This window comes from Drosophila hydei, unplaced genomic scaffold (genome assembly GCF_003285905.1).
Source record: "Drosophila hydei strain 15085-1641.00,03,60 unplaced genomic scaffold, DhydRS2 tig00000063-arrow-pilon, whole genome shotgun sequence".
Classification (NCBI taxonomy): domain Eukaryota; kingdom Metazoa; phylum Arthropoda; class Insecta; order Diptera; family Drosophilidae; genus Drosophila; species Drosophila hydei.
The window spans coordinates 2,309,505-2,453,683 of record NW_022045657.1 but is presented as its reverse complement, the minus strand read 5'-3'; the positions used below and the strand labels follow the sequence as shown (position 1 = coordinate 2,453,683).

The following is a 144,179-nucleotide window of genomic DNA, read 5'->3' as shown; positions in this document are numbered from 1 at the left end:
AATACTAAAACTCTTAATACTAAAATACCTACTTCTCCAAAAAGTGAAACTTCTGTTCTACTTAATATTTTTTTGTATTTACATTTAAAGATCAAGCTGAGCTCATATTGGAGAATCCTTAAAATTTGTAGAAACTAAACGTAGTTTGGGTTTAAGCTCTTATAATAATGATAGAAGAAATTGAATGTTAATTTATTTGCAAAACTTAAAAAAGTTTATTTTAATTTTGAATTCATGTTTGACGGAATGAATTTCTGTTGCAGTATTGCAGCTAGTTTTCGCCAAGTGTACTGACTTACTTAACTGTGTGTCAACTGCTTTGAGCTTCGACAGTGTTGAGGATTATCGTCTACAAAGCTCTCAGTGGCGGACTATGTTGGCACTAACAATGGGCGCCCTTTGTAAGACTTTTGCTGCACAGCCAAAGAAGGAGAAAAAAACAGTTTTTCTAAACGTCTATTGTCTGGCCAGAACTTGATTGTTGTTTTTGTTGTTGTTGTTGTTGTACTCGCAGCTTGTTATTATTTTGCGTATTATTAAAGCGCATCCATTCTTTATCAACTTCTATATCTGATTGTTGTTGTTGTTGTAGCTGGCGGCAACGGATGCGGATGCGATGTGGTTGTTGGGAATGGAACAGAGAGCTTTAAGCGGCTTTCTGCCCCGTCTAAAAGTCTGATTGTCTGCTTGGAGTGTATATGGGTTTGACTGAGCGAATGAGTGTGCGTGCTTGTGAGTGTGTGTGAGTGTGCGTGCGAGTGAATGAATTGTACTGCCGCCTTTTGCAATTTTCAACTTCTTTTTTGTTTTAGCTCGGTGTTTTTTTCTTTATTTATTTTTTGCGCAGGCCTACAGCAAACACGATCCAAGCCCCGATCCGGACCGGGTCGGGGCCAGACAAGCGCTCATAGAATTTGTATGAAATTTAAATACCCATTCAGCATTCAAAATGCGAAGCGACAGCCGCACAGAGACCTAAATACTTAAGTAGTTTTCGAGGGGCTGCCAGACTCAGGCACAGACACAAATACAGCTACAGCCACAGCTACAGCTACAGATACAAGCATGACAAAATATACCACATGGCGGTGCTTTCATATATATGCGACCACACGTTTTGTTAGTTACAGATACAAATAGAGGAGGCCGGCGGATTACAGATTCCGATACAGATACAAATACAAAGCCAGCTGGATTATGCCTACACGCCGTCTCTCACTCAGTGTCTTGTTGCATGTGTGTGTGTAAGATTTAATCTTTATTGATTTATTTTGTTAGATTTTAATTTATGACACCGAAGTAGGCAATCATTTTTAGTCGCGAGTTGCATGTTTCTCATGTTGGGGATGAGGCAGCATGTTGCCAGCGCTTACCCCGCCCCCACTGCTCACCTAAGTAACTGGCTTTGTGCCCCTTCTATCCAGCTGTGCGATCGAAGAGATTGTAAAAAACCAGCTGACGGGCAATTTGCATTGTGGGCGGCTTAATTGATCTGCAGTTAACGCTGACAGTTTTGGTGAGTCATCAGCTGACTTTTAATTAATCAGAAATTAAATGTTAAGACCTTAACTCAAAAAGCTCTTGCACATGAAGACAATCTATTGGCTATAGGGTATATCAGTGAGATGTACAACTAAACTGGATGCAACTTGAGAATCGCATATGGAATGGGATTGTGTTTCTTAAGGTATACTTCTCGCGGGTCTTATATCTTATGCCAGCCAAGGTTTGGACTTCGTAGTGCTGATCTCTCGCTTTTTATTATGCCTTGAGCAGAGGGCGCATTAATCAAGCTTAGCAATTAAAAGCTTAAATATTAAAAGTGAACTTTTAGGCTTTTCCCACTCAAGGAAATCCGAGCTACCCTTGGCAACCGAAAGACGTGCGGCACGTAATGCACGAGTAATGCGTGTGGCAAGTTACCTCGAACTCGAAAAACTTTTGGTCCGTTAATCAAAATTAATTACAGCGCGCCCAACTGTGTTGGACTAGACAGCGTCAACCCCTCAGCCCCCAAACACCCTCACAACGTAACCAAAAAATAAGCAATGGCAAGACATGCCCGGATGCCACGCCCCAATGCGACATGCAAACAACGGCAGCAACATAAATTGTAATTTACTTTAATGAGCCGCATTTAGTCAGCCCACATGTCCAGCAAGCTATGATTGGACTAGACGAGAGACAGAGCGAGACAGAGAGAGAAGGAGAGGGAGATTGAAGAGAGGAAATGCGCTGGGCTGGAGTAAGAGTTAGTAGCGATGTCGTCTCCATGGTGGGACTCAAGTGATCCGTTCCATAATTAAAGTTCGCATGACTAACTTAGCTGCATTTGGAATTCGAAGCGGCTCGCCGATTGGCTGCTCAAATGAACGCAATCTGAAGCACAAGTCGCTGCCAACGTCATTATCATCATCTTCGTCGTCGTCATCATCATTATCATCTTTATTAGCAGCAGCACTTGCTGTCGACGTATTGTTCCCTGACCATCTATGAGTAGTTGGCATTTAATGTTTGTCGATTCTCGACTGCCATTGATGAGTTGTTGTTGCTGTTGCTGTTGCTGTAGTTGTCCGGTTTCATATGCATGGCATGTATTTAAGTAGGCTGTTAAGTGGACATTAGGGGCATGCTATGGAGGCACACATGTGTGACCTTATATAGAGCAGCCCCGTCTTGACAGCCCACTTGCCAATCGCCATCTTCGAGTGTGTGGACAAAACTAGGCGAAAGAAATGCAAAGAATGATCTTGAATTTTTGCTCCGTAAATAGCTAACAGACGTGTGCTGAATAAGTAGTTTACTGACGTTTTTTTACTTTTATTTATGTATGTTTTTCTCTTTAATTTATTTTTCTCTTTTGGTATGTAGGTTGAAAGCAATGGCCAGCTCACATGTGACCACCCACTGATAACGGACGAGGTTGAAAGATAGGCCTTTCTAATTATTACCTAAAAATGCAAGCCAACATTTCTAGAATATTACCAATTCAAGAATGTCTCACTATTGATATTAAAAATGTATACAAACTAAAATTATATAACTTGGGAGTTATACTAAATAATAATTATATGAAATATTAGAAGTTTTCTCTGTTGCTAAATTGTATTGGACATTTTAGGATTACGAAAGTTGTTTAAGCAAAATTAAACTTTGTAAGTTGAGACCTTTATAAGTAAGGGAAGAGAACGAATAGTTGAATGTTTATCTTAAGCCAAGCTTTAAGTGCTTAGGTTATGGATTAGACTAAGGTAAGCAATGCCCTTACCTAATACACACGACAAACATTTACAATAATGATTTTGATACAGCAATTTTCTTCAGAAGTTTTAAAAGTTTAGATTAAAATATTATTGGATATTTTTTATACAACTGAAATAATCAGCATATGTTTATATTACTTTTCTCATTCTTTCTCTTTGACAATCTTTCCTGATCTTTCACAAACACACTCCACCTCTCTCTATCTCTCACTCTCTCTCTCTCTCTCTCTCTCTCACACTCGCTCGTAATTATTGATTTCGTGGCATTTGCATGGCTCCAACGACATTTTTGAAATACATTTTGCGGTTTATGTCATTTCATATGGCTTACACCAGCCACCAGCCACCCGCTCGCCCGCTCACCCTGCCCGCCCTGTGGCGAACACTAACCCTTTCCATGTGTCATGGCTGGCGCATTCATGTGGAAATGAGTGCAGGCTGCACACAAAGTTGCATACAACATAAGAAGAAAAAACTTTTTAAAACGTAAAAAAGAAAACAAAACCAAACCAAGTCGCGCAGTGGGAAAACAATGGATATGGCAATGGCTGCTGGCCTGGCATTTGCTCCGGCTGCGGCTGTGGCTGTGGCTTCTGATGGTTATGACTTATACACGCACACACACACACACACACGCATACACTCACAAACAGACTTACATCTATAAGTGGTAATAATAATTCCGCTCAAGAGGCGTCGCCCGGCGTTTCATTTCAATGACACACACAAACCACTGACGCCAACTGCAGCGATGAGGTTGCTTGATGATGATAATGATGACAATATTGTTGTTGATGATCATGATGATGTTGATAATGATGTTGCTGATGACAGCAAGCGAACGGTAGGTGCAGAGCGCCCCAACCCTGGCACCAGCAGCGTTTGCTGTCATCGACAAAACGACTGTGACCCGCATCGTCTAAGCAACACAGCACACATAAGCTGATATGCCCCAAGCATATGGATATACAGCCTGCTAAACGAATGCCAAATACACTTATTAAAGCTGCAGCTTAGCTGCTGCGCACATCAGTTGAAACTGTTAAAACTGCGTCATATTATATGTGCCATGCTAGCAGCTGTTTAGCGACTTCGTCGATGCGCGTACTAAAGTTGCAGTCTGTTTCTTTATATAACACCTAATAGGACTTAATAATCATTATACTTATGACAAATATACTATTTATCTGTCTATCTATCATTAGTTTAAATCATATCTTAGTCATATTCTATAAGCTACAGCTATACTCTAATACTACTCTCACTGTAGCTTTGCTTAGAATCATTTGCTAGCCATATTCTGTGCGTCAGGTTACAAAGGCTCTCTAGTTATCACTATGCCGTTTCTGTTGGACTTGGCACTGCGCCTACCAATGGCTTAATATTGCGTATGCAGCACTCGTCATTCATTCATGGCTCGCCCGCTTGCTCTCTCGTTCTCGCAGTTCTTTTGTGGCTCCTTTGATTGCATTGTCTCGTCATGGTCTCGAGTGGTTCCTGCAACACCCGCCTCTCCCTCTCACACGCTGTCTCACTCTCTCGCTTACTCGTGCTATCTCTATCTTGTCATTTTACTTTTTATGGCACTCCCCATACCCAAGTTTTTCTCACTGCGCTCACTTGACATACAATTATGTTGATGACATTGTTGTTTATGCCGCTGCTGCTGCCACTGCTGCTGCCAGTGCTGCTGCCACCGCTGCTTCCTTCTGTTGCAGCAGTACAATGCCGACAAGTTTTATGTGCATTCTGCGTCTGCTGCATGCCCCATGCCCATATCCAGAGACACACTCAAACTGAAACTCATCTTCGTACTGGGGTACTCGCATTGTAGGCCCATATATCTCCCGCTCGTATCTCTTGCGCGTATCTCGCATATCTCTATGGCCATAGCTGCATTTTTTTATTGTTATCGTTTCATTGCCATTTGCCATAGCAGCAGCAGCAGCAGCAGCAGAAGCAGAAACTGCTGCCAGTTAGTTTTTTTTTATATATTTTATTTCAGCTTGTTGGCACGGCCTTAATTAAAAATTCTTTTGGCGTCAAATGCGACACAGATGAGGCTTCTAGGGTTTCCCTTATACAACTCTATGGCTGCTCATTATCAAACCTATTATATATACATTGGTTTTCCATGAACAGTTATATAACTTTCTGTCTTTATATCCAACGCTGATTTGGGTTTTCTCAATGGAAACAAACAAAACTTATCAATATAACAAAGTTTTTGGCCACACGCAAAGAACTTTTCAGCAAATCACTTGAGGCACTTGTTTTCCCTCCTCCTCTTTCAAACACCTCCACTCCGCGCCTTCCCTTCGAACAAAAGAAAAAGCCAGCCAGATATTGTTCCTTGGCCCGGCACAAACTTCGTATAAATTTTCCAACACGTAACACAAAATATGCGTGTAAATTTCATCTATTGATTTATAGATGCCAATAACAGCAGCCGAACACACACATGCGTGTGTGTGGAGTGTGTGTGGAAAACATTTGTATAAATACGCCAAATAATGGCGTCTCCAAAGTCTCGCTGCGAATAGCGCAAACATCCTGGCCATAAATCATGATGAGCCCCAGCCAAAAACGAAATGCAGCGCGAATCATGTTTTTCCCAGCTTTCCACATTGTTTTTCTTCTGTTTTTTTTTCTGTTTGCTACACATTTTCATGGCTCAAAAAGTAGTATTTGATTTCGTATTAGGACAAAATGCTGCGCGCACATAAATTCTGCGTTTAACGCAAAAATTAGTGGGTAGCTAGAGATAGAGGCAGAGGCAGAGAGACAGAGAGGCGAACGAGCAGAGATTAAAGCTGGCTACGTGCTGAAGTACGTGACTGGGAAATCAGTAGAAAAAAACAAGAAGAGGAAAAAAAGTGAAGGAAAACTTAGAAAAGCAAAAGAAGTCAAAAACTGCAGTGTCAGCTTCTTGGAGCTGCTCTGCCTCCAGGTCGCACTGCCGCTGCTCCACCTACAGCTTCTGCTCAAGTGGTCACGTGGCCATGGACGAGGAAGTTTTGTGGACCAAAAAATTACTTGAGCAAATATTGCTTTGTTCAATAGCCCGGCCCAGGAGCACAGCTGCAAAATTATGAAACGCAAACGCAAATGCAAACGCACAGCACAAAAGAAGCAAATCGAAATGGGAACTATGGAAACTTGGTGCCAGCAATTAGAAAAGTTCCGGCTAAACTGTCAGAGAATGTTCAAACTTTGGCTGCAAATTAAAAATCAATAGCCATGACAAGCCAGAAACTTTATTGCCACAAATCAAAATTGAATTTCTCCAGAACAATGACAAAAGTCGCAACCCTTTTAAGCCGCATCCAGTGTCGGCATCGGCATCGTAGTCGTATTTCTCTATTGACTTTACAGCTTTAATGAGCCTTGGGACCGGGACCAGGTCCGGGACCGGTCCCGGCTGTCAAGGTTGTCGAGCGCATGCCTAACGCCTTTACCAAATCTTTTAATTACACGCGATCGTAAAAGGGCGAGAAACGAGCCCGGACTTGGGTCAGCCATAGGCACAGGGCCAGGGACATGGACGACAGGGATTGCGCTGCTCTGCACAGGTAGAGTGCTCTATCTCTTCCCTCTTATTTATATTTTCCCTTTGTTGCTGCGCCCTTCTGACCGATCCGGCAACATATGGCGCAGTAAGAGTGCCTCGTAAAAATTATCTGCTGCATTGTCTCGCGGCACGGTTGGGGTGCCATAAAATCTCGCAATGTGGCCTAGAAGGTAGCCAGAGCAACAGAGAGAGACAGAGACGGAAACATTGAAAACAGGCAACTCGATGTCGGCATAAATCACTAGGAACTTGTTAATTGTGCGCTATTTTTATTGTAGGCATTTGGTTTTTTTCTTTTTTGGAATTAGAATGAAAAATGATGTTGAGGTGGTAAGTGAATTGATAGACGAAGCGACAAACAGGTGCCTTTGCCGGGCGTGCACTTTAAAAGATAAGCTAGACTAGAGCAGGCTGCAAAGCAAAAACACATTTGACTATGCTTGAACTTTAAAATTAGGTTAAGAGAACGCAACTAGTTCGATCGATTCTTAGTTAAACATTTTCAAGATATATCTGCCGCTTAACAAATTTATTAGCAGAGGACTGCACATCAAATATATATCATTTTATTTTGATTAATCATAATTCCGTGAACTTAGTAACTAGTTGACAGTGATCTCGACTCGAATGAATTTATTTCCAACATTTTATGGCCCGTATAAAAATTCTTTGGAAACGTGTCAAGACTATTTCTTGTTCGTGCTGCTATTGTCGTGGCCCCTCTCTGCCCGCTGAAAATCAACATCGACATCAGCATCAACACCAATATCGGTTCCAACGATCGTCAAGCCAAACCATTTGTATCAACATAACGGCTAACAAATATTTATGAACATGTTTCCATGCGATCTATGCGTCTGTCTATTTATTGTGAAACAACTTTTCCATACAATGCAATGTATTTTATTTTCATGTTTTATTTTTTTTTATTTATTTCCATTAAACATTTAATGTTTTTATTTGGTTTCATTAGCGTGTTGTTGTTGTCGCCGACAATATTGACTTGTTTTTGTGACTTTGGCGTTATTGGAGACGGCAGGCAACTGGAGGTAACCATTGCTGGCATCGCAGGCGCTGTATACACTGAGAGAAAATAATAAGAATTTGTCATCTGAGACGCGATTTCAGCTAACTTCAATTACTAGCTAATAACGAAACATAAATAACTTCTAGTCTCTTAATTCAATCAATAATATTTTTATTTGTATATTGAATTAATAATTTATATTTAATATTAATAATTAACCGCAATACATTAAGCTATATATTTTTAGTTTGTGTTTGCAATTTGCGCTTATTAAATATTTAAATATTCAATAAATAAATAATATTTATTATATTAGCAATTATTAATACTAAGCATAAAATATTTTATACTTTGATAACTAATCAAATATTAAAATATAATATATTAACTACAATTAAAATATTCGAAAGTTTTTAGCATTATCTTAATAACTAGTTGAATTTTTATATGAAATTTTATTCTTATATTAATTACACTATTTTCATTTCAAGTAGTTTTTATTCATATAAAAATGAAGACAAATATAAATAAAAATATTTATATAGTATTAGTCTTATCACAATGTAATTTAAATAAAATAAGACATTTGTAGTTTAAGAATATTTTATTGAACCATAAGATTCCAAGTTTCCAAATTTCAAATTCCAAATTTCTTACAGTAAGAAATGTTCAAGTTAAACTCGAATGCAGAAAAAGTTTCAAAAAGAAATATTTTCATTTATTTATAAGAAGAAAACTGTCAATCTAAGTATATTTTATGAAAATTAGGCAACGTTTTCTTACGCACAGCAATATTTTATATGTGTTAGATTGCAATTGATTTATTTATTTAAAAAATTTGACGTTCCGTTCAAAGTCTTCTCGAATTTCTGAGTGTATGTACACATTATCTATGAAGCTGGACCTGGGACTGAGACTGGAAGAACTGAGAACTTGGGACTGCGACTCGGACTGGGCTTGAGTTTATATTTATTTAGTTGGTTGGCGACGACGACGCCGACAACGTCGACGACGACGACGTTGATGATGATTGCCAACTGTCGACAAGGGTCTCTTTTGTTGTCTATTTATAAGAATTATATTTGCACCCATTGGGGCCCTACTCATCTCATTTGTATGTCCGACACACACGCACTCAGGCAGACGGACGAATAGTTAGATAGACATTGAGTGCACACATGTTGAGTTAGCTTCAATTGCTTTCATAAATTATCGATAATTGGGGAATGGTTATCAAGGCAAGCGCGTTTCTTGGATACGGACACAAGCAGGTGCCACCGCTGGGAGATTCATTAGAAATTCATAAGCTCATTAAATTTTCAGCAGACGACAGCAGTTCCCAGTTCCCAGTTGCCATTTCCCCATTTCCCAGTTCAGTTTGAGTTTCTGTTTCGAGTCGTAACTTGGGCAAATACAATTAAAATGCCATAAAGCAAATTAGCCAAGACAAACTTTTCATATTCTGCAGCCAGCTGGAAATTAGTAGCGATAGACAGTCGGATGAGGGGCTGCGCTTTGCCGAGCAGAAGGGCTGCCAAAGTTGGGGATGACGGCAGGACGGTGGGTGTGGCTTATTGAGCCAGTTGCCTTTAGGGGGTTGGGCACTACTAAAACACATCCTGTGACTGTGCCTGCGCCTGTGCCTGTGCTTTTGCGAGGGCTTGGGTAATTGCCAGGCGTGTGCTGCAACTTCAGCAAATTGTCGGCAATTATGTAGCACAAAGTAACGTAAAAATACGTACACACATACAAGCGCAGACAGTATGGAGGGAAAACATTAGCTTGCATTGAAATCGTGTCGAATCTGTTTCGGAAAAATCTCCACATAGCCAGTTAGGGTGGCTAAACCATGTCCCCTATCTCCTTCCCGCTGTCGCAACCTGCAGCAGCAAAGTGTATTAAATTATAATTATTTGTGCATGACAAAGGGTCATGAAACATGCCTAATGACACATTTGCCACAGCCTCGAACAAAACGCGCTGCCACACCACTTAGTCAGAGCCAGCGCGACAGCCAGAGCCAGAGCCAGAGCCAGAGCCACGGCCAGGGCTGAAGGGGCTGCAGGCAAAAACGAGCGACTGGCTCTGGCTCCGACTCGTTTGGGCGCTGTGAATATCGCATCGTATATGGTTACAATTAACAACGCTCGTTACGTTCGAGGCGTGCGGCAGTCCAAAAGAAATTAAACAAAATTGCAGCACAAAACTGCAAAATTTCTACTTGAAATGCAACACCGAAAAGACCAAAAGCTAAAAAACCAAAAACTAAACTTACCCAGGCCGAGTCATCGTTGCCGCAGCAAAGTTCCTCGCTCAGCTGCAACCTCTTTCCGCTAACACACAACAGCAGGTTTTTGCGGACTTACTAATGTCTATTAAGCGTTGCCCTCGCTGCAACTTTTGCATTTTGCAGTGCCTCGAACTCGACACAAACATAGAAGCGACCACGGGGCGTGTATCAAGATAAAAGATAAAGCTAAAGATGCCGGGCACGGCGCAGGGCTAACGCTTTAACTACTTTAAAAGGTATAAATAAAGTTTAAAAGATATCTCTTTGAAATAAATTTCATTAAAGCATAAAAACATACTCTATGGAAAGAAAATGTTTTATTTTCTAAAGTGTTTGCTTGAAGTGGATGAGTTTCATTCATACCCAAGGTAAATCATTTCAGACTTTAAATTTTTTATCTTAGTTTTTTATTAAGAAGCAGAGAAAATAAATAATAGAAATAAATAATATTTTGTGGGAACAATTTAAATACTTTTCAATAAAAAGGTGATCTAAACATTTCTTTCAGTTAAGTTCAAGTTTCTTATAAAGCATTTGAGACTTTGCACACACTTTAAATATACATTAAGTACTTTTAAGATACTTAAACATAACTTAGTTAAGTACAATATAATATCAGGATTCTTTCTGTGCTCCGCTGAATTTCCTGCAATTTGTACATGCTTGGAGTGCCGTTAACGACATCCTTTCTCTAAGTACACAGATTATAATTATGAAATATGCATTTTAAGCGGCAACCACTTCCCTCTTGCCATATGCCAAGTAGAGTTGCATTTCATGCCTGTCGCATTACCTTCTCCTTGAAGACACGATTACATTTTGCAATCGTATACCCAGGCCGAGTATCAACTATCTGAGGGCTTACGAATGATGTTTCCTATGCCAAGACGCAACGGCCAAACCCTCAATTCCTTAAGAAATCCGAATTGCGGACCCTAGTGTCGCATTCAGGTCAATGCAGCTCAGCGTGCATCAGCAAACCAACGAGAGAGGCAGAGACAGAGAGAGAGGGTGTATATTGAGTTGAGATAAGCGCAGCAAAGGCCAGCGATTGTCTTTGAGAACTCTAGGCAAATATGTACATATGCGACTGACTTGCCTGCTTCGTTATTTATTTTGATTCCTATGCGAATTGATGTAATTAAAACAGAAATGCTGCGAAATTAGTCAAACGGGACGAATCCCTGGTGGTTATTGTGGCGCACATGGCTGGGCGCTGTCAGCCCATCAATTTGTGTCAGGTTCCCAGCAGCAACAACAATTGCTGCCAGCTGTGCTCATAATTTGATATGCACTAAATTTGATTCGAGTTTTGCCTGCTTTAATTAGCTACAGTTGCTGACTTTTTAATGGACAAACAGGGACTGAAATAGAGGGACACATGACGCTGTGAGCCTTGGACAGAGAGCAGAGATACCAAATAACATGGGCATTGCATCGGGTTTCAGGTTCGGGCCTGCCTCTGCCTGGCTTTTGGGCATGCTTATCAATTGCGTTTAAATCGCGCTCACATCAATTACCGTAGCCAGGGACACGGACAGGCACAGAGACAGAGACAAAGACAGAGAGTGGCACTGGAACTGGTTATCAATAAAACTGTGCTGCGTTTCAGGTTACTTTGAAGCGATTTAATTGAAATACAAGCCCAAGGCAGGCATATCAATCCAGCTATAGACATGACAACACTCATGGAAATGGAAATGTGGAATTGTGAAATGAAAATGGAAATGGAAATGGAAACTAATACAAAGTCACGTTCGACGTGCGTTCGAGCAATCGATACGCTTTAAAATCGTCGCCTAGCGACTTGATTTCCTCAGAGATTTGAAATTGTGTCGACAAATACCAGTCCATTAACCAGTGGAAATACTTAAAACGAGAATTCCCAACTACACTTAGCTATAATCGAGGTAACAGATGCCACTTTTAGGTGATTGCTCATATAGAGTTGATTGTTCTATAGAGTTCCATAGTTCTATGTTCCCATAAAGTGGGAAAAATGAGGAATTGAAGAAAGTATCTCCGAAGTTTCTATAGCTATATCATTTTTTATATATTTTATATTTTAATATCATTTTTTTATATCATTTTATCTACATATATACTGAAATATTGCATATCGCAGCAGTATATCTTTTAGCTAACCTTTAACTATTTGATTAATACTATTTTTTTTAATAATTTATATCAGTACAAACCAATTTGGCATGCACCCTGCATATAATTATAATATCAGCAACAGCTAACTCAAATAGATCAAATAGATATAATCAAATAGATTGAATTAATTGAAATAATTGAACAATCAAATAAATTTTCGCTAATAAAATAAATATATTTTCAAGATTTTTTCAATTAAACACAAATTGAGGTTTTTATTATACAAAATCCTTAGCACATATAAGAAAATTATTTCTACTACTCGCAATATTATTTTGGGGCTTCAAATTTAGCATAGTTTCTCAAACTGTTTTTCTATTATTTTCTTTTTATTTTTTATCTTTTGATTTTGTACTGTGTAATATACAAATTTACAAAATCAAAATTAACACAATGAAATATGAAAATGTCGATTATAAAATAAAATATGTACATCATTAACTCTTTATCTAAAAGGGTATACAAAGTTCAATAGATGTTTATCTGTCGTAGCCCCGCTTTTTCTTGCTTTCATATAGTTAGGCACATATATATATATATATATATATATATATAAATGTGTTGTTATGTCTATGCCATTATCTCTATACAATCTTTTATGTATTACCTCTTGGGCTGCCCTTGTCAAGATCTCATTATTCGTTTCTTTCAGCAGCAGCCAAGGCGAAGAAGACGACGTGCAAGATTTACGCTTCAATTGGTTTCGTTTAAGCGCGAAATGCAGAGACAGCAAAACCTTCGACTTTGTCTTCGCCATCGCCTTCGACTTTGCCTTTGTTGTTGTTGTTAAAATCCTACATAAATGATTATGGAAATGCATATTGGAAGCGGGAGGGAAAGTAATAGCTAGGGCCAGTTGCATTGATTTGCATGACAAATGCGGGGGGCCATGAGAAAATGCAAGACACGGATATATGAAAGAATGCAGGCCTTGTCGACCCCTAGACGCGCAGCGAGCAACCCCATCCAGAGTCAAGCCAACTGGGTGCTCGAGTGTCTGCTGTATAATTTATAAAGACTCAGCTCCTCCCTCATAGAAATCCAAGCTGATAGCTTGATGTTTATCAAAGCAAAGGCAAATCATAAGTGAGTACATACGGAAGTCAAAGTAGAGCCCACCTCCAAAATTCTACCTCGGAGACGGCGCAAATTGTGCCCAAGTAAAGTTATGCAAAACTTCCAGGAAAGCAACCCTCAGCATTTGCCACTACCCAAGTGATGTGAGGGGCGGTAGTCAAGTAAATAATTTTCAGACAGTTGCAAAACTTAACGAAAGAAACGAGAGAAAAATCGGTTGCCAGAAGACATAGCCAAAAAAGAAATGACGAAAAATAAAATGAAAAGTCAGTAGTAATAATTTGCATTTTGCTGCCAAATGAATTTAGCCACTCGGGTGTGGCAGCGGGTGCGAGAGTGGAACAGGCAGGGTAGCCCAGATAACTTAACTTTTAACTTCAATTTGAGCCAACGAGAAGTTTTCTACTTATGCTGCCTCCGCTGCTGCTGTCAGCCACCTGCTGTTAACTCAAGTTCACAATTTAGCTCAATACTGTGGCATATTCTGTTTGAGTTCGACTAGTTTTGGGGTTGATTTCGTGAAGGGTAGTCTTAGAAGCAGACAGGCACACACATACACTGTCAAGCTTGAAGTGCACTTGGTGCTGAACCCAAAAATTAAACTTGACTTGACAAATTAATAAAACAGTTGCCAAGCCAGAAATTTTTGCAATTTTATTGGAATCCAATTTTAATTTAATTCAAGTCGTAAACATATTTATACCCTCTAAGGTTTTTATTTGTGGTTCTAGTTGGCAATTAAATTTATATTGTATTATAGAAGAAAAGTAAATATTTTTTTGATTGGAAGCATATATCAAGAGCTGAATCAGTAGAGAAAGCTTTAACCTTTATAAGCCAAACAAATACAGTTTATGCAGAGTTGCAGCCATCTTCTAAGGATTAGCACAAGACACAATTTGAAACATATTTTCTTGGCTCTGCTCGCCATCACTTAAGCAGTCTACTCTCATATATATTCACTAAATAAACAGGGTATTTAGCTGTCGTTAAGCACATTTGTGCAAGTGCTTGAAAAATAGCTTAAAATCATAATTTGCTTTAAATATTTAACATATTTTTTATATCTGTCCACTCCAAATTTCAGATTTTTTTTGGATTTTTTTCCTTTTGGGAAGCTTGTTCCAGCTGCTTCTTCTTGAGAATTTTCGCTCACATTTTGAGGAATACTTCGAAAGGAATTTTAATCGTTGGCCCCCTTTGATCTCCGCCAGCGAGACTCTACCGACTGAAGAGCCTTTCATCGTGGCCGTTAACTATGCCCAGCTTCTAGGTTGAAAACGATTCTCAATTGCAGAGTAAAGCAAAGACAGAAAGAGAGAGAGAGAGAGAGATAGAGAGAGAAAGCAAGAGAGTTGCCTTTCATCTGTTGCCAATAGAATTACGGCCAGGCCCATGGCTAATTGCCCTGTCTTTCGGGGCAACGGGGGGGCAGAGTCAAACCAGAAGATCTATACAAGCAGCAGAAGCAGTAGAAAAAAACAGCAGCAGCAGCGGCAGCAGTAATATTAACGGCAGCAGCCGCAGCAGCAGTCGCATCCACAGCCAAATTGCGAAATATTTGTGCAAATGAAATGGCCGCAAGGCAGGCGGGCCCAGACAAGGTGTTTACACACATACTCATGCACATGCTACAAGTAGAGTCCTGTATTGTCGGAGAATGCACTTAGAGAAATAATTTCAAAAAAATATCCTACTTAAAGTTTCAATGATCGAAACCAATTCTGACTTTCTACGAAAATTAAAGAAAATTTGATTAAATAAAGTTCTTTTTAAAAGTAACGGTTAACTTCTATAATTTGATAGCCATTTTAAAATGCGTCGCTCAGTGTATTGTGATCAGGGTGCGAGTAGCTAGAGGAGCGCATGAACTACAACTGAAAACTACATGAGAGCGGCAATTACTACGTGAAACGTCAGAGCCAAAACGAAAGTTGGCTAAGGCACAGGCAAAGGCAGCGCGAATGGCAATGGGTATGAGTTGGGGTATGGGAAGAAGCAGACGTAATACCTGCTTCCAACTCCTGCCGTTGTACATGCATAAGCGTTCCAGGCATTTGAACAGACGGCAGACAATTGAACATGGCAGGGCAGAAGCCCAAGCAAAGGCCAAAGCCAGACACAGAAAATAGTCGGACGGACGTACGGACGGACAGAGGTTGAGTTACACATAAAAATTTATAGAATATTTACGTGGCTCTGCAATTTTGGTAGCTGCTCTTTAGCCGAACATAAGGACAAATGGACAAACGGACAGAGCAACGAACATGTCGAACGGCAATGCCAAAGTTGCCAAAATTTATAAAATTTCACAGCGGCGGCGGCTTATTTAAATGAACTTTGGCAGCTCCGAGCGGGGTCAGTTCATGGTTATTTTTGGTTCTAGCGAGGCAGGAGTGGAATTTATATAGAATTCAGATCTAAATGGAAATGCAAATGCAAGAGGCGATGGAAATTCGAGTGGCTTAACTTTTAAATCGCATTGAACTAAAATGTATTTACAATTTTTGTTAGAGACTTCTATGAATTTGAGAAAAGAGTTTTCTGCAGTGAATTTGAATTTGAGTAATATTTAGTATGCAGTTAGCTTACTTGCAGAGAATTAGAGTAAAAATTCTTAACATTTGAACTTTAATAACAGAAAAGTGTTTTCATAAAACATTGTGTTAGGCTAAGCTTAAGGTAGAAATGGTTCCTTAAATAAGTAATAATAATTGAGTAGTTGTCAAGGTAGTCCCATCAGCAGATGGTAGTTCGAATATCAGTTATGTGTAATAGCTGAAAATCGTCTTGGACTAGTAGTAGATAGTAGCAGCTTAAGGATATATATAGAATAGTGGCAATCAAAGCAGCCCAAGCCCAAGATATCGAGGTTCAAATCCCACCTTTTCTTTTCGCCTCTTTTATGGGCCATAAAATGTAGCACAATTTTAAAAAGTTTGGCAAGCAGCTCGTAACTATATTTATCCAATATAATAAGCTGAAATCCCTTGGTCTTGCTGCTTGATTTGGCAGTTAACTTGGCTAAGAATGCTTTTCGACAAGTTTGCGAATGTCTGGGCCAATAAAATTGTTAATTACATTTTATTAGTAAAAGCCGAAGCCCAACAAAAGTCGTTAAAGAATCAGGCCGCTCGACAAACTTGCTTTTCTCCCTGGAGTTGGCTCTGGTTCTATGGTTCTCTGGCACTGGTTCCGGCTGTAAACTTTTTGGATTCCGGCTGGCTCAGGCTGGCCGCATATTTAATAAGATGTCGGGCGGCGTCAAAGTTGCTCGCCCGCTCGGCTATATAATAATACACACTCCAAATTAATATTAATTTCAAGGCAGAGCTGAAACTTTAACTAGGTTGCTGCCAAATGGGAAAACTCAAAGTGAGAAGGAAATAGAGAGAGGGGAGGGAGAGTGAGAGAGTGAGAGAGTGAGCGAGGGGTGTTTGGTAACTGGCCGCAAACTAAGACAGCAATTTATTGTAAGATAACGCGGCACATGAAACGTTTGCACGGGGTTGTCTTGGAGGGGGTGAGGGTAAGGGCGCGTGAGTAAGCAGCAGCAGGCTCGCTGGGAGGAAGCCTGTAACAGGCCGCACACTTTTAGCCATGCTCCATTTAAAGCCAAAATTTATGGCACGTGGCGCTGGTTTGAATTACAAAAGGGCGCTGCTTGGGCGCCCTTAATGAAAAGCCAAGCCAAGACTGACAGAGTGAAAGAGTGAGCGCAACCTGAAGGGAAAGAGGTAAGAAGGAGCGAGCGGTTCGAGGGCTGAGCGGCTTTGAGCTTTGCGCTTTGGGTGGAGCTGTAACGGCTTTTGTCTTTTCAACTGTCGCAGTCAGTGCAATCATTTCCGTAAAATATCTCATTCCATGTGCACTTATCTTCCGTCAGACTAAAACGGCACATCTCACTCTTGCCTCCTTCGGCCCACATCTGTGCCGCCCTTTGTTCTGGGCTTGTGGCATGTTTTGCAATATTCTTAGATTTCCGCCGTTGGAGGCGAACTGCAGCATAATTATATTCCATGACAAAGGACTGAAACCAGACTCGGAAATGGGTCACAGAAAGATAAATAGATGCTGTTGTAGAGGAAATTAGTTCTCTATGGAAGCTGCGCCGCTGCGTATCGATCTAGTTCAATTGAATCAATCTACAAACTCAATATTGTTAAGTTAATTTCAAATGCCTTTGAACTAATAGGAACTTTCAAATGAACTATAAACGAACAACTGAATTATGAATAAATAGGAATAAAAAGCTTTTGTAAATGAGCTTAAGTAAACTACACGGAAATGGAATGAGATTTTATATATAATAAATGAACTACTTTGAAACTTGAATGAAAAGTTCTCTTAGTAAACAAATAAAGCTATTAAATTTCCGTTCATTTCGTGGAATTCTCGAATAAATTAAGTGTATGCAATACTTAAATTTAATTAAATATCCAATATTAATTCTATGACTTGTGGAACTAATTCAATTTAGCGAATTCAACTACAATAATTTTGAACTAGATTAAATAACTAAAATTGCTAATAGTTCCATAGTTACTGGAACTAGGTCAATTTATACAATTAAACTGAAAATGATATTTGATCCAGCTTAATTATTATTATTAAATTAAATTTAAAGTAATATAAATGCAGTTAATGACCTATGGAACTAGTTCAATTTAATAAATATAATAGATAGAATAAATAGAATAGAATTAACTATATATTCAGTCAAAAAGGAACTTAATCTAATGAGCTAGTCAACTAGTTCCAATTAATCAAATTTAAAGGAACTAGTTTCAATTAAAATTTAGCTAATTGCATGACAACTCTGATCTCAATTTCTTTGCTGAATGCTTGGCAACTCTAATCACTAGCTGAGTTGCGCCTTGACAATCCACCAAAAAACTCCACATGTTATTCATTTAATTTACATAGTTGTCTACATGTGTGTGTGTGTGTGTGTCTCGCCTCGCCTTAGCCTGGGGCAGCTTTTTGCTGTTTTATTTTTGGCACTTTCCGTTAGCCAAGTTGCGTGTTATCAAACGATTTACAGGCCGCAAGTGCGACTGCATAATTTATCAATAATAACAACAGGCGAAAAAACAAGAACAACAAAGCAAAAATAAATAAAAAATAAAAAGGAACTGTGCATAAAGCAACAGCCGGAGCAAAAAAATGCTAATGAGCTCGAGTCTCCGCCTCGACTCTCCGCTCGGCTCTCTCGACTCGGTCTTTGCTGTGGTCTACAGCCAACTGTCAGCATTTCTCTAGGGCTTCGGGTGCGAGGAGGGCCAAGCAATTTCGTTTCGCTTGATTTTGAACGACTTCCTGGGCAGCCAAACCTTACCGAAACCCCGTCCCGTCCCGTCCCCGAGAGCTCAACCCCTGACCCAGCAATTAGCGACAGTTGCAGCATGGACATAACTTTACCTTCCTCCTCTTTCCTTCTTTTTTTTTGTCTCATTTAATTTTTTTTTTTTTGTTTTGTGGTATTTGGTTTTTTGTCCTCGCTTCAATGCGTTGCTGTATTTAATTCTCCCTCTCCCTCTCTCGGCTTTTGTCTCTGTCTCTATCTCGCTTTTTAATGACAATTTGTGTTGTTAGAGTCGCTCTTGGGTTGTTTGTTGCATTGCACCGGTTAATTTGGAAACTGTCGATTTTCATTTATTCGCTTCCGGTTTTTGCATTTCGCTGAGAACCAGTGAAGCGTGCCAGCTGCTTGGAACTAGCTCCAGCGAACGACATGGCCATAATCAAGCGTTAAACCAGCTCGAATAGCAATTGCTTAAGAATGAAACCCGTTTGCCCTTCAGCTCTATCCAGCTAGTAAAAAACTCACCCCGTTTCACAGAATCCGTATCAGGGTCCCGGGCCCGTTTTACCGTATTTCGCGTTTCTCTTGTTTTTTTTCATGCTGAAAAGCGTAATTAATGCGTTTTTCCTTTCACAGGCATTTGGGAATCACGATATTTTTTATTTTTTGCGCTGAGCGTGCAAAAATACGCAAAAAACACAAAACCCAACGGCCCTCGGCGTGTTGCTGCGCATGAGGCGTGGCACCGAACAATGCCACACTCACACACACACAGAAATTTGCTGAAGTTCCACTTTATCATTAAGCATCCAAAAGTAACTTTTATGCTTTATTTCCGTTTCTGACAAAAACGAGACCGAAATGAAATAAAAACGAACTAAAGCTCGAGGCTCGTTGAGCCGCAATATCGCACTCAAGGGTTTAATTTATAGTACGTAACGGCATAAGTATAGATATGTGTGTGTGTGTGTGTGCATAGGGTTGGCCAGCAAGATAAATAGATGCAGGATATTACAGCCAGCTGCGTGTCCTTTCGATCGAACGGCAACGTCTCAAGTGCCGCCTGGAATTCGACTCGATTCGATTTTCAAAATCGCAATTGGGGTTCGTGCCACAAAGAGTGCGTCCAAGTGCGAATGAAATGCCAATTTAGTGCGCACAGGGGGGAGACCAGTCGGGATACGGGCTGACTGTACAGTGAAGACTGCAAGATAAGCACAAATGTCAAATGAAAATGAGTTTAAGCAAAAAACTGTTTCGAATTCTAGCTGCGATGGGCATAACAAATTGAGCCAATTTATTTAAATATTAATAACAAATTCTGACATAAATATAAGCTAATTATAATAACTAAGTCAAGCTTAGCTTCGTTTAATTAAACTCTATTAGCGGACTGGGGCTGAAGTTTTTGAGAATAAATTTTGAAATTTAATTAAAGAAGTTTGTCAAGAAGTTTCAATTTGAGTTGAAGTAAAAGTTTTAAGAGTCTTATAAGAATATCAAGAATCTAAATTTATTATAGTTAAAATGTTTTGAATTTGCCATATCTATCTATATCTATATGGAGGATTCTTAATCTAAAAGAAATTGGCTTAATAAAGTATTAATGAATTTAACTGAAGAAAAAATCTCGAGTAAAATATAAAGTATAAACTTTATTTAATTTATTATTATATTATTGACGGATTATAGACAGAATTCTATAGTTTCCTAGACTTTAATTTAGAGAAGATTACAAAACTCATATATATATATATATATTTATTGATCTATCTGTGGAGGACTTACTCCTTCTGCAAGTTGACAATTTTTGGCTCAAAATATAGCTCTGGAATATAGTTGTCCCAATTTACAACGCATCCTAAATAATACCACTTCTGATTTCCTAGATCTAGTACTTGGCACAACCCTAGTCGGTGTGTCGGAAAAACCTTGACACATCTTAAGACAAGCCTAACCTAGATCAAGTCTCCAGCTTCATTATCGTTGGCAGCCACACGAAGCAAAGCGTAGCTTGTAGAAAACCAATATACTCTTTTAATTCGTGAACGATTAATCATGGAAATCAAAATTTACTTTTAAACCCTTATCAATTGTATCAAGTTGTTCATTAGACTCATTGTGCTTAGTTGAAAACTCAATAGCGAAACCTCTTTCGGTGACTACTTCACTTAGACAACGCATCAGTCGATGAAAGCAGAACTGGAATGTCGTTAAAGAGTTCCCAAAATAACATTTGTGCGTGATTGCGGGCTTTTTCGCTGAGTGTATTTAGCTGCTTTTTCAGAACTTTCATATTGGATTCAACAGAAGTCTGCCAACTGCTGAGCACATTAGTTTCCCCACTTATATGCGGCTCACACGTATTACTCGAGTGGCATCTATTAAAAAAAACAACTGCTAGAGTAGCAAGCGTGGGCGAGAGGGGGGCAGTGTAAAGAGCGGGGACAAATCCTATTGGACGCATGATTAATGACTGCAAATTCATTTCCGCCGGCGCGTTGAGCACGAGAGTCCGGACGGACAACGAAGCCAGGGCAGAGGCAGAGGCAGAGGCAGGGGCGCTGGCTGGGATGGGGCGGGGCTTGGGCAGTGCTCATAAAGATTTGTGTTTGCCCATTCGCTGGCAGAGACCATGGACTGGACCTCGACTGGACTGGACGTGGCTGCTCGCAGTCAGCGTCGCAGTCGGCGTCGCAGCTATGTTCGTATCTTTTGTGTATCTTGTGCACACTTCCTGGAAATGCCTGGCAAACAAAAAAGAGCTCGTATCTCTGCAGGTAGGGAGACCATGTGTGTGTGTGTGTATGGTTGTGCCTGTCTATAAGCTGGAAATTACTGTAAATCAGCAAATCAGGTCATTAGATACATTAATCTCGACAGCCTGCACAATTTATGCTAAATTATAGCGTATGCAAACGCTGTTAGCCTTAATCCCAAACCCTTGGATACGTGCTTAAAGCGAGTGTGTTTGTGTGTGTGCCAAGCTGTAAGCCCCGCGTGTATGTGTGTGCGAGTGAGTGTGTGCCTGCTCTTCTCCCTCGGGGCAGGTGCGACCCTTATAACGAGCGGCCCGCCAAACAATTTGTATAAAATATTGCACCCGCTCCAACAGCAGGGCCACTAAATAACGCACTAAAAAAACCAAAAAGAATAACAGTTAGCGCTAAAAGCCCCCATTTACCAAAGACTGCGAGCGAGACTGAGAGAGAGAGAGAGAGAGGAATACCTCCATTCATTACGTTTCTCCATTGCAAGTGACACTTTTCGAGTTCTCAAGTTTTCGAGTTTTTGAGTCTGCTTTTCGTTCTGCTTCTTCATTCTTATATTTCTTTTGTTCCCGTTCCACAATTGCAGTCGAATTGTTACAACTAACAGAACATTAAGTAGCTTATGATCTGAACTACAGTAAATACTCAGTTGAACGAGCATACAGACTGCCAATCGATAGAGAAATGCTTGAGACGTATATAGAGAAATCTTTGGTCATTAAAAACGCATTAAATAATTGAATATATTTTTAAATATTTTATTTTATATTATATATTATAATAATTGTTACTTGTCAAATAAACTTAAATACATTCACTAACGTCTTGGCTTTGACAGCTCCATCCTTGCAGTTCTTCATATGCAATGTAGAGGGTCGTAAAAGTATCTGTAGAATAAAGTATCTCAAAAGTAAAGTAGCTTGTGTTGTTTGTATCTGGAATGCAAAACTGAGTTGCTTTTTTAAGTATCTGAAATGTTATGTTTGTAGACTATAGAAAGTATCCTGCATGTTGCATAGTATCTAAGCAATCAAGTATCTAAAATACCTGATAAAAAGGTTGTGCACTGTGAGGAATGTGGAAAGCGTAATGCCTATCGAAATGCTACTTTTTAAGATTTACTGGGAAGTATCTTCAGTGTGAAGTAGCTAAAATGGTATAGGATTATTCAATTCGAAGTATCTTAAGCATGAAGTATCTAAAATAGAAAGTATCTTTAATCTTAAATATGAGACGTTTGTGAGCTATAAAAAGTATCTTATATATATATATTATATATATATATTTTAAGTTGTAAGCACATAGAATTGAAGTTACTTCCAGCGCAATGTACCTCAAGTGCAATGTATCTAAAATGTAAAATGAAAGTTCTGTTAAATATAAAGTGTCTCAAATGCAAAATATCTGCTGATTAAAGAATTTTAGTGTAAATATTTATTGAAACTCTAAAATACCTTCTTTGGATACTTTCTGGAACAAATTATTTTCAGTGTCTAGTATCTTAAAGATAACTTATCTGGAATATTGAGCTTCTTTCTTCTATCTGGAATGTGAAGTGTGAAATATCTGAAGTTCAAAGTATCTGCGTCTCTATGAGGTACCACCTGATATGTAAATTTGCTAAGCTGTAAGTCAACAATCGACGGGAAACAAAGTGCATGGAGAATGCTTGCTAATTGGACTCCTTAAGCCAGCATCACATTACGAGATGCTCGCTGTTGTAAAGTGCAGACAAGATTATGGCAATTGCTGTCGGAGTGATCGACTGTCCAGGGCCAGAGCCACTGTTATTATTTTGAAATTATTTTTAATATACGCGGCTGGGCTTTTATTTTATCTTTATGACAGCCAGAAGGTATACGAGCTCAGCTTGGCTCACCTCAGCTGTGCGTGCAGTTGATCTGCTAGGGAGGCAGAGAGTGCCCTGGCCCCGTCTCTGATCCAGGCCCGGCCCCGGAGAGCAGTTCAAAGAAAGGGTGATTAAATGATGAGCCATCAGCTCGTCTACCAAAGATATTATTACGAGTTCCATCAACAGAACTGCTCTCTGCAGTCGAGTCTAATATATCATTCAGTAGTACGGGCGAACTATCTTCATTTTTTTCCTATATAATTATTCGAATACAAAGAACAACAGAAAAAATTCCTCAAATAAGCAAAGCTATGTCTATAATTTTTGAGTCAGGGTCGCTTGTTTTTAGAGCAAAGGGTAACCCAGCGACATTCCAGGCAACGGTTTGCTTCCGAAAGTATTTCAAGGGAATTCGTTTAATAGCATTTGCAATAAAAATATGAAGAAGAAATGAGATGTTAGTTAAAAAAAGGCAAAAAATAACATGCAGACAAATATTAAGAGAGGAAGAGTCGCGGCATTTCGATTGCTGCGTCGAAGGTCAGTTTAATTATGCATTTGACAGCTGCCGATGGAAGGGCCTGGGCCTAGCGCAGAAAGGAACTTGTTTTTGGCAGCTAAATAGCTCGAATGCCTGACAATTAGTTGCATAAGATAAGGCAAATAAAAAATATATTAAAAAATACAGGACAGAAATAACTGAAATTGTTTACAACTCGAGAGCAGCCGAATGCGGAATACAATGAGAATGAATAATTCCCGATGGGCCTGTGGGGGCTATTAAAAAGATGCCAATGTGTGCCCAGCAATCAGCAGTCCACAAAAATGGCCATGATGAATCAGTAAGGAGCTGTCGGACTCTCGACTAAAGTGTATACAATACATTATATATGTATATATATATAGGCAGGCAACTCTGCTATGGGACGAACGACTTCGGCGAAGCCCCCACCACAAAGATACAAAGATACATTTTTAAAATGTTAAATTGATGCAGGCAGGCAGGCAGCAGGCAACTGGAAACTGGAGGAAGGGGGCCGCAGCACTAACCATAAAAAGGTATTTAGCAATTTAGATGCATTCGACGTCGTGTCCGAGACGAACGCGATCTCCAACTGGAGTGTTCAAGTAGTGCTTCGCTTTCCAGCTCCTCGAGATTGTTATTGTTGTTGTCGCTGTTTCCTGAGTATCGCACGCTTCGATCTCGGCTGCTGATTGCGCAGCTGGAGGGGATCAGAGCGCATGTGTGTGTGTTAGTGTGTGTGTGCCTTGAAAAATGAATTGCTTAGCGCTCGCCCAAATAGTCCATGGCATAAATTCCGAATGGGAAACGCATCAATCAACGGTTTAAGCTCAGCGAAGAGAATGGAAGAACAGAGAGGGCAAATTGCCCTGCAGTTGTTGTTGTTACTGTTGTTGCTGTTGGAAAGGCAGCGCTGAATACCAAAAAGCTTTGCAACAGCAAAAGAGAACGGCTCTGAAATTAAAGAGCGCGTGATGATATTGCTGGAAAGATTAGAAGGCGCAATGGCTGCCAAAAACAGACAACAAAAATTAAATAAGAAAAGATAACAAGAAACTAGGCATGAGCCCAAGCCCAGAATACGTGGAAAGGCAAATAAAACCAACAACAACAGCAGCAGCACTGCGGCAGCAATAACAGCGCAGAGTTGAGAACAAATAGGCGAGTCATCGGCATATGACCATGGCAAGCGGATTAGCTTACCTGGCCCAGGGCGGACGAACGGGCACAGCGGCGTCTGAGCCGCTCCCCTGAGTGCCCGATGCCCGGTGACCGGTGCCAGCTAAAAATTTACGATTTTAGCACAGATTGTAAAGTAAATTTTCCTGTTTTTATTTCGAATTAACAAACGTGGACTCGGCAAGCAGACAGCGAAAGACACACACACACATACATTTACAGAGAAAGAGAGAGAGAGAGAGAGAGACGGAGATAGCAACACAGAGGAAGACAAACACAATAGCAACAAGAACAACAGCCTCAAACGTCGAGGCTTGTGAAAATAAAAAACGAAAGTTTCATGCATTTTTTTCCACTCTCTTTGCTTTTTTGTGTTGTGTTCTTTGTGTGATTCTTCTTTAGAATGCGCATTACAGGAAGCCCATGGATCGAACCGGTTCGTTCTTTCAACTCGGCTAAGCTGAGCCGAGCTGAGCGGTTACTTAATAATGCAAACAGGTTTCGGACGGGCTCATCTAAGGATGTGAACGTAGTAGAAAGGCCCGCCAGCCAGCAAACCAGCTAAGTTATGGATATTGATAATGATGATGACGGTGGCGATAATGATGAACTAGCTTTTTATCAAGGCGATGACAAAGCGCGATTAGAACGTCTACACAGGAAATCTGAAGAGGTGGGCTGGATTTAATAAGTGAACGGCAGTTAAATAGAGAGAGAAAGAGAGAGAGAGAGAGAGCATAAGTCCCACATTCAGCTGTATAGAGTTTCCTTTGTTATTCATTTAAAAAATATACAATGGTATTATTTTAAGACTAGTTATAAATTCACGGGAACACACAATGGTTCCATGATACAAAAAAATACCTCTGTGCTTGCTCTTTATTAAGAGTATTCTTAGATGAGAAATGCATAATTCACTTATGCACACGCAGGAACGCTCGAAGTGACAATCATATGCATGTGTATGTGTGTCCATTCTGCTGCAGCGCCTAAGCTAATTACCGTTGATTCAATTTACCCATTGCTCATTTTCTTGGCCAATTTCCTGTTTCTCTCTACCTTGCGGTCTTCGCGTACCTATTTTCTTTAATTTGAGCAGTTTGGTAATTTAAAAATTGGGGCTCCCCCATGTGCCCTTACCATCATCTCATAATCAACTGTAATGCGGCCGACTCGGCGTTGAGCACGCAAGCAGGCAGTCAGCAAAAAGAAACAACAACAAAAACGCAAACAAAACATATGCTTCAACATCAACAACAACAACAAAGGCAACTACAATGGGCACGCCAAATTCACAAAGCTTCACACACAGGCATATATCCAGACAGTTAAGTACTCACACATACAAACAATATTGATACACGGACACAGACACACCTCCCCATTTCTGAATAGTACTCGGGCGCTCGTAAATTATTGTCGACTTGTGTGTGTTTGCGTGCGTATTTCACGAAACAGCTGATTTGTTATCAACGACGCTGAATAAGCACACATACATCGAGAGAGCAAGAGAGACGCACACAGACCTAATGAGAGAGCCCAAAGCCTCAAGTGCTGAATTCTCACGCTCAGCAATAGCAGCGCACTAACAACAACAAAAGGTAAAAGAAATAAAAAAACAACAACGACGCCAACGGCGGCTGCTGCTATGGCAACGACCTTCCTTATTTATTACAATGTGTGTAATCGTCTACTGTGTGTGTGTCCAAGTTAGTATATGTGCTTGCAGACGACGACGACGACGACGACGTCGACGTTGCTGTTGTTATTGTTGGCGTTGTCGATGATACTGATGATGACGGTGTCGCTTATGCGAAAGAGGGAGAACGGAAGGCGCTGACTTAAATTGCTTAGTTTTTAGTGCAGAAATGTCTGCAACATTTAAGTTTAATGCTGGCTCGTTACTGTTGTTGCTGTTCTGCTGCTGCTGCGGCTGCTGCTGCTGTTGGCTGCTGGTGTGTTGTCGCTTCTTATGCTTTGTTCGTTTTTCTGTGTCTGTCAGAAGGAGAAGGGGCATAATCTCTTTTGCTGGCTGGCAGCTTTTGCACTAAAAATCTTTGTGCTCATTGCGCAGTTTCCGTGTGGCTTAGTTTGAATTTTATTTTATGTAGTTGGTTTTGTTGTCACAGGGCAGCTGCCGTTGCCGTTGCCGTTGCCGCTGCCGCTGCCACTGCTCGGTTGTGTGACTATTGTTGTTGTTTTGCTTTTGCCTTAGTTTCATTTTTTGGGATTTTATTTTTGTGCCGCACCTTTGTACATAATGTAGAGTGAAAGAGCGAATAGAAATATGTAAGAGATGACAGCAAATTGCAGTAAAATAGCACAGCAAAAGCTCTGGAATTAATGTGGAGACGTATGAAGCACAGAAGCATATAATGTGAAACGGAATATATCATATGCAAACATACTCATGTACATAAGCATGTGTGTATATTTGCATATGGTTTTATACAAATACATATATTAAAATTATATTGCATATTCATCCATCTATACAAGATTGCAGGATTGCAGGATTGCATATGTATGTGTGCATGTATGAATGTATGCGCTTGGCTTTTCAAGAGCTTGTCGCCAGGGCTATTAAATGGCAGCAAACAACAGTTTGATAGCATTTGAATGATCAAAGCAGCGCATAAAACTGAAACTGCGCATAGGCTGAGGCCATAAAAAAATCATAAAAATTAAAGCAGGGCAACACTTAAAACACACGCTCGAAAGAGCGAGAACGGCAGCAGAAATATGATTACAAAATAAAAAGGCAGCGACGTCGCTCTCTCGCACAACACGAAAGCAGTTGTAAAGATGGCCGCCGTGGCTATTATATAGCTGAATTTGTAAACGACACCAACACTTAAACCGACACACACACATACATAGACAGCCACACAGAGTACACAAGAGAGACAGAGTGAGAGCCAACATGTGATGCGGCATGTGTTTCAGTTACAGCCACTGAATGCAATTGGCTTAAGCGTTTGCAGCAACGATAACAATGTAGCGTGTGTGTGAGTGAGTGCTGAATACGTGTCGACGTCACAGCCCAGTCGGCAATCAGCTGTGCGGCAGCCATGGCACATCAGCAGGTAAAATGCTGGCCAGCAAAAAGGGCCACACTCCGAGAGACAGTCGCTTGAGAGAGCTTGACGCGTGCAGACTACTGCGTAAACCGAACTCGGAAGAGTCTCTAAAAATTAATGATATAAATTTGTCATTGCCATTGAAATAAATTGAAAATTGCAGCAAACAATTATAGAAAACTATTTTATAAAGTGACAAAAAAAATATTTCTATGTGACAGTGCAAGCAATTTGATAAAATTCCAAATATAAAAACAACAACAAACATCTTAACATTGACGTTGGCGTCGCGAAACAGCTGTTATTGATCTCTCTCTATCGCTCTCAATTCAGCACGTCTATGCCGATTCAGCATAACGCTCTTGCTCCCAGCGTGCTGAATGCTCAAAATAAAAAATAATTAACAACATTTAAGCGTTCGTTTCATTTCGCTTGCGCTGCTCAACGTGAACGGACGTGTTCGAGCAAATCTCTCCGCCTGTCGATAGCGTATGAAAAATAAAACTGTAAACCACACGCGTGTTTTTGCATATAAATAAAGACTGAACCAACAACAAAAAACAACAAGCAAAACACAAACTCAATTTGCAGCTAAAATAGTTTACGAAAATAAACAAGACTGATTAACCAATACAATAAAAGCAAAACAATTGAATTACGGGTGCGACACAGCAACAAGAAAACAAACATCAACAAAACCGAAAGCAAATTCCAAATAAAAAAACGCAGCAGCAGCAACATATGGATTAAGGTTCCTCTTATACACACACAAACACACATTTAAACACACACACTCGGATAAACAGCAGCTTTAATTACAGTTAAACGCTGTCTATTTCTCTCACTTCTTGGATTACCAGTGCCAACAAAAAAAAAAAAGTTTGTCAAAGTCTAAGTGCAGTGAAAAAGCTCTGAAAAAAGAAAAAATGAAATGCTGAAAAATTAAGCAAAGAGTGAACAACAAAATTAAAGCTTTAAGTCTTGTGTGTGCTGAAAAAACAAGTAGAAAATGACGATGGCTGCGTGTTATGCTAATTACGACATGTCCTCCATGTCGTCTCTTTCGCTCTCGCACAGCATGTCGGCAGCGCTGCAACAACAGCAGCAGCAACAGCTGCAGCAACAACAGCAACAGCAGCAACAGCAACAACAGCAGCAGCATCATCATCATCAACAGCAGCAACAGCAACAACAACAACATATGTATCATGCTGCAGTTGCTGCGCATCAACAACAGTTGTTGCAACAGCAACGCCAACAGCAGCAGCCACCCGCCAACAACCACAATAACAACACACGCCATGCAGTTGGGACGCAGGTCGCTGCTGCTAGCAGCCAGCGCGGTAGCAACGCCACAGCAACAGCTGTTGGCAACGGCGCCAGCAGCAGCGGCAACAGTAACAACAACAGCAGCAGTGGCAACAGCAGTGCAGTCAGCAGCAACAAGGACTACAGCATTCCGCTGCACGTTGACTGCAGCGTCGAGTACGAGCTGCCCAATCAGCCAAAGCCGCCCGCCGGGCAGCGTGTCGAGCCGCTGCTGATGATCCATCCCTGCTATTTTCGCAAAATGGAGTCGCAGCGGCGCAGCCCGTTCGTAAATAACATGCAGGCGACTGCGACGGCGAGCGCACGCAGTGCTGCCAGCAGCGCAGTAAGCAGCGCAGCGGCATTGGGCAGTGGTGCGGCAACAGTGGCGTCAGCGCCAAGCAGCAGCAGCGCAGCGCGACGCAAGACCCAAATGCAGCAGCAGCAGCAGCAACAACAGCAACAGCAGCAGCAACAACAACAGCGACAGGCAGCCTATCAGCAGCAGCTGCGGCAACAACAACAGCAGCAACAGCAGCAACAGCAGCAAATGTCACAAATGTCGCAGCAGGCGCTGTATCCAGTGCAGCAGCAGCAGCAACAGCAACAACAGCTGCGACAGCAGCAACAACAACAGCAACATCGCAACCAAAGTCGTCAAAGCCAAAGCCAAAGCCACGCAGCAGCCAACTCAGTCGCAACAGCAGCAGCAGCAGCGGCGTCGGCGTCGAGTCAATGGGAACAGTTGGCCGCTGCCCTAACGCCACATCAGCAGCAACAACAGCACCCACACACACACCCACACGCACACACACACTCCCACCCACATACGCACTCGCACCCACACACACACACACATCAACAGCTGCAACATGCGGCATCGCTGTATTCAGCAAAAAGCAACAGCGTAGCCGCAGCCACCAATTCAGCCGCCGCCTCTGCCAACGCCGCCGGCAAGCGGGATGCTTTGCTATCAGGCAGCAGCAGCAATAGTAGTAACTACGCCAGCAGCGCTGCCAAGCATCAGCAGCAGCACTGCCTACCACCTCCTGTTGCTCCTTGGGACGCGGCGGCAGCGGCGGCGACCGCGCTGCTAATTGACCGTTCGCCGATGGCAACTGTTCCTAGTAATTATCAGGCCGGTCCTGAGGCCACGCCCATGCACCGGCTGCCGCCCACAGCGTCGACTGACAAACTGAGCGGCAAATACCGCCAATATCTGCGCACGCAGCATCGCATGCATCCCTACGCAGCAGCAGCGGCGGCGGCCGCCTCCCTCGCAGCAGCAGCTGCCGGCGCTAACTTGGGCCCAGCTTCGTTTGTGCCCTTCGGTACGGCTGCGACGTCGGCGACGGCAGCGGCAGCGCCAACATTCCAACAACTGCAGCAAATCTCCTGCTACAACGTGTGATCCTCCTCCAACAACAATAACAGCAACGGCAGCAGCAACAACAACTGAGACAGACGCTTACAAAGTAAACGTCAATGAAGTAGAAAACAGAAAATGAAAGAAAAAACCACTGCAAACGCTTTTTAAATATCCTGTTATACTATTCTCTTTTTCTTTCACTGTACCCTGTTTTACTGTAGGGCTTACAATGTGCCTGGTGTTAAACATGTAAACGAAACGAACGGTATGGCAATAAAGAAAACCTACATAGGGCGAGAGAGCGCAAAAGAACGGTGCCCTAAGCAATTGCATGTGCATATGTGTTGGTATTTCAGCACGCTTAGACGACCGTAAAAAAGATCCGCTGAGTGAATGTGCGTGAGCACCCCTGAAGAGGAAGCGGCGGCTTTTTGATTTGCATAGCTTTCTATTTGAGAGAATATAATAGTAAAACAGAATTACAATTGTGATAAACTGAAAAGAAGAAAGATAAGAAATTTTGTAATATCCACTCAGTTTTTGAGTTCATCTCATGTAATTTTTTTATTGTCATATAAATAGTTAATGTTAAATTGAAAAGTGTTTCGTATTAACGCCCAGGCGATTGGAAAGCCAGTAAATATTTAATTATTGATTTATAACTAAATTAGCTGCGAACGATTGTTGCCAAAAAGCCCAAAAGAGAAAAGAAAATAATTAAAATTTACTTGTTTTTTTTTTTAAAGTAATTTGTAGTAACTCGATAAACATCAAACAAGTAAGAAGAGAAAAGAAATGAAAAAAAAAAAACAAACAAAAAAATGCAAACTATTGTAGTGATATTTGTTATAAAATAATTTTAGTAATTAATTTAATTTAAATTAAACAACAAGGAAAAACCAACAAAACAAACACAATGCGTGTAAACCAACAACAACAACAACAATAATAACAAGTAAATGAAATGCTAAAAACTAAAACATATGCTTATTTAATTATTATTATAAACAACAAAAACAGCCCATGCTATTATCCAAGTCAAAGTAAAATGTTGAAAACTTGCTAAATATAACTAAAAGAATAAAAGAAGAATCAGCTGCAACTTGAAAACACACACATACACATACACAACGCAGACACATTGAAATGCAAATAAAATGATTCCCAAATTATTCGACATGAAGCGAAATATGCGGTAAAAAAAAAAACAAAGTAAAAACTAAAGTTTAGCAAATGGTATTTTCAATTGACAGGCAGAAAGACAGTAACAAAGAGAGAGAGAGAGAGCAGGCGGCAGCAACATTTGATTTGACTGCCGTAAGAGAGCGCAGTAACGGCATTTGCCGTCGGTACTTTGTTGGATTATTTTACAGATTGTCGCCTCTCTTCTAGTTTATCTTCTTATTTTCTACACTGAATTTTATTTTGCCTTGTTGTTGTCACTGTGTGAGCCGCTTTAATTTGATTTCTTGCTCGCCTCGTGCTATGCCTCGGTTTTGGTGTCAGCTACCTCTCCCGCATCCCACATCCCTCGCGCAGTCTATCGCCGTGATTGATTGTTGTCATTGATGGAAGACTTTCCAGTGCTGCTTCGCACGCACAGTGGTTGAAAATAACAGGGAGGTCGCAGTCGAAGTCGTTAATTATAAGCACAACCCACATAATAATGGGCGTTTTATGTTTACAGAGATTAGTTTTATGTGGCCATGCAGAGCACTTTCAGCTGCCCGTGTGATATCATTTAATTAAATTCAAATAGACTCCTATGACTGATAACTTGACATATTTTTAAACCTATTTCGCAACATTTTAAATTTCTAATTTCCTGCTTATGAATTCGAATTTAATAGGAAATCCGGCTAAAAGAAAACAAGGGTAGTCATATCTTCTTCTCTCTATTTATTTATAAAACAGCTGTCGATTCAATTAAACAAAACGTTTCACTCAAATACGAAAAGCATAGAGAGAGACAGAGTGAGGCGTAAAGCAGAAAACGACATCCGTTTCCCATTGACCAAAAGTGGACTCGTTTAGCCATTTGATTTGTGACTCGGTTAAAGCGAATCCATTCACATGATTCACTTTAGTCTCTGCCCTAAATTCAAACGAGTCCACACTCCTCATGTCAAGACAAGACAAGACACGACAACAAAAACCGAGACAGGAACTGGCCGCGACTGCTTATGTGGACCACAATTCCAATTATAGTAGTTTGTATGTATGTATGTGTATGTGTACTATATGGCATACTATATAGAAAGCAGCGTCATCAAATCTTGTTTACTCTAAAAAGAAATGAAATGAAACAGACAAGTTGAAAAACGTTCGTTCTGTATGCTGATTTTGGCCAGAGAATTGATGTCAATTTATTAGTTGTTTTTTTTTTTAAATTCATATATAGATTAGAATTCCATAGGAATATATCAATTGACAGTAATTAAAATTCACTACAAACCTAAAAGAATTCGATTCAATGCAATCAATTGAAACAACGCAAAATGTCAGCTATTGCCCACTGTTGTCTGTGTATTTCTATCTCTTCCCCTACCCTTCTTTTCCAGTCATTTCCATTCAAATCGAGGTCGTTGTCATATTCTATGGGTGCATGCATGTTACTTAGTGCATGTATATAGATGGGTGTGTGTGTGAAGGTGCTTGAGCTTTAGCTGAATTGGAATGAATCAAAAGCTGCACTTTACAGTGGATTGTTGATTGTATTTTTAAGGCAAATCTTCAAAGATAATGTGCCTGTTCCTCAAGTATAGCACTCGAAAATTCAAGTGTTCGTTTTTTTATTCATTCTCATTTATTTATTTATTTTTCTTTAATAGAAATGAGCTCAACGCTAATGTGTGACTGCATAGCCCTAGAGGTTTTTGTTTTGTAATTAATCAGTAGGTGAATCGATTGTTCGTATAGACACAAGTTTATTTTTCTTTTAGCTTTCTTCTGTATTTACATAATAATTAATTTGTGGGTTTATTTGGTTTTGCGTTTGGCATTTATTACGGTATCTCCCCCCAACCCACAGTCAAGGCAAGGCAGGTGCCATTTAAAAGTCATCAACAGAGATAAATAAACTCAATAATGGTCCAGCCAAAACACATAAAAGGCGAAAAAATACAAAAAAAAGCAAACACAAAAACAAAATCATGCAAATAAAACGGCACCCAAAGCGCGCATACAAAATCACATTAAGCACACACACAGAAGTGAGCCACACACATGCACAGAAATGATTAGTTATTTTTAAATATAAGCTGAAAAATGCAAACAGTAAAAACGCACGAAAATTGTTCAAAATGAAATGACGCAAAGCGCATTAAACAAAGTCCAGCAACTAAAAAAGAAAAACAAATACAAAGTCACACACACTCACAGAGCCCGCAGAGCAAGCGCCGCCAGCAACAACAAATGCGATAAAAACTAAAGTAGAGCGCAAAATGAAAAGCAAAGACAGACAACGACGTCGACAGCGGAAGCTGTCTAACAAACGGTGTCTGTGCATGTGTGCGTGTGTGTCTGTGGGTGCAGCAGGTGACGAGGGCGGGTCGGGTTAGCATGAGCATTACAGGGATGCCGCGTCGCATTGAGGCTGGTCATAAAGCCCAAGTTTATGAGCAGAGCAACAGAGACAGACATAGACATGGCGAGTGAGTGAATGAGAGTGTAAATGCGAAGCCATCGCCAACGCCTGGGCAACCAGTTTGTGTTTGTTTTTGCTTTTGTCGTTTTTTTGCCATTCATTCATTCATTTTCCGTCTTTTTTCGCACTCTTGCAAGTGGATGAATTTGGGGTCAGGTTAAGCCAAGCGCTTGGATTGGATTTGCGAGTTAATTAAAACATTTGCCCACTTCGAAAATATATTTAAATTAAAATTTTAAATACACTAATTTTCTATGCATGCTTCACTGAAGTTTGTAATCGTTTCTATATACATACATAATTTATCTTTATTTATTTTTTCTCCCGTTTTTTTTTTCGTTTTTTCGTTAATGACAGCCAACTTTTTTGAATCGGTTTTCAGTATTAATTAAAGTCGTAAATTAAGTACCGCATTTACAATTAAATATGTATTTATGCCAAATGAATTTGTTGCCTTTTTTTAATATGTTTTGTTTAGTTAGTGACAGTTTTAATAAGCTTTAATTAAATTGTATAAAAAGCGAAGAGAGAGAGAGAGAGAGAAAGAAATGTATCGTTAGTCGCAGTAACTAATTAACATAATTTGTATGCGTGACTGTGCAGGTAGAAATACGGCAGAGCCATTTAAGCGGATTTAAATAAATTAACAAAAAATTCATTATTAATTAAAAATAAAGTCTAAATTAAGGCATTAGGATGAGCCAACAACAGCGCCAGTCATAAATTCATAGCCAAGCCCAAAAATGTGGTATAAAAAAATAGAAATTTGATTTTGATTTCGTAAATTATATTCAGATGACTCAGAGCTGAAGTTAAGTGTTTCGTATTTATTTATGTTTATTTTATCTTATATTATTTTTAGAAATGGAGCCACCCAATGCAAAATTTAATTGAATTTTGAAATACCCAACTAACCTCAAATTGCGACATTTAGCTTGAACTGAGAAACCCTGAAAAATATTTAAAAAAAATAAAGTAAAATTAATTATGTAGAGCTGCACTTTTGGCTGGCCCAAAAGTCGTGAAAAAAAACTGAAAAAAAAAAATATATATTATTCATACTTAGCGAGCAGCTCAGCCAAAGTCAAAACACTTAAACTGCCCAAGACAGGGAGAAAGAGAGCGGGTGAGCGAGAGGGAAGGTCGCAAAGGCCTACGATTAAAACTTGAACTACAAACTTTACACTGAACAACAAGCGAATAGTTACAAATGAAAATAAAACGTGTAAAACTAGTTAAAGAAAAAGGCAAAAACTAAAATAAAAGAACAATTAAAAAGCATTAACGCTTAGTGCTGCCTAAGTGCAGTTACAAATATATATATATATATATATATATATATATATATATATATATATATATTTTCTATATATATAGAAGATATGTAGCACATGAGCAAAGGAAGCAAATCATACTAAACTAAATCATATTGTGGATGTTGCAAACACAGGCAGTATATGTATACATACATATATATATATATATATATATATAGTTATAGTACATGATCTATACTTAACGAAAGCCGCACTCAGAAATTAAATAAATTATATGTTGTGGTTTTTGTTTTTAGGTTTTCCATTTGCGTACCAACATTTAAGAGCTAACATAAACGTTTAACTAAAGTCCACATACATACATATATGATAATCTATAAATTAGCCAACCATATTGTGACTTACAACAACAACACCAGTAACAACAACAACCATATTACATATATGTATCTATATAGATGACGATATAATGCAACTAACTATATAGTAATTAGACTACAAACCAACTACGCCTATGCAGACAGACATATGAGAAATACCCTACAAAAACACTAGAGAAAGCATGGAGCAAACCATATACTTAAACTAACTAGGCCATCAACAAATTATAGTACATGAATATATATATAAATATATATATATACAGACATATATATATAGACACGGCGGTCAGGGGTGAGAGCCCCGATTACTTATGAATAATAAAAAAAAAATAAAAATTTAAGCGCTGAATAAACGAAAATCAATTCAGCGTAAAAAATGCAAAATATGTTATAAAAAAGCAAAAAGCGAAGAAAAAATAAAAAAAAATTAATATATATACATATGCATATTAAACAAATATTATTATGTATTTCTGCTGTGAACAAAAATTAATGTTTAAATATGCATTAATTTCGAACCTTTTTTTTATTGTCGTTTATAAATATGAGAAATAAAACTAGAAAATATGCTAAATGAAAAGAGGAATTTCATATAGAGCGGGTGGGTGAGCAAGAGGAAGATCTGACGAATTGCCAAAGCATAAATAGACAAAAAGCGAAAAAAATATATAAATAAAATATTTAATTAAAACACAATTTGCGACAATTTTCAACATTTGCTTTGCGTGTATTCATCATTAATAATATATTTAATTTCTATACGAACTTGTTTTTATTTTTCAATTATCAATTTGGTCACGCTTTCCATATATATGAGTATATATGTGCATATATATATATACATATATACATACATATATACATATATATATATATATAGATACATCTATTTAAATGTGATAGTAGTTTTATTCATTGATTGATTGTGCACTCCAAACTTCAGATATATAAAGAGCATTTGGTTTTCTCTTCGAGTCTTAGCTGCTTAACTATTGTACATGAATTTATATACATAAAAGATATATATATATATATATATATATAAAGCATTTGAATAACTCTGTCAGCTGTCTGGTCAACCAATTTATGTAAATTATCCAACTGAATGAAACCCAACAAATGCAAGTTATTATATATTATAATATATATATCTATACAGATATGATTATTGTATAAACCATCTGATTTGTAGCGTATTATCAAATGAACAAAATATATATTATTCGATATGATTCACAAATATATTGGGCTGCATGCAAAAGAAACTCTTGAAGAAAACAATAATATGAAAATGAAACACGATACGATAAGCGAATTAATAAATAATTAATTTGAGCAAACAAATTAACTGTAAATCTTTCTATTCGATGGGTTGAAAGCTGGGCAAATGGAAAATTACTTACAGATCAAATATGATTCTTGGAGAATTGAATTATTATTATTATGTTTTTTTTTTGTTTAAAATTTAATTTTTATTTTCAAGAATATTTTCTCTGTCTTAATATATATCTTATATAAAAATTATTTTTTATTTCTATAATATATTTATATATTTTATTTCTATAACAAAAATATTCAATTTTAAATTTAAGCATGATTCATTTGCAATTAGTAAATATTTTAGTTCAAAATTCACTTGAAAAATGGATTAGGAAAAGTTTTTGCTTTTGAGTAATTTTAGATGGAAATTAAACTTGTGTCGGTTGGCAATAACAATCTCAATACAATTTATGGATGATGAATAATGAACAATGATATGGAATATCAAAGCGCATGTATTTGTCATTGTTCATGGCTCGATGGCTTTTGCTCTGGCAGCCCCGTCACTTAGTTACCCTTCCTCCCTCTCTCGCTCTTCCTCTACCTCTGGCCCGCACCTATATATAGTTATATATATATATATATATATGTATGTATGTGTGTACATATGTATGTATATATGTATTTGAGTATTATCAGCACTCACGAGGCTCATGTTTCAAATGGTTGACGCTGTCGTCTTGCAGTTCGTAGTAAATGTGGGCTTCCATCTATCCCCGTCCCTCCCTCTCTCTCTCTCTCACACACTGTGCAGTGAAGTGTTTTCACAATCATCGTTGAACGCCACATGACTCGGACGGACACACACACTCGAAATTCGTGTTGTGCCCGTTTCATATTTTCGAAATGATGTTGCAAGTTGTGAAGGTCTCGCTGCCAACAGGCTATCAGCTAGAGTCTTTGCTAAAAGTAACCCCGGCCTCTGTTCTAGACCCTGTTCCGTTCGTAGTGCCCTCAAATAAAAGCAAAACTCAGACGTCAGCTGGTCTGGCGGCGATTAACAGACTAAGGCGGCAATTAAAAATGCTTTAAAACGACCTCCGTCGCAACAGCGTCGCTGCTGACGTCGCTGCATCGCCCACGCAGCTGAGAAACATTATAAACATTTGAATATGCGAATAATTAAAATATTTAAAATAGTTGGCCGGCGCGTCTTTTAATGAGCCAGCATCAAAAATCAACACGTAAATAGTATATCATTCGCTTTTAATTTTCATTTCACATTTTAGCTCTGTTTTTTCGTAATAGACCAAACTTTCAGTTAAGCAAACAGGCAACTTGGTAGGGAGTCCCACGAGGCCACGAAAATAAACAAATGAAACGAATTCAATTTGTTCAAACAGAATTGAGAATGAAAATGAAATGGAAATCGAAAATGATCGGAGAGAACGTGGCAAAGGTTTAATAAATTATAATTTATGTTTATTGAGCGATATGTTATTCGAAGCTCGTTTTGTTTATTGATTTTATGCGAGCGAACAGCGAACAGCGAGCAGCGAGCAGCGAGCGGTGAGCAACACAAATGTATCTGTGACTCGATGTATCTATGTATCTCTCAGATGCTGCAAATGAGTGAGCATTTGGGCGACATTTACGACTTGTCATATTCTGGTCACACACGGTGTCTATGTGTGTGTGTGTGTGTGTGTGTGGGAAGCCATAAATTGTGCCACACAGACTCACATGTGCCTCAAATGTATCTTGTATGAAATGTATCTTGTAGTTTGTTTCTTGTATCTTGTATCTGCCCCCTGCTAGCCGAGCTATCGAGTAGGCCGCATCTCACTCGCAGTTACTTAGTTTTTATGCACGTTGTTCGCTCATTGTTTGTTTGTTCCATTGACAATGCGGCATGCAGCGTGCAGCGTGCAGCGTGCAACATGGTGCATGCAACATGCAGCGGCAGCACCAGCAGCCTCAAATCCCAGATGAGTAATGATTGTAGGGCTAGGCACAGTCGCGTATTGCACTCTTAATAGCCGTGCCAGCGACTGTTGCCTGCGGCCAGCTTTAAAACAGGCAAACGGACGGAGCGACGAGGCAGGGCATATAAAATGGAATGAAATGAGACGAGTTCCGATCCGAGCCAATCCCCAGCTAAGCTGCACAGCAGACTAAAGGCATAAAATACAAAGTACATACAGAGTGAGAGAGAGATAGTCGGACGGACAGCACGTATCTATGAGATACAATCTGGCCCGTGCGTTGGCCGCAGCGCCGGCACCAAATTATATATATGTATATATATGTGTGTCTATACATATTAAAAGATTTATTGCATACATTGTGACAGTGCGCGCCGTCAAATGAGTTTTTCAGCGTAATTACCGAGCGTCACAAAATATGTTCGAAAAACATACACAAAAATGAGAAAAAAATCAAATTAAGCGCGCACTCATATGAAATAAGGGAGCTTTAATGTGTGTGAGCAACTAACTGATACCCTGTAAATATTAAGTACTTAGCTTAATGCGCCTTAAGAGCAGGCAAAGGTTTATAAGCAATATGCTTGAGGCATGTAAAGAGCAGGGAATCGATATTTATCGATGTTCAGTCAAAAGAAGAGGCATAACATGTAGACCTACTGCTTTATATATGTATATACATTTATCTAAAAAATAATTATTTTATATAAACATATAAGCAAATATGTTAGAAGAAGTAAGAATTATCGATATCGATATCGATATCGATATCGAAATATGTCAATATTTTGTTGGGAAGCAGAGCATTTGTGTGTGTGTTTGTATAGTGATACCCTGTAAACAGTTTGCATTTACTTGGGAACATGCTTCTAACGTCGAGTGAATATTAATCGATGGAAAAGCTGCCCTAGTCAACGACTACTGAACTTCGTTTAGTCTTTAAACAGCTCACATCAATAGACATCTCTTCACTCTGCAAACAGAGTATGAGAAGCCGAAACAGAAAACAAAACCAAAAACTAAACTCATGTGGGCACAACTATCATTTTTATGTTTGTGTTTATTTTTTTGTCTTTTTTATAGCCTAGCATTAAGTTTTTTCCTTGTATTTTGATAATCGTGCAGATAAAGCGGCAAATGGGAAATGGGGAAAAGTCTATGTCAACTGGCAACTGGCAACTGCCCTCGTTTGGCATTGCCTGTGTGAAGGTTACCGACGACTGGTTAGTTGGCCGGCGAGGCACGTTAATCATTTATGAATGACTTCTGCTGTGGCAACTGGCAACTGGCAACTGGCAACTGACGATTTGGCCCTTGCAGGCAGACACAAAATGAAAATTAAGGCGCTTTAATGACTACAAAAGGTGATGGCCGCTCTCAGACGGGGCCCAGCAGCTAGACAGATATGGCCACAGCAGCAACAGCGACAGCAAAAGATTCAGATACAGATAGAGATGAATTTAGCCATGGCAAACGTAAAGAGATAAGCGTAAATTGTTTATGCGTTAATTAAGATTTCCTTTAAGCCAGGCCAGCTGCTGCTTCAGCTTAACAATTAATGCTCAAAGCAAAGTTCATCAAAGGTTTTTTTACTCAACTGTGAATTTGGTCTTGAACGGGGTTTTGTGTAATATGCCTCAGAAAAGTAAGAGACAGTAATCAGTCTTTGGACTGATTCCAAATAATGTTAATGTTGTTAATGAACAATCAAAGAAAATCTATTATTTCCTGAAAGAAATCTTTTCCTTTAAACCAAAATCTAAAACTTAGTGATACGAAATTCGAAGCGCAAAAATTTAAATTTAACGACATATCTAGGAAAGGATTTTAAAGATCTAAGCTAGTGTGAAACGTTTGGAATGAAACACGAACTAGTAAATCATTAGATGTTTTATATATAGAGGAAAAAATCCAGGAGATAAGTTTTTTTCCCAACTTTACATGCTTAGAGTAACCTGAAACGTTTGAAGTGGAACAAGCGGTAGTTTTCTTCGTTTAAGTACAATCTCTTTTTCTCTCTCTCTCTCTCTCCCTGAATTTCAGTACATTTTCTAGTGACACGAGTTCGGTATGCAGCATCTGCACGCTTAAAGCACGTGTGAAACGTTTGGAATGGAACACGAACTAGTAAGTCTTTAAAGGTTTCACAAAAAAAATTCTTGAGATAAAGTTTTATTTTCAAACTCTGTATGCATGGTACTAACCTGAAACGTTTGAAATGGAACAAGCGGTAGTTTTCTTCGTTTAAGTACAAACTCTCTTTCTCTTTCTCTGAATTTCAGTACATTTTATAGTGACACGAGTTCGGTATTTTTGGAATGGAACAATCAAAAACGATTCTTAGTTCAAGTAGTTCTTATTATATTTGGAAGCTTGAAAAGAGTATGAAATATTTTGCTGAGATTAATTTGTTGGATTTAAGCAAAGGTTCTTCATTCTTAATTAAATGAAAATTAACTTCAAGTTCATATTGTTTCAAGTGTAATTAATTTGCTTTTTATATAGAATTTTCTCATAATCTCTGATGTCATGACATAATCAGAGTTTCTTAAAGTTGTGTAGAAATCTAATTGACTGACGTCAAGAGACACGAATCTGAGTTGGCATTAGACACTGCGATGACGACGGTGTGTGACTGCGACTGAGATTGTGACTGCGATGTGACTGTGACTGTGACTGTGACTGTGATTGACGGAAAAGTCACAGTTGGCGAGCAAAGTCGAAACGGAATGGAGCCAGATGCGAAAGCCAAATCGTACGTTCAGCTGTTCATGGCGTTTTGTTTTAATGGAACGTGTTTTTCTTGTAATCGTTAATCTGGCATTTGCACTTAATTAAAAACATTTTAGCTATTATTAACAGCAGTTGTTGTTGTGGTTGGTGGTGTTGTTCGAGTTGTTGCTGTGTCTTTGCGCCAGCCACAGCTCGGACGATTTTATTATTTGCTCTGAAATTTGTTGCATTTAAATTGTGGAATATGTTTATGGATTTGCGTGATTGCTTCCACATGCCGCTAAGAAATCGTGAGTTACATGTGCTACACACATACATGCATACGTGCATATATATGTATATATATTTATATATATATATATATATCTGAATACTTAAAGTGCTTGGCGTATCGAATTGAAATTGAAATTCGAATCGGTTTCGGAATCGGAATCGCAAGCGTTGCATGGCTTTGGCTCTGCCTTTGGCTTTCTGGTTTTTGCGAGAACTCGTTAATATCAATTTGCCTGAAATTGTTAATTGATTTTGCAATGAACAAATATTACGCGATGATTGCTTGGTATCTTTATGTTGTTGTTGCGGTTTGCTTTTGCTGTTGTTGCTTAAGGAATTTTTATAGTTAATTTTGAATGCGTCGCGTCTCGCCCGTCGTTTCAATCCATTTCATTTCATTCCATTTCATTTAATTTTGTGAGCCTTTTAAGCCCCGCATATAATTTTGTGAATTTTATTATTTTGTTATTTACAACGTTGCGTTGCCCCGAACCGAAGTCGCCGTCGCTGTCATGTGTATACAAATATTTTAATGCCAGTTTGTGACTTTCACGAAATCAACAAATTTCGCACGTATGTGCCTTGTCGCTGTTGTCGCCGCTGTTGATGTTGTTGTTGCTCTTGTCGCTTGTCTCTTGTTGTCTGCTGTTGACATTCACGATTTGCTGTTCTTATTTGACTTTGCTATTTGGAGCGATAACAATACGTTGATTGTGACGTAGGTGGTCGAAGCAGCACACTCCGAGCAGAATACAAAATTTACTACTAAAATGATGTGTAAATGCACTTCAAATGTGTTATGGCAATATCACAAATGAGAACGCTCTCTACACATTAGTGTATATTGCTCTTTTCAGTAATCACATTTTCGTGTAAAGAATGTTCTACCTACTTTATCAATAGTGCTTAAAATTGACTTAAACTGACTTTATCTTACTTTAAATATATTAGGCACCTAGGCTTAGAGGATCTTAACAACCATAAATTATGACATGTTGGGCTTGAATCATCAAATTGCTCACTTAATCTGAATATTTTAGTCTTTATGAAATCACTTAAGTATGGAAATTTTTATTAAATATATATAAACATATATATATATATATATATATAAATATTAATTCAAGAGGCAGGCAAAATTTAATCAAGTTTAGATTAAGCTTCATATTTTCTATGTTTCGCCCTATTTTCAAGTTGAGCTGTACTTGAATTAAGCTCCTGATTCGAGGTCTCTCTTTGTATGTATCATCATATTTGTGGCTGATTCGTATTGCATTTAAAGGTGTATTTATATACATATTTATACTATAATAAGAAAGGCTTAATGATTTGGAACAACTTCGGTATCTGCTTCGAAATTAGCACACACACTCACACACATATATATCATGATAAATGCCAACTGAATGAATTTATAAATATTTACAGAAATTTTGAAATCTCGAAAGCGTGAAGTGTTTTGCGGCTAGCGTTGATTGCCAAAGCACGTGGAATCAAGCTCTGGGGCAGCTGACGTGACGGCGATACGATACAAAGAATGCCCATGGAAATGATATGAGGACAGCTTGTGTGATATGACCGCCCATTACTGTAAACACACAGCGACACACACATATAAATAAATATATAACATATAATATATAAATATATATATACAACTATATCACGAGTGCAAAATGTGACAAGAGCTCACGAATTCAATTCCAGATATGGCTCGAGTGTTGAAAACAAATTTTAGCTAGATCTCATGTGCATGATATGTAAATATTCATTTACATTTATCTCTCAGCTTGTGACCTTTTCTATGTGGACTATATAGACTCTTACTTTTATGAGTAACTCGAGCGCGACTTTGTTTTATGGAGTTGCCTTTCATAGCTTAGCGCTTTGTGCCATTCAATAGAAAATAAAAATAAAAATGAAATAAAATAAAATAAAATCAAGCTGCGTCTAGGCCTCTAAATGGCATTTTAAATTAACTACTGCGAGAAGGCATTCAACTTATTATTACACAAAATTAACGCTCAGATCTTTTCTATAGAATTTTATGCGAACGTGTCTGTGTGTGTGTGTGTGTGTGTGTAGGGGCTATATAATTAAATTATGAATGCTTTAGATGGCAACTTTATTGTTTGCTTTATCGCAACGCACAAAAAAAAAAAACAACAAATAATAAAAAACTCAACTTTTGTTTTGTGTTCTTTGAAAGGCCTCCAACAGACCCTACTTAGAGCAACTCGTTTCGCAGCAATACATAAAGAAAACAACAACAAAACACAATTCCAAAATAATTTCAAAAGTATATACATATATATATATATATATATATATATATATAGTATATATATATATAGTATATATATATATATATATATATAAATCGATTTGAGGCACAACAATAATGCTCTAATGAATCGTGGAAATCAGAAATATATACAAATGTACGTATTAAATATTGTAGTAGTGTATTTAAAAATAATAGCAATAATGAATGCGCAGAAAGGAATTAAACGAGTACATAAATAATTTATCAAATTGTGAAGAAAAGAAAAAAAAAACGTTTTTTGAATTGTTCGCTGCGAGATTTGGCCTGGGTCTGGGCCTGTGACTGGGGCTGATTTCGACCATAATGCCTTAAATTATGGCCTCATTGTTCGTGCTATTTGCTGCTACAGTTACGTGGAGATTGCCAATGGGGCTTGGGCTTGAAACGTGGAAGTTGAAACGGAGCTGGCAGTGGAGTTTCAAGACGGGGCGATAATCGCGTCAAACTTGCGCCTTACTTCTGTTGGGTAATCTAATTTATGGCATTTTTCTAACAAACTAATTGCAATTTCCGCCCCTTGGACATGAGGCATAGGGGCCCTGGAATAAGGGGGCTGACAATCAAATTACGCATGCGAGGCGTAAATAAATCTACATACAAAAAACATCAAAACAGCCATGCAAAGCGCGAAAACTGTTCGAGTCTAATCATCGTGCGCGACCTTTTTTCTTCCTGCCCAGATCTAAAGCCCAAATGAATCAACTCCATTTGTCTGTCTGTCTGCCTGTTCGCTCGTCTGTCTGACTGACTCAACTGCGGCTTTGTTATGTTAATTAGACAGACCAAACGTTTGTTTTAATTAACTTTTTTCTTCATCTCTGTCGACTCGTCTGTCTGTCTATCTCTCTGAAAGCCTACCCACTCAGCATTCAGTTCAACTTCCACTTGGAATTCATTTCTGAATTTGAATACCAAAAATGTTTTATAATTCTCATGTAGTTTATATTGCAGCTGATTTGGATTCATTTAACCCCGCCCTATACTGCGTAATACTATGCTCGAAAAACCTCTTGCCTGGTATTTTAATCTATTCATATTCATAATCACGATCATAACCATTAATAAAACAATTTAATGTGCTCTGCTATAAAGAAATAAAGAAGTGCCAGCCATAAATGTCGTATAGATGTGTATATATATATTTATATATATATATATATATATATATATATATATATATATATATGTATATATGCATATATTTAGGTATGTAGTGTATGCCTTGAGAGATTGTTAAGAGTTTGTTGTCCAATTTGAATTTGAATGTAAATTCTTTATAGAGTTTTAATAGAAATTCATTTCAAGCTACATCAAATTTATATATTAGTATTTAGCGTATATTATAAGAGAGTATTAGGTAGAAGTACTTCAGTTTAAAAAAAAACCCAACTTTAGAATGATTTGTATATAGTTTCATAAGAATCTACAACAAGTCCGTAAGCTGGATTATACGATAATATATATATGTAGACTTTATATTATATGTATTATATATGTCGTGAGAGTATTTAAAGATTATGTAGAGATTTTAATATAATTCTATTCAAATCTATATCATAATTATATAATTAATAATAATTAATAATTAATATCATAATTTATATAATTAATAAAGTATATAAGCTTCATATTGATTAGTTAAGAATTTCATTGAAATCTACATGAAAGTCCCAAGTTAGCAAATAGTATACCGTATATAGCATATCGTATATATAGTATATCGTATATCGAGAGAGTATTCAGAATATGTTGCTAAATAAGAGATTTTTATGGAATTCCCTTGAAATCTTTATCGAATTCCAACTAAAATATGCATTTATATTTTAAATAACATTTATAAGCTTTATAGAAATTGTTAAGGAATTTGATGGAAGTCTACATAAATTTGTGTGGTATGCAAATTTTACACGATTTTGCTTTGACTCCATTTAAAATACATAAAATTTGTCTCATTCTTATTTGCTTTCAATGCTCATTAAAAATCCTTTTAAATGGGTACAGCTGGCACACAGTTCTAGATGAGCCTCTTATAGCAACTCTTTAACATTTAAGTCTCTCTTCGGTTTCACTTAAAAGTGTATAAACAATTGGTTGTCTCTCTCTCTCTCTCTCAGTTGTGGGTTTCGTGTGCCCGCAGGTATTTAGCATTAAAAATTAATGAAAATTAATGCGTTAGGTGTTAAGTTCTTTTGCTATTGTGGGGCGCGATTCGACACGACACGATACGAATAACTGCATAGGCTTGGCGTTGCCAGATTGACGCACACACGAAGGCCTTGCCAGCTTGCTTAAGCGCTCAAAGCTAAGCCCAAAGCATGCTGAGAATGCTTTATTCTCTTTACATACAAAGTACAAAATACAAAATACAAAATACTTGCAGCCATATATTTTTTTAATTGATTTGCCACCCAATGAGCTGGCCGCAATTAACCCAAGGCAAAGCCAGCGCCGACTGTGACGGCCACATCAAAGGCGCCCGGGTGATTAGGCACAAAGGCAGCTGATTTGGGTATCGAGTTGCCGACTCGCTGGAACCTGGGACCTGGCACCTCGGTCTAGGCATGGGTCTGCCTCTGGGCTTATATCTAGCGACTGCATATCGTTCAAATATGTTATATCTGATACGAGTATCAATGAAAGCTATCGTCGACTTTGTTGCATGCATGCAGCCATGCAGATTAGGATCTCGTTTTATAAGCGCCTATATTAGAAATTTCCAACTAATTAAAAACAATGAAGAATTATTGTGCTCATAAATCGAGCGAACTTTGCTTATTTACAAATCGTGCGATACACTGAAAAAGAAAACCAATGAAATTGTAGCCGTTGTTGACATAAAGTATTTCACATAATACCTAAGAAAGGCAATAGCTAATTGTAAGGAATATATTAAATATTTATAGGGTATTTTTTTGGGTATACATTTATAATATATATGTAGACTTTAGCACATTCGTGCAGTGTATATTAAGACATTAATCGCTGTTTGATGCCACGTGCTGCCTGATAAGGTAAGCCAAACAACCGCTAATCCAAACGCTATATATATAATATATTTATATATATATATATATATATATATATATATATAAAAACAGATGTAATCTGATGTGGCTTGTTTTCATCTTTTTATTTTGCACAGCACAGATTATTTAGTCAGAGTGTTCAAGTGCGCATATATATATGTATATATATATATATATACATGTGTGTGTGTGTGCCTGCCCCTTGGTCTACAGCCGTTGCAAGTTTGTTGATGGGCGTCAGTCGATCTGTCGTGACTAATGTGTAGGCCCCGCATAGCTATAAATAATTTCACTATCATTATCTTTTATGTATGTCTGCGTCCGTGGGGGATTGCCCCCAAAAGTCGAACTCGAAAACGAAGTCAGCCGCAGATGAAGAGGCAGAGGCAGAGGCAGAGGCAGACTCTGTTGCTAAAGTTTAAGTCGCTGCATTCGACGCTTGACAAGCAAATACAATTAAGTCGGCTCGTAAATTGTGGCACAATTTAAATATACAATCGCATTAGTATATGTATAATTCGTAAAACCCGTTGGCCGCCTGTCTAACTTATCTAATGCAAAGTATCTTAATTAATTACTGATTAAAGCAAAATAATCAAACAGCGTCTATCAGGTGAGTGGCGACTCGCAATATCGGTCAATTGCGCTCAAGTGTGATTAAGCCATAGGCTCCCTCAGCACAACCATCCCTCCCGGTCTTCTCTCTCCTGCCCCTCTTTGCCTTTGTCTTATCGTTCACTTTCATAAACCTCGCTATTCATTTATTTTACCTTTGCCTCTTCTCTCGCTCGTTGTCTCTGCGCGCCTTCCGATCTCAAGTGGATTTGCTTGGAGGATTTATGACGCTGATAGCTGGTCAAGTGGAAATGCCTACGCCTCATCGAGAACTCTCAGATTGGCTGAAAGCTCACGTCACGAATCGATTCAACTCGATTCGATTCAATTCGATTGATAGAAAAGTCGTGGGCCGGGCCTAGACAACAAGTGGAATTGAGCACAAGTTTTTTTCGACTGCCACGAATTGTTGATCGACCTGTTTTTGTATAGAAATAGCCTATGATATAAACATATATATTTTTGGTATAAATTATCTAGTCATTTATGACACCTTTGTTCCATTTAATTGGAAAACGTGTTGCTGGCGATAGCTTATCAAGAATTCTGGAAAGGGATTTGCCAGTCAAAGATCTAATACAGCTCGAGTTTTGTTTATTTGGAAATAATCTCAAGTTGGTTTTAGCTAGAAACAGAAACAGCAACAGCAACTGCATTTATTGAGTGGCTTATGAAACGGTATTCCAGCTAATCTGTTTACGAATCCTCAAGAGGCACAACATATATGGCTCTATAGCCATAATGTTTAGTGCCTGTCCAGTTGCTAGAAGCCGTAAATATTTCTAGACCCATGGCGATATGGTGAGTCGAAGTCTTGGTTCGTTGGGCAGCTGATTACGCATTGCCAGGGAAACTATACATATATATATATAGATATATATATGTATATGAATATATATGGACTATGCTTGATGAATGATTGTGCCAGACACTTGAGTCTCTATATAATTGTTTATGTTGCTGTTGTTGTTGTTGCTGTTGTGTGACTCGCTTCTTTGGCACTCGAAAAGTTTTGTCAATATCATTTAGTGGGCATTGTAAAGATTGCCAAAGCCCACTCGAGCTCTCTGCAACTATGAAGAGTCATTGTGCCGCGTTTTTTTTCTGTTCAAGACATCACCTTTTTTAGTATTTTTTTTTATAACTTTTCTCTTTGTTTATTTTAGTTTTTTTTGGTCATGGCATGAAGGTGCTGCCAGTCAAGCAGTCAATTTGTTTTGTTTTGAGTGTTTTATTAATTAAAGTGCCTAGTCTCCAGGCTGTTGGATGGGCGATGTTATGCAGTAGTTTTTGGGGGCCTTTCATAAATCATTTGGGCCGACGGCTGCTGAGACTGTTAATTAAAAATAAAACAAGCAAATAAGTTGGCGCGACGTTTAAGCGCTTTTAATGAAAATTAATGCGCCTCCATGCTGCCAGGCTGCCACGCTGCCAGACGAGTCGCATTATCAGAACATAAATAAAAGTTTCCTGGCGAGCAGACCGGACGGACGGCCCCCTGGACTCTCGACTTGGTCACGAAAATTGCCTATGCCGAGGGAAAGGCTATCGCTATGGTTATAGCCCTGCTCACGGCCTGGTCTATTGAGGTTTCATTAGAACAAAAGGCTTGGCCGCATGATTTATGCAGCAGAGTTTGGCTGCCCTGCATCAGCTCTCCGCCTTGCTGACCAGTTGAGCTGTTTGCATTAAAATTTCATTTGGGCTGCTTATCGCCGAGCGTAGCTAAAAGCAAACATTAAAATGTTGCCTAGCCTTAGTCACTTGAGGCGAAGGGGTGTTTCTGTTTGGATACTCACTTTAGCATTTAACATTTAACACTTAACATATCGGATGCTGTTAGCTAACAGGGCTGCTGTTAAGCCACATCCAGGGTATTTGCTATTCGAACAACTGTGTCAGCTAAGGGCCTCAACTCTTTTTATGACACATTATTTTAGTACTCTCGGGGGTAGGCGGCGTCCGCTGATAAGGTACTTTGTTTATAGTTCAGCTTGAGCAGCGGGAATACTATTTGCCAATGTTTATTTTCAGCCATAAAGCTGAAGCCCAAATGCAAAGCCTTAAAATACTTTAATTACGCTTAATTTATGAGGAAATGAGGTTATTCTAGGCGCAGTGAGGGAACGTCGAGGCGCTACGCTTCTTCTAGACGTTCGATTCGAATCTAATTAGTGCCTGGTCACACCTTCAGCCAGACGGCGCCGCGGGCCCCTACAATTTGAGCCCCCTTTCTGAATTGGTAATTGTAATATTATTTTTATTATTATTACTACTATTTTTATTGCTGCGCTCTTTGGTCGTGCCTGGAAAGACGAGATCATTAAGGCGCCTTTGTTGAGAATGGCTCGGCTTTGCTTGGCCACTTGCCACATGCCGCATGTACCGCTGACGGCATTTTGATTGTTTTTAATCAATAGTTTTTTTTGCTTTTCTTTTTGTTGTCTTCAAGGAATCGTAAGATATCGAAAGAGCCGTCCATGAATATTTATTAGTTGCCTGCTTTTTTGGGGCGTTGTTCATTTTTATAAATCAGCCGAGTGGGAATTTATGCGAGATGCGTCCCGGCAGCTGCTGCTGCTGCTGCTGCTGCTGTTGCCAGGAAATGCCAGCAAGAGTCAGGAAATGCTTGTTAGGCAGGTAAATTGACTGTCAATGTGAATTACAGAGCTTGCAACCGAGTCATGCCCCAAGCTGAAGAGTCGAGTGTCGGTTGTCGAGTGTGTGGGCTTCTCATTAGAGCAGTTGTTTGCCTAGTCAAGCAAAGTAAGCACCCACACTCTGCTGCTGCTGCAACTGAATGAAGGTGGGCTACGGGCGTGGCTACAGGCATACACTTGACTGAGTTGTTGTAAAATGCGTGACAAATGCGGGCTAACGAAATTGCGCAAAATACGTATTACTTTAAAGGGTTAAGAAATGCGGAGTGCGGCAGTAGGCGCGGGAGAGAGTGAAAGGGGAGGCAGCGCTGATAAAGCGGGTGTGTGGGAAAGGAGGTGTTGGGGACTTGCTCGGCACAGATGAGACTGCGACGTGAGCTGGCAAACAATGTGACCGCATTTTAGTCACAGTCACACTCGACAGTCGTTCGATAAGTGGAGGTGTAAGTGTGACACTAGCAACATGTGTGTGTGTGCGTGTGTGTGTGTGAGTTGGTTGTGTGCACTGCACCGGGCATAATTGAGTTTGTTTCAAATGCTTTTTACGTAGCACGACCAACAGCAACTGCTGCAGCAGAGGCAGACGAGGCAGCAACAACAATGGCAAACAACATTGTCGCCTTCGACAATGTCTGTGGGTCTTTCTCTCTGTGGGTTGTTTGCTCGTTGCTGTTGTTGTTGGTTAGTTGTTGGCTGTGGGCCTCTTGGCTCTTGGTAGTTTTCAACATCAGCGACGCTGACTCGCATCGGCAACGGAATCTTAATGAATTTTACGAATTTAACATGCTGTGCACTTCAAAAGGAACACACAGAGACGACAGCGACAACAACGACAACAATAACAACAACAACAACAACAACAACGACACGACGCACGCACATCACCGATAAGTAGAAGTATGTTTGTCGTGCCATATATAAAATTATTACTTTCGACATGCATGCGACCGGGCCAACTGTTGTTGTTGTTGCTGTTGCTGTTGCTGTTGCAAGTTGTTGCTGCACACCCCATAAGTGACTGCTGCTATGTATGGCTCTGTTGCTGGGCAGGAAGAGGTTGCTTAGTAATGGTTGGCCTGGCCAACGGTTTTTCCCTCGACTAACTTGACATATCTTCGAATTAAGCCAAACAGAATGAGACAGAGAGAGGCGCAGGGAGAGTCAGAGAGAGAGAGAGAGAGAAAGTAATTGAAAGATTTCTCGAGTGGCAAATGGCAAATCGTTGGAAATATTTTGATGCAACCAATAATTGGATTAGTAGATTAGGATTGGTTCCATTTTAGTTGATAATGAAGCTTGAGTGAATATATAAATATATAGAAACAGAAGTCGTCAAAGATCTTTCATTATAAAATTAATTTTGAATTAGAAATTGTGACTAGAAAATAACATCGATTCAACTGGAGCATATATTCAAATGTAATTTGAACTGTGTAGCAAATTTTGCTGAGTGTAGTGACAGTTTTTAGCTGTAGGAATTGGAATTGACAAATGAAATATTGAAATGAAGTTTGCGTGCTTCGATTTCGGCACTCAACTTGACTTTGGGTAATGGAGTTCAGTGACAATTTGGACCCATTCTGTGAGTGATTAATGCAGCTTAGTTGAAATTCATTGGCGATCTCTATGGAAATGGCACACAGATACAAATGCCGTGTGCGTGTGTGTGTGTGCTGCCTAAAAATGAGCTGACAATTGATGGCTATCAAGAGCAGCTGCTTATCAATCATGCGATTGGCATGTCTCACGGGCGGCTTCAGGTGACTCGAGGCATAACAATCGCATTAGTTGGCCAGCGAAGAGGGGCGCAAGGGGAGGCGGACTGTGAGGCCTTTTGGTCGCAGGAAATACAACGCCACATTACTAATAAAATAAACAGCAAATAAAGTTAATAGCATTAAAGAAAAAACGCGCTAATGAGCAAAGCCAATTAACGTCTGAATACAAATTTCAAAATCAAACACAAATTGTTAACTGAAATCTTTTGCGGCCAGGCGTACGGCTCCAACCATATCGAGAGCTCCCATTTGAAGTTTTCTCTATTGCTCAAGAGACGAGACCTGGTGCCCAGGGTCTGGGCCAGGGCCTGCTTAATATCACTATGATTATTGTGCCAACAGTTTTTGCTACCAAAAATTATTTAGCCATGACGAGGCATTCTTTAATTGATTATAAAAATAATATGCCCGCGTTGCCGTTTGCAAGCAGCGGCCAGTGGAAAACTAATCAAGAAAAGGGTATGAAATCTTGGGGTATATGCGAGAGACTAAGACTGCCTTGACTCTTTTGATGTTTGCATATATCTTTATGTTATATATTCTCAATTTTTTGATTTATCATATATCATCGAATCGAATAGTAAATATAGATTGTGTTTAATTGCATTGGCGACCAACTGTTCTAGCTAACTTTTGAAAGTAGCCATTGAAGAGTATTTGTTGGTCATGGTCCAATTGCTTATTGTGAGTGTGGCATCCGCTCAGCTGGCAGCTGATTTAATTTTCAATATTGTGCGACATTTTTGTGTGGCACGATTTATATGTTTTCTCATTCAGTGTTCCATTTAATCTGTTGTGCACACACTTTAAATAATATAATTATTTGCGCATTGCACTCAAACGAATTGAATTTGCAGCTTTACGGCCAAGTTAATTAACAACTCGACTGCAGTTTGTCGATGTTTTTTATTAGCAGCGCAACGCAAAGAGCTTCCTAATTACAAGTCAAAGCGTTTTATAATTAAGCCAACAAAACTAGCAAGAAAATACGAAACAGAAATAAAAACGAAGCCCCGGCACGAAAAATTGTTGAATCATTTAATTAAATTTTTGTTCAGCATAAATTTTCAACAAGTTTTTGTTTATTTCTGATTTCAGATTTCAGATTTCTTGTTGCTTGAATTGCCATTTTTTTATGCATTTTATTTGTTATTTTGTTGCTGATAATTATAAAATATTTAATTATAAATCATTTGCCTCCGCCGTCTCTCATGAAAGGTCTCACGCGCCGCGAAGGTGAAACTCTAAAACTCAAATCGATTGCCATTTACAAAGACATACATATACATAGGTACGTGTATGTGTGTGTGCCGCTTACATTTCATTAAAAGTTGGCTTAAGCGCATTTAAATATGATATTATATATTATACAATTCTTTCTGTTTCGCCTTTTGCCTTTTGCTTTTGCCACATGCATATGCAAATATTTGGAATGTATTTTGTAAATAAATATGACAGCAATTTTAATACTCGCTGGGGGTTTTTTTCACTGTAGTTTTTGTTTTTGGACACGTATCGATCAATGTGGGGCGCTGGATAATGATATGGGGACTCAATTTGTAGTGCGCATTAAAAGTTGTGCAATATTTGAAGTGGATTTTACAAACAGCTAAAAATTGCTTTCAGCTTTGAACTGGAATTCTTGGGATTGAACCTGGAGAATGCAGACTGACTAAGCTACAACTAAGCGGTATATAATCTTCTCTATCAATTTATATAATAAATAATATAATATTTTAGCTGAGTTAAGGCATCTGAATGATTATTTATTGGAAATATTCGCAAAGCACAATTATTCTATTTGTTTATTGTAAATAAAATGAGAAAGAAGAATGGAAAAATTTTGGTATTTATTTAAATTTTCTTTTGAAATACATTGTCTTTCTCATTATACAAACGCAGCTTTTCAGTGCGGCATTCGCTGACGGCTTGGACAAATAGACGCAGTCAAGAAATTGTTCTTAAAAATGTATTTTTTTTCTCGTTGTGGCATGTTTACTCATCTCATATATAATATATGTATATATGTATATATGTATATATGTATATATGTATATATGTATATATATATATATATATGCATACATATATATAGTGTGAATATATATAGTACTTATGCCAAGTATACGAATGTTTTTTATCTGATTTGGACAGCGTGTTGCGTGCGCTCTAATGCTGCTGCCTCCTTGCTTCAGGCCGCGTCTTGCGGAATTTTTGTTGTTGTTGTCTTTTGGCACTTGGAAATGATTTGTGGCGGCGGCGGCAAATGTTGTTGGCTGTCTGAATGGCTGGCGAGGCAAGCGATCAACCGCTGCGGGCCACAGCCGTAGCCGTAGCCGTTGCCGTTGCCGTTGCCGTAGCCGGACAATGAAAGCCACGTGTGGGCGTCCGTTTGGCCCGTGAGTATCTTCTGTGTGCCTGGCCCCCACCTACTCTCCCACCTCTGCCCCCTGTTGAATTTCGCGGCAGACGTTGTCATTTCGTCTGCTGCCCACACAGCGAACAGCTAACAGTCAGCAGCCAGCAGCCAAGAGGAGCGCAAATCTTGTTTGTAGTTTAGCACAATTTCATTTCATCTTCCAGCTAGCTGATAAGCTGAAGCTGCAGCTGTATATCTGTATTTGTGTCTGTATCTGTATCTGTATCTGTGCGACAGGCAGAGCAGCGTGGGCTGCCTTTTGGCATTTCAAAGTAAATGCGTGCGAAAATACATTTTCCATTTGTGCAGAGCCGTTGCTGCTTTAGCTTCTGCTACACAATTCATTAAAGTGTCTGCCACACCCGGCACCAGCAATAGATACAGATACAGATACAGCTATGGATACAGTAGCTGCCATCTTTTAATTGCGCTGCGCTTAATTTGTGATTAGCCTTTGACTTTGTTCTTGGAGCCCATTTTTGCAGCTATGGAATGGAGGGTGTTGGAGGCTGCCCTGTGAAAGCCATTTATCTTTTGTTCATTTATGTTTCCGCTCGACGAATCTGTTAGATACATTGAGCGGCAGCAGAGCAGCAAAGCAGCTACTTGGCAAACAATGCCAAGCAGTTATTGACGCTTCCAGCAGCATCTGTGGCTAAGTATCTCGCTCTGCAGCTGTGTGGCAAAGGCGCTCTGTGGCTGCAGCATTGTTCGATTTATGTGCGTCCGGCTTCGTGAGCGGCTCAATTAGTTACGGCAAGAAAATTACTTTGCTCGTTACTCGCTGCAAAGTTCTTCTTTCGATTTTTTGGCTTCCTGCGGCGCCCAGCTCGCCCTGTTCACCCGTTGCGTCTGCAAAAATTTCCTATAATATTTTAGCAAATCCCTCCCTACCACGCCCAGCCGAACAGAGAGAGAGATTGGGTAACGTGTTCTGCAGTTGTGCAAAGCATTTTATGTCTGCTTATCTGTTCGCTCGCTGGCTTTTTTGTGGCCTCTTGCAATAGATGTTCTGTGGAGCGCTTGGTATCGGCTGTCCGAGTTGCTTAATTCTTTATATAAGAATGCTTACATGACTGCTGCTCGCTCGTATCTTGCAGATACTTTACTCGAGGCTCTCTGTGCCCGTAATGCGGATGTATTTATCACACGTCTGCAGTCTCTCGCTCACTTACTTGCTCGCTTGTTCGCATAAGCATCTGCCAGATAAGCTCAAGGTTTTTTCATTGCTTTTCTTTTGGTTTTTGTTGCTTTTACACGGCGAAACAATTTCAAACATTTCCAGTTGACGGTTCGGTTTTGGCCAAGTTTTTCATGAGTAATTTCTGAAAGCCATCAAAATGCCGCTGGCAAAGTCAATGCGAGGCAGAAAAAACAAAACCGAGGAGAAAAAATAATAAATATACAAGAAAAGAAATTCAAAAGACAAAGATAGCAATTTTTTTGTTGCTGAGCAGATTTAATAAGAAACGTGGCATGCAACATGCCGGGCATTAGGTGCGGGCTCTGTCTGCCGCCACTCGTTGTGTCGTGTCTTACCTGTGCGGCACACAGGTGATTGATAATGCGCACTGCTGGCAGCATAATGCGCGCTGAGACAATGCCAACGCCGCCCCTTTGTTGCAAGTATCTGAGCATCTTTCAGATGCTCTCGCGACACATTTGCCAGGCAATATATATACACACATATATATATATATATATATAAGCATATAGTATATATAGTATATTTCGTGTGAAAACTACCTGATTTTCCAGCTCACTTGAAGCAAGCTGTGTCTGCCTTCGCCCATATTCCTTCCTCTGGCTCTTCCGCTGCCTCTGCCGCTGTCGCTGTCATTGTCCATTAGCATATTTTGAATAACTGCCAATCAGCTGTGAACTTCCTCGGCGCAGCTTGAAAATTCTCGACAATTGCGTCCATTGTGCCAAAGTCGACGTCGCAGTAATTCAAAGCAACTTTTTTATGCTACCATCGCATATTTAAATTACTTTATTTCCACTCGGTCCCAGTCTTCTTCTCCCTCTCACTCTCTCTCTCTCTCTCGCTTGCTCGCAGCTGCTATCTGGTTCCCATTTGTTACGCGCTCAAACATACAATAAAGATATTAAGCAGGCAGCCCGATATATAACATATATATATATATATATATATATACATACACATATACATATGTATCTAGATACTTTTTTGCATCTGAGCACGATTTAGTTACACGCATAATTTTGTTAAATTCGCATTTATTATAATGACTGCAGATCCGCCGATTCTGGCGCGGCTCATGTAATTTGCTGGGGGTGCAATTGTTGCTGACTAAATATGCCCAGCAGGCATAATGCTGATCACACAAATAGATACAGATACATTTTACATAAGCTCTGCCTTTGTCCAGTCCGCTGACTGACCCACTTTGGCAAATGAATGCGCACACTGTGATACCCTGTACGCGGGGCAACTTCTGTGTTTCCGGCATTGCCAGCTGAGCTAATCATTAATCAGGCTTCGGTGCTATTCAAGAACTATTCATTGTTCTATTGTGTTCTGCTTCTTTAATGAATGGCCACGAATTGTTTCGCTTTTATTGATGACTAACGATAGTTTAAACAATACTCTGCCTAATTAGTATATTCTACTATGCAAAATGTATTTTTAAATATAAAATTTGCTTATATTAAGCTCTGAAAATAGAAAATGGAAAGTAAATATGTACATTTTTAGCTGGTTCTTCTTCAACTTAGGAGCGCTGTTTATACATATTTGTACATATCTAAACATTTATATATATATATATATATATATATGTATATAGATACATTTATATGACATTTAACATTTTTGCATGATCCATTAAATGTTTGTGTCTGTTCTGTTATTTTTTTTTGCTTTTTAAATTTATTTTTTCTGTTTGCCTCATTTTCATTTTGTTGCGCGCTGCTGATGAATGACAGGCCATTGAGTAAGCCCCATGAAAAGCCTGCCCCATGTCGTCTGACCCTCGGCCCGCTCCTCCTCCTGCTCATACCCCTGCCCATGTTCACTGAACGCCAACTCGTTGGCGGGCATGGTATTATGGCATTTTTAATGTGCAAAATTAAGTGTTGTTATATCTATGGGAATTATTTCATCAAAATTAAGTAGCGCATAAATTACTTGTGCATGGCTCTGCTTAAGTGTGGCTGTGTGTGTGTGTGTGCCTGTGGACAGTTGAGTGTTGCAACTGGGCTGGCAGTAAGGATTTCCAATCTGCCAATTCGATATAATAACTGTCTAGAGGAACCGAAAAATGATTTCAAAGCTAATCAATCGCTCAAGCAAGCTTATCGGCGACATGCTGAAAAATGCCAAAAAGTGGGAGAGAGCGAGGCAGAGCAAATGGAAGACTTAACTGAAAAAGCAAATAAAAGTGGAGAGACGACGCTTAGTAGTAGAGCTCATGGATTGCATGTCCCGAGCCCATAATCCTCCTCACCTGGAAATATATGACGTGCGCGATAAGAGCGCAGGCAAACGGAAAATAATTTCTGTATTTCAATGCTTCTCCAGAGAGAATATCAGCTATAAATAAACCATAGATAGTTAGTTAGATAGATGGAGGCGCCTTATCAGGCAGCCAAACAGGAATTATCAATTAAATGTGAAATGCTTAAGCCCTGGTCTGAGTGCAGTGTCAATACGATTAATTGACCCACAACTGGTAAAAGATAAAAGTCTCGACTGTGCAGTGCAGTGCAGTGTAGTGTCTGAGGCGATGTACCCAAGTGCCCCCAACCGAAACCCGAGGTCTTCAGCTAATTGCTGCACCACACTTTTAATTGACCTTCGCCTCTGGCGACGCCCTGCGGTATGCTATAAAAAAGGGCCGTCGACGACAGGCCACATAATTAATTAATTAATGCAGAGGCAGACAAAGATGCAGACACCGAGGAGAGAGCGAGAGGGAGAGGAGCTGGCTTAATGGATTTAACTTGGCCATTGCGTGCTTTAATACTTTTGGCTTTTCATAATTTCATTTTAATGTTGATTATTTTGCCATTTGCGGCATTTGCTTTGCAGATGACAAGAGAAATGACAGTAAATGTCATAATACAGCAACAAAAAAGAAAAGATAATAAAAACCAACGGAGACGAGCAGAGTGTGGGACAAGATATAAACATTAACAACGTTAACCCACAAGTGGAGCAATGTCGTGCCACAGACAAGTAAGCAAACCGCAAGGCAAATGCCGAGCTGGGTAGTGAGGCTGAGTGAAGGAGCGAAGTTGGAGTGGAGCTCAATTGCTGGTCGTGGCAATTCAGAGACCCGCAGCACTTGCCCCACAGCACTTCCATGGCACATAACGTGACCAACATGTGCGTGCCAAGCGAACGCTGGATTGGAAGCAACCAAAAACTGGGAACTATCAGATGGACAAGTTGCGGGAATGGGTGTGGGAGACAAGGCTGTGCTTGCAAATATAGTGACTGCGACTGTGACTGCGACTGCGACTGCGACTGCGACTGTGACTGCGCCAGCAGCTCAAACTCAGCAACAGATTTGGCTACAGCTTCTGCTTTTGTGTGTCTATCGCAAAGTGCTCGTATGTGTCATGGCACTCGCAGCCGTGGCCGTTGCCATGCCCACCTCTATCCTGCTCCCGCCCCCTCCTATGCGCCTGCACGCTCTTTTGTAACCTTTTAATCCGTTTTGTAAGCAGAACGTAACGCACGTTCCCATAGAATGCCACAACATTGTACAGGCGGGCGACGGCAACACTGTGCGCATCGTTGCCGATATACCCTATAAAAGTAGAGTACATTTGTGTGCAGATATTTGCTAGGCATATATGCAAGTTGCAAACGCATATAAATGCTTTTTTATAACTCTTCTTCAACACAGTTAGCTTAGGGTATCTCTTGGCTTACAATCGAAATAAATAGTATTGTGTGAGTTAGATGAATGTTACGTCAGCGGCGAGGTGAGGCGAGGCAGTCGCCCGCTGTGCGTTGCATGCAACATGGCCCTGTGACAATGTCCGCTGCAGGGTATAGAAACGACGGAAACGAGCTGAACACAATGCAGCAGCCGCAGAGTAAGAGACTATCGAATCCGAACAGAGCTCAGTTTGGGTTGGGTTTGGCTTGGGTTTGGATCGGGGTTCGGTTCGTTGCTGTTGTTGCCGCTGCCTTTTCGCGAATTGTTTGCGGATAAATGGCGAAATTGGTATAAATGATGGAATTACATTGTTTGAGGTCGCAGCAGACAGATGCAGCCGCCGTTGCCTTGCCAGAGCTGAGAGGCGTGGCAGTGGGCGGCACGTCGAACTTAATTCATGTTTGGGGCTTACCGTTCGCAGCGGCTGCAGCTTTAAATAATTAAAGAGACAAGCAACCGCAATGCCAACACTTGATACTTTCGCACAGCCAGTCAAAATTCAAAGCTCGCCCAGCGAAAACTGTCACATGTCGCGGCAGTTGCTATTGGCCTGGAAAGCCAACCGAAAATTGAGGGGCAATCAAAAATGAAGCGTTTTTTTCTTTGCCTTTGTGCGACGGCAATTCGTGTGCGCTCAAAGAAATAGGCCTCCAAGGGCGGTCACAAAACCGAAACAAAGGCCACTTTTTTGTTGAATTGTATTGAATTGAATTGAATTGAATTGATTTATAAAAGTCAACGCATGCAATTGACAGGCAATTGGCAATTGGCAATTGGATATTGGCGAGGCGGTGGAGCGGAGGGGCGGAGTGCAGGTGCTGCATATTTGTATGCGAAAAGAGCAGCCTCAAAAGCAAATATTTAACTATATATATGAATAAATATAGAGAATATCTATGTATCTGCCTATGTTTGGAATTTGGAATCAAATGGAATTCAAACCCTGCCAAAAATCACATTTTAATGTGAATCTAAAGCTGGCCTTTTGTCGTAATTCATAAATATTTATTGAATTGGATAAGAGGATAGTCTGACCAAATGTTGGCTGTGCCAACGCAAATCCAATAATGGAATTTACTGTCAATGAGCTCGAGTCCGGATTAGAGTAAAAACCACCCTCTGAAAGCAGAGTAGGCCGGGGTGGGGCACACATAAATAACGCCGCAAATGGAGGCAACATTCTTGCAATACATATTTTTGAGTGGGAGAGAGGCAAAGCTGAAATTAGGTGAAATGCGTGCGACGACAAGAAAATATAATTAAAATCTAATTAGCTTTTAATGAAAGCGAAATAATGAAATTATAAAGCGCGCCGCAAATAATGTGTAATTTATGCCAATTAGACAGCACGCAGAGCAGCGCACAGCTGCCAGTCGGGCGACATTTGAAATTGTAGCTCAAAGATGCGCCTAAGCGAATGTATCTGCAACTGCGAGCGACCAAATATAGCTGCATTCAAATTGTTGCTGTTGTGCAAGCGTCCAAAATTGTAATCCAAGACAAAACGGGCGCGTAACTGGCACGAAAGTCAAAGCTGCACCAACAATCAACAAAAAAAAAACAAAAAAAAAAGAAAAGATACACAGCCAAAGGCCGAGATACAGATACGCAGATACACAGATACGCAGATATAGTGCAGGCACTGAAAACGCAGGCAACCGCACATATGGCGTGCGTATCTAGAAGATTACATTACCCAGTTGCGGTTGCCGTTCGCCGTTTGCCACAGCAAACACTGAGAAATTTGAACTAAAATACGGCCACAAATAAAAAAAGAAAAAAAAGAAACAGGAAAAAAGAAAAAAAAAAGAGAACTTGCGCTAAAAATGCAAACAGCGGCCACTCTGACGGACACAGGCACCGACACAGACACAGGCACAGATACATTTGCAGATGCAAAGATACCGCACACTATGCCGATACGGTTACTGTGCCAAGCCGGGGCCGCTTGCGTTGTGTAGTCTGTGAATGTATCTGTATCTCGAAGATACGCATAAGGTTGACGGCGACTATTAAGGGGCGTTTCATTTTATGTTTCATTTGCGCCGACGTCGTTGATGACGACAAAATGATAATGACGACAACGACGACGACGCTGACGCTGGCTACCTGTATGAATGAGCTCTGAGCTGCGGCCAAAAACGTGCGGAGGGGCCAACAACAACAACAACAATAACAACAAAACAGCGTGCAATGAATGATTCGTCTGTCTAACCGTGCTTCCAGCCATCCGTCCGCCTGTCTGGCTGTCTGTCTGTCCGTCTGTCCGTCCATCTGTTTCCCTGGCCAACTCGTCTGCGTCTGTTTGGCCAAGCTAAAAGCCAAGTTAAGCGCTGGCCCCGGCGCATGACTAACAGCGTTGGCGCGCTACAACAACACCAGCAACAACAATAACAACAGCAGCAGCAGCAGCAATAACAGCTACCAGCCAAAGCAACAACAACAAGGCGGCACAGCGTGTCGTGTCATCGCAGTCGTCGCCGTCGTGCAGCAGGCACTTCGAAATGTTTGAGCAGGCCGCACCTCAAACACTCTTTCCATTTGACATCTTTGTATAAATAACATTGTATAAAAGAACTAAGAGTGATGCAAACTATAAACAGCTTGAAAAAATAAATAACGAACATATTAAGTAGATAGTATTTTCTATGAATACAAATTTAAAATGTTTTCAAGTTTTTACTATTTACTACTAATACTCTTTTATCTATAAACCAAAAAAGTTATTAAAAAAACTATTTAAATAAAAATTAAAGTAAAATTAAATTAAAACACATATTTTTTTTTATGACTATTTTAAAATACCTTTATAAATATTTTAAATGCAGTTTTCTTTTCAAGTTGCAAGAACCTAAGTTTCAGTGTATAGAAAAAACACGTATAAATAATCAGATAAGACAAACGAGTTTGACGCTTCAAATAAATGATTGCCAGCTTTGCTCTATGGCTCCTTGTGTGTGTGTGTGTGTGTGTGCGTGTGTGTGTGTGTTTTGTTGGCTATATCTAACTATGGGCCGACGTCGCGTCGGAACTCGCATGTTTGGCGTTGTTTGTTTGCTGACCATGTTTATCTGTGTAGCTGCATCTTGCGGATGCGACTGGCGCAGAGTATCTGTGTTTGTATCTGGTCAATGCAATGCAAAGGGGAAATCGTTAGCCTGCAGGGGCCATAGCATGTTTTATTTCTATATATATACAAATATGTGTGCACACATACACGGACGTATACATACTTTGTTTTTGGAACAGCTGTTGAGGTCGCGCAGTTGGCAATGTGATTGTGCAATTAATTGTGTCTGCTGCAGGAAAGTATCTCAGGGTTGACACGTGCGGCAAGTGCGGAGCGATAAGTTGACATTTGCGGAGAGCAAAATAAAACAGAAATAAAGTGCCAGAGCAGATCCATCAGTCCACAAGCCGCAGACACATGTTGCACAGACATGAACACACAGTGAGAACATCATCATAAGCCAATGAGCCGCCGGCCTTGTATCGTGCGGCCTCGCAGAGATCCAACTAATTTCATTTGACAGTCAGTTGCAGGTTCAAAGTTTGGCAGGGCAGGCGGAGGAGGGCCAAAATGGGGAGATAGAGAAAGAACTTTGTGAGCCGCTAACATAAGTGCAAAAACATGTTTTCCCACAACCCAAGAAACGCGAACATCCCCCGTCTAATGCGGCTCCATCGAGGGGTTGTGGGAGATGGGGGGTTGGGGCTGCGGTCTGTGCGGCTTTGATAATCAAGTGAGTGCATTGAGTGGATGTTTTTCTGCTGCGCCATGCAACATTAATGGGCAACGTGATGTGGAGGAAACACAGCTAAACATTGGCATTACGAACACAGTGTGGAGGAAGTTTTGAATTAATAAAAAGCTGACAGGTCACTCGAACTGTGTTTTATGTAAGCCGGCAATGACCACGCTTAGGCGATTGAGGATCGATTAGCTGAGAGACGAGCGCGCTGCAATGGCTAGAAAGATTCATTTCCTTCTATCTACTGCTGTAATTTATCAAATGATCTCATCTAGACACCGGCGACAAGCCCCAGGCAGAGGGAAACACAATGCCTATAGTTAAGATCGCATTACAAAAAGCTCCAAAAAGCGAAAACTAAGTCTAGCAGACATCAAGACCAAACAAAAGCCGTTTTCAAACTCATTCACAAAGGCGAACATTAAGATTTACATATCCATTTCAGGGCCGGACACGACGCACACAGACTCAGACAGAAAAACTCAGGTTGTTTCGATTATATTCACAATCTATTAAAGTCAACAACAAAGGCACATAGTAATCATCATATTAACAAATGTATATTGAAAATCGAATCGGAAAACAAATGGGAAACGAACATTAAACAATTAACAAATATTAAGTTTGCGTTTCCTCGGACCAACGTCAACCTTCACAGACATAAACGGTATAAAACAGAAATTAAAGTAAATATTAAAAATAATGAGCTGTGACTCGAGTTGATAATGTCAGAGACGAGGGTCGCCCGATAAAAACTGCCAACGAGCTTGTTTGCCTAGCAGCTACCCTGTAACCACTTTACACACCCAAACACAAACACCCAGATTCAAAAGTATCTGTGATATGTAAAATTAAAGCAAATTTATTTGATGTAGAAGTTACTGTAAGATAGAAAAGTATTAGAGAGTTATCAAAGTAACTCTGTGAAGTGTAAATGTATCTATAAGATACAAAAGTTTCTATGAAATGCAAAAGTTTCTGCTATCTTTAAGATGGAAAAGTATTCGTAAGTTATCGAAGTATCTGAGCAGTATCGAATATCAAAAGTATCTGCATGATGCAGTGCGTATCTACATCTGTGAATGTGAACTGTATCTATAAGATAAAAATATTATGATAGATGCAGAATCAATGTGAGATAAAATTATCTTTATCATACAGAATTATTTCTGAGCTTCACACGTTTGTATGTAGTATAAATGTATCTAAAAGATGCACAAGTATCTGTGAAATGCAGAACCTATATATGCTAGGTTGTTACATATATCTTCTCAGTATTTACCCACCTCAGTTGGCCCTCTCTAATAGCTACAGGGTACAACGCAACTAAATGAGGCGCAGCAACAACAGCTAAGCAAATGACTTGGTATTTACAATAACAACAACAACAATAAGGCAACAGCAAAAAAGAAGTTGGCATAATAATGACATCAATAAAGCGAATGATTGTTTTGATGCGATAAGGCCGAAAACGTAGTGGGCCATAGTTGGCAAAAAAAGAAAAGAAATACCTATATAGAAACAAAAATATAATTGCTTGAAAAAACTTTGATTGCGTTGCGAATGCGAAGGGGACGCTGAAACGTAGCAAATGAAATGTCATGATATTTTTGGTGCCATTAGAAATGGCAAACGCATGCAGACTAATCATTGGCTGTGTGTCTTGTTGTTGTTTTTTGTTGTAGCAGCTATTTGCTGTAGGTTTGATTAATGAACCTCAATTAAATGCCAAAAAAAAAAGATTAAATGAAATAAATTGTTGATGGCACAGCAACAACGCCCTTTATTTGTTTAGCGTGCACCAAGGGGCGTATGCGTAATATTGCTGTGAAGCTTTAACTATACCTATCTATCTATCTGCCTATCCATCTATCCGTCCATCCATATATTTATAGTTGGATGACTGAGCGGGGCGCTCGCTTTGAAAACGTTTGTTTAATTACGCCTATAAATAATCAGAGCTGAGTGTGTGCCCCGGCATTAAGTGTGTGTACACTCATAATAATCAGCTTTATTTTTTCTCTCTTTTCATTTTTGGCCTTTGCAGGGTGCAAGTCATTAAATGGTCATTTCAACAAAGCGGCTTAATATGCTGCAGACGGAAGTGGGCGTGGCACTACACCAAATCGCAGCAGTCAAGCTGTAATGGACGAGGTCTAGGCTTTTTACAAAAAACTAAGCTGCTTTTGTCAAGTTGCGACCCCTCTTCAAGCTGACTGAATTATAGGGTATTTTTTAGGCATTTTTGTGGAGGTCTACACCAGCTCGCTGTGGGGCAGTTTTTCCAGGCATTGCTAATGTAATTTGCGGCAACATATGACGTCTCTAATTATATGAATTTGCCGCTTATCTCAAAGCAAACACGACAAATGGAAATGGGCGGCACTTGTGTGCGAATGTCGCTCCATAAAAAAACATGCGTTATAAACAGCAGACAACACACACACACACACACACACAGAAAAGTACAACAACTACAAATTATGGCACTGGGTACGAATCGGGCAACAATTTTCACTGCGACGCGCGCCCAAAAGCAGCGACAATTATCCATGAACAATTTTGGCCAGGCCAATTTGACAAGTGTCGATGGGAGTTGCCAGAGAAGGGGTTGCTGTAAGCTGGCAATTTCCTTGCTGTGAAACCTGTACTGGCCAAAAAGCTAGCTCCGAACACAACATAAATGTGCAATTAACACAGAAAACGCTGTCCGCCAAGCTCGACGACAGCTCCAAAATCGACAAACGGCAAACGACAAACGACAAACTTTGGACATGTTTTTGAGTCACTTTTGGAAGAAGCTTTGCCAAGAGTCGGTGTCGGGGCAAGAGGAGCCGAGCCGCTCATTATAAAAGTGCAATTTGTGCGATAAGGCAGAAGACAGACGCAGGCTGATGCTTGTTTTACGACCTGGGCTGGGCCAGGAGGACAACATGCCGAACATTAAAGCCGTATAATATTTAAGCCATGTAATTAAGTCCAAGGAGAATCTCAGAAGAACAGACAGAGAGAGGGAGAGAGAGTTTTCCGTGGCTGGCATATAAAAATAAAATAAAAATGAAATCTACAGGTTGAGTGCGTGTTGCTGTTGTTGCTTTTAATTACCAGCAAGCACACATATATACACACACACACACACACACACACCCATGTTGTTTGCCAGACAAACATTTTAAGGTCACAGTGCGACATTGTCGTGGAAAGGCCCAACAGGCGTTCGCAAAACAAATAGTCGCTGCACAGGAAACCCAAAAGAAAACAGTAAAATAAACCCAGAGAAGTGACGAACATTTTGCACGGCCTTTTAAGGTGTCTGTGTCTGTATGTGTGTGTGTGCGTGGATTAGGGCCAGCAATTCTGGACGGATTTGTCTTATTGCACTAGAAAGTAATGAGCCTTTAAATGAGTCTTAAGCTCTGCTTGGACTTAAGAACATCTAAAGATATTTGTGATCATATTTCATGCATATTCATATAACTATATATGAATCTATATTTTCAGATTTCTATGCTGCTGCTTAACCTGGCTGGCATCGAGGCATCTACACCGCAGGCCTTGTCGCTTGCCCGCTCGCCCTGCTGGCATGACTTGGCTATTTGGCATGCTGAAGATTAGGCCGACCGAGTCGAAACTCGGTGGCTTGGGCCCTCTCTGATGGACTGGCATTATGTGGCTGTTCCTGCCCATCAGCAGCAGCAGCAGCTGCTGCTTTTGATAGCAACTCAACGCGTTGGTAAGCCGCACTTGTATGTTTGTGTGTCTACATTTGGCCCTGGCTGCCTGGCTTTCCATCTCGCCTCCCTTCCGCTTTACCTTCTGCGGTTACTGATGACCGTTGTCAGCTCTGTTGCTGCCATGTTTGTGGCTTAAGATACCCATTACACCTTAGTATTTCGTGCAAATGTCATGAAAAATTCATTTTAACTTTGGCGCGTAACCCAATCCAAATCCCAAGAGTCGGCCGACCGCACCAAGTGCTCTAGCTGCACGAGGTCTGAGGTCTGAGAGGTTTGCCGTCGCAGTGTTTCGATTCGATTATAATCACATTTGCTCAAATATTAAATTGCCTAATGACCTCGTTTGCCTTCGGCTTTGCGTATTTACGGCCCCTTTTAAAAAAGGCCACGTAAGCACTTCGGTTAAAGGGGTCTAAAACAAAAATATGACTAAACAGCCCCTTGCTCTGCGCAGTGCCTGAGAATCGCGCCGGGTGCTGCTCGGACTTTGACTTCCATTTCCATTTCCACTTCCATTTCCACGTCGATTTCCCTTCGCATTTCCACCTCGATTTCCATTTCGAAGGCAGACAGACTGACGTGTCTGTGACTTGCGAGCAGCTCGACTATTTAATTACAACCGCATGACGAGCGGACTCTGTAATTTTCATGAGCCCATTTCAGTTTGCATCGATCCCAGCTAGAGGTTGATTGGTTTTTTAGGTTGACCCACCAATTACATGTGCCCAGGGCCGCCGATTATAGGGAAAACAACGACGACTTAGCGACTGAATAATGCAAAAAGTACAAAATGTGGCAAATGCCATAATTGGCTGCCATTCGCTTACAGCTAAGTTTGCTCTTGTAATTACAGGGTATTAAATACGTTTAATAGAAAGCCCAACTGTTTGCTCCATTTCTCATAATCTTAAATTCAACTCTAATTACATTCGCATTTAATACAGACTTCCCAATTATCATTCCAGCCCCAAGCAAACACAAAAAAAAAACACAAACAGAAACTGGTTCGCTGCACAAAGGCCCAAAAGGCATTCATAAGTAATCTATCAACTTCATGCCAAAAATCGAACAAATCGCCCGCATATATGACGGAACAGCACATATATATATATAGTGTATGTATGTATATATATATATACATTCGCTTATTCAACCATATTCTATTGAATACATCTCGCATAGTCGCAGTCGCTGTCTGTCGCACTGTTTGCATACAATTAGATACAAATCAAAATCAGCTGTGTCTGGCAACGCCCTGACGTAACGGTAGTCTTTCCCTATCCCATTCCATTCCCGAATTCATTTTCCCTGTTCAAAGCATTTCGCTTATCGTTTGTCAACCGTTTTGACAAGACAAGAAAAGGGCAGAACCTGAGCAGAGCGTGAAATCATGTTCGCTCTCTCTTTCTATCGCTAGTTATGTGTCTTTCTCTCTCTCGCTCTTGCAAAGTTCCTGCTGGCCCAGCCGCAGAGCCAGGCAAAATAAAGTTTTAAATTTCCGAATTTTTATCTTTCCCCATTTATATATATATTTTTTGTTAAATTTTTGTTTGCGTTTGGCACACAGTTTGAACTGAATGCCGCCAACTTGAGTTGCGTTTTTGCATCTTGATGTGTGTGTGTGGCTTCTCTCTCTCTCCCTCCCTCTACATTAGCTGACTGGCTGTCTCATTGGTGGCATTGGCGCTTTAAGACATTCGCCCCGACTGCAACTGCGAATTGTTTGTTGTGCACAGTGCCGCCGTTTTGTTTAAATAAGAAAAATGCGAATTTTTTCTGTTTTGTTCCCCTACTTTTATTTTATGTTGTTTTGCCGCCCGCCTTTAATGTAAAATTCAAATGTTTACTTAACGCGGGCTTCCTCAACGAGCTGAGGGCAAGGCTGTTGGCCGAGGCAACGGACCCGGCGGGGGCGGGGCTCTGGCTTACACAACGAGCGGGCTGGCATTTGCATGGTTTGCCTTGTATTTGCTATTGCTGTTCCTGCTGCTGCTGCTGCTGTTGTTGTTGTTGTTGTCGTTTCTGCTGTTGTTATAAGAAAGAAATTTAAATAAACCAAAAACATTGTTTGAGTAACGTGTTGAAAATAAACGAAGCCATTCAGAGGCAAGCTGTGAGCATATGAGTGGGCTTATGTGGGTATTCGCAGAGTAAATACATATTAATATATATAATATATATATATATATGTCTGTATACTTGGGAACACTCATCATTTGGCTGCTTGTGCAATTTCCAGGCCACTGCCGTTCCCATTCCCAGTCGCAGTTGCCGTCGTAGCCGCAGACCCCTCAATCATGCTCAATCATGCATCGTGGCGCCTCGAGAAGTTGAAGTTGCGTTTCCTCAAATGAATGGCGACACAGTCGGTAAGTGGCATGCATTCATTTTGCCACGACAATTGCCACAAAGCGAGACAGACAGAGAGAGCGAGAGAGTAAAAGAGATGCGATTCGAATCGATTCCCATTCCAGTTTCGCACTTGAATTCAGCTTTTTTCTTTATTTAACTAAAAATCTTTGGCAAATGTCTTCGAATGAGCACGTTTTTTATGCGAATGTTTGCGCAGTAAAGTCCCTTCACAGCCTTCACAGCCTCCTCGACCCGCACGACTGGCTCCGACACATTGCAAATATTTATTGAGCACGATTTTTGAAATATGAACATTTGCAGTGGAGCCGTGGACATGGCGGGAACAACGTGAATTGCAAACGGAAGAGGTTGCCCCGCAGCGCTTCAGGTTACGCAAGCAATTAGAAGGGACTTATATCCTACGCGAGGGATGTCATACATATGAACATGAAAAGGCCAACACTGAACACGAACCCGTAATCGAACCCGAACCCAAGCCCCGAGCACCGAGCCCCGAGCCAGTCAAGAGGAAGTAAGCATCAACTACTTATAGCGAGGGTACGTGACGCTAGCCCAGCCAGCTCTACCAGCTATACCAGCTCTCCAGGGCACTGGCCAAACAAAGAACTTGTCTCAATACCATTCGCTCAGCCCCTCACAATGCTCGTTAAGCAGCTCACGAAAAAAAGCTTCCTTCTGATCGGGCCAAAGAACCCTAAGGGAATAACTCAACCGCACATAAGAGCTAAGAAAAGACTCTTTAAATTTCAGAACAGGCTGCACTTGCTCGTTATGTTATATTGTATTATATCTGTTGCAATTATTAAACTAATTATTAGTGAGGCTTGGAATAAGTTAAAGATATTTCGTAAATGTCATAAATTATCACACGCGCACTGAACACTAAACCCTTAAGAACTAAATGAAATAAAATCCGAATGGGAAGTATTTCTTGAAATTGTGTTTTTTTTTTGTTGTTTATAGCATGTATCGTATAGCTTTTTATTGATTGATTCGCTGTCTCAATTTGCATTAAAAAAGTTTCTAATGCAAGTTTTTGTCAACTTTTGATAGATGTTTCACTGACATCGCAGCGCAGCGGCTGCCCTTGGGGGTATGCAACGAAATGTTTCTTAGCTCATTTTTGTCTACCTTTTGCTGACTTCTGTTCGGCAATTTAAAAATGTTTGTTTTCTGTTTTGCTTGCTGACGGTAAATTAATTAAGCTTATTCATTTATTTAAGTTTGTTTATTGAAATTCCTATACTATAAATTGAATAATTTCACATACAATCAACATTAAAACGTTTTTTCACATATTTAATTATTTATTAATTTGATAACATTCCTCACCAATTTGATGTGTTTGAGCGCCTTTGACTCCAAACAAATATCATTTATTTGTGTATTGAAAAATATGTATACGTAATTTAATTGATTTTGCTTCATGTATTTAATTTATTTCAAATCTCAATAACGGCTCTATCTATGCGCTTCAATATTTAAACTCTTGGTTGTTTTAACTATTTTTAATTTTTAACTATTGACACGTACTGTTCTTAGTTTAATTCAAATAATATCTGATTGGACATTGCCCGGCATTGCTCGGCATTTTATCTCTGCTGAGTGACGTTTAGATTCACATTTACTTCGTACCAGATTTTAAAGAGTCTTTTCAATGAGGACTTTCCAGCATAGATACATGTGAGGCATGGATACATCTGTGCAGGAGGCCGAAATTTCTGTAAATAATAAAATACAAACATTTTAGAACATGATGAATTAATAATAGAGCTTTTTCCTTCTTCCGCCCACCTAATTACTTAAGTCAAAAAGGGCAAAATTGGTAGGAAATGATGCGTTTCCGTTAATAGGGCTTGTGGCGAAGTAGTTTTATATAGATTGGGTTTTCTGAGTCTAATGGACTTTCTATGTCTGCCGAGTGTATCCGTGGCGTTTCATAACAGTTCCTAATGAAAATTCCCACATGCAAGCCGCACATAAAACGCCCCTTAAATAACAGCTCGGCTCTATCTCTGAAATTGGCTGGCTTGGCGGCGTTTCGTGCGTGTCGGATATTATATATGGACATGGGATGGGGTGCGGCCCCACCAAATGCATTTAATAAAATATAAAATACTGATAATCACGAAACTTATAGGCGTATGCCAACACATCAAAGTCTATGGTCGCGGGGCAGGTCTCTCGTGTAATTTGCGGATGCTTATCAAAATGTAAAATCAACTTTCAATTCTCGTTGCTGAAGCAGTGACTGCGGCTGGAGCTGAGACTGTGCCTGAGCAGCGAGCTGTGCTGTGCGCTGTGCGAAGGGGGCGCAGCAAGCAAGAAACAAGTAACAAGAAACAAGAAACCCGTGCAATAGGCAAACAAGACAACGATTGATATTTTGTGTACTCCATGTACTCCATGTACTCCACGTACTCCATGTAGTCGATGTAGTTCTCCGCGTATGCCATGGCAATAATTCTGATTATGAGAAATCGATAAAAATCAATTTGCAATTTGTAGACAACGGCCGCACCCAGTGCCACGAGGAATGCCATCAAACCAACAAAGCAACGCTTTTGATTATTCGATAAGTTAATCGAGGCGTTAAGCCAACTTTTAATTACAAGCGCCTCAAAAGAAACGCAATTATTTCTGAGTAAATGCATAAAAAATTACACACTGATTGGCCCAATCAATGCCGGCTACGTGCCGGGTCATAAGGGTCACGCGACGGGATCAAGGGGTCAACTGGGACTGAGTCGCTGTAATTAGAAGCCGTGTGAATGTCGGCACCTGCGCTGATGCGGCGTTTGCTTCGAGCAGAGCCAAACAAAAGCAATCTATTTAAAAATGTCAAAGCCTTCGCATGGGTTAGTCGAGTAGCCGCCTCTTACTCGCAGCCGTACTTGCCACTAATGAATGCTGTGCAACAGGCCGTGTGACATGGGGACAACTCTGCTGCTGTTGCCTCACTCGCCTCCGCCCCTGAATCTGCCTCAAGCAATTTCAGTATTTTAATAGATAAAATTCAACTCAGTCACTGTGGGGCGGCCGACTGACAAGAGTCTGGCAGGCGACCAGAGCAAAAGCAATCATCAATGTCTAATGCTTCCAGAATGTTTTCAAATTAAATTGAAATACACTCGTTCTCCTCTCTCTCTCTCTTTCACTCTCTCTCTCTGCTGCGCGCTTCACGTTCCGCAGTTCGCAATCGCCGGGCGACTTTTTCCGTTCCGCCTGCAACTGGCGAAAAGTTGTGTGCAAACATTTGGCCAAAAGTCCGATTTGGCCGTAAATACTTCAGCGCAGCTCTTGGCCCATTTGATTGCGCCCACGTTTGTTTGGCTTTCGGCTCGCGAGGGAAATAAACAGGAACAGCAACAACAAGCGAGCAGCAGAAGAAGCAAAATACAACATAAATAAGAACATGGCTGGGTATACATATATGAAAACTTGAAATATCACTGAGTTATGGCCATTCAAAGTTCACAAATTATTTATTTCTGATTCGACCTCCAATTCGAGAAGAATTTTTTTTGAACATTTATAAAATTTAAAATGCCAATTGATTGTCATAGCCGAAACGAGTTGAAATCGTTCAGCGATAAAGTTGCGGAGCTTCACTTAATTTTTTAAAATATAAAATTAAAATTAAAAACATTTGAGTGAACACACGGTGCAGTAGAAAGATGCCTTGGAGTTGCACAAGTATGAAAAATTTTCTTTGTATCGAACTAATGTGGAAAATTAAATTTTCACGTTTAAATCGATAGGAAGTTAAAGGCCTTCAGTTTCAACAACATTTACTCAGTGTATAGACAGTCAATATACCCCTTTTCAAACAAGTTTACAGCACATAAGAAAATAACAAAAATTGTTCAATTGGGAGCTTGACATTTGATCGCATTACGCAGCACAGCGCCGCGCCGCGCCGCGTCTCGCACATGGCATCCGCCCATACAAAGTTGTCTGGGCCTGGGGCGTCATCTCATTTTCAGTTTTTCAGTTGTTCAGTTGTTCAGTTGTTCAGTTTTTCAGTTTGTGTATTTTGAAAACAACGCGAATAATAATAAACCAAGAGCTGAAATTATGATGAGGGTCGTCGAGAGATATGCCAGACAAGGGATGTGGCAGGACGTAGACAACAATTCAGAACGGACTCCGTGACAGAAGAGCCCCAGCCCAGCCTGTGCGATGCCATCATTTGCTGGCTGATAGAAAGCTGACGAATGTGTCAAATGCTGTGAGTCATTCTATTTAATTAACATGTATAGGAAATAAAACTAAATGGGAACTTACTTTAGGCGGCATAGCTGTGGCTGGCAAAACTTAGGCATTAGATCGAACCACGTTAGTCACAACTTTTATAATAAATATTCAGCCAACACGCAGCATGTTTAATTGCTAAAACTCTAATTTTACTTTACAATTTGTAACGCTTTCCCAGTAAACATCAACTCATAGTTTAGCCAACAATTTATCAGTTTTTTTTTTTGGCTTTGGCTTTGATTGAGCTCGTTTTTTGTGCTCGCCAAATATGGCATAGCTCTCCGAGTGTGTATGTGTGTGTGTGTGCCGTCACATCAATCACTGCCTGAGGTTGAGGCTGAGGCTGAGGCTGGCTGACAAGGCACCCAAATACATTATTATATATACAAGTGTATGTGTCTGCGTATGTGCTGTGAGATATATACTCTATTATGTACGGACTGGCTGGAGGAGAGAGGCACTGATTCGATATAATCTCAAGTAAGTCGCCGACTTATCGCATATGTGCATTACATTAAACTTAATTAGTATGCTTCGAAAGGAAAGAGGAAGAGGGAGAGGTAGAGGGAGAGAGAGGGGGAAACAAAGCTGTCGGGTCGGTAAGGCGGGTCGAGGCCGGCTTGTGTCTGTGGGAATACTACATGGACTGCGGCCGGCCCCTGATTAATGGAGCGTTTTGTTCGGCATTTTTATGCATAAATTGCGGCACGTACAATAAATAACGCAAAATAATAAATTGTAAATTATGCAAACAACATGAAAAGTTTCAAATAATGAACGGAAGGTCGGTCGGTAGCTCGGTTGCTCAGTCGGTCGGTTGGTCGGTTGGTCGATTGGTCGATTGGTCGTTAGGTCGTTTGCGACAGTTGTGCTACTCTTTCAGAATTTATGGCCCATTGGCTATTCTCATTGATGGCAAAGAAATTTGCAAACCCGATTCACTTGAAACGAGCTTCAGGCAATTGCACAAAACGAATTTGAATCCGAATTCGAGTTGTTTGTTCAGTTTATTTGCTTAATTACAGCTGGGAATGAAAATGGAAATGGGAATGGAAATGGAAATGACCATCGAAATGGGAATTGCTATTGAAGTTCCAATGAAAATTGTGCGACTGCTGTGAATTTGAGTCGAGTCCACTAGACTCGAGTGCCCGTCGAAGCGACTCGCGAAAAATTCATTTGAATTATTGCAGTTGCCTTTTCCCGTGCAGCTGAGGTAATGAGTTTCATTTTCACATTTATTTCAATTTTTTTTATAACATTAACGAGTCAAGTGTCGCATGTCAGAGGAGCCGGCGGGTGTGGGTGTCCCCTGCACACGAGCGAGTGTGTGGGCCGGCTGACTCATACAGTCACAGCAATTAACTTGAAAAGTCGCCTTTGACGGCGCAGATGATAACACAGTGCTCTTGATGCGACTCTGAGTGTGCATTTTAATTAGAATGCGGCCGGGCCAAAAGGCCAGGCCACATAAGGCAACAAATTGCAAGTGGTTTGCATGAACTTAACGTTAAGATGCGACTGTTAAGTGGAAATTAAAACAAGCCAGAGATAGGCGAATTGAAGGACAAATGCATTTGCATGAAATGACATAAGATGATACGAGCTAAAAAATACTTTTCACATATTTACAAGGGATGGCAAAGCGCTAACATGAATATGAAGATGAAGATATATATGTGAAGTGTAACTAGAAAGCTGTTCGTAGCGAACATGCTTAAAATAACTTCCATAAGAGACTGGGAATGACTTTGCTTATGAGTGCAGAGACGAGCTGAAACTTTCACAATTAGAAATTTGCCTTGCAGTTGGCTAACCCTTGAACTGAGCTAACTTTCAGGCTTATTTATGATCCGCGCCGGGGCCAAATAGATCTCGCAGCACCTCATCGAGTGCTGGAGCTTGTCTTGAGTGCAAGCAGTCGCTCAAGATTGATGGCTCACACTTTCGCAAACACCGACAACACTTTCTTGCTGGGCAGACTCTGTGTTTTTTTTCTATCTGACAGATTGGGCATTTGGCAATGCAGCGGAAGGGCCCACGAGCCCACGAGCCCACGAGCCGACGAGCTCCCTCAACACAGACAATGCCCCATTTGCAGACGCATCGGCAACTAAAAAACAATTTAACGGAGCTGCTAATATGCATTGTACATTGTACCGGCCGCATATACAATATGCCCCAAATGGGGGCCTATTCCAGCGCGCAATGTGGGGCTATTCCGGCTGTTATGTGGGGCAATCTCTGCTTTCAGATGTGCTACACTCAAAGAAATGCTGCGGGCAAACAAACTTGAACTGACAGAGATTTTATACTATTAAGTTATTTAATCATAATTACAAAAAAGGAGAAGCAGAAGATACTTGCTAGACACAGATCATAATATGAGAAATGACTTAAAAAAATTAAAAATTTTATGATTGAAATAAGTGAAGTTTGAGTTTGGTTTTATGTCTTCTTCTGTCGTGTATTTTGTAATTCGGTGAATTTAAGCGAGAAATGATATTTTCGCCAAGTGTGGGGCAAGTGTGATTTACAATATACTCAATTCACATTGGCAGTTAAGGCAGAACGAGCGCGGTGTGAGAGATCGTAAAGCCGAAATGCCCGTGTGTCGGCATCGACAGCGGCATTATCTGTACAAGCTCTCTGGCAGAACCACTTTCGTTAGCTCGTAAAACTGTCTATAAAATGCAATGATAATAAAAAATCAGTCGGCCAACGAATTTGTAGGCCGACAGCAACAGCGACGACTCATTTAGGACTGTTGAAGAGGTCAGAGACGGGAAGAGCGATAGAACGAAAGAGCGAAAGAGAGAGTCTCTGAAAAGCGATCCCAGCGGACTGACGGACTCGTCTCATCCTCATTCGCATCGTCATCTGCCTCGAATTGAAGCTGTTTGCAGGCATTCGTTGCGCTTCAGCGCCTTCGGTTTTATTCTCCTCGACGGAGAGCATGACGCGTCGTCGTCGTCGTCCTTTAGTGGCACTTACAAGCTGTGGCCCCGGGCTCAGAGCCCCAGATCTGAGCACCGTTTGGCTCTTGTGTGTCTGCAAGCGTATCGCCTTTCACGTCGCCTTTCGTAAATTGCTTTTTGAATTCTGTAAAAGCGAGCACACACACACCCAGTGACAGTCAGAGAGGCGACTCATAAAGCGACGCGCTGTTGCTACAAAATCTTTTATGGATTTCTTGACTGGACTCGTTTTTATTGTTGGCCCGTTTTGTTTTGTTGTTGTCACCAACTGTCGCCGTCGTCGTCGTCGTCGTCGTCGTCGCTGCTTTATCTACACGGATTCTTTGACATTTGAATAGTTCATTAATTTCGCAAAAGAAAGAAAAATACTTTTCCTATACATACACACACACACACACACACACACACACACACACTCGCACACACTCGCACACACACCCTACTGGCAACTTTGAAAGTAAGTCTTTTTCTATGCAACATTTTCTTTTGTATGGACCTGGCCTTTTGTTATTGTTCATCAATTTGAAAGGCGACACAGACACGGCTATGCTTGCCCCATTTCAACCCATCGTGCTCTGCTATCGTACCTGCATTCTCCTTTGGTCTTAAATTCATCTCCGGCTACTGGGCATTTACAGCTCTGTGCATTTTCATTCACGCAATGACCAACAATTTTCCTGTTTTCATTGACAACACTTTGGGGTTTTCTCTATGTCCCTCTCTCTCCCTATCTCGTCTTAAATAGATTGATTGCCGTTTTGCATAATGGCAATTTACGGGCACTGATTGAGCTTCATCACTTAAGAGACTTTGAAGGTGAACTGTGATACTAGACAAAGAATATAATTGAATAAAGAGAATGTTAATATACGGTTTATGTACCTTTTGTGCATGTATATTTTATGAATTTTAGTATAAAGTGGGTTTATTCTAATATACTGCTGCCTATTAACTCTACTGCCCTAATCATGCATATGGAAATATTTATTCAACTCTTCCCAGAAGCCTGGCTCTGCCTCTGGCTCTTGGTTCGGCTCCGGCAGCAACAAAGACAAACTATTTGGTTATCTGTATTTCTGAGCAACTGAGCTGAAAACCAGAGCTAAACTCAAACTCAAAACTGAAAACTGAAAATACAAAAAAATAAAAAATAAAGTCCAAGTAGAGTGGAAGCAAAACACAAGCATTTTTCGGGGCAGTCAGCTTGAATTCACAGAGTTAGGTTGGATTTCCTAGAACCTTTGTCCGAAGAACAAGTCTCACAACACGTACACAGGCAACACACACATACATACACCGACAGACATCTGTATCTAACTATCTATTACAATTTTACTGCTTTATTTTCAATGCTCAAAAGTTGTCCGCTGGGACCGCAGCCATGTGGCCGGCTCTCATGTTGCCGTCAGAGATGATTATGTATTAATAAATGTACACTATATGTTTCGGTATAAGACCCACCAAACAGAAGAAGAAGAAGACGACGACACAGCAACTGGCCCATAAAAAAGCCAAATGTAGTTAAAATAGCATTTTTGGGGTCGCCTGCACCAGAAGAGTCGAAAACCTTTTTTGGGCCTCGGCTACGGCCGAGGGACTGACTCCGCCTTGTGGAGACTGTCACGGCCTGTGCGTGAGTTTTGGCCATTCAAGTCGAAGCTCTGTCTGCCGGGCCCTCAGTTCCAGCGAATCTCCCGGTCGTGTCCATTTATAAATTGCCATTTTACTCGGACATCATGTGAGCACTGGCTGGACTCTGTTCCACGGATTCAGTTTCCATTCTATTTTTGTGCGCCGGACCTCACATTGTTTCGAGAGGGTTTTTAGCACACATAAAGTGAAGTTTAAATATATGCAGGCTGTGTTAGGCCAGGGGTCATTATTGTACGATGCTCAGCATGTTGCTGAATCAGCATTATGCCTTGATTGGCCCTTTCAAATAAAAAGGATTTTCAGGCTAAGCGCTTTAAGATCCCGCATCAAGCGTTAGGATAGCATCCAAAAGCATTCGAGTCCTGATTTAATGGCTCTAATCACAAGTCGAAAGCGAGTTTCAGAGATATCTGTATGCCCCTGTTGCCCAGTCGACCATTGAAGCTCATATTTCCTTTCAGCGAACCACAGCGTTCCAGCTTGATGCACTCTTTGTCGCTGCCGTTGACATTGAGTAAAGGGCATGCGGCGTTCGGCTAGTCCTGGCGGGCTATTTATCTTATGCTGGCTGAATGTGTTATTGTTCTCGGTGCGGGCTGTGTTGACATATACGCTGTACAGACGTATGTATAGAACAACAGGAACAGGACGTACTGCTGTTGTTGTTAAGGGGAAAAATGTTCCAAGTTTTCTTTTGAACAATTCACTTTGAAGGCATAAATTATGCCTTCAGTTTTTCAGTTCGCATGAATTGCTGTTGGCTGTCAGCTTGTCGCCCTGCCTGCCTGCTTGCCTGCCTGCCACTCGCCCTCTTCCCCTACTTCCCTACAACCCCGTCTCGTCGTGAGAAGCTTAACTCGCCTCTTTTGTGCTCAAAGTTTGGGGCGTCGCTCCTTGAGCGCTGGCTGCAGCCCCTCGGCATAAGAAAACAATCTTCAAGGGTTGTCTGACAGCCAGTCTGCCCGACTGACGGACTCTGTGCAACTGCCTCTTGCCACTTGCCGCATACGGCATACGACATGCCCCATGCCCCTATGGCCCTAGCCAGACTTTGGCCTGTGCAAGTTTTCTGGCTGCTTTTGGGGCCTCTGTGTAATTAATTTGATATGCAACGAAGCGTTTTTTGAAGTTTATATTGTTTGTTTTACTTGAATACGTCGAGGCCTCGAGGCCAGAGCGGACTTGAGTGCCAGCCGGCACTCAAAATTCTTCTCCTTCATCTTCTTCTTCGGCTGCTGTTGTACAGCCACTTGGCTCAGCTCTTCATTTCGAATACGAAATTCATAAATTTTGATTTTCGTGCACGACTCTCCAAAAAGTGGCTCAGACAATAGTTTTTCCATTCTCCTAAGACTTCTTTGTGTCAGCACACTTGTCTGCCCCGCTGCCTCGCTGCCCCGCTGGCTGCCTGACCGCCTGTCTACCCGCCTGTGCCTCGAAGACAGCACAACTGAAACGGGAACGAACCGCTCATTGTCATGCATATTGTACAATTGTTATGTGAATTTATACTTCTGCCACATATGTATGCATATATAGAAACGTATCTGTATCTTTCTATGGCACCTTTGGTTCTCTGGACTATTTCTTAGAAGTGTTGTTTATGCGTTTTCTTCATGACAGCAATTTTCAATTAAAAACGCTCCTCAATTCACATCGTGCCGCGGCACCTCAATAGGTGTGTCCCGCAGCCCTCACTGAACTAGCCCATCTACCCCTAACTTGATTGATTGATCTTAAATTGCCATTGAAGATGTGAGAATTATTTCAATGTGGCTCAAAGTCTATTTGTTTCTCTAAAGAACTAAACATTTTCAGCATGTATTAGTAGAGAATACAGAATTGAATTAGCGAGCGAGTTTCAAGCCCCCAAGTGCTAGCAAATCCTTATCAATGTACTTCGTATGCTTTAATCCATAGATATTGCCAGATAGACCTCAACTAAGTGTCTCTTCACGCTGTTTTTATATTATTTTCCTCGACTCACTTGCGCAATCTATTTCTGACATATAGAGCATATGTTACACCTACAAATGTGCTGGATCTTTTGTTAACTCCAGCTCACAGATGCTGGCCATGGGATATATTCCCACATAGCAGTATAAAAGTGACAAGTGTGTGTGTGTGTGTGTGTCCCAGCAAGTGCCGGCAAACGACCTCAACTTCGCTACACACAGACACACACATACTCAGACAATTACTTTTTCAAATGACTGCAGCGCAAAAGTGGCTTGCTCTAAGGCCGAAGCCAGCATCCTAGAGCCGAGTCCATGGGCCCCGACTTTTATGGCCACATCGTCAGCCGAAACGGCATCAATATCGACATTCGTTCGGGCTTAACTTAATTACATGCCGGTCGACGCCTCGTTGCATAAATGTGACCCTCTCTGCATCAGTGTGTCCGTGTCTGTTGTGGTCCAGCTGTGCGCTGTGTCGCGAACACAACTGTTCGCAACGACCTTCCCAAAATGTTGTTTGTTGTTGTTATTGTTGCGCTTTTGTTGTTTTCACTGTACTCTCTAGATCTGTTCCTGTGACACGCCCGTCCAGTGCGCAGGTTCGCCTCATCGATGGCTTCCCAGTCAGCTGAATAAAGAGCGCAGTTGCCACTGCGCAAGCTCGCGCTCCCCTTTGAACCCACGGGAGCTGTTTCGGAGAGGTGGCGGCCTTCCAATGAACCTGAAACAGACTCCAAGCTGCACTGGAACTACCTACAAGCAGCAGCAGCAAAAAACTCCCCATCTGCCCCTCTACTCCTCTGCACCCCCTGCTTCCTGTCTCCGTCTCTCAGCTGTCCAAGTCTGGCTCGGCTCATGAAGTTACTCAGACATGCATAAAAATGCCGGTTTTATTATGTCGTTCGACTTGTGTATGTGTATTTAACTGTGCTTTTGTATGGGTGTGTGTGTTTTTTGTGGGTGTGCCGCCTCTGCGTGTCCTTCGAGCGTCTGGCCCCGTCTGGGGACTTTCTGCTGTCGTTTTTAGCTCGAGCCGACGCGACACAGACGGAGTTGGAGACGCTTTTTTTAAAGCCGCTTTCGACTGGTTGTCTCCCCTTTCTATAGCCGCTACTTGCACCGCAGCCCCCGCTCTATTCGCAACAAACTTTTTATCTATTTCTTTTTTCATGCCGTATAGAAAACTGAGGCAATTTGGCAGCCTGTGTAGCTGCAGTTGGGCAGCCACCCACGCGGCAAATGCTTGCCAGAGACTGTGTCGTAAACTGGGCCGTTGCCGCGCCACGCCTCCCTTTGGCCCCGAGCCTGAGCCAACCCTTGCCTAAAGCGAGTTTTATGTAACAGTCCTCTGCTCATAAAATAAAATAGGTATACATATACATATATATGTATATGTATATATAAAATGCTCGTCTGTGTTTTATTGTTGGCTTTCATCCTTGGCGCAACTGTGTGCGGGCATCCCTCTCGCTCACATACCCAGATTGAGCGAGAGAGAGAAAGAGACATTATGTAGATATAAAAAAGATATAGTTAGATATACATATATACATACACATATATTTTTGAAATATGCTTGTGACTAATTTAATTTATTTGCTATTGTTGTTTGGGAATTGTGGGATTTCCTTCGGCTGCTGCTGCTGCTGCTGCTGCTTTTCTAGGTTTTCATTGTTGCTTGTAAAATTCTTTGAAGCATTTTCGTTTGCTGCTCTCGTTTTAGCAATTGCCCTGCCATTGATTTCACTTAGAGCCCATTGTTGTTGTTACTAGCCACCAAAGAGCTATGACCATGAGCGTTATGGGAATTTTCTAAGTTGCGTCTTGTTCGTTTTCTCATTTGTTATTTATTTTTTGTTTGCTTCAAAATAAATTGCTTCAATTTTGTCATAAAAATGAAAACTTTTACAATTAAGAGTTTACCTTTTTATTTATGAGCTGCGGATGCCATGGCAATTGCCATGCTTGGCTGACTCAAGGCGGGGCATGCAACGGAAATGGTGACAACAACTGAAACGGAAATGTTGATAAATTAGCGCCATCTAGCGTTCGCCATGTCGTCTCACGATAAGCAATTTATAAAGCTTACTTATATGTGGGCTATACTTAACTCTTACTTATATACGCTCTAGAGTGCATGCACTGACAGAAATAGTTTAGAGTGTTGTGCTCAGATTATGCATATGGGATTTGTGGCTGATCGCATAATACATATATGAAATCTATAGACAAAAGTCCAATATTTATTTAATAAATACGAATTATATACACTTTTCACTCTACTTAAAACAAGTAGAGAGAGGGAGAGAGGGAGAGGGGGAGAGTACGTTGATTAATTCAATTTGATTTCATTGTGCACATTACAAAGCATTTACCATATATCAATTTTTCCAATCTCTTACTGCCACACACACACACTCATCTATATAGATATATATATGCATGTATATAGATATATAGCATTGATTTTGGCTTTATGCATATTTTATGCCGCTGGCAAATGGCAGCTGCCGCCCACTGAGACACCCACACGACCTTCGCCAAGCAGGAAAATACAAATGTGTGCGTGTGTGAGTGTGTGTCCAATAATTTGTTGTGCATGGCAATGCCAAAATATGCAACCCACAGCGCAGATAATAAATTGAATTAAGAGAAGCAATAAAAATGAATAAAATCAATGAAGAAAAAAAAAAACATAAACAGAAATGAAGAAAAAAATAAAGTTTTGTAAATTGCGCTATTCGTCTGCTGGCAGGCAACTAATTTATGGCATTTACAAGACGACAACAACAACATTTTTGCACATCAGCAATTTCCACTGGTTGCAGCGGCAAATTAGCCAGCCAACAACTGCCACAACCGCGCAGCAACAGCAGCAGCCGCGTGCATAAATTTTGCAACAGCAACAGCAACGGCAGCAGCAACAAAAAGAACAGCAACTGCAACTGCAACTTCAAATGATTTGCCTGTTGCTGTTGTTGTTGTTGCTTGTATCTGTCGCTTGTTTTTGCTTAAATTATAGACATTTGACTGGCTGTGCAACAGCATTTGGCATGCAATTTTTCTTGCTTATTTGAATGAGTGACTCGCATTTGGATTTGCATTCGCATTCGCATTCGCATTCGCATTCGCATTCACATTTCTTAGAACTTCCTGAAACTTTGCCTTACAATATTTGTAATTAAGCAATTTGTTTCGAGGGCGTCGCAACATTTCCGCTGGCCAATTGATTGAGCAGCCAGCGAGTCTCTTGCAACGGATGTGCCCATTTGGCTCTTGCCACATGCACCAGCGACAGCAACAGCGGCAGCAATTAGTGGCAAGCGACAGGGCAGCTCTTGGCCAAAGTTCGGCACAAAGTTCCTACAGTTCGTATGTGCAATGCAGCAGAATTTGCAGCTGCCTACGCAGAGCTGTTGCACTGAGCGAAATAGTCCATGCACTTTGCTAAAAAGATAACTAAAAGCGTAGCATTGCATGGCTCATGAACCAGCAGCTCAGATATAGAGCTTAGTTTGCTCTTTCGAAACGAACACTACTTTTGTTTCGAGTGTATTTGACTTGTGCACATGCATACATACATATATGGCTGCATTTTTCGATTGATTTCATTTGTCACGACATTTGCGTCCTTATTGAGCGACGTTTCAGGCAGCATCTTCTTGGCCACATTTTCTTGTCAATATTGATTTTTCATTGCGCTCGCTGCCAGCAGCGGCAACATCAACATCAACATCAACAACAGCAACAGCCACAGCAACAATAACAACAACAATAATAATAATAATAAAAAGAGCGTAGAGCAATATAATTGGAATTTGAAATTGGAAATTGGATATTTTGCAATGAAAAGACCACACAAAAAAAGAGAAGTGAATAAAACGAAGTCACAAAGCAACAGCAACAGCAACAGCAACAACAATCAGTAGCAGCAGCAACATGTGAGTATGTATTTGATTTTGATTATTTATTCAATGAGCGTTTGCCGTTGTATTTGGCTTCATTGTGTGCATGTCCAGCGGACAAGTGAACTAATGGAACCAATGGGGCATCAATGGCTATGCCCCAGACCCCTTGCCAAGTGAACATGTGTGCCATACATTAGTCTGCCTATAGCCCGACATCACACAAAGGCCAATTTAATTTGAAACACAGCAACGTTGACTGACGGATGGAATGATGGACAGATGGGCAGACGGACAGGTTATAAAGGCAGTAAGTCGCCAAGAACTTGCAGCGAACAAACGCAAATAACTCAATCGAAATTGAACTAAAACTAAAACTAAAACTAAAACTAAATTTTAACTGCTGCTGCTGGCTGCTGGCTGCTGCTGATGTCGTTCAAGTTGTGCATTCAAATCAATCGAAAAAACATTAAAACTTGCTCCAGCCATTGTTAAGAGTTCTTGGTCTTGCCAGCAGTCGAGCAGAGCTAAGTGCTTAAGTGAAATAAACTTTTAAATTATATAACGAAAACCAGTAAGAATTAGCTAAAGCGAAAACAATATATAACTTGGACGATCGATAAAAGCAATGAAAAATAATCAAATTACACTTGAATATGTTAATAGCTCCATTAAAGGGGCTTTACTTTAGCTAGTCGTGGACTCGATTGGGGCCCATAATAAATTGAGAGATAATTGGAAAATCAAGATTAAGCAAATGGAATGGCTCATGTCGAGTCTATATATTGCAGCTTTTATACGAGTATGTAAATACATTGATAATCGCAGTCGACCGACTTCCTGGCTGAATAAACATGATATGATAAAAAATCAAGTAATCAAAGCGACTTGACTCAGCGTTTATATACAAAGCTAATGAGAAAACACTCGAATAATCAAGTTGCAATCGGATTAGGTCAGAGAAGATAATCAGAGGGCAAAGGGCTTCATAGAAATGATGATGAGAGAGGCAGAGGTAACATGACTTGAAAGGTTTATCGAAAAGCAATTTAATTTCCACTTTACTTTAAATTTAATTTCTACTTGAAAAATTTGCCATCAATTTCTACATCAAATGACCTTGACTAATTTTAGAAAATATTTCTACTTGACTTAAGATACATCTCTTGGCCTCAGCTGTATGTGGGCACAATAGATTACAATTATGTTTGGGTCTTTTACATTTGAAAAGCAAACACAAACTAACCCTACAACGAGGGCGACCCATAGCAGCACGTACAATATGATGTCCAGCTGTATGCCCCCATAGAGACCGTAGGAAACATTTGTCAGATAGAAAACTTGCCCAGCAGAAGTGCCTCGAGCATAATAAAATTTAAAGTTGATTTCAAATGGGTTTTTTCAGGCTTGGCCTTTGGGTGTGCGGGCAATTATAATGCGCCGTAGTTACGCCAGACAGGCTGCATAAATATTGAAATTAAATAATAACAAATGCCACAGAATAAATAAGCCAGCCAACTGTAAAAATAATACGTAACTTCAGCTATCGTAAAAAATGACGAACACATACGTTCGAAATTCCAACTGAATGTATAATATAATATTTTAATATTTAACGTGTGTTTTCTAACATTTTTGTACTCGACTGTTTGGAAATGTGTCGCCCAATGGGGCTGGTTTAAAGCGAAGCGCTAGTGGCTTCTGGGGCAGCCCCGGAGTTATTTTAATTTCCTTTACGAGGGCAACTCGCATTTTTTTTCGAGAAACCAATAATGCCGCACTTCAGCGGGCCATAAAAGTGGCATAAAAATGCAAAACGAAAGCTAAACGCAACGTCCCGCTGACCCACCCAACCACCTGAAAACCCCACTGGCAGCGTTGGCGGTGGTGGTGGTGGTGTTGATGGTGGTGGTGGTGCGTCGTGCGCTGCATAAAAATAAGTAATATCGTAAAAATTACAGGAAATAAAAATCGCTACGTAAATACGTGCAAGTGCAGGAGAGCTACAGCAACAGCAACAGCCCATGCTGAAGCCAGAGCCCAGGCCAGACACGAAGGTGGAGCCGGAGCCCGAGTTGGCCAACTTTCTCGCCGTCTGAAATTGGCAGTAAAATTATGGCAGAAAGCGCTGCGAAAAATGAGGAAAATTGTAACAGACACTGAGGCGGTTGGCAGAAACGTGAACGCAAACAACTGTTAAATATTTGGTCAGCCCGAATGCCAGTTGAAGTTCAAGTTGGCTGCGACTCACGCTGTATTTCAATAAGCCAAATAACAAGTATACGCCACATGCACATAAGGGACTTCAGTTGCCATGAATTATTCATGTAGCTCACTTTTTGGCCAACATCCAGTATAATTGCTATGTAGAGTCATACCATATCCTCAGGTCTTGGCATCTTATTAGTCGCAAGGCAATTGTGTTTAGTTAGGTTTTTAATCCAAACAAGCCAAGATACTCAGTCAATTACGACAACTATGAGAATACAAAATAGCTAGCTATAACAATGTACATCCATGTCAGAGACATTTTCTTTACAACATCAGCAATGCAATTGAATTTCCAATTACACGGTGAATGTCTGCGTGTGTCTGTGTGTGTAAGACCCATAATCATTTCAAATGGCAAATTATGACAGCGAGTAGGGGCCACAGCAAAAGCAACAGCAACAACAGCAACATAAACGAATGACAAGCAAATGAAATGAGCTTTTAATCAATTTCCGGTATTAAAGCGCAGACAATCATTCAACAATAATTGCTGTTGTTGTAGTTGTTGCTGTTGCTGCTGCTGCTGCTGCTGCTCATGCTGCTGATGTTGCATTTAATTAACAAACAATTTATATTCATAAACCTCAATCGGTCACATGCAAATGCACATGAAACCTGGGCACATGGCAAACAGAATAAAAAGAAGGGAAAAATAATTTGTCCGCAGGGGCAAACAGAATTCGATTTGGTAAAGCGAATATACTCTACAAAAAACAGCTCAGCTAAAAAGTAGCTGCATTCAAATTGAAAGGTCAGCTTAAGCTGTGCACAAACTAAAAGACTTTTCTACCTCAAATTCAAATAAAACAGTTAACACTTGAATAAAGCAGTTAATATAATTATGATGGGCTTGTAGCTTGTAAATGATTAAAAGACAGCAATATCGAAAATTAGAAATTAAATTAAATTTCATCTCCTAATTGCTCTGCACTTGTATGACAGAATTGTTCACAGTGTCTGTGCGCAGCAAGCTGACTGATAAAAGCAATATGCTTCCGTCAAGGGTATGCAAATTATAACAAATATTGTGGATGTAATAAATATTGCAAATGCGTGATAGGCAATACAAAACTGAGTGTGTATATGTCTGTTTGTTGCGAGGCTATGTAGCAGAACTAAAAGCAAAAAACGGCATGAAACAAGCGCCCAATGTGCAACATGGCAGCCCATAGGCGGCTGCCTACCTGACTGCCTCAATGGCTGCCTCGCTGGCACCTCGCTCATGCCACATGGCAAATCTGTTGTAAGACGGACGCGCAGCGGGCAGCCAACAAAGCGCCACATTGTTGATGTTTGTATTGTTGTTGCTGCCACGTGTTGGCAACATATGCGGGCCACATCAACAACAGGCCAGCGCAGCAACAGAAGCAGAAGCAGAAGCATGGCCACAATTGGACATGGCCATTGGCTGGACCTCGGCTGGGTTTTGGGGCGGTGGGTGCAGCTATCATGCGATGTGTGAAAATGGGCGGAGCGAACGCTCGCCAAAATTCCTAATGCCCCTGACACACAATTAACCCCGTGACCAACGCCAATGCTCGGATGCGAGAGAGCGGGCTTAGCGAATCATTAATTAAACCTGGCGAAAACATACACCAAGAAATTATTATAATGGACGCATGGGAAATAAGCGAAAAAACCTTTGCGAACCAGCTAATTAGCATGCTTGAAATTTGTTGCCAGTTGCCGGAGCTGTCGCAAGGGGCGTCACACTGCTGGGGCAGAGGGGCAGCCCAATTTTTGTTTGTCCAATTTAAGCCTGCACGTTAACAGAAAACGAGAAAATGCCGCAAATAAGCGGACAGGCTGCCACAGACAACAACTACAGACGTCACGGGTCGCCCCAAAAGGGCAAGCAAAATTAAGACCAAAGGTCAGCCAAGCAAGCAGCACAAGTATGCCCACAGACAGATCCAACAACAAATACCAAAACAGAGACGACGCCAAGTAAACAAAGGTAATGCTCCAAAATACAAGACCACAAGAAGAGCTCCGCAGAGAAGTGAAATAGAAGAGAAATGACAGCAATCCTGATTATCCACTTACGCCTACTGTTAAGCTGACTTTGGAACTTTTAAGTATCATATTTTACTGAGTCCAACGAAATTCCATTAAAATTCTTGCGTATTAGACTATAGGCCACGGCTTTGCTTAGCATTAGTCTGACAATTCGACTGGACTAATTCATTGATTTATGGACTATTGCATTGACATATAGGATAACAGTTAATCATTGACTGTTTAAGTGATAGACTGATTGACTGGCTAATCGAATTAATGACTGTAGTATATTTTATATATTGATGAGCTGATTGACTGAATGATCAATCAGGCAGTCATTAAGTCCATCAATCTATGAATCAGTCAACTATATATAGTCTACCAGTCGATAGGAAAGTCACTCAGTCCAGTCTGTCAATCGGTTTTCATAATCAGACAATCATCATTCAATCGGAAATCCAGAAATGCACTTATATGTATGAACATTTAAATATTTACTAATATGTATATTCACCAGCGATTCAATCAATCAATCAATCAGCGATTCATTCATTCAGTCAGTTAGATAGTCAAGTCTAAATATACATAAATACTTACATGCATTTATATTTATATATGTAAAATCGAATCTGTGAATCAATATAAGTATAGTCTAGTCATTCAAAACAAATCATAAATTTATATATTTAAGTATATATACGTCGTATATAAACACATTTATAGCTATATATATTTATATTTATTTCGTTAGTCAATCAATCAATTAGTCAAAACTGAAAACTCACACACATATTTATATAAATATATATATATATATATATACGTTTATAGCAGTGAATTAGTCAATCAGCCAGTCAGTCGATCAATCAGTCAGTTAGACAAAAAAACAGTTTATATATATATATATATATATATATATATATATATATATATATTTATCTGTTTTTGGCATAGCCACAGCACAAACTCATTAAAGTCGGCTTCGCTTGGCTCGTCCGTACGAGCGGGTTTTGGTGTTTAATATAGACATTTGCTATAGATAGGCAAGGCAAGAGCTGTCCAAAAGTCGCAGCAGAGGCAAACGAAAAGCGACTGCAAATAAAAAGTTGCCTTTAGTTAGTTATTTTATGCTGCCATTGTTACTGTTGTTGCTGCTGCTGCTGTTGCTGTTGCTGTTGCTGTGGTTGTTAGTGCCCAAAACGTGCAATTAAATGCTATGTAGCAGCGAAGATGCCCAGGCAAAAAAGCTATGGCCAATAGCCTATGGTAAACTTATTGGCCGTTGCTTGCCAAATGCAATGAATGAAGCACAAATAAAAGAAACTGTATGAAAATTGCGCAAAAAAGGCAGCAAATAAAAGTAAATAAGTAAACAAATAAAGGAAATGAAATACCTAAGCTAGAAGCAGTGTCTAGCTGAAGTTGAAATACTCTGCATAGAAGTGCGATTGGAGAACTCTTTATGAGAGTACTTCTATAAATACTTTAATACATGATTGGTGATATGCTAGGGCATAGAAGATCTCAGCCAAATGTCGATAAAGATATATATGGACTGATCATATGTAGCATCAAATACACTTCGAACTATGTGTTTCTCATGCTGAAACGAAGAGTACGACAAGATCCCACAATGAGCAGCTAGTCCCGATGCATATTATTGATTGCCAGCGACAAAGATACATTTTGCAATGACCAGGTACACTCACCCATGCACAAGACAGAGAGGCAGGCAGCTAACGTTGAATGATGATCATGATGATCACGATGATCGTAGTGGCGGGAATGAGGCACATCGCTTCATATCTCCCTCTCTCTGATACCTGCAATTCTTTTCCGCCTCGTGCGCTGTCATTGACATTGGGATGCAGAATTTGCGAGCTTTGTGAATTAGTTTTTCGTTTTTGTTTGGGCCAAACGCGTCGTGAATTCGCGCAAATTAGCGCATTATAACTTTTGCAACTATCTTCAATTGAATTAATAGGGTAATTACATAGACACATATATATACAGCGCGATATATACCCTATAAATGCTCAGGGCTTGCATAAGCAAAGCCAATGTGCAAAAGTCGAGCGTCAAATTGTTAATTGTTAAATACAAATGCCCGATGTTGTTTAGCATTGCCAGCATTGCTATGTGAATTGCAATTGCTAATTACCAGACGATTATTTATAACTGTGTGCGAGTGTGTGGTTGTGTGCGTGTGTTTTAAAGTTCAAATGTGCGTTTGTCGGAAGTAGTTTATTCATTAAAAGGTGTCTATAAATAACGTCGACATTCGCAACGACAACGACAACGACAACGTCAGCGGCAGCGTCAACGTCAATGCATGTGAGGCAGCCAAGGCGGCGTATACGTAATGCCCTGATAGCGGCAACCCCTCGTGTTGCTCTAACTGCAACTGTTCAGGTTTATGCATACATAAGCACGCCTTTTGCTTTATAATTCTCAGCGCAAGTGGGTCATGCAAATGGGCAATTGCCGATTGCCAACTGAGTGGGCAAGCGACTGCAAAAGAGGAGGTGGCAAGGAGGGCGGCAGGCAATGGGTAGCATGCCAAGATTTCGAAACGAGAGAAGCCTTGTTCCACTTACGGCCCAAATGGGCGGCAATGGCAATCGCCAGTAGCTGAGCGCCTTCCGTAAATCTCGCCCAGCGTTGGCCTCACTCTCCCCAAGACTGAAAAGCAAACATCCTTGAGAAATGCCTAAGCTGAAATGTTAAAAGACCAAATTTATAATGTCACTCAGATAAAAGTGCACAAATTGCTACTCAAAGCTGTTCAGCAAGCGAAATTTGTAAGACTTTAATCTTGATTGAGAACCCCTAAGTCTACTTTCAACTACACGTAATATTCTAGCGTGGCTTTCATGCTTATTTTGATATGAGTTTAGTCATATCAGAACTTTGCCTCAGTGCACATGCCCTCAACAGAATATCAATTTGATATCGGAAATATTTATGTGTACTTTTATTTGCTGCCTGGTCAACACTTTAATTATACCTAGATTAATTGAATGATGTGAAATTGATTACCTGAATCACTCGATCAATTTTCAACAGCTCAATGCACAATTCCAATTAATGAAATTGGCTTTGCCAACGGAGAATCAAATTACAATATAGAAAAGGCAAAAGCAAAAGCCAAAAATTCACAGCAAAAGAGAATGAAATAAATTAGAAACAGGTTCTAATATTGGGAACATACGATTGCCAGAATTTTTACGTAGGCCCCAAAGGGCAGTCACATTAGCATTAACATTAATCATGACAACGTTTGCCGTGCAATTAACCAAATGAAGCCTGCCTGCATTTAAGTGCTGACAATGGCAACAGCAGCAGCAACAGCAACCACAATGCTGTTCGAGCTGAGAAACTTGACGAAATCATTAGGCTAATGTGGTCGATAAGTGACTGGCCCACGGCCAGCCAGCGGATGGGCGGGTACAAGGGCAAGTGGTGTAGGCCCAGCGGAAATAGCCTGGCTATAGCGGAGGGGAAAGGCGGCAGGCTAATGCGCATTTAATATGCCTGTGAAACAAAGCACCACAGCTCAATGAGCACTTCATACAGCGTGCGTACATCAAAAATGATTTAGAATTAAAATTCAATTTTCTAATTAATAATGAAAATTAATTATTGAACCACATTTATCAGCTTTGACTAAGCTTATTACGTACATTAATGACATGGGACATAATTATGAAAGTTAGTCATATGTGCAGGCTACAACATGCGTGAAAGGGAATTGCTGTAAGGTAATACGACGCTTATTAGCTATATGTATCAAGTTACTTTTAGGACGTACATCATGTGTACATCACAATTGAATAAAGATAAATTCAAATGTATTATAAATATTGGTTATATGTACATACATTGATGTTAGTTAATATGACGCTTTTTATTTATATGCATCGAGCTCCTTTCAAGACGTTCATCACGTGTACATCAGCAATGAATTATCTATTTGTTATATATACATTAGATATATACCAGATAAAGATACAAGCAATCCATAGAAATTCAGTTCGGCCTTTGTTGTCGCAGTACAATGAACAGTCAATGCATCATGCGGACATCATCAAACAATTAGGCCTCAAATGCAATCGCTTATGAAATATAATTTCACATTATTCAGTTATATGTACAATACGTATATATATATATGTATATATATAATCATATGATGGACAACCATATCGGAGGCCACAATTCAATCAGTCAACTGTCGACTGGGGTCGAATCGTTCGTGGCCGTTTATGAACCAAATATATGTATACATACACACATATGCATCTACATATACACATAAGAGAGAATACACTTAAACCTCATAACATTATAAATATTAAACCGCATTATTTACTTTTACGCAATGGTAAAAACAATTTGAAGCAGAAGCATAAAAATAGCGCATACGCCGCATTGTCCATATTCGAAATAACAAAAGCGAAATTAAAGTACGAGAGATAGCACATAAATAAAAACAATAAAGAACGTATATAGTCTATTCAAAGTTATTTAAAAATGAAAGAAATTCACTTTTGTTATGGTAAATTTCGTTAAGTGTATGTACCCCAATATACCCATTGTTATGTATGCAGAAAATATTCGCATAGCTCACATGCCTTTTACTGTTCTGAAATTGTTGTGCTTGGGGCAGGCAGTAGCCTCCGCACAGCCACGCCCCCATTTAGCCGCATCACGTGCTGCCAGCATGATTTATTTCGTCAATTTATGTCGAAAGTGTAAAACGATTTTCTACCGTGCCAAATGAAAAATTATGATTTACGTATGCATGTATGGGGCGTATCTGCGATATTTGACTATCAGACTCACAGACTGACTGATGGATTGACTGACTGATTGGCTGACTGACTGTTCACCTCTGGCAAATGTTCTGTTGAAATTTTGCAATTTCGCAAAGGGGAAATTACATTTAAATTGAATTGTAAGCCATATATAAAGATGCGATTTATTGCCATAGCAATGTGTGTAGAGGTGCGTGTAGGTGTGTGTGTGTAGTTGCTAATGGCATACATCTGTTTTGGTATTGGCTGGCATAAGGAAAAGCCTTGTTCATTCAGAGTTAAACAAAAATAAGGAAATAACTTTTGATGACAGCACACGATTTCGCTCAGTGCATAGGGAGTCGATTAATGAATAATGTGAAATATTAGAATCGTTATTTAATTATTTAATTTTGTTTTTTGTTTGTCAATTGCTAAATGGAATCTGTCATTGAGTTGGGGTTCAATGAACTCGTCATTAATTTTAGTTGCATAAATAACAGAATTCCAATTTGCATCTTATTCCGTTTAACTGTGCGCTGTTTTTTCATTCGCAATAAATGCAAATGTATTTATCACTCACCCACTCACACGGGCGCGTATAGAATGAAATTTTAATTTATTTAGCATATGGCAGAAATTACCCAAAAGCCGACAGAAACCAAATATTTGAAATGCAAAAAAAGCAAACACAAAAACAAAAACTAAATAAATAAATTCTCGCATTTGTTTTTGAACATTTCTGCTATGCGCAAATGTAGTGAAAACCCACATTTCTATTTAATCTGACTGCTCCGATGCGGGAGTCGCCCAGAGATCTGGGCAGCTGAAACCACAATGCGCTAACTAATTAAATGAATCGGCAACAAATGCGAAATGCAAACGAACAAAAAACCAAATGCTGAAATACTGAAATGCTAATATGGTAAAATGATTAAATGATAAAAATACTCAACCAGAAAGCCTCAAACCAAGCTCTGAATCGAAATGGAAATGCTAAAAATATTTGATTTTTGATTTTATCTGCGGCGAGTCAATTAAAATTTCCGAATGCATAATTATTTATACGCAATCAAAGTTAAAAGAAAAAAGATTCTGTTTTATTGAATTTATTTTGGTTTGATTTTTTGTTTAGACCAGCGTTTCATGTTCTTCATTTTTACCTCATATTTGCCCGTTAAGCAAATTATGCAAATGCCAGGCCAGCATATGCATATGTATCTGTATCTGTGAGATATCAGATACTAGATACCAGATACGACAGACACAAGACACAAGACAGCAGCAACTTTATCGCATATGTGCATTTTTCTTAGCTCACGACGCCGACGCCAGCGATAAATGCAAATCTTGACAGTTTTCTTTAAATATTTTTATTTATTTTTTGGCTACAGCTTTTTAGCACAGGCAACAAAAACTACAACAACCAGTGCAACCACTGCAACAACAATAAGTGCAAGCGAAGTTGGTTCGCATCGTTGCTTGGCTTTATTTTGTCATTGTCTGTCTACGTTATTGGAAAAGCACGTTTCGCCTCTTGTGCATATCCGTTCGCAGCAACAGCAGCAGCAGCAGCAGCACAAGTTGCAGCAAACTACACTTGCCGAAAACCATGTGTAAATGTTGAGCATGCCCAACTTTTAAAGCAAATTCTTAGTCTTCTAATACAAATTCACGTTTTATTAGAATTTTGAATCTCTGCAGCAACTGCCCTAAGGTTAAAATGTTTCCAAACAGATTTTTAATATTATTATGAATATGTTTGAAACTTTGTATATAAACGAAAGAAACGCGCTACGTTGACGTCATATATTTCGGCTCAATTTTATAACTAGTTTTCCATAAATGAACATGGAATATGTCTGCGTTTAGTGAGAACGTTTCACAGCTCAGACAGCCGCTGTTTTCTTTTAGTGTAGTCAATGGTCGAAACACATGTATCACAAGCAGACACACACAGAGTACATCTACTGCTGTAACTGGGTCTCTTTGCTGCGCCGCTTAGTCATTTACGAGCCAAGACTCTCGCGTAACAACTGCGGCGACAACATTCACAAGCCCAGCAACGACGACAACATTCGACAACGACAACGACAACCGTTGGCCAAATGCTTTGAAAGTACGCATATCTATGGACTGTCTTTAAAAGAAGAGCACGTTGCCCAAGAAGTAAAGGCGACTGCATTGAGGCTTGGCTCACAGCAGTAATGTATGGTAACATATAAGTCGAAGTCCTCTAAGGCCATACAAAAAAGCAAATTGTACATGGGCAATCCACCTACGCCATAAATTAATTTAATTGCCATAACCCACAGCCGCAATTGTTTAATGCGAAATGCTTATTAATCTGGTATTCGCAATATTTCACAAACGATTACCGTCTCCACCTCAATGTAGTATAAATTTGTTAGCAGTAATGCGGGTTTTTCACTCTCATCTGGTTGGGTTTTACGAGCGAACAACTGGCGAGCAGGCCGAGAGGCAAAGGTTACACAATCCCGATTCCAATATCGTCGAACGCGTTCCTCATGCATAATTCATTTTGGCTGGCGTTTAATAAGAAAACCAATTAATTAAACGCTCAACAACAAGCGTCACGACTAAAAGCTTAGAAATTACTTAATAAATTACTTTCATTAAAGCCACAAAGGAAAAGTTGAGCCACCCCCTAAACCCCGTCCACACGCCACCACAACCCGTCCAACACCCAGCGAGTGGGATGACACAGACGGGCGTTGATTTATATTAATCGACCCGCTTCCACAGCTCAAAGCATTATTTATTTTTCAAATATGTATAAAACAATGCAAAAGACGCCAAGAAATTACTTTGGGACTGTGGCTGTGACTGTGTGTGTGTGTGTGTGTGTGTGTGTGTGTGTTTGCATGTTTGTATGTGCCAAGTAATAAATTTAATGAACGTAACACTGATTCAATGTGAATTGGGAGTGGTATATGCACGTATATGCAAACCACGTTTATATAAATCGATAAGTTTGATAAAGCCCCGTTAATTCTTCTTTTATAAAGTAAATTTTTTTGCAATCGATAACACTTTAGTTTAAAGGTAGCTCTAATCGATTTTAATCGATTTCGATTACAAATGATTTTAAGCTAACTCTTGACAGTATTTGACATCTCTAAAAGTAAGAGTAATAATCCTTGTAAAACGGCTTTGAATATGATCAAAGCATGATAAAATTGTATTCCAAAATTCACAAAATTTATAAAAGTTAAGTCATATACTCTATCAATATATTAATAATCAAAGCACATGCTCCTGTATTCTAGTCTATGCCTAGTAAGACATAGGGTATCTTCAAGTCAGTCATTCCGTATTTTGAGCTGCTTTTTTATTCAAATTGCGCATACAACAAGCCAAACGGAACGGAACCAACATGCCCCACATGATTTATTTGCCAAAAAAGATTAATTCTGCTTAAGTAGCTGCGACAAGAACACATAAAGTATGTGTGTGTGTGTGTGTGTGAATGGGTCAAAAAACAGCAGTCACAATCAGCTGTCCCATTTTGTAAGTCCCTGCCGGGCTGAGGCTGTCTAAGAGAACGTTGACTACAAATTGCAGTTGCCAGATCCGTAAAGTAAGAAGAAATTGCCTCATGATTACGTTGACGTTCGTTCCACGGCGTCCGGCTGTCCTCTCCATCCTCTCCAACCTCTCCAACTGCCCCAGCGTCCGTCGCTCCGGCTGTCCGTCACGTCCATGTCGACTGGCTGTCTCAGTGGGTCTCTTAGGAAATAAAAGTTTCCACATTTTCTGCGCTATAAGCACGTGCTCTACTATGGCGAATGCTTGCCAAATTTTACGTTTGCCTTAGCCGCCAACAGTCCGTCCGTCCGTCTAGCTGTCTGTCCGTCTCTCGCTCTTTCAGTTTCTATGTACTTATCTGCACTGAGACTGCCTTTCGAAATTCACTTCATGTTAATTTTCTTTCTTTGATTTTGCGTTTGCCACTCTTGCCGCATGCCTCTTGCCGCCCGCTGCCTGCCACTTGCCACTTGGCACTGTTCATGTAATTCTTGCGCTGCTCGCCCGAAATGCTTTCGAAATGAGGTTAAGCTGCCACAGTCTTGAATGCTCAGGACAACAGTTGAGCATATTAGAATGCCATCAGGCATACCTTGTGCATGAATGAATCACAAAGAGATCTTGACAGACGAGTTCTAGAACTAAATACAAAACTAAACTCCCTCATTTCAATGACTTCAGCGAGGATTATGTTGCAGACTTACGCAATATATAGATAAGATCTAAGCTCTAAACAAACACTCTCAACTGTGACTCGTCTTTGTTAGCCAAATTGTGATTAAAGATGTGCCTATAATGTTTATTGAATGAGTGGATCTCAATTTGGCCCAGTTTTCAGTCATTGCAGCAAGACTGAAGCGCCTGATAAGCTGTCCGTAATGGCCAGCCCTCACACAGCTAACTGCCCCATCGACAAAATTCGAAAACGAGCTCATGTAACTGCGCTCTCATAAATGCAATGACTGGCCATATAATTTAACACACGGCACGCAGTGCCAGACCCCCTTCCGAGGGGCAGCAGCGAGTCGTGAGCCGAGAGCCCAAAGCAGGGCCATAAATGTAATTACGGGCATGGCACGGCTCGGCACGGCACGCTGAGGAGCAGCCAAAATGATAATGACTACACCTCAAATGGTATCAAGAAAAAAGTAATAAACAAAATTGAAAAATAAACGAAGAGAGCCTAAGGTTTCAAATAAAAAAAAACACAAATAAGAAGTGAAACAAGCTAACGATGACGTACCAAAAAATAAAAAAAAACTAAATCAGACAAACAACAAAATTAACAGAACAGAGCAAAAAAGGAAAATGAAATATAATGCGAGTTTAAGTGCATGAAATTACAAGCGGGATTCGAACTCGTTTCGTCAGAGGCTTCAGAGAGGGAGGAGGCAGAGGCCGACCTTTGAGCGCTCTGCACCCTCTTTCCCTTTTCCCTTTGGCTAACAACAACTGATAAAGCAAAAGGGGTCGAGGCATAGAAATTGTTGGCTCTGCTGTTCAACCTAATGGGATATATACGCGAGCATTGTAAATAATTGCGGAAGTTCGTTTGAGCCAAACTCACGGACCACGGACCACGGACCACGGGCCATGGGCCACGGACAGGGTTCGAATGATTCGAATCGTTTGAGCGTTTGCTTATCTTCTACATAATTGTTGATTTAGTGTGTGCTCAACATTTATTTCTGTGCGCTGTGCGGTTCGAATCGAATCGACTTTTGGCCAGAGTGGGAAAGTGAATGCACCGCGTGGTGGAGAGTTGGAGAGGCAGTGGAGAGGTTGGGTTATTTGCCTGCCGCCTGGTTCATTGTTCGCCCATTGATACCGTTCCGTTGTAGCCGGCGCGTGACAAATGACTTTGACGTTGCATTTTCGTATGTGGCATGTGTCAATGGGCGCGGAGTTCGAACCTGCGTCCCACAACACAATGTCGCCATCAACCCAAGCAGCGAAACAATCGGCCACAAACTCAATTGCTGCTGTTTACTTGCATATCAAATATACATCAATATATATATGGTATATATAGACATATGTGTGTGTATACTTGGTATATTTGTTTTTTGTATTTATGTGTGCGATGGCCCAGCACTACGTCCATAATTGACAGTTGCGCTGGCATTTTATTTACTTTTTCCACTCTAGCCGAACTGCCAGCACTCGCGCAATGGTGCAGTGCACTGAACCGGGGTCTAAATTTGGGCACAGCTTTTTATTTTTCTGCTGGGTTCAATGTAACCCCACGGGGCTTCCAACTAACGTGGGCGCTGCTACACACATGACAAACCTGACGGACAAAGACAGACTCACAGCGACGAGACCTGTAACCGATGAAGCGATTGCGACCATCCACTTTTCGGCTAACATGAAACTACGTCGAGTGCTATGGATTGATAATTGATGGTGCTGCAATGCAAATAAATGTGCTCCGTCAATTGGAGAGAACTACAGAGGAGTAAACAACTCATAGAGTGAGAGATAAAATAGACTGCCTTAAAAAGAAATTGAGATTGAATCAAGGTTCAGCACTTAACAACCAACTTGTAGACTTCATGGTAAACATACTGTCTAATATTGACATTTCATATCGCAAGCAGACAGTCAGAAATACGCAACTTAACTTATTTTAAGCAAGAAGTTTAAAAGTTGCCTTTAAGTTGGGGCTTAACCACTTGGTGACTCAACTGATTTCATTCGAAGCTAAATTTAAATAGAATTTAGTTTGTTATGCGCTCCACTTGCCGTATCCTCATCAAATGCAGAATGCGTGCCAATTCTAATGTCAATGCCAGATGAAACTCGGGCAGCGAGACCCACTCTATGGCTGGGGCCCACACACAAAACGTCAATTTGGCTTAACTGACGTTTGGGCCCGCTTCCGCTCAATGCCAAACTAACTAAACTAAATTGTCGAACTACATACACACAGATCTCAATAGCACTTGTGCCTAGCTGTGAGTGCCGCCAAAAAACTGTCATGTGCTGTTTTTGACACTTGTGCGTACCGAGAATTCTGGAATAGTACAATGCAAGTTGTATTTATGCCATCTATCCACTCTCGTATTTTTCTTTGTTTCTAAATTTCAATGTATTCGCCTTTGTCGGCCTGCTGTCCCTGACAAACTGCCCCTCTCTGCGTCCGTTTGTCCGTTCGACCGTCCGTCTGTCTGGCTGTTTGCTTGCCTGCCTGCCTGTCTCGTTTTCTATACGTATGTCGCCTCGTTATTCTGGCTGACAATCAAATTCTAACGAAATTGGATTCTCTTGTTTTGGGCAACGTTTCCGTTGTCCTTCGCCCCGGGCACATCGCATTTAAGATACAGCCAAAGAATAACATATAGCAATTATAATAAAAGGGAAGCGAAATCAAGCGCAATTGCAATATTTTAGTTGGCAACACATGTGTTGCCAACTGCTTTGCTGTTTGGCTTTATTTTTCTTTCCTTTTCGTTTTTTAATGCGAAAATGATTTCATAAATTGTTGAACCGAACTGTGGTACCAGCAGAGCAGACCCTTTCCCGTCTCCTTCTGTCTGCTCTCGGCTGATGTTATTTTAAAACTTTAGCCAACATTATGCCCGGCGGGTGTTGCAGAGGGCGGGGTATTTCATTTCCCTTCTGTTATCACAGCTGTCGGGCGTTTCGACACTTCAAATTGAGCGTGTGTGATGCGAGTTTTCATTTCTGGGCGAAAGGGTCCGGGTAACGGAAAATACACATACACGCGCAAATAAATACATAATATATATATATATATATATATATATATATGAGTAGGTGGAAGACAGACAAAAAATATTATCACATATGCCGCCACATAGAGGCGAGGGTTAAAAAGTAAGAACTGTTTATGAAATTTTGCACAACAGGAAGACCTTAATTGGCCAGGAGCGCCTAAACCAACATCATGAGACAGCGAGAGGGAGAGCGGGGTAAAGCCAAGTGGGTCAGAGAACAGTAACAGCAGCTGTTTGTCGAGTTCGTTTTTTTTTTGGGTTCTGTCGAGTCGAGTCGCTGTTGATAAGGCCTGCTGCCTGGGACAATGGCCCAACTGATTGCAGTCCTGCTTGCCTGCTTGCCTCTGGGCGAGGGTGAGTCTTATTAATTATGACGGAACATGCATTGATAATGATAATCGAGCCTGGCAGCCAGCCCCAGCGAAAGGGCATTAAGCAGCAGGCGGGCCAAGCAACTTACAACAGAACAGACTGCAGATGAACAGCATTAGATAAGCACGGACACCCCGTCTGGCCACAACTTTCGAGCTCTTTCCAATAATTGCACTTGATTGAGTGCATTGAGTAAAGTAGGGGACACTCGAGAGGGAAGTGCTGTCAATTAAAAAGGTTTGAGTCCACGTCAAACGGAAAGCAACTTTGGGATAAGAGATTTCTCTTCATTGTCTGCTATTCCTAATACCCAAAGATAACCATAAAGCAAATTAGTTTAAATATTATTATAGGCACGCTGAAATTTGGGATTCGATACGCCGACCTTTTCCTGCTTAGCCAAGCACCAAAATAATCCAGCTCACGCAAATCCTTCTATTGCTTATTATTATCAATAGTTAGATACACAGTTTTGCTACACACAGATGCTTGGGAAACTTGAGAGGATATAAATATATATTTATTTCTTTTTCGTAAATAATATTGTTAGTAAACTAGCTCTGCGAACAAAGACTCTTTTACAAACACTTTGGTTTGGTGGTTGCATATTTCAGTTAGTTTAAGTATTCAACATATTTTAAATAGTTAGGGACTTTGTCTAAGCCCTCGCTACAGTTACAGTTAGTCTATGATTAGTTTGCTATGTTTTTTATGTCGCATCAGATAACTCATCTCTTATCGAGTAAGTTATTTGAATTGAACTAAGCTAGATTTATTACACAACATCATTAGACAGTTTATGGCTGCGAGCCGCATCAAGAAATCTGAAACGCTGAGGGTGCCTGCTGATTCGTTGATACGAATTCCCATGCCCAAGCCCTTGTGTTGACTTTTGACACACACACTTACGTACACACAAGTCGGAGCTCGGAGGCGTAACACGCTCACTGAACCCAGATTGCATGCAACGAATGCTCAATGCCAGAGCTCGTTCCAATTTTCGTTCGCCGGGCCTCAGACATGTAAATATCATAAAGTTGTGTACAAATAAATCAAATCATGGTACGGCGGAAAGAACAAACAGCCCGCATCCATCAGCCGACAAATACACATGTTTCAATATGTTTAAAACTAGCACGTTGCTCTGCCCCTCCCAGCCCCAGGCCCAGACCAAGGCCCCCTGCTGTTGCTGCCGCTGCTGCTATCGTGCAACAAAAAGTTCAATAAACAGAACCGAAAGAGCCAACTTGAAAATCAAAAAAAAATATTAAACGAAAAAAAAATATTGTGCATGGCAAAGGTACAAAGAAGACTTCAGAGCGAATGCAATCACAATTCACACCTTGAGATACGCGCGCAAGATACAGATACAGCTACAGATACAGATACAAGCACAGATACAGATGCAGATACTTTTGTAGGCAGCAATTAGCGTCGTCTTTTTTCTGCCTTTGATGTGGCACTTGCGACAACAGCTAAAATGTTCTCTGAAGTTCGGAATTAAATTGAAAATCAATTGAAAGAAACAAAAGTTGAAAGCGCAATGGGAAAAAATCAATAAGCACATTTAATAAAATAAACGTTTCGTATTTTTCGCCGTTCTCGACGTCGTCGTTGTTGTTGTATTTGGAAAATAGGCTGTAAATGTAATCATAAAAAACCAAAGCAAACTGTAAAAAGAATTAAATTAAATGAAATGTTGCAAGTGCCGTCGACGACCAACAGGAAGTACGCGCCACAAAGCGATGGCAACGGGGCAAGCCGGGCGGAGGCGGCGATGTGGCAGCCAGTGAAGCGCCCCCAAGGCACAGCGCAATAAAATAATGAAACATGAAAGGAGAAGAGAAAAACTGAACTAAAAATCGAAAATCGTATACTCTACAGAGGTATATGAAAATAATTAATAAATAACTATATTTGAATAAAATCAAATTAAAACTAAGGAACATTTTATATATATTTCGCATGTTTTGCTGTGAGTTTTAGTTCTCGCAGACAAAAAGTTAAAATTTAAGTAATGAATTTATTTTACGTTCATGAAATAGGCTGCACATGGACTGAAGCCTATCGTAACTTAAGTGGAAATGGCTTAAGAAGTAGTTTATTGACTAAGCATAGCATTCTTTTGAAGAGAAAGCAAGCGTTTATCATTCTTTTCGTGAAGTGTAGCTGCTTGAAAAGTTCGTTTATATCTCAAAAATTTGAATTTGAATCGAACAACGAAACGAGTTGAACGTGATGTGAAATAGATTAAATACGCAGGGTATTGACGGCTCTCTTCATGGAGCGGGCGGCGGTTAGCGGGTAGCGGTAAGCTGTGGATGGCTGCCTGCTGAAGTCGAACAACAGCTGCCAGTGTCGGCGTCGGCGTCGACGTCGCTGCCAACGTCTGGGCAACATCAAAAGCCCGTTCGAGTGGCGGCTGCCACTTTTCAAGAGTGCGAAATTAAAACAAAATGTTGCAAGATGCTGCTGCAGGCTGTGACTTGAGCGACGCCTCGTAGTTCGCCATGCCCCTTCGTCTCACTCACGCTCTTTGATTTCATTTAGCTGATAAGCCGCAGTGGCGGGGAGAGGGATGCACAAGGGTAGAGAGGGACACTCTCTTATCCACATCATGCGTAAAACGGCGTCAAAATGCAAATGTTGTACAGGAAACTGGCAGGCGGTTCAGATGTTGCATGCTCCCCCTGCTGCCGCAGACCCCCTTGAGGCAACATTGATACATCCTTCTGGACACACAGCGTAAATAAACATTTTACTTTTAATTTATGTACAATGCCTGCTGCAGTTGTTGCTGTTGCTGTTGCTATTGCAGTTGCAGTGGCAGTTGTTTCAGTTGTTGTTGTTGCCAGCGAGCGTGAAAATGATTTTGTTGCACAGTCGCTGAGGGGCGCATTGTAAAATTTATCGTCATGCAAAATGTAAAAGCTGACAGCCAAATAAGTTGCCCAAGCCCCATTTTTCTAGGAAAGTGCGCGAAATTGGATTTATATACGAGCATACATATATATATATGTATATATATATATCATACATGTATATATGCTTCACATTTCATATTGTTTACGGCTATCCAACAAGCCAGATAAAAGTTGTGAACATTTCGGAATATTTTATTTCACATGTGGTAAAGTTTTACAGTTTTATATATCAAATTGGTATGATTTTATCCACTACAAAAACAAGAATAGAATTTCATTTAATGACACAGCTGGAGGCTAATATGACAATTGTACTTGAAACAAGTTTAAATGAAATTAAACTAAATTTAATAACTAAATCATGAATATTCGAAGCTGACAACAAAAATTATTTAAATAAATATTTCAGTATAATTCACATTTAACTAGAATTAGTTGATACTATAAAAGGAAACAGACCTGTGTACTACTGCTAATATTTGCTGAGTGTGTATACAGACCGCAAAGTAGCCCATATACTCAAGTATTTATAGTTGATGATGAAGTATTTATAGTGGCTGCTACGTGAGAACTGCACGAACTTCAAAGGTATCTGAGTTGAGTAGAAACTTAGCTGGCTATAATATACAAAATCTTGTAAGTTAGACGCTTCTTATGGCTGTTCGCCATCTGGTGGCAATTAAATCGTATCAAGTGTCAAGTTCAGTTGCCACACTTTGATTTGCCGCAGCGCCCGCTGAGATGTTGCCGAAGGGCGTGTTGCCCAGGCTACATACTCGAGAGGACCTCGAAAGCCACTTTCATGTGGTCTCGTCGAGCCACTCGTCGAGCTCTAATGAAATCCGCAACCAATTGCAAATAAATGTCACACATCGAGGCACTCGAACAGCTGACACATTTGACTGTCTCGCAGGGCAAGGGACGAGCCGACAGACTGACTCAGTGCAAGGCAGCTTAACGAGCGTGGGGCGTGGCAGCGGCTAAGGCGGGGACAAGGGCGGCTCACTGCTCCAGCGAGTAACAGATGTCAAGTATTATGGCTTGATGTCTATGTACTGCACGCTACCGGAATGCCGAAATACACGAAATACACGAACAGACAGACACAGAATTTAATTGCAAAGAATGTTTCCATGCCGACAAATGTCGAAATAATGTTTCTAGCCGGAACAACCCGGCAGACACAACACGAAAGATTTATCATATTCAGTCGACTGTCATAAAAAGCAATTAGGCTTGAGCGAAAGATACTTACGAACGGCAGCCCGAGTTCCCAAAATCAAAAGTACAATGCAATAAAACACTAACAAATGTGCTACACTGCTCACTGCTCGAATCGGAAATACCCTGTAATCAGCATAATCCATTATACTATTGAGTCTGCATGAAAAGTATCTGGACAATGTAAATCTGAATCTTAGCAGAATCTTAATCAAGCAGAAATATCAATATAAATGTGATTCTACGATTCAAAACTAACTGTACTTATAATTGTTATATAAACTACACAATATATACAATTTATATATATACACAAAACTATAAAATCCTACTTTGTTAATAATACTTATCTCTTGCAATCTGTGGAACATTCAGCTTTTGCTTCTGCCTATTTAATTACATATCACATTTTACAGGGTATTCTAAGATCGAGTAGAGTGCAATTAAGAGATGTGTGATTTGAAGTATTTGGATTTTTTGTTGTTGGTTGGCCGCTTAATGAGCCGCAGCGGCAGAGCAAAGGAAAATGAGCCTCAAACTGGGAGTTGGAGTTAAAGTTCTGGCTGGGATATTAGGGTGTGGGTAGGAAGTTGAAGAAACAGTTGTTGAAGCGATTAAAGAGCCAAATTCAGTGTCGGGGTGGTTGCTGTTGTTGTTGTTGTAGTTGTTGTTGTTGCTTTTGTAATTAGTATGCCCGCACACACGCCAGTCAGCCAGCAAGTGAGGCAGGCAAGCAGCCAGGTTCCCTTTGAAGGGCACACACAACAATAGAACCGGGCCAGGCCCTGTTCGGGTCTCTCCTGCTTATTTGCTTATATTCGCCTGTTCAAACCGCGCTGGTAATTTTAGTTGGTGTGAAAAAAGTATACCTCATGGCAAATTGTAGGCTGCCTTCACCAGTTGTTGTTGTTGTTGGCCGTCTGTTGCATATTTTCACAAGTAATTAACATGTACACGTTGTCGCTGCCTGTCCCGTTCAGGTTGCCAGCCTTGTCCTGCCTAGGACGTGAGGCACGCTGTGTGTGTGTGCCTCTTACTGTAACTGCTGAGCAACTGTCCAAACAGGCCGCGTTCCCATTCCGCACTCTCGTTCCTTTGTTTATCAGTCTCTGCCATGCCGGGCCGTAACAAAATGTTTCCTTAACATTAATTTGCATTATATTTACATTTAAATTTTAAATGAGCTCGCAATGTTGAAGGTGCAGTTAACTACATAAACAAGCTGTGGGGCAGGGGCAGGTGGAAGACTTTTGAGGGGCAGGTGGCCAATGCCAAAGAGAGCTGGCAAATTGGCAAGAGCCGTGTCCAAAACCCCGAGACGAATCGTTAGAAAAGCAATTAAAAAGTTTTCAAAATACGGGAAGAAACATCAAATAAAACATAATCGAATCAGTCATACGACTTTGTCTACTTAATACAAAATATTAATGAAAAAGTCCACAGTTGACAAAAATTTAAAGTCGAGTTCAAATTAAAGATTTTCAATGGTCAAAATAAATAATATTTAATTCTGTCTCTCAATCTCTCTCTGTCTTTCCCTTGGCTTTGTTTGCCTGATGCCTAAGCAAATTCGTTTACTTTATCCGTAGCTCGCCGTTCACATACATTTTTATCAACAAGCAATTTCTCTTTCAGGCCACCTTTGCTTTACTCAAGCACTTAAGATCGGAGCGTAAGGCGCGAAAATGTTTCGAAATTTTGTGAATTTAACAAACAAATATAAGGTCTTGCGGGGCATGCTATCATATGGGACTCTGTGGCCGTGCGGCTGCCTCATCGAGCAGACGCTGATCGAGAAACGGACATTCCGCACCTATGACTGGATGAAGTGCCTGAGGTGAGGGGCGACGGCTAAATATTGTCCAACAGCTGCTCTTGCTGATAATTGGCATCGATTACTCTGTGGTGTTGGTGTCTCTTTTTCTTTTCCTGCTCAATTTTTTTATTTATTGCAGATTCAGTTTGTTTGGCTTCTTCTTTATGGGACCGACCATATATGTCTGGATAAGACTGGCCACCGTCATGTGGCCCCGTACAGATATTAAGTCATCTCTCTGTAAGGCGATCACCGAGCAGACGGCCTACGATCCCATGGCCATTAGCTCCTTTCTCTTCACCATGACTCTGATGGAGGGCAACACGTATGCCCAGGCCAAGCAGGAGGTACGTTCAGTGTCTCCATTGATCTGCGTTTTTCTTTCTTTCCGATTTGACGGGGCACTTAAAGTAATCCACTTGATCTGATATCTGTCTCTTGCTCTGTATCCCACTCTCTTTTCCGCCATCTCGCCGTTTTTCATCTTTTCGTTTTGTAATCGTTATGATTATTGGTATTACTGTTTGCCACGCTTTTAAAAGTTGTGCTTACTGGTCAGTGTTCAATTTGTTATCGTTATTGGAATCGTTATCGTTATCATTAATCGCATTCTCAGTCAGCGAGCAGAGGGTATTCAACTCTTTTCTGATAGGTGTAATGCTGAAGAGAAAACTGAACTGAATTGCATCAAAGGCATAATCTTGTTTCTTAAGTTCTTATACTCATATAGACAAAAGAATTTTAGTAATTCAATTCATATACAGTTTCCATGTTTCCATGTCTGTGCACAGCTAAGACCTGTGTCTACAAAGGTCTTTAGTCGTTATTTCTTATATTTTGTTTGTTTTAAAATTGGGGCTTTGGGCTTAACAAGCTGTCGCAGTGTACTTAAAGTATGCGTATGAGTGGGTCTTTCGGAAATACATTTTCTCACGACAGTTACACTCGACTGGCCCAGTATCTGGGCCTCTGTTCATGCAGCCGAAGCTGTATCTGTCTGCCAGCATCTGTAACCGTGCATAAATATCACCTGTCTGTCTCGATGTCTCGCTGTCTCGCTGTCTCGCTGTCTGCTCTTGTGGCTGTTTCTGTGTCTGTGTCTCCATCTGCGACTCTGTGCCGAGTTGTCAGCATTGATTTGTTGGCTTTGCGGCCCCAACTTCTCTCAGCCGAGTTACTTCTATATCATTAGAAACCATTTATCTTGATAAATGTAAATGTTTTACCATATATTTATGTCAACCGTGCGTTCTCTCATTTGGCTTGCATGCGCTTTCCAAGACCTGTCCGAGTCGCAGTTCGCGTTCGATTGGCAAACTTTGTCTAAGCAGCAGCTGATGAAGATGTTCTTCCAGGCAACTCTACAAACAACCCGATGCCAGTCGCTATGCCCAGGAAAAGCTCTATTTATGCAGCTTAAAAACAAATTTAATTCAGCATAAAAACTAGTGGACTTATTATTTATTTTTTTTTTAACTCAGTCAGTCTCATAAATAAGTGCATTAAATATTAATTTTTAAGCCCAATTTGTGCTTAATTAGTAGCTTAACGTCAATTTGCCATTCGGGCCACAACACTTTTTTGTTGACTCTTGGCTGGGCCAAAAATAAATATAATTTTCACAATTTCCCAATGGCCGTCGCGACGGCAACAAATGTGGCCAAAAGTGAAAATGTGAAATGCCAAAAGGCTTTTTTAATTAACAACATTAACAAAATGCCACGCCCATACGCACACACACACACACGCATACCAACTTTGGTCGTAAATAAAAGTTTTTTTACATTTCCTCCCCGCTGTCACTTTATTACAGTCTCTTAGTGTCTACCTCTCTCAGTCACTGTGTCTTGCTCTGTCTCTCTGCAGGTTAGCGATAAATTCCTGGATGCCTATAAGGTCGGCATTGTTTATTGGCCATGCGTGCAAACAGTTAACTTCGCGTTTGTTCCGGCCAGAAATCAGGTGGTTTTCACCTCCTTTTTCAGCATGTGCTGGACAACGTTCTTGGCCTATGTGAAATTCCTACAACTACATCCTCATGTCGACGTCGACCACCATGCCGTGGACATACACTTTTTGGAGATGTGAAGAGAATGAAGCAAATTTAAAATAAACCTAAATAAATATTAACTTAAACTATAATTATGTTTGCAGTTGTTTTATTTTCGGAAATACGAACCTAACCTCACTTTAATTATCTCTCACTTGAATTGTGTGGCATTGGGAACACGTATACCCACACAATACCCTACAATATACCCTGCACTTACGCCAGCCATTAATTGCAGCTGATAAATGAGTTCTGATAAGCTTCGTTTCGTTAGTTAGATTCGACTTGGCTTATACTACATGAGGCACACTCACACAACCCCATTGACATGGGTCGTGTCATTGCTGTTGTTTTTTATCATTTCATATTAAAGTAACTAATTAACGATCTGTTCTTTTCTGTTCTGTTTCCACACATCATATTAGAAAGGCAAATGTGCCTGCGTCTGCGGCGTGTTTTATGGCGCTCGTGGGAGAGCAAATGGTCTTTGTGGCTGCCACTGGGCGTTGCATGGGGCTTAGTTGTAACGATGGTGTCAAGCATTTTACTAGCTAATATGCCAGGGGATATTAAAAAGCTAAATACGACACGATATAAAACAAAGCCAAACAATAAATACTCTACTAGACAGAGGGATTATTTTCGAATTTTTATTATGCTATAGTCAAGACATCGACTGAGACTACTGAGCAGCTGGCAGTAACTGAGCCTCGTCAAGATAGCTTGATAAACATAAGCCGAATCTTGAGCAATAGAAAATCTATCTGTAATAAAATGTATTATTAAAACAATTCTCTTGCTACTTATAGTAATCTGATATTGTTAATATAATATTTATTTGAAAAAGATACGAGCTCTAGAAGAACGTAATATCGCAAGTCGAGTTTAATATAGGTAATTGAAGAACGAACTTTATTTCTTGAATCACAGCTCCAATGAGCAATGAGAACCTTTGAGCAGGCTCGATCGTAGATCAATATATACCAAAAATGTTTTGAAAACGTTTGAAAACGGAATATCTAAACGACGCTGCCTTAGTGATTAGCAAGAAGTAAAGACAAAAATCGATAGATAGACGAAACCATTGCATTTCAAATACTTTTATTTTGGCAGATGTTTGGCTAGCATCTGACAACTCTGACATCTGCATATTTGCAATCAAGTTGAAAGCTCGAAACGAGAATTCCAAATGAAAGTTGGGCATCAAATTGACCCGTTTTATTTTACATGTGCGCTTCAAAGAGCCATATATCAAAATTAATATGGATTTGTGTTTGGTTTGTATTTTTTATCTCTTACTGTCTCTCTCCGATTTGCTTGTTTTTTGACTGCATTTAAATGCGAAACCATATTGGGAGAGCATGCGAAGGGGGTTTCAGGGATTCAGAGTGCTCGACATGCGGCGTCTGCGTGCCGAATGCGAGCTGAATGCATAAATAATGCCGATTTAGATTATTCTGAAACAGTCGGGCGAATACAAAAAAAGAACAGAAAATAAACTACAGTCAAACGATGAGAATGACGAGGATGACAACGCAAATGACGACGACGGCAGCGGCGACGAGGCTGATAATCAGCCATAGGCTGTTCGAATTAGTATGGAAATTTATGCAAGGCAAGAGGCTGAGGAAAAGCGAAACCGCAAACACACGCACGCACAACCACACACACACGCACATGTGAGGTAAAAACTCTCTTATCAGCGGCCATGGAAAACGTGGCGCACTTCCTGATCTCAACCAACACCACCCTCCCTCCCTCACTCTCACTCTCTCTCTCCCTCTTTAGCCCGCACATCGTCCAGCTGTGAAAAACAATTCAAACTGAAAGTTTCATTAAATTCTCGCAGCCACACCCCCACCCCGCCTGGCCGGCTTGCGCTGCCTTAGCCAACGCCTGGCAAGGCAATTTCCTATCCACGGAGCGCCCATTTCTCAGTGTCGTTGCAGTCCGCGTTTGTTGTTGTTATTGTTGCTGTTGTTGTTTTATAGCGCATTAATTTCGAAAGTAGCGCTACGTGTGCCAAAAATCATTAGCAACGGAATTACGCTCAATGAAATGCAGTCAACGTCGCGATGCCTGAGAAGGGGCACGTGAAAGAGAGAGAGCGAGTGGGCAGGGGCAACAAACAAACCAACAGAGTAAAAGGGGGCAGATAATAAAGCGTGGCCAGGCTGTCGAGGCAGAGGCTAAAGCTGAAGCTGAACTGGGGAACAGCGACGGGTGTAGTGGAAGGTGTAACCCACACAGACGAATGCCTGACGCCCGGCCAAGCAACCAACAGAGCCACCGACCCAGCAACCATCCCAACGGCTGCCGTTCGCAAAGCGCTGCTTATAAATTCACCCTAACGACAAGTTAAATGCCCGCTATCGAGGGTTCGAGTTTGACTTCTGCCTCGGCGCTGGAACGGCAGAGGGCGGCGCGCGGAAAGGTAACTTACTTACAAAAGCACAGAGTAGACCGAAGTGAGTATACTCTCACTAATTTACGCGTGAAATTGATAAGTTTGAGCATAATTAGATTGTCTAAAATTTCCTAAAAATATTTTATCATTCACATATATGTATATATATATATCTATCAGAGCTATATCTTCTATATAAATATTGTTTAGTTTCTTAGTTACACAATAAGTAACTTCTAAGAAAAACAGACTGAAGCTCATAATTGCTGACTCTTGTTTATACATGCTATGATTCAGTGATCCCATTTCACATTTAAGTGAAAGAAATCTAGACAACTTCTAACCTCAATTTAACTAGGCCATCATCAGGTCGAGCGAGCATAGCTACATATACACGACTGTTAATACAGATCAGGAATACAACCTTAGAGTTTGTAAAAGGGTTATACACACTTATAAAATAATGCCAGTATATTCGGTATAAATAGACGGACTATCTGTATCTGTATCTACATATGTTGTATTCCACACAAGTCACAAATAACAACTATTTATTAATTACAATTGCGTTCACAATCTTACCAGTTGCAATAAACTTTGGTTAGTGTGTGGTATTCCCGAGCATATTTTCGAATGGAGCAACTAAATATTGAAATTCGTATTTTAGGAACGAACGGTCATCCTTGTTCACATAGTCGGGGCACAGTTTATGCCCTCACATCCAGTTGAAAAAAAATTTAATCAGCATAATCAGTGGAATTTTCAATTTCCCTGCGGGCACATTGGGTCTATGGCTCGCAGCTGATGTCACAGATTCTGTTCGGGCATTGTACTGCCGTTGAATGCGTTCTCGGGTATCTGGCGCCGGCGTAGGAGTGTCTGGAATGCCAGCAAAGCCTGCTGATAGTCCCAATTCGTATCTTTTAAGAATTTACTGCTCCAGCGCAACTTGAGTTTCGTCTCCGCCGACAGCAAGGACATCAAATTCTGTTGAATGGGATTGAGTGACGCCGGCTGCCGTTCGCCTCGGCCAACTCGACTTAGATAGATGAGCTCATTGGCTATGCGAAAGTCGGCTGTGTCCTCGCTCCTGGTCAGCAGAAAGCTTCGCATATAATGCCGCCGCCGGGCAGCTGAGCCGTTCTCCTCAAAGCTGCCCGTGATGGAGACGCACAGCCTACACGACTCGACTAGAGTTAAGTCCAGGGTCAACGTTGCCGGCAAATGCAACGTCTTGGGCCAGGACGCAAACATATGGAGCACAGCATCTCGACAGGCCAGCAGCTGTCTGCTATAGGCGGCATAGGGCGTGGTCCTGCGGAGGAGACATAAAAAAACATTTAAATCGGGTAACTGAATGAAGAATCTGGAGTGTCGCCACCTACCATAAGCCCAACATGGCGCCTTCCTGCCCCAGTGTTAGGGAGACCAGCACGTGCTCGTGATAGTATCGTTTCAGATCTGTCATCCTGTTGCCGCCATCGAACGCCTTCAGATATCGACGCACGAACTTCCTGACACCCAGCTGCATCGGCAGTGAATGTGGAGCCAGGTATGTGACTCGTGGTTCAGGCATGATCATTGGCTTGATATCAGTGACGGAGACAAGCTCCACATCGCTATCACTATTAATGACCCCGTCGATCTCACTGTCGCTGAGTCTGACCGTGGGTATCGACAAGCTGCGTCTCAGGCTTCGACCGTTGAGCATGCACAGAGCCGGAAACATCATCAGCACCTGTTGCTCGTAGTTGCGGGGCAGCGGATTCCGTTTGATCCTGAGCTCGGTGAGATGCAGGCGCTGAAAGACGCGCAGCTCACGCAGCGTCTTTAGCTCGTTGCGCTGTAGCGAGATCGAGTGTAGGCGTGGCAGTCGCTGCTCCACGCCACGAAAGCTACCCAAATGGCACATATAATTGTTGTCCAGCAGCAGGCGACGCAGCTGCGGTAACTCCCGCTCCATGATGTCAATGGTTGCCTCCAAGCATTCGAACTGCTGCAGCGCACAGAACTCCCTTTTCCAGTAGTCATCGGCATAGAAGCGACACAGATTCAGGCAGCGTCTCTTCGCGTCGTACCGAGACATTATCACCTTTCGCAGCTTCCATTTGTACGCCTCGTCCACCTGGATCAGGGGCGGGCGATCGTTGACGCGCAGACCCACAACTGGCGGCTGATGTCCACGCAGCTGCAGCTCTGCGGCCAGCTTGTAGCTATCCACATAGAAGGTGAACGTGGCACGCTTATCCCGCTCTACATCCTGTTCCCCGCCTTCGTGTAAATAGTAATATTTGAGCTTTCGTGGCGCCACAGCCACACGCAGTTTTTCTAGCACCTGCTCCACTGTGTAACCGCTATACTGACTGAAGACGAGGACACGATACCAACCATATGGGCTAATCGGCACGGTGGGGCGCCAATGCGAACGGCCCTCATAGCGACTCTTTCGACTCGAGGGCTGCACAACAATTGAGCTTACTTTTTGATTCAATCTGTCCACAGCTGCGTTTTGAATACCCTGATCCTGCCTATTGGACATGGTTACAGACACGCTTTCAGTTCATCTAAAACGAGAATAAAGAGCAAAATAATAATAAGTTCAGGTAAACTTGTTAAAGTCAGATATTAATTTTGTTTTACAGTAAATGCTGTAATAGAATTATCAACAGTAAAACTGTTGATCATAATTGAACTAAGTCTAAGTTATTGGGGGACTTATATAGGGACTCAGCTCGGCTTACAACTTAAAATTTGTTCTTTTAAATTGGCTTTTAATTGGCTTAAATTGACACTTTTAAATCACGTTTTTAGTTAATATTTAACCAATTTAACGTTTCCTTTATTTAATGATTGAAAATGGAATTAAGATTCATTATAGACCCGACAAGATGCCTGACTAAAGGCACACTTAGTTTCATATTCAGGTTTATTCGGGTCCAATTCCCTCTGATGCTGCAGTTCTTGCTGTCGCTGTTCCCATGTAAGTCAACAATATACTCAGTCAGTTTGTTGACTCGCTGCCACCACATGAAGAATAAAATCATTTTGCAAGCCGCCTCTTTAGCGTTTTTATTCAATTTTATTTTTTAAGCTTCAACATTTTTGTCAATTTATTTGCGCTTGCGGCGTCAACGAGCCCTCGCAAACATGCCCGCAGAAGCGGTCTTTGTCATTTTCGTTGTAACTTGCCATCGAGGGACCCCCTCGGCATGGTCCACTCCCCACTCGCCCCTACACTATGCTACAGCACAATGGCCGCATTATGGCCATGGGATTCAGCGCCAGCATCGGAGTCAGCGTTGGTCCAAGCAGCTCTCTTGGCCATATGTTACACACATTATGCTTACTTAACAATTAGAGACGCTCTTGTAATTCCAGTAAATTGCTTTGTTCACTTTATATGCCCTCTAAAGAGCAAAGAATTGGGTAGTAAGAATTAAAGAAACTGTTTGTAACAGTTCTCGGAGAGATGGAAAGTTAACTGTATAAATTTAGTAATAAGTAAAAACTATGCTAATATATTTTCAAAACAGTTAGACTTCATTCTGGCAGCAAAACTGTTATTAATCATTCAATCAATCAAGCAACTAGGCAAGCAAGTCTCTTCGTGTATATGGGATAAAATAAAGCTCCCAATGTTCTTACTTTTGTAATATTATTGTGCTGTATTCTGTGACTCCTAACTATAGGATATCTGTTGGTCATGCAACCTACAGATTATTTTTTTTCTGCTTTAGCGCTTTGGTTTTAGGCTAACATAGAACGAGTTTTGAGGGGGAGATTGGCGCCCTGTGTTTGTACTTATTTTAAGAGCTCTTTGCTCATTGAGCCGAGTGAGCCGTGTGAATGGCAACGAGTGAGCTTTAAGGACCAATGGCCAACTGGCTTTGATGGCCAAATCAGTGTCCAGTGAATAGCAGCAACCTCATCATCATCATCATCATCATCATCGTGAAGGCTAGGCAAGTTATGAAACCCAACACCACGGCGGCAATTGGAATGCATCCCACACAGAAAATTGAAACAAATCGAATAGAAAATCTAAGAATTGATCGACACGACTCAGTTTCTACCCAGTTGTCCATTATATATCTGTTGAGATATTAATGATTACATTCAATGCCATTAAATTGGTTTCTTTTGCTTTCGGCCTCAGATAAATTTCTTTATGCTTGATAACTCAGCGTGAACACAAAATGTCTCGCCTTAAGCACATCGAACGAAGCAAAGTGGGCTGATTGCATGATTGCATACACTTAGAGAAAACTATGAGTTGAATTTTACACATATATATTCATTTAAGCACATATATATTAAAATATATTTTATATTAAGTCAGTCCAAATCCTGTACAAAATTCGTATTTAAATAAGAGTAAAGTATTAATTAAATAAAAGGAATCGATTTTTAACATTGAGACTTGTATATATTTTTGTATTAAGAGATAATTAACAATTTCTATATATGAATGTTAAATTCCAAACATTTTCTCTGTCTATTCGAGTTGAATAGAACTTGGAATAAGAATTTAATTCTTATTTATATAAATTTCAAGCTTTGATTAATTTTTTATAGACAAAGAAATACTAATATTCAAATATATTTTAATAACATTTATGTCAATATAAGATTGTAAGTGCATACTTTTTTCTCTCAGTGCACATAGAAACTCAAATTGGAGGCGTTACTTGCTACCCTGAATGCAGAGCACACGGCTCTGGTGCTTAGAGCCGGGCACATTGTGTGCTGGCAGCCAAATCAAAGACCCTTCTGCCCATTTACTGATAACGGACAAACACACACACACACACACACACACATATATGCACACAGGCACAACAGGCGGGCCCGTAACATGGCATTTGTTTAATGGATTAAAAATAATACGTACACACAATACGAAAAGGGACAGCGAGTACGTAGACGAGGGGGTAGACAGGGAAAAGAACTGATAATAATCATAGCACGTATTCAGCGTGGGCAAATGGAAAATGTGCGGCGTGTCATAAATTAATTTTTGGAAAATTCTATAGCTCGTCCAATACCGAAGCCGAGTCCAAATTCAACTACGTATTCCTATCCAGATGCCCATTAATAATAATAATGCCATGTCGCTCTGATAGACAGCCAGAAGAAGAGCCGCACAAAGGACTTCACCAGGATAAAGGCTGTCGGTAGACTTCGCTTATCAAAAGCGAGGCACTTTCATTCAAGCTAGTTTACGTAATGAAGAGGGTATATTGGTTTTCTGCAATCTACTTCTCTTTGTACGTCTGTCTATATAATGCGCCATTTCGACGCTAGAGAAGCTAGAGACTTCATATTTTGAGCCCACTAAGCGCTGGCAAATCGGAAAATACTAAATATAATCTAATATTTAATACCTTTCAACTAAAAATTTGGTAAATATGGTATATATATACTCATGTAGACAGTATAAGTTGGCGAATCGGAAAACACTATTTATTCCAGGGGTTTTAACGTAACATCGCCAAATTATATCAATAACATGATCCGCCAAGTGGGCCGTGACAACTCGGAAATTATTGATTTTTGAATACATTTCACCTTTTGTTGACTTTGAACTAGTATGTTGCAGTCGAACACGCCCCAGTGCAACATTCTCATGTGCCTTTTTTTGTTTTTAGGGTTGAAAGGCTTCGCATTGTGGCCGGGCGGGCAGCAGGCGAAGTGAAGCCATGAAAAAAGCTTTCTGAAAATTATGCAAAAATCATGATTGGGCACTTTTTCATTATGCGCCCCGCTAATTAGCTATTCATTCGACTTTGCTGAGCAATGGGAAAATGCTGAGAAAACTGCAGACAGCAGGCACTGCTTGCCCACAAATCCTTTCAGCCAGCATCTTAGCTGCTTATTCATGTTACTAAGAACTTATTACTGGGCTTCTCCCTCCCAAATTGCATTTTACTATTATCAAACACTAAACTTAACGCTTTATGGTTGAATATATTCTCTCTTTCAATTTATTTAAAAAAAATACCTGTGATTTGCAGCCTAGTTGAATCGCGTCTTAGGTTTTTATCCTTAAATTCTTCCTATTCTGGATGACTTACAAAATGAATTCATACAATTTACTTTAAGAAACATTTTTTAAAACAATTAATTCCTTTTTAAGTGTAACGTAAGAACCTTTAAGCAGGTTAAATGTTAACGCTAAGTCAAGTCGCCACGCCTCATAAATTATAAGTGATATTTACGATGAGTGCAAAGTCTTTGAGATGCTTGTTAATATTTAAGTCGAGAACCCAAATAATGCAAATTTAAATAGTCAACTTTAGCGCAGCTGTCACAGATGCAACTCGGGCAACGGACTAGTTGGTCAATAGAGCGCAGTAGCTTATAATATGTTGGGTATATTCAATAGACCCTATGGGGATCCCAATCTGATGCCTTTGGCCATCGGACCTATGCCAATTTTGACCATACTATCTGCCTATTTGCTCTTCGTGCTGAAGCTGGGTCCATGGTTTATGGCGAATCGGAAGCCGTTCCAACTACGTGGCACTCTGAAAGTCTATAATGCAGTTCAAGTTCTGTACAACATCCTGATCTTTATATTGGTAAGTACATCAGTTACTTTGGGTCTTCATTTACATATTTATCGTGTCCTCTGTTCAGTGCATGTATATTATACTTACGACTCCACACTACAAGTTCAGCTGCCTGACTCCTCTCGCACTGGATCACGAAATGAAGAAGTGGGAACGATTGCTTGTCTATAGCTATTATCTGAACAAGATATTGGATCTGATGGACACAGTCTTCTTTGTGCTACGAAAGAGCCACAAGCAGATTACGTTGCTTCATCTGATCCATCACACCTCTATGCCAGCGATAGGGTATAATCTGATACGATTTTTTGGATATGGAGGACACATTATTGTAGTTGGAATTTTAAATGTCTTGGTACACACGATAATGTACACATATTACTTCATATCGGCTGGCAGCTCGCCGGCTGTCAAACAATCTCTCTGGTGGAAGCAGTACATTACGATTATGCAGATGGTTCAGTTCGTACTCATGTTCTCGCATAGCATTTGGACCCTAATGACACCCAATTGTCAGGCGAATCGCATAACAATCTACGTGGTTCTAGTCGCTTCATTCCTCATGCTTGTCATGTTTAGCAACTTCTATATACAAGCCTACATAATGCCAAAAGCTGAGAAATCGGCAAATGACAAGCTTAAATAAGACTCCGTCTACGCAGTCTGTGGGAACTGGTGAAAGAAACCTTCAATTTATATATAGAAAATCCTTATCCAGTCCAATATTCTTTCAGAAATATAAAAATATAATAAATGCAGTCTGAGTTATGAATTCCAAATGAGCCGCTCAATTCGAACCCCCAAGCTAGAGTAACTAGGCAAGCAAAGTAGGCTAAAGGTTAAACGTTTCAGTTTTTAAAGCGAATTTTATTTAAAAGTATTCAAATTGAAAATACTTAATACTTACTGTACTCAACACAATTTTCACAAGTTTTTGTAGACCTTTCGACTTGTAAAGTGAATGATTTATTAGATGAGATACAATTCATAGTAATAAATTTGATGGAATTTCCCAGTCACAAATATATAAATTAAGATGTTTGAGATATTAAACAGACCCTACGCCGATCCCTCGGCGTTCTTCCTCGCTACTAGTCCGTGGCCTATGGCTGTCATTGTGGCGTTCTATATGATGTTTGTGCTGAAGCTGGGACGTAAGTTTATGGCAGAGCGGAAAGCCTACGATCTGCGAGCTGTACTGAAGGTCTACAATCTAATTCAGATCGCCTTCAATGCCTTGTTATTCTTAACTGTAAGTCTGATACATGGCAAGCTAGAAGGAAAAGCAGTTTACAATAATTTAAGCACTTGCAGGCAGTTTGTTATTTGACCATATCCAAAACTCAAAGCATACATTGTATGTCAATTCTGCCTTTGGATCATCCATTGAAGAAAATTGATCGTCTGCTTTGCTATGCATACTATATCAACAAGTATTTCGATTTGCTAGACACTATTTTCATAGTGTTCCGAAAGAATTACAAACAGATTACGGCTCTGCATATAATTCATCATCTGTATATGCCTGTGGGGGGATACTTTGTTATCCGACTCATAGGGTTTGGGGGCCATCTGATGGTAATGGGTGTCCTGAATCTCTTCGTGCACGTTGTCATGTACAGCTACTACTACGTTGCATCCCAGCATTCGACTAATGACAAGCTAATCTGGTGGAAACCGTACATAACCGTATTGCAGATGCTACAGTTCGTTATTATAGCGGCTCATTCCCTTTGGACACTGATGCAGCCAAAGTGTGAGACTTCGCGTCCACTCATCTATGTGACAATCTTCACATCAGTGGGCATGCTCCTTATGTTTACCAATTTCTACGTACACGCCTACATTCTGCCTAAGAAAACGAAACTAAAGAAATCAGACTAGAGATGAGTACAGTTTCAGATATTAAATGCCTATTTCAAGTACATTGCTGCCTCGGTCACGTCTAAATTGATTCGCCTTGTAAAGCTTTTAATCAGCCTTACTTAATGCTTAAGTGCTTTGAATAAACGCATTTTAAACTACTGTAATTCTAGTCTATTTGTATAAATTAAGTGCGCATTTGGGCCTCAATTGTTTTTTGTATGTCGAACAAGAGATACTGATCAAAAAATATATATAACAAAACCGTGTTACGAATGTAAGGTAAAAATACATAGATATTAGCAAAGTCTTTTGAATGAATTAATTATAATCTCATATATTTGTATATATATACGCATATACACATTGTCTGAACAGGGTATTTAATGTTCGACTTGCGATTCAGCTCGATTTAAATTTAAATTGTAGATAGTCATACTATTGAACCCTTTTATATACAAAAGTCTTGTAGCGTATGCATTTCAATCAGACAACAATAAAATTCACTATCTTATAAATGGCACTATGAGACAAGTGAGAGAATAGTGTCTAGTCGGGAGTGACCGACTATGAGAGACTCTTAACTCAGTTAGAAAAGCACGCGCTGGAACATGTATTAAAATTGGATAGCGAAATAGGACGAGCTATCGAAAATGATATAATAAACTTTTTCTGAATGCAAACAAGAATATATAATCAGAATTTCAAGTTCGCATAAATTATTTACAAGCTCTCTGGGCTCACGGAATCCACAAAAAATATACTCCATGGGCTCTGACTACTCTTCCTTCTGCGGGTTACAGAGATTTTAATAAAACCATTATACCTTGAAGTCCTAGAGCATAACAATTCGCACTTAATTGCATACCATGATTAAGTCACTGAATAAAAATTATTCGCAACATTTGACACATAAAAAGAAAGCTGATGTGCAGGCTGCATAAATAATCGGCATATATCCAGACCGATAATGAAGGAAATATAAAGAAAAGCCACTAATGAATAGAAGCAGTCGCCAAATAACACTTACGGCGAGCATACGCAAAGCAGAAAGTAGACGAAGGCCCAAATAGGTATCGAGATGTTTGATGTATTCGATAAGCCACCTGCGGATCCCTTGGAGTTACCCCTGGCCATAGGGCCATGGCCCGCAATAATCATAGTGTCGGCTTATCTGCTCTTCGTGTTCAAAGTGGGGCGCAAGTTCATGGAGAATCGAAAGCCCTACGATCTGCAAAAAGTCCTTAAAATTTACAATCTTGTACAGATCGTGTACAATGGCCTGTTGTTTATATTTGTAAGTCTAGTTAGCTCTCGCCTAGTCCTGGAAATTAAATAGCAATATTTTACTTTCGCAGACGGTCCGCACGATATTAGTAGAAAGCCCGTATAACCTGCGCTGTATTACGGTGCTGCCGCTGGATCATCCGGCTAAGCCCATTGAGCAGGCTCTGTGCTATGCGTACTACCTGAACAAGATACTCGATCTGATGGACACTGTGTTCATGGTGCTGCGCAAGAACTACAAGCAGATTACAGTGCTGCATTGGCTTCACCACTCGATCATGGTGCTGGCCGTATATGGCGGAATCCGATTCAGTGGCCATGGTGGGCATTTTGTTGTGATGGGCTGCTGTAATGTCTTCGTGCATGCCGTGATGTACACCTACTACTACATATCATCCCAGAGCCAGGCGGTCAAGCAAAGTCGCGCCTGGAAGCAGTACATCACCATTCTTCAAATGATTCAGTTTTTCCTGGTGATGTGGCATAGCGTTCTCACCTTAATGCAGCCCAACTGTGATGTGCCACGCCTGGCCATAGCTGTCACGCTAGCCATGGCCATACTTATGGTAGTCATGTTCACCAATTTTTACATACACACCTACATATTGCCAAGGAAGGTGAAGCAGAAATAATTCCCAGTTTCCTGTTTCTATACTGACCCATTCGAAATATGATTTCAAATATGTGATCAATTTATTTTAATTTTTAGTCCATTAAGCATAGAGTTAGACTTACCTCATTGGAGATGAAATACAAATCGGTAATATTTGGAAGTCTTTTTAAACCTTAGTTCTCAACATTAGCATGATTTATTTGCAACTACGTAGTGCTTGACCAGCAGTGAGAAATGCATTTTTCTACAAGATTTTAGCCGGAATTGGTCGCCTTTAATGGGCCAATGTAAATTGTTTTCTTGTAAATACGCAAAATACAGTAATTAAGACAAATGCACAGACAAATGACAATGGGGCAAGTACTTATATGTTCTGTGAATAAAGTAAAACCAAGTTTCTATAGACTCAAGAACTCAACAGTTTGAAAGGCAAACAACAAACGACGCGTACTCAAAAGATGAAACATAAAACGTAGCCCCAGAAGCCCATAAAAAAATATAAGAAACCACATTGTGCCAAGGCGTACTTAAAAAGCAACCAAACCATCAGCCATCAGCCACCAGCCACCAGGCACAAGGCAACGCCATCAACCGCCCAAACAGCATGTGGGGACAAAAGTCTTCGGTGGGTCTCCCGGCCAAATGCCATAAAAATTGCAACATAAAAATTAAACCACTAAACGCAGCAAAATTGCGGGCTTTGGGGGCGCTGATAATGTGCCCAGTTGAGTTAAGTTTAGTGAGTGCATACCCTGACTTGAGACACATACGAATGCCGACAAGCCATGTCACGTACTGAAGAACGATTCTACTATACTTTACGAAGTTTTTGTAAAGTAGATCAACGAGAGTAAAGATTGGGATGGCTTCAACTATATTAGATACATCAAAAGTTTAACTTTTCTCTGCCCATATTATGATTAGAGATTATTTGTATATATGTAACCTGAGGATTTTTTATGCATTGTTGATTTCTAAGACAAGATGAAGAGCATTGCGTCAGCCACCTTTCACGTTTTACATAGCTGTCTCTTCTTTATTGTTATTTTTCTCGTGTTTTGTCGACTCTGACTTTGGAGTTTCTTCGAAAAAAATGCAGCAAGCAGTTCATAAAGCGACCCCCAGTTAGTTGTTTTCAGCTGTTTCGAGTCACCCTCACGTGCGAGGGGCAACTGCTGCTGCTGCTGCTGTTCATGTTGTTGGGCTTTCGGTAATGATATTCAATAATAATACAGAGTACATGCGCAAATTTCAAATATCGCATCATAAAAACCACTTGCGCTGTGCCAGAACAAAATCGTCAGCATTTCAGACATGCTTCGACTGCGCCTTTAGAATTTAATGTGCTTATAATGCCGCCTGCTGGCACTTGAGCCCATTTCCCATGCCCGAAAAGCGAGGCGAACTGAGTTCCCAATCTTGAATCCGATACGAATTCGCATCCGACTCGGCGCACACACGTTTGCGTAATTGTGAGCGCAACCCTCGGCGCAAATTTAGCCTCTTTAACGGCAAATGATGTCAATTTCAATCCCAGACCCAGTCAAAGTCCCATCCCCCTCTATATATATAATGTGCTTATCGCGTTCCCGTCCCCTATTCGCACGAAAATTGAACTTAATTGGCGCGTGAAGTAAGGATTTCATCTATTGCTGCCAGGCAATACCCCAAGTTACCAGGAGACGCACACACGACTTTTCCAAATCCTCGCCTCATTATAATTTGCCATCGACCAAAAGGCAGCATCAACAACAATCGACCCACATACGAGAAAGAAGGCCTCCAAATAAACAATCATAAATTGCCATAAAAGTTTTGCCGCTTCTGACGTTTGACCTAATTAAATATATAATTTGATATCTGCCTAACAAAACTAATTCTTGGATGTGGTAAATGCTGAGAGACATTTGTCAAATTTTCTGTTAGATATAGATAGAAGATATACATAGATTTGTGCATCTATTAGGACTAACTTTTGAAATTAGTCTCTCATTTAATTTTTGTGGTAACTGAGGCAATCGGCAGACTAAATTATATAACTGCAGGGACAAGAATTGATGAAGGGTTATTCTAAATAACAGATTAAATATATTTAAAACAAGTAAGATCGGACGGACAGCAAGACGAGCATTACACAAAACCAATATACCCATTGCACTTCTTATCAGAATGGGAGAGCTATATCGCTGGAGGCTCACAGTCCATCAGTGTGTTCCATCATCCTACGACTGTTAGTCTGCCCTCTGCCCCAGCTTGGACCTTTTGTTACTTGAAACTCTGAGCTGCTCTTAATGCTAGGGTATTTCCTCTTCTACAATAATTATTATTTCTCGCATAGACATGTTTTCCCTTTGAAAACATGCTTCAGCTAGTTATCTGGAGATCACAGAGTTATTTAAACGAGAAAAATTCAGCGTTTACAAGGATTTCAAATTTCACAAGAAATGCTCAAATTAAATATTCAAGTTTGAAGTGTTACGGTGCGACCCTCGTGCTTCGAGGCAGTCAGCCAGTCAGGCAGGCAGGCATCCCAACTGATTAGCATAAATTCGTCTATGTCTATGTTGGCTGGCGAACGTTGTCGACTTCTGTACGCTGTTGCTGTTGCTGCTGCTGCTGCTGCTGTTGTCGTCTTTTGTCAACGTGTCTTGCATGGCAAGCAAAAAGTTAGCAGCCAAATGCAGACAGGCACGGACTTCTAGCTGTAGGATCTTGGTGTACGGCTTGTGCTTGGGCTTGGGCTGGGACTTTTGGCTGCCTTGCTGTGACTGTGGCTGCTGCCACATGGAAACATGTGTCACTGAGGGCTGTCTACTTATTGCACGACTAATGTCAGTTGCACGGCTTGCCACGCCCCACGCCCCAACAGTCAACAAAAGGTTGCAAAACTTCCTGGCACACAAAAAGCTTTTTAAACTGCAAAATGCAGCTGATGGAATTTCTTTAGGGGTTGCACACCCGAGTGGGTGGGGAATGCGAGTGGTGCTGTGTGGAGAACTGGGCTGTGGTTTGCCATTCAAGCACAAATTATTTCCAAGCTGCTGACATCGTTGGGTGAAGAAGAACGTGCCTGTCGGCCCGAAGGCAACTCGTAGCCAAAGTAGTTGCTCAACTTGCCTAGTTCCAAGGCGATTCTCTCCCTCTCTCGCTCTCTCCCTCCCTCTCCCTATGTCTCTCTTTGAATGGTTTCATTTGGCAGGTTTTCTTTACCACACATAGAAATTCTCTTCGTTTGCCTTTTAATACCTCGAGGCTCTCCGCATTACATTGGCCTCGACAGCTGTGAATCAAAGCGGGTTTTCTTACCCGGCCTAAATTGTCGCATTATCTCACGCATTGCATCAATTTCTCATAGCCTACGCCTCCTGACTTCGTATCTCGCCAATACTATCGGCAATCTAATTAACACAGTTTGTCCAGTGGCCCCAAAGGAATTTCGAATTTAGCCCGCTTCACATCAATTACTTTTCTTGGCTCTTTTATTTTCATGCTACACAAAGTTCTGAAACGACTTCTAATCATATTTTAGTGCAGCCCAACTAATTGTGAATGCGGTTGAGTGTGTGTATGTGTATATGTAGGTATATATATGTGTGTGTGTGTGTGGTTGACAGACGAGCCAACGTTTCCAAAACTCAGAAAGCGACAAAGCAATTTACACCTCAACTCCTCAAAATTCACAAGACATTGTAAGGTTAACGAAGGTAATGTGATAACGACTATGGCATGCCCTGCAATACACTCAGAGAAACGAAGACAGTTTTAAGACATAAAAACCAAAGTTGATTGATTATTATAGCTATTAACATCAGTTAATCAATCAATCAAGACAGTGTAGTTAGCTATAATAATCAATCAACGAGATAGAGCTGCTTGTTCTGAATGACTGACTGATTGACTGACTGATTGACTTATTATCTTACTGCAGTAGAAAATTAAAAACACACAAATAATAATAATAAAAGCTCTACAATCTACATACAGATGCCTATAAATGACTATTACATCAGATGATTGACTAACTGTCTGTCTATCAGAACTAGAACTGATTGCTCAGAATGACTCACTGAGATTGACTGATTGACTAACTGAGAATCAACACACATCCATTCCTTATGGCAACAGATGCTTAAATAAGAAAAATAATATATAATAAAAAATTGTTCTATATGAATTGTTGACTATTCAATCATCAATTTGATTGATCAACTAAGCGATTGAATGACTGAAAGCACAATTATCGAATATTAAAACATTATATTCTTATTGTAGTTGACATTACTGTCAGATTAATTCCCTGATTGATGGTCGCTACAAGCGTCAGACTGTTGGAAACACCTTGTGAAACATTGATAATAATTTAGATCAGCTACAAATTTGAATCAACATCTGATGTCTCTTATACATTAAGAAAATCTATGTGACTCCTTGGTTGTAGAGCGCTGAGGCATAAGAAGCATAGCCAGAGCCCTAAAGACGTGTTAATGAAGCAGACATGCGGACCAGAACTTGGCCCAAGTCGTGGCCAAGTCGTGGTCGTGGTCGTGGTCCTTAGGTCTTGGTCTTTTGCTCTTGCTCTTGGTTTTGGTCTTGGTCTCAGTCTCAGTCTTGGCCTTCGTCGTCGGTTGAATGAATTTGTATAACTTGCAAATCATGTTGACTGACGAGCCAACGCGAGAAAAACGCTGCGTCTGTCTGGCACTGACACTGGCACTGGGACTGGGACGCGCCCTGGCACCAAGGGGGAGATTGGACCAAAAACTTTCAAAGTGTTGAGCTCTGGAGTGAAACATATTGTGCCATACATATTATGAAAATGTGTCTGAGGTTCCATAAAGTGCAAATAGGCAACGCGGGGGGGCGAGGCGCGGTGCCATAAGGTGCCAGCAGTTGGCTGTTCTACTAAATCAACATCATTAAGTTTTCTGTTTATAAAGAAAACACTCGAGAGCGTTGGTGCGAAGTCTGCTTACTTGCTTCTTTTCCGTTGCCCTGCAAATATTGACGAAATGAGGTATATTTGTGACTAGTTTTATGAATGACTCTTAATCGGACATAGTTTATTAGTCAAATAGATTTTAAGCGCTAGAGTCAGCAAGGATGGTATATTAAGAATATTAATTTAAGAATTTATCTATTATATTAAGAATTTAGCAATTTTACTTTAATGGCGCTTCTCACTAAGCTTCTCTCTAAATTATAACTGGGCTAAGATCTGACTGAAAAGTGCATTTCTAATTTTGAGTCTTAATCAATATTTCAGACAATTTACAGGGTGTACAGCTGTTAGGCATTTTATACAAAAGTACTCGTGTTTTTTATTGCTATTTTATTATTTCTTCTTTCATGTTCACTTGCTCAGTTTATGTTTATGTATTTGCCGTTGCCATTGCCGTTGCCGTTGCCAATGATGCGATCTGTGTTATCTTCAGCGGATTCGATGCAAGTGAGCGCCAAGGAGAGCAGAGGAAAAACTGCCGCCAGTTGGCACTCGAGAAAGCCGAGCGTTGAGTACAAATTAGTGACGAACTCAGGCAAAAACCGAACGTGCTGAAGAGGTTGGGTTAGCATATTTGCTTAGCCATTTTGAGGGAACTGCATTCACAAGTAACTTAGTTCATTTACGCGCAGGTAAGTTTGACCCGGGACCTCAGGTTAGATCAGGTAAGCTAAGGGAATGGGCAGGTGCTGCATACATGTATGTGCACATCCATTATGTGTGTCGAACGGGCGAGCCAAACAAAATGTGAAAGACTGAAAATAAACAACAAAGTCACGAAATTGCTTTGCACAATAAATAAACGAGAGACAGCAAAAGTATCTTAAAGATACAAATAACAAGATTCAGGCATGGCGCACGCACAGGATGTGACTGCGTCCTAGACAGCCAGACAGCCAGACAGCCAGCCAGCCAGCTATATGAATAGACGCTCGCAATGCTCAAGCATGCAGCTCAAATTACAACCAGGCAAATGTTTAAATACTTGAGTGCCCCACAGCCTGAGCCCAGCCATCATGCCGAGCATATTAACTTTTACTTTAGCTCTCTTTACTTTGCTCTGCTTTGTCAACACAACAATTCACTTAAGACTGAATCGTTGTTGCTGTTGTTGTTGCTGCCGCCAGTTGCCAGTTGCAGTTGCCAGTTGCAAGTTGTCTGCTGTAAGCTGTCAGTTGGTTAGCTGCAAAGATCTTATTGCACATCAGCCAGACCCCAGCCCACACAAAAGGCGCCAGAGAACGAAATAGAAATAGCATAGGATAGGATAGGATGCTAGCCAAACTGATCCGTTGGAGTGCATGATGTCTATCAATTAAGATTCCTCGATTGATGTAATACTTGCCAAATGCTTATACAGAACATTATACAGTCAATTTCGCAACTCTTATTATTAATTTATTAACTTCATAGTTTTATAAATATAATATGATATGATACAGAAGCAGAGTTTTAGTCTTAGCTGAAATCCCAATTCTATATCCTTATATTCAGTTTATATAATTTGAGTAACGATCCAAAGGCAGTCGTATCATGATCCTCTTGTTATTATTCTGATATCTTAACAAGTGTCAAATAACCCAAATGGTCGCGCCATCTATTGTTAGAAAGCAAAAGCTCACCATACATTCAGTGCAGTTAGAGCAATTCATAGTGCTGCATACTTTTGGGCACTATCTTTCAAAGTAAAAAAATATGTTAAGCATTTGAAGTTCTCAAACAAATTGAGTGCAATGTAAATGTAACAGAAAGGTGCATAAGTACATTTTTGAATCAAAGAGACACAATTTTTTTTGAGCACTTGAACTAATTAGCACGACGAAAAACCTTAAAATTGCATCGGATATGGTTAAGTAAAGCTTTATAACCATATTTTGCAGTCTTTACAATTGCTATACATAACACTGTCGACCGTTAAGGAAGATGGTAAGATATATAATTTATAGGCGTAATTTAGGACAATTAATAGAATCCATTTATTGCTTATAATTGGCAGAGAGTCGAAATCATTGTGGTGTTGTGCCTGTTATTGTGCCATGCTCAGGGCAACCAAGACACGGCCAAAGCCAAGACTGGGCGTAGTAACCTGACTACAACGGTAAAGATGGCAAAACTGAGATCCGCATTGGTGGAAAAAAGAGCCCTAACAATTAAAATGAAAGCTTTATTACCAACAAAGTCCAATGAGACCGCGACAAAGAGGCATGTTAAAGTGAAACTAGCTCAAGACAATACAGCCTGTGATAAGCCGGCTTTCTCGAACTGCGAACTTATTTTCAAGTGGAACTTCTTGTATCTGAAAGTCATCGCATCAATTGGGAAGGCAATAAGCAAGCTCTTAACCAAGTATCCCAGTGTCGTCGCAAAGGTGCCCGATGTCTACGTCTTGATAGTTGCCCATCTGTTTTGCGAGAATAACCTGCCGGCAGTCATTGAGCTCATGATAACTTTTCTTGGGGTCGATTCCAAGAATTGCAAAGAAATACAGGGCTTTCATGCCATTTCCATGTAGACAACGGGATTCAATCCACATTTCAATTTTAATAATTCTATGGCTTAAATGTTCATTTATTAATAAATAATAGAAAAAAACGTTCCCTCTTCAAATTGGCACAGGTCTGAAAACCTTCAATTTATATCCCTTTTTCATTTAAAAGCATTTTTGTATGATTTACTTATGTGAAATAGCTGAAAAATTATAAGAAAACTATCTACTATAAATAAAAGGAAATAAGTTGAGGGTTGTAATATGCTTGAAAGTTGGTACAAAAACCTTTCATTAAACAAATTTGGTTTTGAATTTGTAACCTCTAATCCTCGGAAAAAGAATTCTATATTGATTTATTGCGATAAATGTCAAAACGCAAGTCAAGTCCAAGGTTTTCAACGTAAAAATGATATGACAAGTTGAAACCACTTCAGCCAACGCAAATGTTATTATACTTGGTATATGCTGACTGCCTCGGGTACCACTTAAACTAAAGGAAAAACCTTTCAGCGCCATCTATCGTAAAAACATAAAAGCTTGTCATGCGCTAAGCAATATCGGCGGAGTTTACTGTAGATAGGGCAACTATAACAGTTCTTACTGCAGCATACTTTTGGACATATTCATTAAAACTAAAAACTACACAAAAAGAACTACCATTTTATTAAAATATCTATAAAACTGTTGGATATCTTCTTTAAGAAAATAAATAATTTATGATTAAAACCAGTTTTTTAAATGCCTACCAAAAATATCCAAGTTTTTTTGAACACTTAAAACATCTAAAGGGAAAATATCTACAAAAATGACATTAGGAAAAGTTTGTTGATGATACATAACATATGCAAATAGACTCAAGAGAGCGTAACATAATAATAGAGATTATCTAGGTAAATTCTATTAATAGAATCAAATTACAATTGATTGCTGTTCAAAGATCTAAGCAAACTGGATCTGGCTAAGCGTGAGGTCGACAGTCTGAACCAGGCAACAACCACAAAACAAGGCTCAAATGAGAGCCCGAAGAAAGTAGTTGCCTCACAAGCTTTGGCCACACAAACCATTTTCCAAGACGCAAGGACTATCGCACTATAATTCAAAAATACTAACGTAAACGGTACAAGAGAACTTCTTTGTCTTCACGGTAAGGTAGAAGACCAACGAAAAGCAAGCCAAAGTTTTAACCAAATTTTGCAAAAATGATTTAATGTATGAAACTGGAGTTGAACCACGGACATTTCTTTCGTTTGAAACTGGTTTCTCGTTGAAGAATTAATCAACTTGTGGCTGCAGCTCCAGCGAATCTGGTTCGAGAGGGCGCTTGAGGTTCGTCAAGAACTGCAGGTCCCGAACTGTTCGCTCTCCAGTCGCATCGTTGACGGGCAGCAGAGCCTCTAGGATAATGGGCACAATCTGCTCGCCCACCGATTGAAAGAGTTGGGCTATCTTGATGATCGTTGCGGGATCGGGCAAACCTGGTATGCCAGCACGATCGCTGGCTTCGCGCCGACGTCGTCGTCGGCGACCCTCGTTGGAATCCTCAACGGTCTCCTCCGAGGAGGAATCATCGTCCTCGTTCTCGCCATTGTTCGCACCGTCGTTATTATTTTCTGGCGTGGCTCCCTGAGATTCAAAAAGGTTTGTCTGTAGTTATTAAGCGAAGATTGCTCAGTATTTACCTTTGGCCTCGCCTCGCAGCTAATGCACATCTGCAGCAGCAAAAGAAATGCTGCGCACAGCAACTGACGTCCCACATGAATTGCCATTGAACTTGCGATTGATGCGAGCTGTCAACCACATTTATATAGCCTGCAGTCGAGGCTTTGTTTTTAAATGGACTTCACTTAGAATGGGCTTTGCATGTCACAAAATGCCAGCAAATTGATCAATTTGCGTAGTTCTAATTCGAACTGCAACCATGTAGCTACACGTTAAGTCAAAGTCTTTGACCATGCCAAAAGGTCAAAGAGTTCGAACTTGAAAGTGTCTTCGTTGAAACTCTATTCACTTTTCTGCTGCTCGTTTTTGGGCATGGAATGCGCCAACGAGTGCAAATAATTTATTTTTTTGTGCACAGACCTACCCAGAATGCGAACAAGAGATGAGCGCATGTTTATTGAAAGAGCGCTTGTCGAATAGTGAATACCCTAACTGACCAATGTTTAATACGCATTTTTCTATAAATAAGAATTTTCAATTCATTTCTATGGTAGTTAATAAAATACAAGTTTGGCTAAGAGATAAAAAGACAAATATATATATATATATATATATATATATATATATATATGCATACATATAAAATTATATATCATATGATTAAAAAAAATAATGAAACAACAAATATAAACAAATGTTAACTCTATATGTATGTATTTGTGTATTTCGTATTTATTTATATAAACATTTTAAATTAATACTCAAAGTTGAATGCCTTTGCTAAATCATAAAACGTACTGGCAGAGTATACAAAGTTAGCGGGCAAACGGGCGAGCAGCATTGGCGATTCGAACACATTCTCAGGTAAGCTGCGATGCAGCTCCATTCGGGGACCAGGTAGTTTGTGGACGGCAACTGCCGCAGGCACATAAATTGTAATTTAAACGTGCGTTCGGCGTTGGATGTGGGGATATTATTATTAAATCAAATGCGGCTGCTGCAACAGCAGCAGCACCAGCTGCAGCAGCAAAAAATCCAACAGCAACAACATTGCGACAACTCAGTTAATTGGAATCGAGAGTTGTTTGAGCATCCATCGCAATCGCTGTTTCAGTTTTGATTCAGATTCGCATGCGGATGGTTAATAAAGTCGGAAAAAGTGAAAAAAAATTATTTAAGAAATAAATCAAAATCAATTAAAAAACAGTTATATTAACAAGCAAATTCTTGCTGCATTCCTTAATCGAAAACTTATAATTTATGAAATTTTATTTATTTGATGAAAACTTAAAAATATAACATTTTTTCTATTGTCTTTAAGCAGTTTTTGTGCACATACATTATATGTATTTATAGATCAATAAATAATATATTAAATATAAATTATTATACTATTAGTAAGATAAAATGAATTTGTTTTCGCGCCTTAAACATTTGGGAACTGCTAACAAGGTGAGTTACGTGGCAAAATATAAAAATCGTGTTATGCTACCATATCTTTTTAAATTGTGCGCGCAATTTTTTGGCGTTGCCACCTTGTGCATCGCATAATGGTCTGTGGCCTTTACAGACTTGCTCCGCGTATGACAGAAACTCCTCCAACTAACAGCATATATTTATTTACTCATTTATTTTTAACAAAATTTTATTTCCAGAGCTCGGTGACGTTACCCGTGACTGTAGCTGGTAAGTAGTCAAAAAATGAGTTTTTCATTGAACTGTATGTTTTAGTACTGTTATATATAATAGTTACATGACTTAACATCACAACAACAATATTATGCTCACATTTTTTAACATTGCATTCAGCGTTAATGTAATATTTGTGCTGTTATGTTAAATAACATTTTTAAGAGACCATACTCATAGCAACTTTTCTTTGCAATCAACTCGCACAGTTGTCGCACAAAATCAGGAAGCATCAGCCGAATCTACGGAAATATACAAAGTAATTGGAGAAGAAAGATTGCCAGCACATAGCAAGAACATTCAACAAGGTATGTATGAAACCTGAAGCTACTGTTTAAAGCTAACCGACACGCCCATCGGCTGATGTAACAAAAATTGCAGATTTCATCATTTAAAACGAAAAGTAATTGTGCGTGTGACTGTGTAACTGTCTATGCTTGTCTGTTTGAGGATCTTATCAAAAATGCGTTGAGATAAAGAAAATGTATTTCCTCCGCGTATTGATTTTCCGTTCAAGAATAGGGGAAAGCACAGCTCAATTCATTAAAGCGTAAAGCGAGTGACGTCAGCAACGCGTTCATAGAATTTATTGAGTGTAATTAAACACAATTGAAAACGTGAAGATGTAACGAAGTAAATAGCATTTTATTTATAGAACAATTGTGAAAATAGTAAAAGAAATTCATTACCGTCTGTACAAAATAACCCTAACCTCGAATGTGTAGAAATGCTTGCGTCTATCATAGAAGCAGTGATGCGATCTTTTGAGAGCTTATTCTAGAGGAGGTAAAAGGCTAAGTAAAAACCAGAAAACACACAGTAAGGAAATTTTCGTAACATAGTTTAAGACAGTTGAAAATACACGCTGGCATCTTTTTCCGAATGCAAAAAATAAAAAGAAAAGTAGTTCAAGAGTGAAAAAAAAAACTAAAAAAATGGTAAGACAATAAAAAGCATAAAAGCTGCTTAACATAGTATGAACAAGCCATAAATAAAAAGCCAGACTGGCATCTCAGCTCAGCTCTGTTACTGTTAAGGGAAAAAACACGCGACACGCTCGCATACACACGCACACACACATATACGCATATACAAACTGAATTGATGTTAATTGATAGATGCTTTCCGTTATTTGCTTCAATCAGCAGCTTTGTCAGTCGAGATGGTAAAGGAAGAGAATTTTGTGGCTGATGGCGCCGATGAGGAAATGTTAGGCTCCGGCACACCCGACGAGAAGCTTACGGAGCGACGTGACGAGGTCAAATTCATAAAGGGCGATCATCAGAATGGCGATGCAAAGATTGACATAGGCAATCTTAATGGCAAGGAGGTACGTGTGAGAGAATGATAGAAGAGATTGCCACAGAATCTAAATAGCTCTCATGTCTTTTCTTTTTTGATAGGCTTTTACTGGCATGAGCAAGGAGGAGTTGCTGAAGTACGCCAATGATCCGTTCTGGGTGCGTTTGCGTTGGATATTCTTTGTGGGCTTTTGGGTCATCTGGGTGAGCATGCTGGTGGGCGCCATAATGATCATAATTGGTGCACCCAAGTGTGCTGCCCCAGAGCCACTGCCCTGGTACAAGCGTGGACTGCACGCCAAGTTTGGCAGCGTGGCTGATGTCAAGCCTGAGGATTTGCAAGCCGCACAAAAATTGTTTGCTTCGGGTGCGATTTACGAGCTGCCCGCTGCGCACACCTACGACGTAAAGAAAGCAGATGTGGAGGCACAGATCAAGCAAGTCGTAGATTTATACAAATCCAGCGATGTGAAGGTCGTGCTCGATCTCACACCCAACTATGTCAGCAACAGCTCTCAGCTGTTCGTCGATGCGCTGGCCGATGCGGATCGCAGGTCTGCATTTGTTTGGGTGGATGCTGGCAGTGAACTGCCCAACAACTGGAAGAAGGTGGGCGGCAACACCAGCGCCTGGAAGAAGCAGGACAACAGCTATGTATTGTCACAGTTCCAAGAGGGCAACTACGATCTGAAGATGAACTCGACGCTGGTGCGAAAGGAGTTTGGAGATGTGCTACGGCATCTACTAGGAATGGGTGTGCATGGCTTCCGCTTAAAGAACACCAAGTTTTATCTGGTCAACGATAATCTGGCCGATGAGGAGATCTCGCACACGACCAAGGAACTGAATATGGTGGACTATGGCTTTTACAGCCATACACAGACAACATTCCAGAACGGCTTGGGCGATGTGCTCTACGACTATTTAGCCATGGTGAAGAACGTCTCGGCCAATGCGTTCCTCTCAGTGGCCGAGGATATTATTCGCCCTGAAGCGTACGTGCTGAGCCAAGCGGGCGGCGCTTTAGGCATCGATCTGCCCATGTATGGAGAATTCGTGCGTACACTCAGTTCGTCGAAGACAAACAAGAAACTGCAACAGCAGCTACAGCAAACACTCATGGACACGGCCAACAACAGTTGGTTGCAGTGGAACTTCGCCGATGTCTACGTGGACACCACTTCGCATCCCTCTGCATTGGCTCTCTTCATGTCTCTGCTGCCGGGCGTGCCCGTCGTGCCTGTGGACTCCATTGAGTATGTGAATGTCAGTGATCACACCTACAGTCAAATCCAACAGATGCGTCTCTCGCCCTCGTACATGCACGGCGAACTTAACATCTTCGAGGCCAACCAGCTAATTGCTTACTCCAGGTAAGTCAACGTTAAACTGATGAATTAATTCATTAACCTAACAAAACTTGTCTGCAACTCTTCATGCTTACCCACAAAGGCAAAGGTATATTCGTAACCTATATATCATATGCAAACTTATTTCTTATTTTAAAGACCTCTTAATCAATGCGTTAATCAGTGCATATCATATTATAATTGATAAATTCTTAAAGTAGTTTCAATTCGTCTCATGTTTGGCCCCCTATCAAAACTCTTCTCTAATCTGTTGCTCTTTTACAGAATCAAGTCTGGCAGTCCCGGCTACTTTGTCATCTTTAATCCAACCGATTCGCCGCAGCTGAGCAACTTTACTGTCGATCACAAGCTGCCCGAGAAGATGACCGTCTCCTATTTCAGCGAGAACTTCAACAATGGCAATGCCACAAAGATATTGCCCTCGAGCAAGGTCGATCTCAATGAGCTACAGGTCGCACCTCATTCGACCATTGTTTTCACCTATGTGCCGGTCAAGAGCGAATAGAAAATCTCAGGAAAATAACCGCACAATAATTATTCGTGGTACGGTGGATGCTCGCTAAAGCAAATAACTTGTTCGTTAAACGCAGAATATCTCGTTGCAAGAATTTCTAAACCAATTCATAATAAAACTTGTTAATTTATTTAGGAATATTTCAAAATATCCTAATTGATTCAGATTTTAAAAATAATTTCATATTTTTTTAAACAAAGAAAAATTTAAATTTTACTTGTAATTTCTAAATTATTTTAAATCCTATTTAAATTTTTGTTTGCGATTAGAAAACCCATGTTATTCTTTGGCTATGCTTTCACTGTACCTCTATTTATAATGCTTTAACAATATATATACACAGAAAAAAAAACGTTTGACAATAGAAAAAAATGTATTGAGCCTAAAGGTTCAAATAGAGAAAAATACTCGTTACAGAAACAATATAAATTATATAGCGTTGTTAGCCGTTTGCTTAAAAAATGAAAGAAAAAATATATAAAATATTTACCTGCTGCATTTCAAGATAATTAGTTTGATTTCTCTGGGAAGTATGTCAAATGGGCCTTTCAGAATTTTTAATACTAATTGCATATGCTTCCACTATGGGGGCAGCATTTTGAATAGTTTAATTATAGGGAGAGTTCCCGACGAATACACCAAAATGGGTCATACAAATTGTTTAATAAATGGTAATAGACTTACACGTGAAAAAAACCAAGTAGCTCAAGTGATAAACTCGTTTTATCTTCCCGCGCGTTGATCGCCAGCTATAGATTCGACTGATCTGCAACAGTTGATGTTTTTCAAATATATGCAACATTAACTATAGTTAACACTCATTCAATTGCCAAAAATGCACAGATGTGCAACAAGATTTTGATGCAGTTGCATTTACCTAATTTGTTGTTTTATCAGTTTTTATGCAGTCCCACACACGACACGACCAAAGTTTGTAAGCTTTTGTTTTATCATATATGCACTTCTTTCGTTCGACAAGGTGCACAGTCAGCAATGTTTCTTTTTATGCTGGCATCATTTTATTTTCCAACTAGAATAAGTTTAGCCAACTTCGAATGCATTTGCAAAACACATATAGTCCTAAATTAGACTGATATGTTATTAACAGCATGTTATGATATTATACAGTCTATCGATAAGTCCGAAACATGATAGCTTAGCACAGACACAGACCATGATTGGAAAATACTGAGTCTTTGAACAGTAGACACAAACCACTTGTACTAAAATCAACTGTTATCACGCTGTTATTAGGTAATTCATCGATAAGTGTACCAACGATAGCTTAGCACAGACAAAATCCACATGGAAAATTTGAATAACGCGCGTAACCAAACGTAAAAATATGTATTTTTAAATTCCGCTTCCTTTGCTGAAAACTTTTAACCACACGAAAGAAACTGCTACGCATTTGGCATACGTGAATGCAAATATGTGGGTATGGTAGGAGCGGGAGACAACTTCTGAGTTTCAAATAGTTGCCCAAAAAACTAGCAAAACAAAAGGCGAACGCGCAACCACAGACAAATAATCAAAATCGACAAAGCGAAATGAGGCAAAAACAAAGCGTCCAAAATGTTTTTAGTTTAGCTCAACGCAATGGCAGCCTGGGGATCTGCTCGGCCACAGGGCCAGAAAGGATATGCGCACGTGCTAATGTGATTAGATACACACACGCACTCACATATATACAACACACCCACACGCACACAAATAACATACTTGGTTTCGCTTTGGCTAAGTTGTTAGAAGCAACCGCAACATGAAGTGCAGTTGATTGCGGCAAACCAGCCACAGCAACATCAACAACAACTATAACAAGTAAAAAGCTGAACGTCGAGTGGCCTCGACTGTGCAATACTCTAGTTGCTAAGGTAGACAAATATAGATTTATATATTTTATATGCATATCCAAAATTGACTCAGATATATGTTTGGTATTTGGCTGTCTCAAGCAGATTTGTCAAAAAACTAATATGCCCTACTCCTATTTGTTTCACTACGTATAACTAGGAGAACTTTAACATTTGTATCTGTGGGATGCGAGATGTTAGCTAAGAGATGCAAACTATTGTTGCGCAGGTCATCATCATTATCAACATGCTTATCATTGTCATCAGGCGGATGATGATGATGATGATGATCATCATCATCATCATCATCATCATCAGCATCACTGGCAATGCCAAACTTTCGGCCGAGGCCGCAGCTGGCTTCATAAGTATCTGTAAGATACAGATACAGCACTTGCACTTGCAATTATTTTGTCGCAACAACTTTTCCATCAAACGCAGACGTTGAAACAAAGCCCTGGACGCTGCGTCCAGCCAGGCCGAACTAATTTAATTGCAACATGCAACATCCTCCACTCAACTCTACGCGTAGGAACAACCCCTTTTAAAGAACTTAACCTATTAGCTGACGGAAAAGGGGAATCTAACTCTTTTCAGCACTGCGTGTCTATCAAGCACGTGAGAGCAAGTGTGATCCTAGGGTCACCAAAATAGTCTTATGTAAAAACTGATTGAAAAAAAAAAACAAAAGAGCGTATTCCATAAGAAATTTGCAGTGCTACAGGCTGCAGGAATATTTGAAAAATCGCGTATCGACAACGAAATCAATTATCTTAAAGATTGCCAGCATTTTTATGACACTATATAATATTTTAGTAACAATAAGTATATTTTTATACAGTTACTCAAATTCGATATTTATCGATTTTCAATATTAGTTTTTTGACTATATATAAGGGATCAAAGGTGCTAGATCTAACTAATTTGGGATGAAAAATCTCTTGTAATATAACTGCTTTTAAACATATCTCTACTCTCATACAGTCTCTCTCTCTGTCTTTCTCTATTACTATAGCCGTCTCTCTCTCTCTCTCTCTCTCTGCCTCTCACCTACTATTTATTACCCAAATAATAAATTCTTTAAAAAGGCGACATTGTGGCCTGCAAGTGTTATAAAAAATTGCCGAAATCCATATGCCACACATGCAACACAAGCTCGCCAGCAACAACAACAACAATTTGCTTCACAGCTAATTTGTATTGATTTTTCAGCTCGTGCACATTTTGGTTTTTCCCGTTTTGTCATTGTTGTGTTTGTTGTTTGTTTGTTTTGAATTTTCCCATGCATAAATTTTGCATATTAATTGGAGCGACTGTTCGACACGCCACGCCCCTACTTCTTTGCCTGCCTTGCCCATTGCGTCTCTCCCTCTCTCTCTCTCTTTCCTATTAGTTGGCCTAAAAAAGTCATCAGGCTTTGATTAACATTTTGTCCACACGCTCACAAATGAGGTCCCAAAATGTGTTCTGTCCTCTAAATGAGTTGCATCTAATTGCGTGACAAAACAAGACAACAACAACAACAACAACAACAATCTCTGCTTGCTGTCCAATGTTCACAAACTGTGCCAATTTGTTTTAAAATGCATCAACCTGGCGCTCAATCAGTCCCCAACCACATTTTCTGCCTCTGGCCGCATCGGGCCCGCCTTCTGATCCTTTTTGCATGGCATCAACTGCATCCTCCTTCGTTCGTCCTGCTTCATGCGTAGCGCCTGTTCTGGACTGTTTTTCAATTTGCATGCAAGCGTCAATTACTCGTCCAAGCCATTCCAAACCCAACTCTAATACAGTGAAGCACAGTGAAAATTGGCATTGACGAACAGCTGGCTTGCCAGAACTCAGCAGAACTAAACTAAGTTTATTTTTCTTTCAGTTCTCAAGGACCAAAGACTACAGTAAACAAAAAAACCAAAAAGTAACTTAAAAAAATATTTTGTTAAGTTTCCAATTATATTCTTATATATTATAATACACTTTAAAATTACTCAAATACTAGAGAAAATGTGTTGATTTTACCAAGTTAAGTGAGTCTATTGGTTACTTTCAATATGCGTCCGCCTTTCTTGCTTCTGTCTATCCTTTCTTGCCCCAGTGATGTTTTAGTATTCTTTTCTTCTATCCGTCCGTCTGCCTGACTTTCTTACCTTTGCTTAGGTCCTTAGGTCTGCGTGTCCTTGCCCTTACATTGCCATTTTATACATAGAATATTCTTGAGTTCAAATCTCTCTTAATCAGAGAATTCTCAATGTTTTTCTTTATAGCATATTGTGACAACTCAACTCTGGCTTTTCGCTCTAACGTGTCTTCACTGCAGTTAAGCCTTGACTCTCTCTGTGTAACCTGTTTCTGCTATATCACACCTTCTCTGACGCCCTCTTCCACACCCTTTACCCTTCACCCTTTAGTTGTTTAAAAGGGTTTGTCCTTTGCCATCTTTTATATGCAGATTGACTTTGCATCCTTTTTAATATTTTTCGTTTTTTTTTTTTGTGTAATTTTTTGTTGTTGTTCGGATCGTGCGCTTTAAATTACTCAACTACGCCTTTTGATGGTATTTGACTGTCCGAATCTGTTCTTTTTACTTTGTTTTCTGGCACCCAATTTGTCATTAAACCCAATTTGTTGGGCTCTGCAAATTCGACAATTTGCAAAGGCAACAAAATTTGCCAACAAATCAGAAATCGTAAGTGATGCGTTCAATATTTAAAGATACCCTAGCGCAGCCAATGAAGTGTTATTTCTCACTTGCCCGCAAAGTCCACTGCAATTAGGGAGTTGCTGTTAATCAAATTTAATGTGCAGACCATTAGGTGCAAATGATCCCAAATAACCAACTGCAAGAGAAAAGCCCGAAAAGGTCCATACGAAATTTGATAATTATATGACAATTATATATATGAATGGCTGCTTTACTAATAGAAGTTTCATAAGACTCGATAATAATAAGAGCCAATAAGAACCTTGTAGCAGGACGCAATTCCACAAATTAAGATATTGTTTTTTCAAAGGAAATTCAAGAATCTTGTATATATAAATTTATGATAAGGTTTAGATCAGAATGAGACTGATTTGTCAAAACTTCGGGCTTTGGATACTAAGTTGACTAAATAAGTTACAATGGACGCCTCCATATAACATTGATATAGCTAGAGATTCATTTATTTACAGGTAGATTAGAGATATAAAGATATATATACATATATTTTTTATTTATTTATAGTGCCTAAAATGAAAGCCACTCAAGCCACTCTCCCAATGGATGTATCAGATATTAATACTAAGTAAACACTGCATATCTGTCCCTTATTTCAATAGAGATTATATGCTTCACTGTCAACAGACGGACGTCTCTTTTTTATCTCTTAAAAGCAACATTTTAATAAAACTAACTGAAAAAAAAAATTAAATATACGAAAACCTTGTATATTAAAAATATATTTTTTAAAGATTCTTTGTATATTTATTCTAATATATTGATCATATATAGGTCTGACCTTAAATAGATATATAGAAAAGATATAGAGCCACTGTCAACACACAGTTTGCTCAAGCTGATCATGATAAAAGCAATTCCTTTAAGGACTTTACTAACAAAATATTGTGCCTATATCAGCTATATGATGCGGTATTACGATTCATCTAACATGCACTTAGGAACTGGCAGCACCTAAATAGGTCGATACATTGAGGTTTTATCTGCTTGGTTTAAGGACTATGACATTTGTTTATAGGAAACTAGACAGATATAGTCTTATCAACTTAGGTACTGCAACAGACCAAGAGTATATATGCTTTAACAATTGCAAAAGACGTACACTTCTTCTAGTCCCACAATCACACTGACAGGAGATTTCATTTCTGTTAAGACTTCTAACTAACATAACAGAAATTAATCGTTAACTAATTAACGTTAACTAATAATACATAATATCGAATTAAATTCCCAAGCTGATCTCAATTTAAGTGTCAACTTTACACGCCAAAGCAGTTATCAATCGAGCCACTAGTTAACTATTCAGACAATTGTCAATAGAATTGTGCGCAAGTAGTCGACCAGGTAATACTCCGTAAAAAGTCGAGTTGTAGGAGTACGCAATACTTTTGTTTTTTTTTTGTTAATTATTAATTTGTATGTGCAATCTGGACATTACAAGTATATTTACATTTATATTATATTTTTTGTATGATTAAAGGAGGAAAGACGGTGCTGTCATCGACCAGATTGATAACAAGGGTATTGGTGTGTCTGTCTAGTCGCTCCATGTGGGCTTTGGTTAATCTGGAAATCTCTTGATGAACCCAATAGACTCCGAGCTCTTTGTGGATTTTGTATAATGTTAATTTAAGTCCTATTGGGCCATAGGTAGCTTCAGGCACAGCCTGAGGCTAGCTCAGAGATGTTTCTTTAGCTCTTCACTAAGTTGCTAACCTGGTACACAATACGGTAAGCCCGTTATCAATTTTGTATACAGGGTATACGAAAGGCAGGCGCACGAACCGGGGTCAACGTCAACGTCAGCTTCATTCTCTTTCGCCCTGCCCAGCGATCCATTTGTCGCCGTGGTCGGCTTCTGCGGTTGGCAACTCAAATTACTTTTGCAGGGTATTCAAAGGGACAAGGAAGTTGAATCAGAGGGGGTGGTGCGATGGCTGTTGTTTCTGTGGGGGCAATGTTGTCTACGTCGTGCAGCGTTGAGGTGACAATCGAGACAGCTAAACGTCAATTTGTATAAATGTTTGCAATTGCCAACGTTTCGCTTTCTGCGGCGAAGTTGATAAAAATAAACACGGAGAGCGTCAGAGAGAGAGAGAGAGAGAGAGAGAGGTGGCAACAGAGAGTAGCAGGGCTGGGATAGATAATTACTAAGAGCCATCTGCAGTTGCAAGAGCAATGTAAGAGAAGCTGACAGAATTTGCAAATCACAAATAAATATTTTACCGGCCAGTTTTAGTTTTGTTTATTGCTGTTACCCTCACGTTCGTGGCGTTCGTGGAGTGCTAAAAATTAACAAAACGAAACGAGTTTTGTCAGATACACTTTGTACTGTTCCGCCATGCTCTTCGGTAATTGATTAACAAGGTGTAAGGGGGGTGCCCAATGCACAGAAGAAGGTCTCGCAGCCGTTAAAAATGCTTATGCTCCCCAAAAGAAGTTTTTCACACTCTGCTATTGACAATGGTAAGAACATGATTAATAAATGCATTACATGCAGTTAAGTTATTTATATTTCTGTCGATCTTTACGTATGTTAATATAAACATACAGCTGTTTCGATGAATATTATTCCTAAAATAAGCAGAAAACAGTTTAATTTATTCATAATCGCCCTGAGCTCCATGACATCCATAATCAATTTATTCTCAATTTATGTAAACAAATAAAATCAATATTTTAGTATAATGCATTCATATCTCAAAGCTACTGAAAATGGAAATAAATTGTTTACTAAAGACGAAATAGTTTGTGATAGATGATACATATTTTTCTTTCTGAGAATATATATTTTTCAAATTTCTGTAAAAATTTAAAACTATACTAATCAAAATTATATTCTTTAAAAAATTATTTTCTTTTTAATTTAGAAAGATTTTCTTATTCAATTCTTTAGACGAATCTCAGTTTTCTTCATCATTATCATTTTAATATTTGAATTACGACAGACAATTCAATAACTCAAAAAATGTTTTAAATGCCTTGCACTTATTTAAACAATCATTTTACAACAGCAGACACGTTGCATGCATATTAATCTGCGACTTATAACACTGAAAGTGTCATAAGAAGCTGGGAGCAGGAACGAAGGAAGCTTTTAAAATGTGATTAGTGAGGATGGAATGAGCGCAATTCTTCACAGTCGCATCATCAGACAGCCTCGGGGCTTATGATCAACTGAGTCGACCCAAATTAAATGCGAATCGAAATGCACGAGAGACTCACTGATCGGACATAGAAGTCAACAAAGAGAGAGAGAGCGAGAGAACAAGCTGGTGAGCATGGGAGAGAGAGAGCGTAAAATCACGCAACAGACGTCAATGCACGGCAACAAAGTTGCTCCACTTAAATGCCTCAGAAAAAAAAAAAAGAGTGAGAGAGAGAGATTATATACAAAGATAAGAGACGCAGAGTGAGAGGAAACAA

The 144,179-nt window shown here is 40.1% G+C and overlaps 9 protein-coding genes across 10 annotated transcripts; 7 read left to right on the top strand and 2 right to left on the bottom strand.

The window, feature by feature from the left end:
* Positions 1-28,132: 28,132 nt before the first annotated feature.
* On the top strand, positions 28,133-31,477 carry LOC111604885 (centrosomal and chromosomal factor). Its single transcript, XM_030222905.1, has 2 exons — positions 28,133-29,896; positions 29,942-31,477. Exons 1-2 carry the CDS (start codon positions 29,108-29,110, stop codon positions 30,815-30,817), a joined length of 1,665 nt encoding a protein of 554 aa, XP_030078765.1. The 5' UTR covers positions 28,133-29,107; the 3' UTR covers positions 30,818-31,477.
* A 51,237-nt stretch (positions 31,478-82,714) lies between these two features.
* LOC111604897 (nuclear RNA export factor 1) lies at positions 82,715-114,713 on the bottom strand. The gene is made up of 4 exons (XM_030222769.1): positions 114,571-114,713; positions 113,215-114,393; positions 112,412-113,144; positions 82,715-82,787 (listed from the first exon to the last, which is right to left on the bottom strand). The coding sequence occupies exons 2-3, from the start codon at positions 114,366-114,368 to the stop codon at positions 112,637-112,639; spliced, it is 1,662 nt and encodes a 553-aa protein (XP_030078629.1). The 5' UTR covers positions 114,369-114,393; positions 114,571-114,713; the 3' UTR covers positions 82,715-82,787; positions 112,412-112,636.
* Positions 90,849-109,482, top strand: LOC111604893 (mpv17-like protein). Its single transcript, XM_023323132.1, has 4 exons — positions 90,849-90,939; positions 107,192-107,393; positions 107,512-107,719; positions 109,239-109,482. The coding sequence occupies exons 2-4, from the start codon at positions 107,242-107,244 to the stop codon at positions 109,458-109,460; spliced, it is 582 nt and encodes a 193-aa protein (XP_023178900.1). The 5' UTR covers positions 90,849-90,939; positions 107,192-107,241; the 3' UTR covers positions 109,461-109,482.
* A 3,415-nt stretch (positions 114,714-118,128) lies between the features above and the next one.
* LOC111604961 (elongation of very long chain fatty acids protein F-like) lies at positions 118,129-119,307 on the top strand. Its single transcript, XM_023323241.2, has 2 exons — positions 118,129-118,410; positions 118,469-119,307. Exons 1-2 carry the CDS (start codon positions 118,195-118,197, stop codon positions 119,045-119,047), a joined length of 795 nt encoding a protein of 264 aa, XP_023179009.1. The 5' UTR covers positions 118,129-118,194; the 3' UTR covers positions 119,048-119,307.
* A 49-nt stretch (positions 119,308-119,356) lies between these two features.
* On the top strand, positions 119,357-120,431 carry LOC111604962 (elongation of very long chain fatty acids protein F-like). The gene is made up of 2 exons (XM_023323242.2): positions 119,357-119,653; positions 119,716-120,431. Exons 1-2 carry the CDS (start codon positions 119,438-119,440, stop codon positions 120,283-120,285), a joined length of 786 nt encoding a protein of 261 aa, XP_023179010.1. The 5' UTR covers positions 119,357-119,437; the 3' UTR covers positions 120,286-120,431.
* Positions 120,432-121,262: 831 nt separating this feature from the next.
* On the top strand, positions 121,263-122,292 carry LOC111604963 (elongation of very long chain fatty acids protein F-like). Its single transcript, XM_023323243.2, has 2 exons — positions 121,263-121,561; positions 121,623-122,292. The coding sequence occupies exons 1-2, from the start codon at positions 121,346-121,348 to the stop codon at positions 122,181-122,183; spliced, it is 777 nt and encodes a 258-aa protein (XP_023179011.2). The 5' UTR covers positions 121,263-121,345; the 3' UTR covers positions 122,184-122,292.
* A 6,738-nt stretch (positions 122,293-129,030) lies between these two features.
* LOC111604965 lies at positions 129,031-129,710 on the top strand. The gene is made up of 2 exons (XM_023323244.2): positions 129,031-129,089; positions 129,160-129,710. The coding sequence occupies exons 1-2, from the start codon at positions 129,087-129,089 to the stop codon at positions 129,673-129,675; spliced, it is 519 nt and encodes a 172-aa protein (XP_023179012.1). The 5' UTR covers positions 129,031-129,086; the 3' UTR covers positions 129,676-129,710.
* Positions 129,711-130,887: 1,177 nt separating this feature from the next.
* On the bottom strand, positions 130,888-131,417 carry LOC111604966 (antennal-specific protein OS-C). Its single transcript, XM_023323245.2, has 2 exons — positions 131,331-131,417; positions 130,888-131,274 (listed from the first exon to the last, which is right to left on the bottom strand). The coding sequence occupies exons 1-2, from the start codon at positions 131,415-131,417 to the stop codon at positions 130,924-130,926; spliced, it is 438 nt and encodes a 145-aa protein (XP_023179013.1). The 3' UTR covers positions 130,888-130,923.
* A 1,743-nt stretch (positions 131,418-133,160) lies between these two features.
* Positions 133,161-136,317, top strand: LOC111604960. 2 transcript variants are annotated; one of them, XM_023323240.2, is made up of 4 exons: positions 133,161-133,307; positions 134,148-134,329; positions 134,403-135,673; positions 135,935-136,317. In XM_023323240.2, the coding sequence occupies exons 2-4, from the start codon at positions 134,162-134,164 to the stop codon at positions 136,173-136,175; spliced, it is 1,680 nt and encodes a 559-aa protein (XP_023179008.2). In that variant the 5' UTR covers positions 133,161-133,307; positions 134,148-134,161; the 3' UTR covers positions 136,176-136,317. The 2 variants fall into 2 exon arrangements, with proteins under 2 accessions (XP_023179008.2, XP_023179007.2); XM_023323239.2 differs by having other exon boundaries at positions 134,145-134,329.
* The last annotated feature ends 7,862 nt before the right edge of the window (positions 136,318-144,179 follow it).

What these genes read in the sequence shown, in the direction of transcription:
- LOC111604960 (XM_023323240.2), top strand. Translation starts at nt 134,162, where the DNA reads ATGGTAAAGGAAGAGAATTTTGTGGCTGATGGCGCCGATGAGGAAATG. An exon ending in GCAATCTTAATGGCAAGGAG is followed by an intron (nt 134,330 to 134,402) that starts GTACGTGTGAGA and finishes CTTTTTTGATAG; the next exon opens with GCTTTTACTGGCATGAGCAA. An exon ending in CAGCTAATTGCTTACTCCAG is followed by an intron (nt 135,674 to 135,934) that starts GTAAGTCAACGT and finishes GCTCTTTTACAG; the next exon opens with AATCAAGTCTGGCAGTCCCG.
- LOC111604962 (XM_023323242.2), top strand. Translation starts at nt 119,438, where the DNA reads ATGTTTGAGATATTAAACAGACCCTACGCCGATCCCTCGGCGTTCTTC. An exon ending in ATGCCTTGTTATTCTTAACT is followed by an intron (nt 119,654 to 119,715) that starts GTAAGTCTGATA and finishes AAGCACTTGCAG; the next exon opens with GCAGTTTGTTATTTGACCAT.
- LOC111604963 (XM_023323243.2), top strand. Translation starts at nt 121,346, where the DNA reads ATGTTTGATGTATTCGATAAGCCACCTGCGGATCCCTTGGAGTTACCC. An exon ending in ATGGCCTGTTGTTTATATTT is followed by an intron (nt 121,562 to 121,622) that starts GTAAGTCTAGTT and finishes TTACTTTCGCAG; the next exon opens with ACGGTCCGCACGATATTAGT.
- LOC111604885 (XM_030222905.1), top strand. Translation starts at nt 29,108, where the DNA reads ATGACGATGGCTGCGTGTTATGCTAATTACGACATGTCCTCCATGTCG. An exon ending in AGCAACAACAACAGCGACAG is followed by an intron (nt 29,897 to 29,941) that starts GCAGCCTATCAG and finishes CAGCAGCAACAG; the next exon opens with CAGCAACAGCAGCAAATGTC.
- LOC111604966 (XM_023323245.2), bottom strand. Translation starts at nt 131,417, where the DNA reads ATGGCAATTCATGTGGGACGTCAGTTGCTGTGCGCAGCATTTCTTTTG. An exon ending in GCTGCGAGGCGAGGCCAAAG is followed by an intron (nt 131,275 to 131,330) that starts GTAAATACTGAG and finishes TTTGAATCTCAG; the next exon opens with GGAGCCACGCCAGAAAATAA.
- LOC111604961 (XM_023323241.2), top strand. Translation starts at nt 118,195, where the DNA reads ATGTTGGGTATATTCAATAGACCCTATGGGGATCCCAATCTGATGCCT. An exon ending in ACATCCTGATCTTTATATTG is followed by an intron (nt 118,411 to 118,468) that starts GTAAGTACATCA and finishes TCCTCTGTTCAG; the next exon opens with TGCATGTATATTATACTTAC.
- LOC111604897 (XM_030222769.1), bottom strand. Translation starts at nt 114,368, where the DNA reads ATGTCCAATAGGCAGGATCAGGGTATTCAAAACGCAGCTGTGGACAGA. An exon ending in GGCGCCATGTTGGGCTTATG is followed by an intron (nt 113,145 to 113,214) that starts GTAGGTGGCGAC and finishes TCTCCTCCGCAG; the next exon opens with GACCACGCCCTATGCCGCCT.
- LOC111604893 (XM_023323132.1), top strand. Translation starts at nt 107,242, where the DNA reads ATGTTTCGAAATTTTGTGAATTTAACAAACAAATATAAGGTCTTGCGG. An exon ending in GACTGGATGAAGTGCCTGAG is followed by an intron (nt 107,394 to 107,511) that starts GTGAGGGGCGAC and finishes TATTTATTGCAG; the next exon opens with ATTCAGTTTGTTTGGCTTCT. An exon ending in ATGCCCAGGCCAAGCAGGAG is followed by an intron (nt 107,720 to 109,238) that starts GTACGTTCAGTG and finishes GTCTCTCTGCAG; the next exon opens with GTTAGCGATAAATTCCTGGA.